Here is a 140,721-nt window from a genome sequence, read left to right as displayed (position 1 = left end):
CACCGTTAATATTGAATAATTAAATAATGTACATACATTGAAATATGAATTGCTAAGAGTTTTAAAAGACATGGGGGTATAACTAAATAAAAGAGGGAGAATTAACATTTGGGTTTCATCGGCAACGAGAAACATGGTTGGGTGGGTTAAGAAAACTTGTGGCCCCTAACATCATCGCCACCTCCTTTTCTATTCTTTGAGGATCACCCTTTTCTAGTAGTTTGTTTGACCTTTATCTAGTTACTTCGCCTGAAAGAAGGTTTGTTTTGTTTTTAGGGACTCTATAAATTAAAATTGAGTAGTGTCGTGTTTAGGCTTCGGCAAGAACCTACCCCACCCCGAAATGAGCTACCGTTTAAAGGGTCCCGCAGCCGCCGATTGTCTCTAAACACTCAAATTGTTGTCCCGCAACATCTACACGCAACACGCTACATTCCCTGCTCGAAAACTGGAAAAGTTTGCACCGTCCAGTGTGGCCAGAGCCTAAGTTTTCCGCTCTAAGCGACGCTTGTGTGACCATATAAAGCGATTACCAAACTTTGATCCGTAACGGTGAGGCATTTGCCGAAGTGCCAGATCTACTGGATAGAAATAAATTGGCCAGCTTCCAATAAATGTAACTAATCAAAGACTTTGGGCTGCGACGGCACTGGGGAAAACTAAATGGTTTAAAATAGTTGCAATATAAGGAGAATATTAGTAAATAAAAAACGAAATATGAAATACCATTTTACTCACTCGAATTGATATGCTGCATATCTTTTTTGGTTGTACTATTAAATTATTTATTGAATAAGCTTTGTATTATTTTGAAAATACAAAATATCAAATTTAAAACGAAATGATGATGCTTTTATTGCACTCCTGTTTTGCCACCCCAGTCGCTTTATAAAATTGTTTATTATCTTTTAGTTTTAGCACAGTGCACTGGCCAATTCACGTCTCCTTTCATTTTCTAGCTCTTGTCACGCAGCTTTCGGTGGCTTATGGCCAACTGATTCTGCTGGCTCTTTGTCCTTTTTCCTCCTGCAATCGGCGGGATCAGACTCCTTCACAGCTGGCGGTCTCCTAAGCTCCGGCAACTTCCTTTCTTTTTTCTTTTTCCCGCTCGGTGCCACAAAGGAAAACTTTACACAAAGATTATTTAGTTACATGCTGTGTGTGTGTGTGGGTTTGTGTGAGGGGTGAAATAAGAAGTAAGAAGAAAAATATCAACAGTCCATGGAAAACCCCTACCATTAGCTAGATTAACTAATGGCCGCGATCTTAGTCCTGTTGCTTATCAAAATGCATACACTTTAAAAATTGAAAGCACTTGTAACTAGATTTAAGTATTTCATTAGCGTTTAATTAATGTTTTTTGTATTTATTAAAGCTTTTGGTTTTTTGAGTGTCTTACAACGTTGCTCATCTTAGTTTTGATTAAAAAATGATATATATATTGCGACCTCTTCTCGCTTCCGTTTATTTAGCCACGTCATTTTCCCGGTCGCTTTGGTATATTGGTGTCAAAGTGCAAGCTCTGAATTGTTCATTGCCCCCCTTTGCGCCATTCATTGGCATGCAGAAGCGCCGCCCCTTGAAAAGCCATCTCCCCTCGGCAGTCGCTGTGGAAACCAGAGACTCCGACACTGAAGGCATTCCACAATTTGTATGACATTCGCAATGACACACTTGGCAGGAGCTGGGGAAAAAAAAAAACGAAGGGGAGTGCTTCGATGAGATGCGAGTCAATTGCACATGGGTTGCCATTCAGAGCGATTGTGCTGACGTTTTCTTCAATGGCCTGAAATGAATGCCGGGATCAGAACGCCCCCCGAAACCCCCTGCGGAAAAACAGGGAGCTCAAGTCCCAGAAACAAAAGGCCATATGCGCTCACTTTCAGCTGGTCTGTGATGCGGGATCTGCTTATGGCCGCTAACCCGGTCCGATTCGGATTCAGATTCGGATTCGTATACCGATTCCAAGTACAAGTTCGAGTATGTGTACGATTCCCATTCCCATTACGAATCCAAGTCCAAGCCCGATGTCATTGTTAAAGCCAACTGCCGGACAAGTGAGTCTGTCTCTTTTCGCTCCGAGTTGTATTGGTAATGACATCGAAGGGGACATTTGCCTTGTGTTTCGCATACCCTCACAGGTTGTACACTTCAAATGTCCTTAAGCTTGTTTGTTTCTCAAAAATGGTATTATTAAAAGGTTATTTTTAACTCAATAAAATCATTTAAAAAAAGATTTGAAATAGTAAATATAGGTTATAAGCTCAGTTAATAATATACAATACTGGTAAAATTGATATTAAATAATATCATTTTGGCGAATTTTCTATCTCTAAATAAATTCTCTCTATTTTTAAAGTTACATGAGTGGGAGGGAGAAAAAAGCATTCGAAATTCAAATTTTATAATATCAAATTGATCATCGTTTCATATCAAGTATTTTTGGGTGCAAGGGTATTTAAGCCTTCGTGGCCTTTAAGCCCAGCTGCCTTTATTTTTTATGTATTTTCCCTCTTTTTTTGCAGTTTTCCCTTTGTTTTTGCCTTTTCAGCTTCCTTTCGCACGATTTGTTTTGCTGCTGATGCTGCTGCTTTGACGCTTGGTCCGCTCAATTGGCTGCAAGTGCAATATTTTGATTTGCAATTGTTTCGCAGGACAGCAACACCCTCTTTTTTCCTGAGATTTAATTGTTGGTTCACAGTAGGGGTTTTCCTTCTCTCCTTTTTTTTTAATATTTTCTTCGAGCCAAAAGACATGGCTGAATGTCGCCTGGTCATTTGTATGCATTGCGGGCAGGGCAAAAACTGAAACTAATTTCCATTGTGCAAATAATTTGCGACCTGACATAATTTTTTACCAGTTGCGGCAGCATGTTGCAGCTACTCCTGCTGCTGCTGCAGCTGCAATTTCTGTTGCAGTTGCTGCTTGCTGCTTGCGAGTCCCAAAAGGGTTGCCAGATTGCCCGACTTTTGCCGGGGATTCCCCCTGTTTGTCCATGCACAATGCATACAAATTGCATTACAATCAGCCAGGGCAAACATGGAAATATATTTAAGGAGCGACAACAACCGAATGGAAGAAATGCTTGAAATCGTTAAAAGAAAACGAACAAAGCATGGCAAATATTTATATACAAATATTTTTGCTCTAAGCCCAAGCAGCAGAAGAGTGAAACGGAAGGCTGAGATGCAGAAAAGCAGAAATGCAAAATTTCAAATGTAATTTGGAAAATTGTAAAGAAAAAACCCAAGCCAAACAAAGTGGCCGGGCTGCAAAAGGAGTCACATCACGTTCTTGACTCCCGCAGAGAAGTATTCGCATTAATTGGCAGCTCTCAGTCAGATGTATCTTTGTATCTGCAAGATACAACACCAGAGCTCCGGACATGGAGTTTTGGCATTAAACTACAGTTGCCACCAAAAAAAATACATTTCATACATTTTCAAAAAGAAAATTAAAGTTTTTTTTAAGTTCCCTTTCACCTACATTATCGGCATCAAAGTATAACTAATGAATTTTAAAAGTCACTAACACAATATGCCCTGTTGTTGAATTTTTCTCTTTATTGCACATTGGTATAAAATATATATTTTTTGGCATAAAATCCAAAATTATTTTGTAAAATTTGCAGAATTTTTTTTTACAATGAAATTTTACTATGGTCTTAACATTATTAAAAATACAATTTTAATCCGTATCTTTAAAATTAGAGTTTATGCCAAGAAAAAAAGCAACTCATTCCAATGTGCATTGGTTAGCCAACTTTTTGAGAAATATTTCCCCTCACTGCTATTCTTTTTCTTACATCTGTATATGCAAACATATTTTTTAATTTTCGTCTCCTTGGCTGACAAGAAAGGAAATACTTTATTGTTTGCATTTATAATTTATACGATATATCTTCTGCTGATCCTTTTTGGCCCCGTCTCCGTTCGTCGTCCTTTGAGGCGCTTGTCATTTCATTTCATTACATCGCATTGTTGTCCCTTTTGGCTTTTGTGCTTTTCTCAAATATTTACATGTACCTTTTTTTCTGCGCTCTCCTCATTTCTTCATCTTCTCGCAGGACTTCACCTCGTCGGTGGTCCCTTTGGTCCTCCTCGAGCCCGTTTCCCCGCAGGAAAATCGCCTGCTGCGTCAGTTTCCCGACTGCCTGCTGGGCTGTAATGGCATTTATTAATTGCTATGTAAATAACTTGAAGTCAATTTTAATGGGAATTGTGTTGGCGCAATCCAAACGAGCCAATTTGCAGGCTCATTTTAATGCCTTCCGCCATTTAAGGATATCCATGGAAATAAGTCGTTCACTTATGACCAATTAGATCGAACATAAATTCAGTTCAGTTTCCTCATTCATAGATTTTTCTGTTCATTTTTTTACATTCTTGAATTTCTTTATGAAAGAAAATCATCCAAACAAAAAATTGATATGAAACGATGACCGATTTGATGTAATTGGTATACAATTTGGCTCAATATGCGGCATATCAAAAAGATATGCCCGACATGTAAGCAACAGGTTCTAAAATGGTTCTAATATCTAAACGATATGCGTATAAGAAACAGAAATCAGTTTTATGTCACCTCAAAGCTAAATAAATAAACTTTCCTAACCAATAACCTTATGACTCATAAATTAGAAATCAAACACTCCTGTATTTTAACTATTAATACACCAATGAACCCTCAAATTCACTGTAAATCGCAAATTCCTCGGTCTTACACAGTTTTTGTTGGCCCAGAAAATCAAATGGCTGGCAACTGGGTATCTGAATTTGGCCAGAAAACTAAGCCAAAATAAACCGAAATTCGAATAGCAGAGGGCACCGTATGAAGTGCAATCGCAATCGCATGAAGGAGTATTTCAGTTATTTCAAGTGAAGGCAAACATAATGCACATAATGCCACCAGTGGTACGCAAAAATGCTCGCATTTAAATGCTGGCCAACATTTGTCAAGCCTCCGGTCGCTCCGTCTCTTTCGGTAACGCCATTGCCGTCTCTGTCGCTCTCTGTGTTGTAGGGTGTTGCCGTCTCTTTCGCACGGCTTTCCTCTCTATTTTGGCTTAGTGAGCTACTGTTGCGACACTTTTGTGAGGCGAGCTGCTTGTAAATCTCTTTTTAATTGCATTTAACCGCAAACAAATTCCAAAACCCGGCAACACTGGAGCAGGAAAATTCCAGCCACCCACTGCTTGGCAATCCCACTTGACCAAAAAGCAGGCTGAAACTAAAAACCGCACGTGGCAGACGAAACTAAAATGCAGGACACATGCACAGTGGAAGTTTAGGGGGCTGGGGAAAAGCAGGGAAAGCTGGAAAAACCGAGGCGGAGGGGGAGTCACCGAACATGGCCACACAAATTGTTTAAACATATACCAACCCAAATACAATCCAAATCGAAAAGGCGCCTAGGCAGCCGAGGCAGCAGAAAAGCAGTCACAGTCACAGTCAATTATACAAATTGCATTTGTGTTGCTCTCTTGCAGGACCGCATTTGCATACTACCCCCTACCCCCTACCCCCACTATTACCCCACCACCCCCTCTCAGCCGTTTTGGATTTAGCCACACGTCGCCTGTCGGCCACGAAAAAGTCAACCAAAGCTGCAGCTAGCCTTTCATAGTAAGCCGATTTTCAGCGGATTTCAAGGGGTCAAAAAAGGGATTTTTAATAGGCATTATGTGGGAAAATTATCATATAAAATTAACCGAAAGTCGGTATAATTATACATAACATTTTATTCAAAACGTCAAATAGAAATAAATATTATTATTATATATATTTGTATCATAGTATTTACCTATATATTTTTTAATAACTTTTTCCTTAAAACTAATGACCAAATCTTTTTGTGTTGTAATAAAATAATTAAAATACGGATTGGCTACATTTATTCGGCAATTTAAACATCTGAATGTGCGGGTGCTACCTCAAGGAATCAGGTCCTGGGCTGAAAGACTTCAGGTGTATATAGACTTATAGGTAAGACAAACCACGATAACGTACCGTCTTGCCTAGTCTCTGAATCCATCACGAGCACTTCTGTAGTTCGATCGAAATCACGACTCTCGTTGAACAACACCGACAGATTGAAATAAAGATAGAGAAGGGCCGTTAGCAGGGGCCCAGCGTAGAAAGCAAAAACCTGGATCATTATGATAGAATACAAAAATTTAAGAAAACTTATTAAAACTATTTTTGAGAAGTTAACAACTTGGATATGCGAACACGAATGACCAAATGTCGGCTGGAAAGGAAAAGTAAGAGCCCACTATGTGTAAGGCCAGCAAAAACCTGAAGCCTCGGCTCACAGATTTTTCGATTTGTCAGCAAGCCTGGATTGCGGTGTCAACTCTAACCTTAAATCAGACATTCAATATTATATCGGAGCTGTGTACAAAATATAAAAGCCGAGCATAATGGAGGATAACGCAATAAATGAGCACTATATCCGCGTCATGTCGGAAATGGAAAAGGAGGAGCTGCTGAGCTTCGACGAAATCCTCAACTTGACCAACGCCTCGCAAAAGGTGCTAACCAACACCATCAAGGTTTTGGCCAGACAGCACTTCCAAGCGAAATCAAAGCCGAAACTTGTAGAGAGTTTTCAAAAATTGAGCCTCAACAGCCCGGACAATAAGGTGAGTTGGGAGGAAAATTGAAGAATCAGACAATTTCTAAAAATTAAAATTTTTTAAAATCCTTCGTTTACGCACGAGTTATTAAAATGCTAAATATGTACATCAAAATTGAAACAAATCGGCTTACAACTTTTTGAGTTATCGTGTCCACCGCCTTCCAATAATTTAACTTGCAAAGACTTTATAACCTAGTGTAATATAGATAGCTTTCATTTATTAAAGAATAAATAGATTGTTATATTTTGTTTTTAAACGCCATGTAACCCCATAATAATTAAGGCAGACACAGCACTTATCTAAAAGTTTAACTTCTTAATTCGTCACAGATTGTAGACATGGAAGAAGACGTGGAAATCATAAGCTTCGAGGACCTGGTGATTCTCACAGGAGCCCATCCTTTGTACCTGGAGCGCAGTCTGCACAAGATCGCCATACTGAGCGAATATATACGCAATGTGTAGTGGACCATAATGTTCTATACAAATATTAAACAAATATTCGTTTAAAGTTGACTTCACTTGCCGCCAGTTTAATGAGAGGTCCCATAGAATAGAGGTCTTGTTAGGGGTGGCAGGGCCTATCAGCAGTTAACCCCAAAGACACTGCCGCTTTGTGTTACACCCACTGAACTTTAGTTTTATCTTGGGTATCTCTTTTATTTTTACACACTTTTTTTTTTGTCTTTTGTTGGCCTGCCCAGTTCATCTTTTAATTAATTCACAAGCAGCGTAAAAGTTTTGTAGCCACTTTGGGCCTAGACCACCAGCAGTTTTTCCTCCCCCACCCCCCCAAAAAAAAAAAAAAAAGAACGGAAAAAAAGGATAGCGAAAAAAAGTGGGCAGGAAGCACTTGCAACACAACGCAAGAAAACTTTTCTTATACAAAATTATGGAAAACTTTTATTTCCATGCATAACACACATACGCCCGGTTGGCCAAGCGAGAGTGTGTGCGTGTTTATTGCTTTACTTTTTGCACTCTTAAATAAAACTTGCCTGCATGAGTGTGCGTGGGTGTCTGCGCACATTTATTTATTTAGTTTCGCTGCCGCTCGGCGCAAGTTTTTTATACATGTATATATTTATATATTTGTACTTTCCTCGCCCCTTTTTTTTCGGCATAAAATTGGCACATCAAAAAGCGGAAAATTTAAGTTGCAACGGCGCAACAACAAATGTAAACAGCTCAAAAAAGCAGGGAAGCGAAGGGAAAACTGTCATATCAGCAATTGCCCATGGCTTTCCAAGATTCTACCATAGCGATTTATAAATTTTTAACTTTTATTCTGCGGCCATAAAGCCGGCCAGCAACAACAAGTTGACTTTATGTCTGGGCCAGGCCAAATAAAACTTCAGCTGTAAGAAATAATGGGTGATCATCATCATGGCGAGTTCTGCGCGTTCTTCCAGTTTTTGGAACGTGCCAATGAGCTGTTCGAGCCATTTGGCCTTTAATGCGACTGCTAATGACACAATTTGGTGGCCCAAAGGAGGGCTCACAGATATGAGGACATGTGACACGCACGCAAAACAATTAACTGTTAACACTCACTCGCAAAAACGCAAAAGCGCAGACACAACGAACTTTTTACGTTTATGCTAATCCGCGTTGACCGTTTCGCTTCAATTCATTTCGCCAACGCTTGTTGCGTTTCTCCTCTTACACCGCGAGAAAACTGTTTACCCGTGATTTCTAGGCAAACAAATAAAAATATTTGTGTGTTCTTTTAAATGAAGAAAACAATAACACCTCTAACGAGGTAAAATCAGAGTAATCATTTGGTTAATTAATTAAATTAATTATTATTAAATAAATACTTCGCGCTATCTACATTTTAGTATCCCGTATGTAATTGACTTTATACAATTATTTTTCCTTAAATAATATTTTATTTAAATATTTTAAGCTGGACACTTGTAAATTACAAATATCAAAGTGGTAATCATTGTAATTTTAAATATTTTTATTATTTATATATTTAAAATTTATTTTCTTGTCTGGGATATATTATAATATATAAATATCGCATTTTAAATTTAGTATGTGATTTTGTGATTTTTATTTTCAAAAGACTATTGTGATTTGTACTAATTAATGTATAGTATAACACTATTTTTACTATTGTGTTAAATTAGACAACTTGCCATTAAAAGAACCTTCTATATCTAAAAATATATTTAATGTAAGAAAGAACTGCAAATATATCGTTTTAGGCCTTTAAAAATAAAAATCACAAATAATAATTATTTAAATTAAATATGTTTCGCTGTTTCTTAGTGCATACATTTGCAATTACGCTGGCCGTGCAGTTGGATTTTCCGAATTGCCTGCCCTTTTATTTTCTCCCCCCTCTCTCTCTCTCTCTCTATCTACCCTTCTCCTCTTTCGCTTTCTCTTTGGCCTGTTCAGCCATCGTCTAAGTATGTTGCTTCCGTTTCCGTCGCCGTTGCTATTATATGAAGAAGTGTGGGTGTGTGCAGAAAGGACTTTCGGGGGGTGGGGGGTTGGGAACGGTTAGCGGTGGGCTGTGGGCATGGCATTGTTGTCGCAAAGTGCTGACACACACACACACACACTGACACACCAGCACCAACACACATGCATCATTGGCCATTATCGCGTGCGCCTTAAAAGCACAAAAACGCGGAGGGGAATGGCAAAGAAAGTTGTCTAAAAGCCAAGCCACCAGCGACAAGGACAATGAAATGCCACTGCCAATAAATAGTGGAAAAACAACAACAACAACAAAAACAGCAACAAGAGGAACAGAAAGAAAAAAGAAGAGCATCGACATTTCCTTTGACTTTGCTTTGGCTTGCTTTATCGCAACAATTGGCAATTGGATTTGCTTTTGTTTGGGCCACGGGGCGTATGCGTAATGTATTTTGTATCTCCTGCCACCAATACACATTCAGAGTCGCGACAATCGCAATTTAGTGAGGCTTTTATCGGCCGCCCCCTCAACTCCCCCAAGCACCCTTAGCCCCCCGTTTAGCCCATTTCCACATTTAGCCACTGGGTGACCATTTCGCTGGTCTATGTCCTGGCATAATGGAAATTACTTGATTATCGTTTACACGTCGCCAATCGCTCAGCGAATCTTCAATGAATGAGAGCGGCTAATAGACCGCCCCACACCCACACGCACACGGACACACACACACATGCTGGAAGGACAATGGTGGAAATCCAGAGGCAGGACATCCGTGAATCCTATTGAGGTGTTTGTGGCAGGAAGCGAGTAAGTCGCTTGATAAGTATGATTACCCTGAAAACCAAAAACTTATTGAAGTGCAACTATTTAGCTAATTATTAAAAATATGCTCTATTATTTATTTATCTTTCTGCATTATTTATTTTTTTATTTATTTATATACTTATTTATTTATTTGCGAACAGATTATTTTTTTACTGGCTACTTAACTATTACCAAACTAAATATTAAAATATTTATTTCTTTGGGGCTTTACTTATCACTAACCTTTCTATTTTTATCTTTTCAATGCAATTTAGTAAATATTTAAAGACAAATATAATTATTTCTTTAATATAAAAAAAATAATACAATTTTTCCTTAAGTTATATTTATACCCTTGTAGAGGGTATTATAATTTCAGTCAGATGTTTGCAACGCAGTGAAGGAGACGTTTCCGACCACATAAAGTATATATATTCTTGATCAGCACCAATAGCCGAGTCTATCTAGCCATGTCCGTCTGTCCGTCTGTCCGTCTGTCCGTCTGTCCGTCTGTCCGTTTCTATGCGAACTAGTCTCTCAGTTTTAAAGCTATCGCGATGAAACTTTCCCGAAGGTCTTCTTTCTATTGCAGGTAGTACATATGTCGTAGCGAGCCGGATCGGACCACTATATCTTAAGGCTCCCAAACAAATATAAGAAAATTCATTGTAACTTTGTAGGAAGTAGGCGTTTTGATTCTTGACTACTTAAAAACAAAATTGAAATAAATCGAAACGCTGAATCTGGAATCCCTGGAACTGCACCGAGTGAGTATTCTTTTATCTACAAGGGTATATAAGCTTCGGCTGGCCGAAGGTAGCTTCCTTTCTTGTCTCCTTTAAAATTAAAATACCCCTTTCCCATCCTAGGGCATCAACAATACATTCGATTTGCTATTTATGCGCCATTTACAGATTCGCCCGTATTTCAATGCAACTTTATTCTTCGCCGGCCACAAAAATAGAGAAAACCCCCGAAAAAGCGGATACAGTGGAATCATTAACTACTCGCTCGTTAATTTCTTAAGCGATTTCAGGGCACTTTTCCAGGGCTGTAATTAAATTTGTTGCTCGACCCAAAAACCGAGACCGAAACATTGGCATTTTCCCTCGAAGGCGACTCGTCTTGGAGGACTTGGCTTTTTTGGCCAGCTGATTTGGAAAATTCATGGAGGAAATTGGGGGAAATGGGTAAACGAGGCAACTGGGACTTGGTCAAGCTGCCACCGTGCATTCGGCTCGCCTTTCCGCTTTTCCAAAGGGAAAGCGACAGGTCGAAAGTAGGTGAAAATGTCAATGGGAGCCAGAGTTTGGTTCGTTGGCTCATTGGGTTCGGTTCGGTGCCTTATTAGTTTGGCTCTTATTTTCGGGACTGTGGTGAGTTTGCGCAGCGCTTTCCGATTTTCCCGTGGTGACCGCAACTTAAGAGAAAAACCCGAAGAGAGAAAAATCGTTTACTGCAGTTGGCATTCTACGGGTTACAGAGACGTTGAATTCAAAAAAATATATATTTATTCTTAATCTTTTATAAACTATTTACTATTTATTTTTGCATTTCAAAATATGGGTCACTAATAAAAAATATATTAGATACTTTTCTTTTTCGAAATTAAATTTAAGAATTTTAATAATCTAAAAATAAGAAAACAATGTTGCTGTCCTGAAACATACACTTTAAGTAATATCTTAAAATTATAAAAAATATTTAAACCAGTTTATGATATGTTACTTAGGTTTCTAAGAGCTCCAGCATTTTTTGATAGCTCTTTCCATGTTGTCGGTTGCCTCCGTCTGAGACTCGTTAGTCCGGCATCAGAATGACTCAAACACGTGGGCCAAAGGGGCCTTTCAAGGGGGCTGGCGAGGGGGGTTTTGAGGGGTGTTTCAGGGGGCGGCACACACGCACTTGGGCGCGCCTAGAAGTATGCTCTGGCAACTTTGAAGAGCTCTTGCTCTTGCGGCCGTCGTCGCAGTAGTCGCGATGTCGCGTCGCTTTGACTTGTCAAACAAAAATAATGCCATTTGCCAGTTGCAAGAGTACTCAGCTACTAAGCCCCTCACCTTTTCCCCGCAGCAACATCTGCTGTTCCTGCAACAGCAACATCAGCAACAGCAGCAACAGCAACGACATCTGCAACACCAGCAACACGAATCCGTTTTAATGAAGACCCATCCAGGCCCTCCATCCACTGGCACAAAGTTGGCAAAGTTGGCAGACGGTTTAAGTGGAAGGCCAACACTTAATATCGGTTAAAGCTAAATTACTGCCTTAATTGCAAATCAAATTTGAAAAAGACATCAGGCAAAAGTGCACACAAGCGGAAGCCTAAAAACTAACAGCCATCTACGGTTGCCCTTTTACAAATAAATAGTCCAAATAAAAATAATAAAATCAATCCTGGTTTTAATAATTTCTTTAAATTTAGAAAGCAATAATAGTAATATTGAAATATTTATGAGTTCCTCAATTGGACAAAAAATTAGGATCTGGGTTTTTGGTAAAAATTTGAATTTTTTCTGTTTGCTTTTTTGCTGTAACTTGGCCAAAAATGGTCCTACACCAAAAATATATACTCTTTTGAGTAGATAACAAAACAATAAATAAGTCCATGACACTTTCCGGGTGATCTTGAAAAAATAAAATTTTCGCCAATTTTGAATATTTTTATAAGGGGGTACATCATGATTTTTTTGGGAAAAATTGCCAAAAAATAAAATGTCCAGGTTTAAATGCCAATCGATTGGAAATTTAATAACGAGTTCAGAAAGGTATGACAATCCATATTTGGATCAATATTTCTGTTGTGTCGGCCAAAAAACTGTTTTTTTTTGTGGAAAATTGGGATCTGTAGAAATTCAAATCGGACCATTCGTTAAAAAGTTATGCGCGATCAAAGTTTTATATCTCTATCTCCCTCGCATTCCCTTTAGTTGAGTAACGGGTATCTAAAAAAAAGCGTTCTCTATTGTTTTTCATTAAATTCCTTCATTTTGTATATTGTATTATATTTGAAGACTTTTAAGCTATAACCACAGTGACTTAGAAAATACCAAAGTTTCCTTTACATTTTTACAGTTTAACCATAATTTCTGAAAAGAAAAAAAGTTAATCTTAATGATGCTCAATTTTAATCCATTGCCTGCTGGCATCACCGGCGCTTGGAAACTCTTTAATGTAATTGAAATGTCATGAATGAAATGACAAGAACACCGACAGCCAGGAAGTTGCTGCTGTGAATGTTGCCGCTGTGCAGTCGAAGGTTGCTGCTGTACATGTTGCATGTTGTCGGTGGCACGCGGCAGCTGAAAAGGCGGTGGCGTTTTCTACGTGCGAGAAAAAACTGGAAAAACTATACACGGTGGCGCTAAGTAGCCTCGCCCCCAATTTTTGTGGCCAAAAAAAAATGTCCTGTCAATGGCAACCGCAGGCAAAAGCGGCAAAGGAGGTGGAAAAATAGCGGCAAAAGCGGAGAAGTGCGTGAAAATGCGGTTTTAGCTATGGGCAGGGCGGGAATGGATACAGAGAAAAAAACGTCATAATTACTTATGATGAACTCTATCTAAAAAAAATTCCTATCGATATATGATAGGAAAAAATGGACAATTAAATTTAATAAGTGGTTCTCATTCGTTTAGTTGTCCAAAATAATTTTAGTGAAAAATAAAACCACACATTTTCCTTGTATTGTTGTTTCCCTGTAATTAATTTTACATTTTCATATTTTGTTTTGTTTTGCAGAAAAAAAAATAATATAAAAAATAAATCAGTTGCCAAACGAATTCCTTTCAAGAGGAATCTCTACAATCAATTAATTTCAAAGGCAACGGCCATCGGCTCCATGGTAAAAGACTGTGTGAGATTTTCAATGAAAGAATTAATAAATATTCATTATGCTGCTGCAGTTGCCCTGGCAATAGGGGTTTAGCCATCTCATTTGCTGAACAGCTTCACGATTGTTAATATTTCCTGATTTCATTATTATTATATGCCAAGGGAGATTCGAGGTCGCTGTAAAATGGGGAAAGTGGGGGAAATGGGGCTGGCAGTCGAAGCTCCCTTGCATTCCATTCGGGCAACAAAAACAGCAGCTGTCAAAGGCAAAAATAGCGCACAAGTTTGGACTTCATTTTGCAATCCACAAGAACTTCATTTGCGAGTGCCAGGCATCAGCTTCAGTGCATGAATGTCAGGCCAGGACACACACAGATACACACGGATACTGTGGAACACAGATACTGTGGAGCACACACACTCGCACACACAGCAGCTAGGTAAGCTGTCAGCTCATTTTGCAAAGGATGCCAGCAAAGGATGCTGGATGCCGGCAAAGGACGCTGAATGCATACGAGATGCTCTCGGCAGATGCCTGCTTTAATCATAATATTAATAATATTAAAAGGTAAATATCAAATGCAACTGCATCTGGCACTGATCTATAGCCACTCACTCTCAGCTCTCGCCTCTCGGCTCTCAGCTCTTAGCCCGAAATGTCAAAGGTCCTCGGGGGGCTTATGGTATGAAAATATGCAGGATATGCAGGATATGCAAATGTGCCAGCTCCGAAAAGTGGGACAATAAATTGAGTGCATAATTCAGCAGGAGTCACTGCCAACTTGAATCTTCGACCGGAACTGCAAATCGGGTGTGGAATTAGCTCACAGCTTAATGGCATATGTATATGTATCATAAGGATCTATAACTTTAACTTTTCCTATCTATCAGTTTCACAAATAAATCCCAACAAGAAAGGTAGCTAAGTTATACACTCTGGCAAAATTTTATAGCTAAATTTAATTCGAAATTCTGAAATCATACTAAAAAGTAATGTCCCAGAAAATGAGAGGATACGATGAAAATCAACGAATCATTTGCTGATCGTTCCTATATAGTCGCTCGATTTTTTTCCAAATTTAATTCAATATTCAGAAATACCTAAACATAAATTTATTTAGATGATAATATGTCAAGAAAATAATGAATCTATAACCTTAACAGTAAATTTGATTTATTTAGTTATAAATAGATTTTACACTTTTTATACAGCTGTTTAATATTTATGATTATTCACTGTTTTTTTTGTTTTATTTAACAATGCATTTTATTAACATAATTTAGTTGAATTTCCTCTCACTTCTAAACAGCCTCACAATATTAATTAAACTATTATTGGTGAAACAACAACTTGCATGCAATTATCATGAATACTTCACCCGAAATCCCATTCACAACACAATCTTGAGCTAGAACTTTGTGTTAGGAATTAACTGAAATCAGCTTATAAGTATCTCGAGTAGAAGGGCCATTGAAGAGCCATTTGGCCGGCCGTTTGGGCCAAGGACTTTTGCCTGATTTCAACATCAATTAACTGATTTGGCCCGCTTCCAGCCCGAAAGCTGTTGATCTTGTGCTGTGTTCGGTATTTTGTGTTTGCCAATGTAATTGTCAGACATTGTATCGCAGGCACTTTCGAGTATCTGGGCCGCATAATTCCCCCCTTATCGACCCAACCACTTTTGGCCATAACTCGAGACAGTTTGCTTAATTGAATTCAGGAAATAACTCGCGCTGGCCCAAAGGAAACTCGCTGGAAATTGAGTAATGCAAACGTGTCATTAGGCACTTAAAGGCACTTCAACGGGCTGTACTGAGTGGAGAATGGAGGGGCCTTTTCCGCTCCTCCGCTTTTCCAAAGGGAAAGTGTGGGCTTAGCGGTTGGCGGTTTACTGCCAACGAAAACCGCCAAAGCACAAACTTTCAATCATGAGCATTGAACATGAAATGCCCAACGAAAACAATTAAGCATGATTACAACAACAATGCCAACCAGCAATTAGATGTTTATGTAAATTATATACAGGAGTTTACAAAGCGAGTGGCAGTGAGGGGGAGTGAGAGGGGAAAAATGGTGGGACAGGGACAGCAACAACCACATTTGCATAAGTCGAGAGCACAATGGAATTGTTGGGCGGCCGGGGGGTGCTGGAAAATCCATCAGCAATCGCTGTGCCAGTAATTAGTAGCAATTACAACAACCGGCAGGCATGGGTTATGCAAAAAAAGTATAAAACTATACATACCCTGCGCAAAGAATTAGGCATAATAATTTAAGAGAGGCTTTGCAGATATTGCTAACTTTTTAAAAGTAATATGTGACTTGTTCAAACAGCCTACTAGTTTTAATTGTAATTCGGTGAACTTACTAAGTTACAAAAATAAAAAGCTCTAAAGGTTTGAGGTGCATTTTAGGTAAGTTTTCAATGTTTTTTTAAACATATGGATTTTTTTTCAAAAGGTATTCTTTTGCCATTTTAAAAAAAAATATAGTTTAAATATTTCTATATATATTTTTCTATTTTTATTTGAAAGTTAAAAGAGATTCCCATTCCACCTATCAAAAATTTTAATTTTATTTTAACAAACTGATCTAAGCAAATTATACAAAAATTAATGAACCTAAGAATTCCAACAGATCATCCTACAAACATCAGTACTCATGCTACCCTGTCAAAAAAGTAATAGGACAACATTTGAAGCTGCGGCCAGGACTCATCAAATAGAAGAGCGCAAATAGCAATAAATTTCACACCAAAGCATTGGACATTAACTAATTAATTGTGTTGAGCCAGCCGCAAAAACAACAGGGCAAAATGAAACAGAACACAAAACAAAGCGAAATGAATGCGAAATAAATGACAGAAGCTGGACAGAAATTTCCCGCCAATTGGTTCTGTATTGGAATTTGTCATCTTATTGGTAGCAGGACAGGATGCCACAGAAAACCAACCAAAGTCCAACAAAGTCCTCAATCTCAACTTGAGGTAATAGCCCGCGGGGGACTATAATATATAAGTATATATATTTTACTATATTGGCGATGGCATTTCGCTTCAAAGGGATAATTAATTTTATAGTTGATTAATTTGCACTTCATTCCCTGGCCAAAAGTTATTCATTTCGCTTTTTGGCCAAAGATGATGAGCCAAAAGCTATTTGCCATTTATCCATCCATCCATCCATTCACTCATCCCTCCGCCCTCCTCCCTCCTCATTCCACCCACTTTTTGTTGGACTTTCCCTTCGACTGTTAGTTTGCTCCAACGCAATATATTTCTGCTCAAAAGTTTCGACTTTTGCTTGAAAATTAGTTCTGAAGACATTTCGCCTCTTGACAAGAAGCTGTGTAAAAATTGTGGGACAAGTATAAAGGACAGCCGAATGCTTCGGGCAGGAAAACCAAGGATATTTTCCATGAAAAGCTAAAGGAATTAAATCAAAGCTTCTAGTAGCTTTGTTGATTAATTGAGCAACCGTTCGAATCGGAATTTTTTGGAGGAAGCTCATTGAAAGCTGGCAAAGTTTAAATACAAATAAATCAATAAGGTTAACAAAAAAAATTTGAAATATCGGTTTAATTTTGATTTTATTCCTTTGAAAGCTATACCATAAAAATCTGATTTTACAAAAATTACAAATCAATTTCAGAAATATTTAACTAAGTTTACATTTCGATAGAATAAAATAATAAAAAAAAAAAAAAATTCTAAATTGCAAACTTCCGACTCCAATTTTTATTGACCTCTGAAGGAGATTTAATATAATTAGATAAAATTAATACTAAATTCGATAGACATTTACGAGATTAAAATTAGGAATTTCTATATTTACTATTAATAAAGGGTCTGGCAATAAAGGGTCTGAGAATCCTTCAATTCGATCGATAAATGCCCACATTAATTCAACAAAATCGGATCAATTAAGAGGCGTATAAATTGTTTGGCAAACACATCGTCGGTAATTCATTCGATAACACCCAAGTCGTCGACGATAATCGAACGAATCCTTACGGCAATCAATTAGCCCGCCCAGCAAATGGGCTCAGAGCGTGTGAAGAGCTCTTGGCCACATTTAACTTTTGCCAATTGATTTCTTTTTCTCTGCTCTGGCCATTTATTGATGACGCCCAAAGTTATGGGCCAAGAAATTGTCAACAACAAGTATCCGGGCAGGTGGTAATAAAAATGTCGAGAATATGCATTTTATGTATTTCATTTGGCCAAAAGGCAATGGCCATCGTTGGCAATTAAGATATGAGATACAGTTGGCCACAGTTTACGGTTATGGCCGGCAGGTTCTGCTGCCGTCCGGCACTGTATTTCATGCATAAGTGCAGCAAGAGGATTTTTGCAATTTTAATTTGTTAAAAGTGCACACACGCACACGGCCACAGCCACACAGGCTCATAAACAAGAAAAGAACATGCAGGACATGCTTCATCAGTCAGTTAGTCGAAGGCAAACACATGCGATGCACTGAAAAAAAAAGTTATGAAACGGAAAATTCTTAAAACAGGAATGACACAATTTTTTATAAAATAAAGGTATCTAAAAGTATGCTATTAAAAAACGTAGATTTTCAGAAGGAATTCACTATGCAAAAATTAATATTGCATACTTTCAGACACCTTTATTAATGATTTCAAGTGTATTGAGTTTTCTATACAATCTACTCGCAAGGAAAAATTCTGATCTTGTCGTAAAACGTTTCCCAAACCTCCTTTTCAAGTGTATCACTGCAAACTTCTGATTTTCAAAAATGGATCTTCTCTCTCGCTCTGCGCCATCGCCCATCCCCTTCGCCCACTCTGTGCGTGAGCAAACATTTTTCAGCCTAATTGTTGGCATTATGCTCAGCCATCATTGTCATTTTATATATCCCTAGGAGTCTGCTTCTGGCTCTGCCGATGATATAGGATATAGGATGGGTGGGGAATCGGGTAGGCTGCTTTTGGGCGAGATATAAACTTTAATGACGAATGCCTAATGTGCGAGAGCCATAAAAAGTGTCGCGTCTGCAGCGCCCATCAAAACTCAAAGTGGAAGTAGAAGAGCAGTCAGAAGTTATGGGTAAATGGGAGTTAAAATTGGGGGAATATGACTGAGGCAGCTTTTGAGTAGTAAAACTTTTGGCAATTAAGTGACGGATCAGCTTAACCCGTTGAGGTTTTGCGACGGCAAAAGATAATGTTAGCTGGGAGAAAAGGAGAAAAGAAATATTGTTATGATCTAATGAAATATTATATTTCCGGTTTTTTGTTCTAATATTAATAATTTCCTATTTTCAGTTAAAGTGTTTTAGGCATAAAAATAAGGTCACTAAAACATGCTATAATGTGTTTTTAACCCTTAATATTCACAGCATACTTTTTGGGCACCAATTTAAGTGGTTTTAAACCTCTAGAGGCTTTCTATAGTCCTACGACCATTTAAATTCACACAAAATCCCAAATCCTTAATATGTAAAAGTCCAGGTGACCGGAGGTCAATGGTCTAACCGAGTTCACACCACTATGTCAGTTGGTCAGTCAATCATTTCAGGCCCCGATGCACTTATTCGCACAAGAAAGTGGCCGGAAAGAGAGATGGCGATATGGCTTTGTATCATTAGCAGCATCTGAGACTGGGACACTAGAAGACTAGGGGGTGAACTAAAAGTGTGGGCTAAAAGGTCAATTTTCTTGCTGATTTCTCCCTGCGCTTTCAGTTGGCCTGGCTAAAATTTATGAAGGCAGGAGCACACAGGACTGAAAAGAGATGGCACTCAGGACAACAAAGCGCCATTATTTTTGCGTTCGATCAAACAAAAGTCCCAAAGATTTATGCCATCTACGAAGTGGGTGTGTGTGTGTGCAGTGTGTAGTGTGCTTTTAGCCTAAAAGCAGGCTACACATGTTAGAGGCCAGGACACACAGGACCTGGGCAGGAGCAGGAGAGGCCCGAACCCAGAGACACATTCATTCATTCATTTGATGCTGCTGTCGTCGTCGTTGTCCTCGTGACAATGAATTTATGCACATGTATGCAGGCCTGTGTGAGCTGTAAATTTGCTTGTTTTTCACACACACAGCCATGTGAAAGAGAAGGCATGGGAGAGGTAGAGCGAGACGGACATAAACCGGGCCAGCCAGCCAGACAGACAAGACAGAAATCAAAAGAACATTGGCCACAGGCCCATTTTCCCTTTTTCCACCCCGGGGACACATTTTGTGCGATAATTATCGATGTCCTCCCGTCAAAGACAAGCACAAAATGAAGCCTAAAATGACGACACCCCCCAATTTCTGCAGTTTTCAGCTTGCAGCTTGCAGCTGGGGAAATCGAGGTCCGTAACTGAGATTGCTTGCATCCTTTGGGTTTTTGGCACCACACACACGGTGCTCTTTTGGGGAGGGGCATTCCCAGTTTGCCGCCGAAGACGGCTCTGAATCGACACGACACCATTTCATAAACGGAAAGGTGTCTTTAAGTCCGCAGCAAGAAGATTTCAGTCTGCAAGTTCGATGAATTCATTTCAAGTTGTCGTTCTCCTTTTTTTACAGAATTTTGCATCATCAAAAATAGTTAAGTAATTTTTAATTACATTTAATATTTTTATTTATTATTAGTATTTTTTAAATACTCGTAGTTATTACCATCAAATTATATCTTGCATTTATTTATTTATGTAAATAGGGCCAACTTAATATTAAAATCTATAAGCTAACAAATAATAATTTGTAATACACTTAAAAGTACATAAGTAGATTTTTTAAGGGATTAAAAATTTAGGTATTAAATGTAAATTATTTTCTAAGTAAGAAGTAGGTTTAAATATTATTTCCTTTTCCAAGTAAGAATATAATAATAAATGGAAAACTTCTTGCAACTTGAACTACAATAATGAGGTATGTAATTGCAGAAGACTCTCCATATTCCGCATTCCTCTTTGCACTTGCAAAGATTTTTCCTCATTTTCCCCTCTCGGTTTTCATAAGGGGGGTGGGTGGTTGAGGTGGAGAGCATTTAAGGAACTGATAAGTGCTTTAAGCCTTTGTGCCCATGACTGTCCTGTTACCGGCTTCTCGTTTCTGTTGCTCCCCAGATGAAATGAAATACAATCATTAATTCCGTTCTGCCAGCGGCAAAAGTCCGGCTAAGCCTTGCCCCTCGCTCGTCCGTTTTTCCGAGACAAACTCGGGGGGCCACTTCTATTCCAATCTCTTTCTCTGCCCCTCCACCCCTCTCTTTCGGTGTCTGCAACTTATGTAGTTTGGTTTCGCAGCGCACCGGAAAAGGGGCGATAACAAGGCAGTGGGGGGCCTGTTAAAACATTAAATGAGCAACTCATTTACAAACTCAAACAGCGCTCATAAATTCAACTAAATATCATGAACACAATGTAAATTTAAAGTTCAAATCGCATTAATCATTTTTCGCAGAAGGACCCCCCATTCCCCACCGAAAAAGGGAACTTTCTCCGGAGTCTTGGCGACAACTTGCGGCGCTTCCCACTGAGATGAGACACTTGGGATTTGATTATGCCACCGGCTGCATTCAATTATGGTGGGCGAAAATACCCTTTTCGAGGGGCTAATGACCAATAAATGCACTAGTTATACTATGCAGTTTCTTAATTGGCTTATTCATTAAAAATATATAAATTCCTATATTTGGTTTTTGGACAATATTTTTAAAACCCAGTGGGTACATAGATTAATGATTTGAATATGAAAATATTTATTTAAATCATATACATTTCTGATTTCTTTATTTCATATACTATTTTCTTTTTTTCATATGATATACAATAATTTATTATTCATTTAATTTATTTAATATTTTAAATCATACATATTTATGATTTAATGTTATTTTCTAATATGGCCATAAAGCTTTTCTTATTTTCACATGATATAAAATAATATATTTTAAACCATACAGATATAAAGCTTTTCTTATTACATATAGTTTTTAATAATTTACTTTAACCTCTTACCTTAATTCACTACACAAAATGTAATATTTTGAAAAGAAAACAGATAAATGAAATACTTTTTGATGTCTGCTCCGAGAAATAACCCTCAAATATATTTATTATTTTACCTCTGGCTTTCTTGGCTATCTACCTTTCTCCCTAATCCCTTTGAAAATCCTATTACAGGGTATCACCGGCAGCTTTTCCCCCGTTTGGAGTCACAGTTTTTTGCCCGCTGGCAGGATGAAAACTTGACTGAAGTTTATTTCGGTTAGTCTTTGGACTTAGGAGTTGAAAGCAAAGTCTGCAATTCGAGTTGCATTAATCATCAACTTGTTTCAACCGCACTCGCAGAGACACACACTTGCATTTCCTTTTCGAACTTGGACTTTTATTGACTGTGCACCTGTGTGGGTGAGGTCCTGTGTGCCCCGTGTATGTGTGAGTGGGGTGATGGCAGGTATATGTAAGTGTGGGTTATATAACGCGCTTCTAATAGACTGCATTCCAGTGAGTTCGCTTGGCTGGGTTTTTGGTTTGTCGGTCTGGTTTGGCTTGCTTCGGTTTGGTTTGCTTCGGTTTGGTTTGGTTTGGTCTCCAGTTTCGGTTGGGTCTCGTTTTTGGCTCCATGACCGTTCCGTTTATAAATTATCAGGCAACAGCCACTGACTTTTGCATGGTCACCCCTTACCGCAGCAGCTCATAAATGAAACCACAAAGTCACTTTAAGTGCATGCCACATAAATCCAACTCAAACATGTAAAGCAACATTTATGGCTGGAATACCCATACCCACACCCATCTGCTCATTTGTATATATATATTCATTAGTCACGCTCCGCCGGCAAAAACTTTAATTCCATTTAGGCAATTTCAATTCGCCCGGCTCCTAATGAAGTGCAAATTACACAAAGCCAAATTGCTTTAATAAAAATGCTAAACAAAAATGGCACAAAAATAGTGGAGAAAATAAGAAAACAACTTGCCATGCATATTCCGCTTTCTGTTCTTTTGTTACAACAAACTCAAACACATTTTCACTTTGCTTTGAGGGTTCTGGCCCTCCCATTTTTCTTTATTTCCTCTTTTTTTCGTGTTTGTGGGGCATGCAAATTTTCCATGTGAGTTTACACTGACGTGCGTAAAAGTTATTGTTTCAAATTTTGCACTTTCTATTGGAGTTCGGGATGAATATCATACCAGCCCAGCCAAAAAAAAAAAATAATAAAAAACTAACCCATTTCCCCACCAATTTGGCACAAGGCAAAAGAGGCCAACAAAAGGGAAGTAAAATATTTTGAAAAATGGTTTTTTAACGTCGACTGTATAAAAAAGAGCCAACCGTCGGGACTTTGAGAATAGCAACAACGGACTTTGGAAATACCGTGTTTATTACTTAGATTTTTGGAATTAATTCCATAATAGTTCCATAATAAAGAGCAAATAAAATTATTAGAAATTAATTATAGGGTTTAAGTTATTCACAGTTCGAAAATATAAATAAATTGCTTCGCATTCTTATTGTAAAGCCAAAAAAATGGGAATTAAAACATTTAATATTATTATTTGGCCTAACTCACAATTTTTCAAATTCCTTTGTAGTTTCGCAGCCTTTCCCATAAAACTCGCCATCATTGATAGATCGTTTCAACGCTCACCAAATGCAACAAACCAAATCATTGAAGTTGGATTTTTTTTTTGTTCGCCCTCTGGCCAAACGTCAAAAAAAGTGGAAAAAATGGTTAAATTCTAACACAAGGCCAGAAAAACTCTTTGAGGTGAGGCGTAAAAAATTGCCCCTACGCGTATGTGTGTGTGTGTATGTGTGAGTGTGAATTGTAAAACAAACGAAAGATGAAACTACAACTGAAAGCGGCCCGAAAATTGCTGCCCTTTGTGCCCAGTTACAGTTTAACCCATCGAAGCCCACTCAGCTTAGGGCCGCTAAAACCCGAATCAGAAAACGGAACCGGAACTGCAAAACCAGTCAAAAAAGGAGGCGCCGAAAAAAAGAATGCTGAGGCAAACAGATGCCAGTTGCGAGAAACCGAAAAGTGCCCAAAATGCCAGCAATGGATGAAATGTTAAAGGAAATGCTCGCTGTGAGCAATGAAAATTTGATTTTATAACAGGAATTTTGATTGGTTGCACTTGCACAATATTCAAAGACCAGTCGACAAAGGGCAAGGGGGCTGGGATTTTGTTTACAACCAACTAAAAACCTATAAGCTGAGAGATTTAAAAAATACAAATCTAAAATACTTGGAAACTTTAAACCTTTTCGAGATATAACTTAAATGTCAAAATAGGTGTCTAAAAGTATGCAAAAATATATTTGTAACCCAAAAGAGACATGATTTCGTACAGGAGACGATTATAAAAAATTCACTGCATACTTTTAGACAACAAGACTTAGCTATTTCTGTTGATATTTCTAAAATACTTAAAAACAGAAAACCATTTCTTAGATGTCCATTTGATTTTTCATCTCAAACTTTAGATATAAATTTGTATATTGCTTACTCCTAGGCGCAGAATAAAAATATTTTTTCCGATTTCAATAACTCAAATAGCAATCAAGGAAATTAGGCCAACTAGAGAAGCTACTTGTAGAATTACGAAAAAATAAAAGTGGGAAGTGAGCGCCAGCTGTTGATGTTACCAATTAAGCGGGCACTTTAAATTTTAATTAGCTACCGAAGAGGGGCACTTAATTAATTACTAAAAAAGCACACACGCACACATGAGCAGCCGACTAAAACTTGACGAGGTCGTCGTGTCCGCCCGGCACCACCCCCTAAATGAATTATAATGCACGGTCATAAATAATAATAAATATGAATTGAGTGCGCCCGGGCTGGCAAATAAACATGCATTAATATGCGGCCAAGGATGTGAAAATAAGGAAATAAAAAATTAAAAAATACATACAGACAGATGTGTTTGAGTGTGTGTGTACGTACACACTGGATAATTAACGACACTTGCGACTCGCGTCTGCAGGCAAAACATTTGATAAATGGCCAAAGCAGGGTCCTTGAGGGATGGGAGGTCCTGCGAGTCCTGGGAGCAGCTGCCGCCTGTCAGTTAAATTTAAAGTTATCCACTATGAATTTGCGAGCTGCACAAGTTGCGTGCTGTGATGTAAAGCCAAGCGAGAAATGTTCTTATTTGCTTATTTCCCATTTTGGCAGATATTCATAAAATTTGCATGGGTCGGCACTAGGAGGATGGGGCGTGGCCAGGGGCGGAGGGAAAAACACCTCAAGTTGGGCAAACAAGAGGGGTCGCAGCCAAGCCAAGGAAAAAGGGTGAACACAACACTGAAAGCACTGAGGAAAAACTAATAACAGCCTCTAAAAATAGAAGAAAATGTTTAAAATATATATAAGCTGGAGAAATAGGTGTCTAAAAGTATGCAACAATATATTTTAAACTCAAAATGGCGATGAAATAGAAGTGGAGAAATATTTAATTTTGGGAACATCGATATTTTCGATGTTATATCAAAAAAAAAAAGAAAATTTCTATTGGCTTGCATATATTTGCATTCGTTAATTAATCGATATTGTGAAAATGTTGAAAATATCGATATAATACAAACAAATCTCATAATTTGAAAATCATACCTAATCATTTTTGTGCCAGTGCCGAATTGGGCAAAGGATTGAGCCAGAATTGAAGCCAGGATGAATTGAGCGTAGCACAAGCCATAAAAAGGCAAACTGCAAGCAGTGAAACCGAATCAGAAGCTGCTGGCTGAATCGAGCAGCCGTATCCATACAGATAGCTTCCGGTGCCAGGATCCCCGCCACTCCTTCTCCCCTAATAGCTGCCCGGATTCACAGATCCTGCCTAACACCACGTCCTGTCCGCCCTCCCCCGAAACGGGAGGCGTGGCAGACACACACACACACACACAGACACAGACGACGAGTTCAGTGTTTAATTAATGTACGGATTTTGGGTTTCCTTTTGTGCAATCAGAGTGCAAATCAACTGTCAATAAGGCACTGAACACACACCCGCCCACACACTTGAATGGTCTGCCCTGAAAGTACGAATGAATATATGCACCGACCTATGCACACATTCACATACCATATAGCATATATTTTTCATCTTTTTTTGCCCCATCTTATTTTTATTTCATGCTTAAATTTTAGCTGGTCTCTGATTTTCCCTTTTCGGTTAGCTGCAATTTGTGAGCTTGTCAAATAAATTGGTAATTCGAGCTGCATACACACATACACACAGCCACACAGCAATTACGTTTCACAAACGTTGGCAGTTACGTAACACAATCCAAGGAAAATGACTTACAGACAGTCAAATTGCGTATACGCAACGTTAGCCGAACTCTTGATTGCATTGCAGTATTTTGTGTATTTATTATTTTATAAAAAAATGAAAGCAACTACAGATATTTCTTCAGCTTATAAGCTTTTTAACAACGAAAATTTGGCTATTAATATTGCGCATACGCAACGTTAACTTAAAAATACATTTTAATTTATTTAATTTTAATTTTAATAAGAAAACAAATTTTACCTGTAATTGGCGCAGAAAAAAGTCTCGACAACCGCCCTTCTAATTAATGTTGTGGGCAAAAAACTAAATTGCATTTTGCCCGGACGCGCTGCGTTTTAAAATATCATCAATTCGCGGATCTGCAGGACGAAGTTGCCGTTGTTGTGGCGCCTCTGACAAGGTTAAGTGTCCTTTAAGGCAACTGCGACAGGCGGAGGCGCAAACAAAGCGCCTGCCTCGTTCTGTATTTTTGTCCTTTTGGTCCTGTCTTTTGTTGTCAGCTGAGCACAACAGCCGCAAGATGGCTGCCGAGCGACCCACACCCCCAAACTCACACGCACACTCGTACACACACACAAAAGCACACTGGGAAAACACTAAACTGTCGCCGCTTTGAAGTTGTTCCTCTGTTGTCGCAGTTTTTAGAAGGTATAACCATTTTCAGTCATTCCACTGGGCCAAAAATGATATTTTGAATTTTCAAAATTTTTATTTGATTTTGTATTTATCTATTTTAACGAAGTATGAAGAAAGTCGTAAAATGTTAATTTAAAATACAAAGGAAACTTTCCTAATTATATTTAAAGCCTATAATTGTTTTTAGAAAAACTATTATAATTTTTACATATTAAATTTAAACCTAAAAATAATTCAACAAACTTTTATCCTTGGACACTCGAGGGTATTTGAAATTTCGATATCGCGGTGGAGCCCCCCTCCCTCGTTCTTTATGATTATTGTTCTCTTTTTCTTTCGCTTTTTGTTCTTTATCCCCGTTTTATGTGTCAAGTTTGCCTGTTGCGCTTCCTGGCCGCCTTTGTCCTCTGGCAGGACTTTCCACTCGCCGGGCGACAGGGAAAACAAATAACAAAATAAAAACCATTGCCTCGCCTTAATTAAAAAGTTAAATTTTGTGTTCCCCTGCCTATGGAACTTGGCGACAGTTTTGTCCTACTAGAGAATTGAGGGGCTTGTTGGTGGGGCAACGAAGCTTTGTTGCCGTTTTGAACACGGAATGGCGATGTCGTTGGCCGGCTTGACAGCCCAGACTTTCGACTCCAGCGTCGCCAACAGGGCAGCGATTGCAGTTCAACAATCTCACCATCTCATTTCCAGTGGCGTCTCGTTTGCAGGGTATGCTGGCACTAAAATGTATAACTTTGTATTTTGGACTCAATCCATCGGACTTACAAAGTAGTAATAAATTGCTGCATACTTTTAGACACCTTTATGGGAATTTCATAGTTTCTGAGCAACTCGTGTCTATTTCATTTATTAATATATTCTGTTATTACCTAATTTATTAAAATATTGAATACAACATATTTTAGTTTAATGTAATAAAGCTTCTTTAAATGTTAAAAATCCAAATAATATTTACACAATTAATGTAGGGAACTTTTTCCTAATAAAATATAATCCATAATTTTTAAATTTAATAAAACGTTCTATTTTTCGATAAATATTTAGTGAACTCAAAAAGCTATATATTTTTGCTGCCATTTTGTGCCGTTTTCCAAAAGCTCCACATTTTACAATCAGCAAACTCATTATGAGCATCGACGGGAGCATCATCATTTCCATCATCATTGCTGCCTTTTTGCCAGCCAATAACATTTTGAAGCTGCGGGCGTTTACAACGAAAAATGATGTTGCGAGCAAAGAGCTTTAATTGAATAATGACTAAATGCCGAAACTTATTTAAAGTGAATAATTTTGTCTTTTAGCAAACGCCACCGCCATCCGTCAATCACAGCGAAATTTCGAAATTCCAATTTAGCTGGAAAACTGTCCGAGATAAAAGGGAATCGCATAATCAGCCATGTTCTGTGGCCGCCCCTTTCTTTTTTTTTTTTGCCCCCAGAATCCGAATCCGAAAAACAGCAACATGGACATTTCCCTCTAATTGGCATTAGGCAAAACTTTTCAGCCAGAGAGAACACGGGGCATCAGCCTTGATGGTTTTCAAATAAAATTAACACTGAAATTATTTTAGTGCGTCAACTTTAAGCCGCTTAGCTGCCATTCAGTGGCTCCCACAAACATGGCTGCACTCAGCAAAAAGCCATTAACCTCTTCCCCCGCAGAAAAAAATCCACTTGACTCCGCCATCTAGTGGAAAACAAAAAGTTTTACTGAATACAAAATTCAAATCGACTGCGCTGATCAGCGGTTGCTAGGAAAATATAATAGAAATAATAATGTGGGGCACCTACTTAAGAGAAAATTTCATTTTAAAATGCCTATAAAGATTGCTAGATAACGTACCGTTAGTAATAAAGAGATATTCAATATGGTTTATATTTAACAAAAAAATACTTATCCTTTCCTTTAGAACTTTGTTAGTTTATTTATTTTTTTTATTTTAGAAAAACCATCTATATTCCCAAACATTATTTTGGCCAGTTATACAAGTCTTTATAGTATTATATTTCATTCAACACAAAAACAAAAAGGAAAACCCATAAAAAACAAGAAAATAATTACAAATTGGTGAAAAGTATCAGACAGTTGAAAGTGCTCGAGGGAATAAATTTGAAGAACCACCACAATAACCAGTTCAATCCCCTGGCCCTCGACATATGGGGCTCGGAAGCCTTTAAAAAGTCATCAGGGGGGTTTGGAGGTTTCGGGGGCTGCTATCTCTGTGCGAGTGGATGATGAGCTTCAAGGCCTTGTGCAAATTAAACGCTTAACTAACCATTAAACAAAGTTTTGCTTGTAGCTCTGCGGTTGTTATTCTTCTGCCTCTTCTGCTTTAAGGGGGCTCTTTCGAGGGGGTTTATTGCAATGGGCTGGTGTTTGCTGCTGGCTTTGCTTGTTATTTTTAATTAAGCAAATTTTCGGCACAAAACATAAGAAAACACCAAACAAACAGCAAAAAGAGCGCCAAAAGGGTATCCCGAAATGTATCTGTGTGCGTGTGGCTGTGTCTGTGTAATGCGCATGGATGTGTGAGTGGCAGTATTAAAGTATAAATAGGGTAGGCTATTCCCGTTAAGCCACAACAGATTGTTAATTGAAAATATTTAATGCAAAAAAAGAAAACAAAGGCCTAAATTCCGAGTAAAGTGCCCGAAAAGGAGCCAACGAAAATAAAAGACCTCAAACACAGATAGTAACACACGCTATTTCATTAAGGATTGTACAAAGAGAAAATATGTAATCCTCGGCATTTAAAAATAATAAATATTAATTCTAAGAATGCAATCATTAAAGCAGAGCCAGAATTTTCGAGAATTTTGCTGTGGATTAAAGTAAGAAATATATGGAAATATAGATATCACTATTTAGCTGTAAAATGTATCTTTACTAACAATTTCGTAATTTCGATCCGATTCTAGTGTGCCAATAATAAATTTGCCTGTGTGCTGAAAGTGCCGAAAAGTAGGCAACGAAAATTAGCCAGCTGGCACCCACACAGGCACATCAAGAAATTGGCAAATACTATAAAATGAAAAGCAAACACCGAGAGAGCAACTCCAATGATTAAACGGTTTGTCAGTTGGGGCTTCTTTTCTTTCTTTCCACCTCCCATATAGCCCATATATCCCTCTCTTTCTGAAGGATCTCCGATGTGTGCAAGTGTGTGTGTAACTAGTTTGAGCAGCTTGTTTATCTAGTTGTACATTTATTTGGCTAACTGCCTTCAACCGCAAAATGTTTTTGTGCCGTTTACTCTCAACCCATCTAGGGCTTCCTATCTCGCTCGCACTCGGTCTTGCTGTCTCGCTCAACGTAAAATTTTACGAGGCTCAATTGTAGCATATTTGAATTTTCACAGTTTTATGGCCTCCAACTTGGCCCAAATAGCAATAAAAAAAAGACTAGGTAAACTACATAAATAAATACAAAATGCTCAAAATAAATAAGAGGAAAAGAACATTTGGGGAACGTTAAAAAAGTGATAGTGTGTAGATTAGGTTTAGGTGGAAAGTTCTTGGCATTTATTGCACAATCAATTTAATATCGGAAGATAAACATGTGGTATTCAATTTATTTTAATTTGTGTAAAATTGTGATTAATTGGTTCTTGAAATCACCTATAAAGATGCCTTAAAGTATGCAGTGCAAAAAATAAATCCATGATCAGACTTTTGGACTTAAAATGTGTTGTTGCATACTTTTAGGCACCTGAACAACCTAATTTCTAAATTAAAAGCGTACAGAAATTTGAAGGCCAATATCAATTTATTACAGCTAAGTACCAAAATCTTTATCTTAGCATCTTTTTATTTTTTAAAAATTTTCGATAGATATTTTCGTGCTACAAATTCACTATCTCCTTGCTGCAATGAAAATTAAATATGAAAAAATTTAACAGTAAACGGTTACATTTTTCATATTTCATTTTCCCTACATCTACCATTCTGCATTTAAAGATTGCAGCTACAAACTACTGAATCCGAAAATTGTTTTTTTAACAACTTTTTGACTGTCGCTACTGGTTGCAGCTGCATGGTAAAAAATTGCCATGATACTTTATAATGTTATTCCGTTGCTGCTGTTGCCGCCACTATTGTTGTTTTTGTTATGGCATTATCCGACTTTCGCTTTGTCATGAGTGCTTAATTTTTTTTTCTGTTTATTTTTGCAAGTTTATTTCATTTTTTTCCTTGCGCCCGATTCCGCTTCTCTTTTGTGTCACTGGGAATGTTTTGCATTCTTGACCATTTTTTTGGGGTATGCTAAAAAATTATTAAGTTTGACAGGTTAATTTTGATATTTTTGAACCATATATATCCTTATTTTTGTTGTTTTTTAATTTACACAATACAAATAGATAACAATCTTTTAGAACACAATGTAAAGAGGAAAAATCACAATGTTCACGATTATTTATATATTTGACAGGTTAAAGAATTTGTTTAAAATTTTTTTTTTTTGTATCTCTGACGAAATTATTTAGACCATTTTACCAATTAAAAATCAACAAAAGCTGTAAAAAAAAGAAACAGAAATTTAATGGGAAAATAATTCTAAAATTCTATTAAAACTTTAAATAAATTAAGAACAACATTTCAAACTAAATCTGAGGTTTTTAAAGATGTGCTTTCAATATTAAAGATATCATCCAAATAAAAATATAAATTTAAAAACAATTTTAATTAGGGCAGTCGAAGTTCGTTGCTTTGTCCTTGCTGTATTTGTGTGTGTTATTTTTTTTGTGCCTTCTCTTAATATTTTTTATCATTTTCGAAAGGATGGAAGAGGAGGGAGGAGTCCTTGCACCTACATATCTGTAAATAAATGCATGCATTTTGCTGAGCGCCCCCAAAAGTATGTTATGCCTGTGCATTCCACATTTCCACAATTCAGAGCCGAAAAAAAGAAAAAGAAAAACGCCACCGCCCATTCGATTTTTATATGCCATTTTCAATAAACAGACGCCGCTCTGCGAGCTTTTTATTCTCGGGTTCCCCCTTCCTTTGTCGTCCTGCGGCAGGCGTTCAAAAACAATCAAATATGGAAATTTCTCGGACCCGAATCGGCATACAGTATCCAGTATCCAGAAGCGGCGACTGGGCCACACATAATGCACATATGTGTCCACATCGATGTTGTCCTTGTCGCTGCCACATCCGTCTGCCATATCACCCTATATTCCCTCCTCTATAGAGATATATTCCCCCTTCTGGGGAGTACAGAAAAAAGTGGGTTGGTGGCACACAGATAACTATTTTCGATTGCGCATTTCAGTGCGTTGAGGCGGAAATATTTCAATTGTGGAGCTGACTTGTAATTTTTCATGCACTCTAGTTGTGGCAGGCGGGCAAAATTGGGGTGGTGAAATCAGCTGTTACACTTTCATAATATTTCCCCCCTTTTTTGTCCATTTCTATACCCTTGATGATGGCTGAATAATACGATAAAAGAAGCTGGCACACAAAGGAAGTCCAACAGATTAAAATGCGAAGGGGGAAAATGTAAGAGACCATCTTATTTAACCATCAACTTATTTAATGGGCTATAATCTTTTAAAAAAAAATGAGATTTTTACCAAAATGAAGATTTTGATTTTCCAACCCATAAAAACAGTATTTTGGCCAGAACAATGGAAATAATGGTCCAAATATAGAATGTCATACCTCGTTGAGCTCGTAATAAAATTTCCAATCGATTTGCATTTTAACCTGGAAATTTTTAATTTTTGCTAAAAATCATGATCAAATATGCGAAAATTGGATCAAAAATTAATTTTTTTCAAATCAGTCGGAAAGTGCACTGATATTAATTATAAGGTTATGAGCTGCTCAAAACAGTGCGCCTTTTTGATTTGGGACCATTTTTGTCCAAGTTACTGCAAAATATTTATAATAAGAAAACTTTTATGTAACAGATATTCGCTTTTAATTTCTTAGTCACCTCACCTTTCATTACAGTCCTCAAATATTTGTAAAATAAATCTAAAATCCTTAGAATGCCTATAAATTCTTTACCTTGCAATTCATTTAGCCCGTTTGAAAGCCAGAAAACGTATTTTTGGTCTTACTTACCTGACATTTAATAAAAAGTTTCTCCTGAACTTGTTAGTACCAAAAGAGCTCTCAATTTATTAACAACAAATGCGAAGACTCAGTTAAAAATATTCCTACAGCTGCATTCAATGAAATAGAAATTAGCTATTCAGAAATCCCAACCTAAATATATTTTCTCAAAGAATCCAACAAATACAAGATTTCGGAGAAACTTCTTTATAACGTTCGCAGAATTACCTTTCATAAAAATTAAAAATGAATTCTACCAATTAAAATATTCCCAAATAAAAATAATAAATATATTTAAATCCGTCTAGTATAATTAAATATTTTCAAATGTTTCAAATATTTTTATTGGGATGTTTCAGTTTTTTTGTCAAACACCACTACTATTTTGAGCACAACTGTACATGTGTGGATGGAAATAGCAATGCAGTAAACCGCAAATGTTTGTTACTCCATTACGTTTGTGTGTGGCTTTCTGTGTGTGGATGGGTTAGATTTCGCTTTTCCACATTTTCCCCCAGAAAATTTATTGCCGGCATTCCAAAAAAGATTTTCACTTGTATTTTAGCATTCGGCATCGATGGCCAGCTCCCAGCCCCAAACGAACCAATTATCCCGGGGGGAAACTATGTAGCCATAGTAGTAGAGCCGTGGCCGTAGGAGTAGCAGCAAATGCTGGAGGTTGACATAGAAGTATCTCAACTGGCCAACCCCGGCACCTTCAATTATCGGCTTAGTTAGATCTGTAGTTGCAGCCCTTCGATTGCTGCAGCTGTTCGCATTGCATTTTGGGCCAGCGAACAGGAAACGGAAAACAGGAAACTGGAAATGGGCGAGGACCTGGTTTTTGGCTGGCATTCAATTAGGTATCGGTCAGCCCAATTCACTGGCGATTGGGCTTGCAGATGCCCGGATAGAGGGCTGCCCATTGTCAACACTTCAATTATCGCAACAACAGGTAAAGGGCTATCTCTTTTAACCTCTTTTTGGTTCTTGACTACCCTCAACAAAAAGTGTATCTGAATAGTGGAAGAAAATATATACGCCATTCAACAACAAACCTTTAAAAACACAAAAACCACGTCGGTATCAAATCGACATGGGCTTGGTAAATTCTGGTAAAATTGATATTAAATAATATAATTTTGCCAATTTCTCTCTCGGAGATTCTTTGACTTCAAGAAGATCAAATTCGAAATAGAGAGAGATAGCTTTTAAAGTTAAATGAGTGGGAGGGAGAACGACACATTCGAAATGGCCTGTTGCTAACATTTCGAGCATATCAAATTATGATATCATATTAAGTCAAAATTGATACCATTTAATATCATATTGATCATCGTTTCATTTCAAGTTTTTTCCTTTATTTCTCCCTTTAAAAAATATCTTTAAATTATTTATTCCAAAGACAAAGAGTGGAACCTTTCAAAGGCTATTCAGATAATAACCCAAAATCGCTATAAAAATGCTTCAAAAATAGAAATTAAAAAAAATCGTTAACTACAGAGAACGACCAACTTCGACTTTCGCGTTAAAAAAGTCCTTTTTCCTTTCCTGTTGCTACATTGTTTCCCCTTTTTGTCCCTCTAGGTGAGCCGCAGTCTCGCAGGATTGTTAATTGTGGACTATTCCCCGATATACAGCGATTCTCAGCCAGTGCCAAATTAATATGCATGGGTGGGTTATTCATACGCCCCGTGGGACGGGCAAATAGCAAACTCTCCAATGGGCCTTTGTTTATTTGTGTGTGTATTTTGCGTGTATTTGATTTGATGCGTTTAGTACTTAGGACAACAATTACGTTTAGGTTAACTAGCATAAATCTATAATCATCACATTATGGCACAATGTATGTTATGTAATATATATATATATATAGAGAGAGATAGAGATATACATAGATATCGATTGATATAACAAATTAAATTTTCTGCAAATCACACGCTTAGATAGAATCACTTTTGATTTAAACGAGTCACTTGTGATTCCGTAATGATTTGCTGGCAAATTTAAAGCCTTTTTTCTGCCGAGAATCTCACAAAAGGGAGATTAACTCTACTCATGGAGTTCAACCAGTATACAATTTATATAAATATTCGCGATTATTCACGCTATCAGGCGATTTGTATTGCGATTTCGGCGACTTCCGGCTCCGCCATAATTACTACCATAGTGGTCCCCATTTATTTGGGTCAGTGTAGTCGTCGTATGGGGCACATATAGGCTGGTATTATTCCGGGCATGTCGACGTCTATAGCGATATCCGGTAATTAGTTCACGTACCGTCTTTCGATATTTATCGGACAGCACGCAGTATAAGAAAAAATTCGAGGCCGCATGAAGGGAGGCCAATAGGTTGCAAACATTTCCCGCCACCACCTGAGTTCCAACTTGAATGTCCATATACTGATTCACCACCAAGTAAATCGCCCACGGCAGTTGACAAACTATGAACATAAGCACCACGGCAATTAATGTGATCGTCACTCGGTTCTCCTGCGAAACGCTGCCTTTAATTCCAGAATTTGACTTCCGCTAGGGGTATAAAAACATAGTGATATTTTTTTGTTTTTACCTCGAGTTTTAAACTCACTTTTGTGCGCCTTATGCTGCTCGCATTGGTCAGATCCCCACGCAGATTCTTTGATCGATGCACCAGAAGAATGAGAAAGGTGTTAAAGGTGGCCAATAAAAGTAGGGGAAACACTACGAAAACCAGCAGTGTAAACATGTTCCACAGATTACTATACAGCTCATCTTTGCCCAGTTCCGAAAGACCATGATTATAAAAAGTCACCTAAAAAAATACGGATAAAATAGCTTTAATATCAAGTCGATTATTAATAACTTTGGAAATTTAGAGATATTTTATAAGTAGACAGTAAAAAAATATGATATATATATGATAAACTAATTGGGCAAAATAATTTCAAATAGTTTTACTTAATAAAAAACATTTGAGAAACTGCAAATTCACAGGTTAAATGAATTTCCAGACTCCCCCCTTTTAAAAATCCAAAAGCACAATGAGTTTAAGTTATAGTCGTATCCATCATAGTCTTTGTACTTCTACTCCCCTCATGTTTTTTAGTGGCTAACCTCTCCTCATTCTCCCTCTCTCTCCAGGGAAATTCCCGGAATTCTCGGCACACTTTACTTACATTTTGACAGTATTCTGTTACATTAAATGCGAATGCATCCGTATTGTTGCTGTTGCTGTTTTGAGCGCTGCGTTTGCGACGCAACAATTGCAGTAAACTTTCAGTGACCCTTGACCCCAGCTCTCCCTCTCCCTCTTGCACGTCCTGATCCTGCTCCTGCTCCTCGAGCGTTTTCCTCAGAGTGGGAAGCGTCACAAATCCAGATGACTGCCAGTGACGGCGTTGTCGTGGAATGTTGTCTATAAAATAGGGAAAGATCTCAAATTATATAAAGTTCTTACAAAATCTAAGATGGGTAAAATAATTATTCAACAGATTTTACATCTTATTCTAAAGAAAATATTTTAAGAATATAAAAACTATAAGAAAAATCTACAAGTCCATTTGCCTATGACACTAGATTTTACAAAAGAAGCTATTAAAAACTAGAAAGATTACAAAAAAATGTATATTTACTCACTATAGGTAAGATTGTGATTAATTTTATAATTAGAATAAAATAAGAAATTATTTTATATAGCCCCGAAAAAAACCGATCATAGAAAGTAAACATTTGTACAAACTATAGAGTTTCAAATATATAATAAGATGGGTATTAAATTAATACTTTTATTCTAGACCTAGTAAATTTGTAATAAAAATTACTTCAACTTATTTTTATTTTTGGAAAAATAAAGTATTTTATTAATCAGTAGTTAAAAAAACTAAAACAGTTTCCCCGACAAAAATGCTATTGTAAACCTTTCTTTCGGAACTGCAATAATATATTTTTTTTTTCTGAGTGCATTAAAAGTGACCCCCTCACTCACCTGGCTCTCCGTCACCGCTGCCGCTGCCCCAGTCGGCGAGCAGATTTGAGCTGCCGGCGGTGGTCGACTCCGTTGTAAGGTCCTGCGATTGCCAAATGGTCGCCGGCGTGGGAAGCGGGGGCGTGACCAGTGGGGGCGTGGCCGCTGCGGAGGGCGGGGGCGTGGGCGAGATGTTGGCCACCGTTTGGTTGCACGGCTGGTAGGCGTCATCAATCTGCTTCCAGCCGACCGTAATTGTGTGCTCGAATGCCGTCGAGAGCGTGGACAGCAAACAAAAGATAGCCACGGCTAGAGATGACAAAGAAGAGGCGTGTTATCGATAAACAATCAGAAATTGCTATTGTTTTTCTGATTAATAGTATCGATTTTGAGCTCAAACTAAGATCCTTTCATATTTAAATATAAATATTTATATAAGACTTACCCGCTATCACCTTCTTGGCCAGCGATTCCGTGCAGAATGTTTGTCTCTTGAGCGGATAGCGTATCGCTATGAATCGCTCGATGGTGAAGCACACGGCTATGTAAATCGAGATGTAACCTGTCCGGAGAAACAGAGAAAGCAATTTTGAATGGGTGTGGTGAGTACAATATAGACACAATCAGTGGTGCACTTGAAAAAATTTTCTAGTGTGGGAAAAATAATCCAATTGTAAAAAACAAGAAATATTCAAACGTTCACGATAAAGTTTAAATTCAAGTGTAATATAAATTCATTACGCAAAATTGGAATTGGTAAGAAAAAGCCATTTAAAAGGGTTTCTCCAATGAGCCAGAAAATTCCCTAAAAATATTCCCTTTTTAATAATACATTTTTTCCGTGTATTCTGGGATTATAAATACCGGTAGCTCCTCTGTTAATCCCCCGGACCACCCCGTTTTGACCCCACCCCAATTTATTCGCTGCCTGGGCTGTCAATTTATTCAAAACGCTGCGCACTCTAAACGATTGACGTCCGTGCTCCGCTGATGAGTAGCGCTTTGGGTTTGGGTTGTTCGAGGGCGAAAAAGTCGGTGGAAATGCGGGAAATTGTGGGAAAAAAGATGTGCCAGAGGGGGGTTGGTTATCGTATGGCAGTGAGCCTCAGCTGACCGCTGGCATTTCGCAGAAAGCGCTGCTAACTATACCTCGTAAATTGGCAGAGCTCAATGAAATTGATGCACAACAGCAGCATCAGCCGCAGGTGCAATTCGAATTGATGGGCCAGTCCCAGGAATCCGGGGACATGGGGATCAGGGAGGGGCTAACCCGGGAACTGGGGAATTTATGGAATCCACACCATTCCATTTGGTGCTCTCCAAACGCTGCACTCGGACTCTTTTCCCCCCAAAAGCAATTGTTTTCACAGCACGAAACTTACGCTTTTTCTCTTAAAGCGATTTATAATAAATATATAATGTACCGAGGTCGAATTAAATTGTTTATTATTATTACTTCATTATATTCGAAGGTATTATTAATATATTTTAATAGTAAATAAAATTGTAAATCACTTATAAAAATGCCTAAAGTATGCAGTTAAATAAAAGAAGAAAAATCGATTAAAAATAAATTGTAGCATACTTTTAGACACCTTTATAAGTGATTTCTGTCGCACCTTCGAAGGTATTTAATATAAATTAGTTATCAAAACTCACCAAAACTGTCGCACAGCCAGACGAAGTAGCCATAGAGCTGCCAGTAAATTTTAAAGTTGTACTTGGGATAATCGTAGTGCTGGAGCGAGAGGATTAATTGACAGGTCAGGTAGGCAATATCCGTGATGGCCAGGGCCGTTAGATAAATGTTCGTGGTGCACCTCATGCGCTTTCTGAAAATGGCGAGAAGAATCGGAAAGAATTGCTATTTGTGTTTATTCTGGTGGGTTTTCGCTTTCGCCGCATTTCGAAATCAGGCCAAACCATTTTGGTGGACAATGCAAAACGCTGCCAAGTGCAACACCAATTGAAATAGCAAATTGCCTGAAAGCAAAACACAAAACGGGTTGAGGGGCATTGGAAAATTCCAGGGGGATGGGTGCTTGAATTTCCCCCGGGGGTCGGGGGTGGGCGTTGGGCATTTTCCGAAATGCGCACAAATGTCGGCACAGTCATAAAGCCAAAAGATGAACAATAAAAACTAACTGTTAACATTTAGTTTCCTCTCTGGCATCGCCCGCAGCTCTAATAGTTAAATTTCCTTGTATTCTCACAAAACAATATAAAGGAATGAAAGCATTAAATTAAAAAGCCATTCATGGCAGTCAGGTTGCTTGAAATTTCAAAAGAGTTCGACTGAGAATGAATAAATCCATTAGCCCAAAAGTTGCTATTTAGACAGTGTTTATATTTCAATAGATGTGAGCTTATATTTATTTTTAACACAATTTAGCAATTACCTTAACATTAGCAAATTAATTAATAAAAGGATATATATTAAGTAAGTAAGATATATATTTATTTTGTAACTGAAAACCTAATATATTTTGCCACTCAGGAAATTAAAAAAAATGTTCTAAAGATCTTACTACTTATTTCCTTTAAAAGTTTTAAATATACACCTAGCAAAATTTGTAAGAGATCAATTTGATATTATGTGGATCAATTTTAACTTGATATGCGGCATTATATTATTGCATGATAAAAACAATAAATGTAGAAATATCAGAATTTTACCATGCGCATATCGATTTGATCCTGGCGTGTTTTTTTTTGTAGTATAAATTTAATATTTTTCTGGATAATCAGTCCTTGAAATGGAATAGTATTTTCATTCTTCTATTGCAGCTTTTCCCCAGTTTTCCCGGAAAATGCACATATGGTGTCATAGCAGACAGCTTGCCGCACAGAGCACTTGCAACTGTCGCATATTTTCCGGCAAACATAAAAAACACACTCACACACTTTGCTTATCTGTGTGGCAGCAGCAGCAACAACAGCAAAAGCAACAAATAACAAGAGAGATGCATTTTTGCATTTGGCACATAAAATGGCTCTTATTGTTTCAGTTATTGTTATTGTTGTTGTTGCACTTGTCCTTACCATAGCTTTTGTTGTTGGCAGCGTGGAAATGATTTTAAAGTGCAGCGGTGGCTACAATTAAATGTCGTGTTTAATGCGCTGCGTACCTGCTCGCTGCTTCATTCGTGTTCCACTTGTTTCGCACACGGACATATAGTTGGGTGCACAGAGAGAAAATCGAGATGGTTGACAAACGTTAAATTAAGGAAATTAAAAAATACCATTAAATAAAAAGCAAACATTTTTTTCTTAACTAACCGTATTTATTTTTGAAGCTATACTATACTATTTCCATACTATTTTTTATCATAAAAACTATTTTATTATCATCCGAAATGATAATGCAATTTTATGAAATATTTCGAAATATCCTACTATTTCTGATCCTAAATATCTTTAAAATTCCATCAAGTTATTATTTACCATTCTACTTATTTGACATTTTTTCTGTCCCTATTGAATGCATAAAATAACAGTGCCTAAAGGCCACGCCCACCCCATCGCCCAAAATCGGCTGGGCTATAATCCAGCAACAATAACAACCGAAATGGAGAGAGGGGTGGAAGAGGACGGGGTGGAAGGGGAGGGGGAGGACATGTGTGGGGGATACAAGTGCACTTACCGCGTCAAAACATAAATGCTCACTGAATTTCCCAATAGTCCAATAACAAAAACGCACGGCACCAAAATGCGTTGGACAACATGCCGCACTTCCGCCATATCCGCATCCGAAAACATTTCGCCAACAGTCGCGTTTCCCAGCGTCGCCGCCTCTGCCGCTGCCGCTGCCGCTGCCTCAGTCAGCGTCGCAGTCGACGTCGTGGACATTGTCATGACTGCTGCCGCTGCCACGCCTCCCCACCCGCTAACTCCTTCTTTTCGCCGCCTATCCTGGCCACTTGAGTTTGGCCCGTATCGGTTGCGTTTTCCCGATGTTCCCCGTCTCCACTCGATTCCGATTCCGATTTCAATTGCACTTTTGTCAGCAGCCAAAACACACAAACGCCCACTGCCACGCCCTCTGGAAAAATATAGAAGAAAAAGAGAACTTGAGTTAGGAATATGCGATAAGGGTATGTGATACTTTTAAATTTTTAAGGAAGCTGGAAATATTGCCTATAACATTCCGATTTAATCCGATTTAAAAAATTTGTTTTTCATTTCGGTGGGTATTACTGAACCAAACAAAATTGCATTTAGACTTTTACAAAAAATTCTATAATTTATGAAATTTATTTAATTTATAAAATATTTTCTGTGGCACCCATGTTTAACACCTTTTTGAATAATTTAATAATCGTCAAAATCATTTGAAAACATATATTACTTTGTTTATAAATGCTCCACAAGTTCTGTAGTCCAAATCAATAGTAATCGGAAAGATAAACAATTGCATTTTTAAGAATCGCAAATACTACCTCCCCAAATGCACAATTGTTGTTCCAGTTAGGGGAAATAAACAAGGCGAAAATCAACACTTTGTAGCAATATAATTTCTCACGCTAATCATTCGATATCCTTCTGTTTCCCCTGTTTCTTTTTCCCTTCGACAACGCCGAATGATTTATGGCCAACTCGGATTGGCATTGATATTGGCCAACAATCGGACAGATACAGATAGGAGTTGGCCAGGAGCAAGGAGAAGGGAAGATAAGAGAAAGGAGTAGGTGGATGTGGCCTGTGGCCCAGTCTTCCAGCTGTTTGTTGCAGATTTCTGCAGCCACCACTCGAATATTTGCCTCGAATTACATTTTGCACACACAACCAACCGAACCCGCATAGAAAGTTCACTTATTTATTTGGTTTTCAATTTCGGGGCTTTTTCGCTTATTTCTTTTGTTTCAGTTTGCAACAAACCCCAGCCCCAACCCATTCTACCAATTCTCCGATTTTCCCACGATTTTTCCCCCACGCTCTTTTTTTACCACCCACATACATACTGGGCAGACAAATTGCGCGTAAAATAAAACTGAAATTGCAATTGCAGCGGGGGCAACTACAAAAAACATAAGCAACAAAATAGAGCGAAATAGAAAATCGCAAACAGACAAAAGAAGAGCAAGGAATTGGAAAGCGTTTTAAAAACAATAAAAGTGGCAAATTCACAGTCAAGTCCCCACCCCTCGAAATTCGCAAATATTGCACGTACGTGAGTGAAAACAAAAACCTAAAACCGAAAAACGATATTCGATGCATTAAGCGAACTTTGGAAAACCAAACAAAAAAGGGTAAAATACAAAAATTGCTTTTATTTTCGCCGGCCACATCTGATGACATTTGAGAGGTTTAAAAAGGTTAAAAAAGAGTTGGAGAATGCGAGAAAATGTACCCATTAATTGATCGTTAAAACAGAACAACGTTGGTTGGATTTTCCACTTCGTTCTTTGTTAGAATGTTTTTAAATGTTTCGACTGTATAAATCTGTTGAATAAAAATTAAATCTTTATCATAACATATTTTTTTCATCTAAGCTTTTTTGGTAAAATATTATAAGTTTAATTTAAGTTTTTTTTCCGTTCCTTAAAACTTTTTTTTTTTAAATATGGAACTAATATGATACACAAAAAAAAAAGCCGCTGGGATCAAATCTTTATGCGCATGGTAAATTTCTGGCATTTATAAGCATATCATTTTTACAATGCCATTCTGGTAAAATTGATATTAAATAATAAAATATATCCGCCTTTTATATACCACATTTTCGCAGTGCAGTCCATCTGTGCCTTTAAATAAAACGCAGGCCACAGGACTCGTAAGGCTCTTGCCTCAGTTATCAATGAATGAAAATGGAAATGGTTGAATGAATGCGGGAATGAATGGGCATGAATGAATGAATAGATGACTAGCTGGCTGACTGAATAATTGAATGAATGCGTGAATGAACGGCGCCTGGGAGGAAAATGGCGGAATATGGCTAAAATGCCGCGGAGTGGAACGGAATGGAATGGAATAAAACGGGCTCATATTTTTGTTGTTTTTCGCTTCTTTTTTTTTGCATTTTACAATACGTCGGCTCTTCTTCTCCTCAGGCCGTACTTAGTTGTTGTTGTTGTTGTTGTTGTGGCAGCCGCAAGCAAACAAAGCCTTTTTGTAGCCTGCTTTGTTGTTGTTTTCCCCAGCGGTTTTTATACACATCTCTTTTTTAAGCAACAGAATTATTTTTTTCGGCGCCCAAAATTTAATGAGTATCTGGCAGTGATTTAAGTTTTAATTTCATGAATTTTTTTTACTATAAATATTTAAAAATGTATAACGTAGCCAAATGATAAGAAAAAATTAAGAAAATATATAACTTTAAATTAAATTGTAGATAATTTATATATGGTTTTAAAATATGTGACGCATACTAATACATTTAATACTTATATAAAAAGTGTATTAATAAAATTCACTTTATAAATTAATGGGAACGCCACTTTTAGGAATATCCAATAGCCTTATCCTCCTTTTCGTCCATGGACCCCTTTTTGTATATGTGTCATTTAAGCAGACACAACAAAAGATGCCTAAATTAGCACACACACACACACACACACCTGCGCGGTTGACAGATACGTGTGAAAAAAGCAAAGCTGAATTCTTCAGATTTTCCTCTCTCTTCGGTTTTTGTTGCTGCCAGGCCGCGTTCCACTTTCTTTTTTTTTGTAGTTCGGCCAGATGCAACAGAAAATTCTTACATTCTTCCAGTTTTTTTCCTCCCTTTGCATAATTAGTGAGTGGCTCAGTGGGTACGGCAACAACAAAAATAATAATAATAATAGCAACAAGAGCAGGCTGGGCAAGTCAAGTGGCTGTGTGCCATTTTCTCAGCACCTGCAAAAAATGTGCCTTGCTCCTAATTGGCAAACTGACTTTAAGGCCGGCTCCAAGGAGCCAGAGCAAAAAAATTGAGAGACAAAAAGAAAAGCCTGCGGCCGCGTTTTTTTCTGATTAGAATAAGTTGCATTTAAGCAACATTTAAAATTAAGTTTAAATTGAAAACCAGTCTGGAAGAAAGAGAGCGAAAAAACGGAGGGGTACACTAAGAAAATTTATGGAGTGGTTCCCTATTTAATTCCTGCTGCTTCAAAAAATGTATCTTCAAATATGAAGAAGGGAGTTTTTTATTATTTATTATAACAAATTTATGATTTTAGTTTTTTCGAAATTCGAACTGGCTTGTTGTTTACCATTTAAGCATATCGAATTGAGGTGCCCGCATATGAAGCTTAAATTTATACCACATCAAATCAAATCAAACTGTTTTTTGGTCAATGAATTTATTCATAAATTTTTGATGAGTATTCTCAGTTTTCCCAAAATTATTGGCAATAGAAACCTTATCCTTGGCCCCAATTTTTTTCCCAGTGTATGGCCAGCCCAGTGGCCGCATAAATCCACGAGGGCCAAGTCAACGCTTTTTGGGTTTTGTTTATCGTTGGCCGTCTTCCCAGCCCGGCAGCACTTCATCTCCTTAACCCCAGTGCATTTTGTTTACCCAGAACCAGCAGCGGCAACAAGATAAAGTCAAATAGTTACAACAGCATCATGACAAGGCAGCCCAGTCACTCACTTTGGAGTTGGAAAGAGTAGGAGAGAGTCAGACAGAAGGAGGGGGATATGGTCAGACGGAAAGAGTCTGACGAGAGTCAGACGAAGGCGGTCAGTGAGTCCTTCAGTCAGTCAGTCAGTCGGACAGTCAGTCATTCCATCAGGTTACCCTAGGTCCGAGTTTCGGAGTCAGCAACCAAGGCATCCATTGCAGCCTTTGTGGCAAAACAAACAGGAGCGGAGTTCGCAGTTGGAGAAGGGGGTCTGTATAGAGGGTAAAACCCAGAAGGGGGTCAGCAGTTCCGACAGCTTCTTCTTTTACTTCTAACTACAACAACGAGTGCGCTAAACTACACTATACCGACTTTGTGGCATTGAGAACGTCGGCAAAAAACAAAGTTTGCAAATGTTTAAACAGTTACGATTTACGGTTACCCTGGAAATTAAATAACTCCTTAGTTTAACCGGAAGTTAACTGTAAAATCATTTCCATCAGCTTCGTGAATAATTGAGATGAAGTCTTAAACTTTAACAAGTAACAAAATTATTTCGCTTTTAAAAAAATATGTCCCTGCTTAACCTTATCTTAACTTAAAATTTTAACCTTAGGTTAAACCTAACTCCTTTTAACAAACTTATGAGATTTAGATTAACTATTAAATCGTTTTCACTAGCTTGGTGAATTGTTGAGATATTGCCTTTAAAATATGCCCCTGCTTAACCTCAACTAAACTTACAAGTTTAACCTTAGGTTAAACCTTATTGGTTTATCTTTTAACAAACTTATGAAAATCAATTTATTACTCATAATTAAACAAAACCAATAGTCAAGTTGAGAAAGAAGTTGGTCACATTTTCTTTTGGTCCCGATACCCTTTGGAAAACTGCAGGAAAAAATATGCAAGTACAGTTTCCCTCAGGTATTTTTGCATTTGATTTTCAAGTTCTGTCTCGTCGCAGTCCGACTTTTGCGGTGAGTGTGGAAATGGGGAAAAAATGGCTCCGGGACTGGTGGGAAGACCCGAGGACTAAGAGGGATACGGATCGGGATACGGATGACGGTTGTCCGGGTTGAGGCCAAGGTGCAGCATTGTCGTGACAGCCCATCAACTTGCATTTCCCCCGATCTCACATCGTCGTCAGACCCCAGATTTTTTCCCCCCTCCGGCTGGTCCTCTCTTTTTTGATGATGCCTTGGCTTGGCAGACAAAATTGCATTTCGCTCAAGGTGTGACCAGGTCCGAGTGCAATGGCAAGTCCCCTGCCAAGCATTTATAAATCGTGTGACAAGCACACATATACACTACAAAAAAACATACACAGAAAAAGATTTTTATATTGCTGCACTAATTAAAGAAATAATAATGAATAAATACAATTTTTTTTTGTCAAATCAAAGCTTAAAACTTAATGAAAAAAATGCACTGGAAACTGAAGTCGTTGGAAACATTTATTTATAATTTGTATTACTGCAATAATTACAAAAATAATGTTTAAAAAATAAAACAATTTTTTTGTCAAATTAAAAAATAAATCATAAATGGTTAATATAAAATTCCTATGACCTATACATTATTTGTAGCTATTGCTGCTATGTCCTCAAGCTGCAATTAATAAATATTCATACGAAAATATCTTATGTAATACAGAATATTGTTTTGGTGTGTGAAAATATTTAATATTTTCTCAAACATCAATATTTTAATATTAAAATATTTGATTATACACATTTTAAATTGAACTCATGAAATTATGAAAAAAATTTCTAAATAAACATAAACGCTGTTTGTTTTCATTCGACATTAATTACAATGTTATTCAAATTTAAGTACAGTCCAGCAGTTATATTTGAAATGAAATCAAACCTTATTGAACAGAATCGATTATTTTTTCCTCTGTAGGACTTCGGAGCAGGATAACCGTGGGTGATGGGATCCGGCGGAAAGGACCAACGTCCATTGCCATAAAACTTAAACAAGTTATTTATGCACACGCGTTGCGTGCTTGAAGCTCGTTTTCAATTGCAGCTGGCAAATGTTTAAGAGCGCCGCCAAAGGAGGGGATGGAAGGCGGGCGGGTGGAAAATGGGGTGGCCAGAATGCAAGGTGCATGAAAAGTGGGAAAAGTGGGAAAAGCGGGGCCTGCAATGGGGCCTTAAGTTATCAACATGGAATGCAATTTTCCAAACTGTCTATTTTCTATGCAAATTCGCTTGCATTTCACAACGCGCTGCGCTTTGCGCTTTTGCTCTCTATCTTCCACCAGCCACGCCCACAGCCTTTCATTTTTCCAGGGGCCGGGGGCCGGGGGAAGGGGCAGGGGCAGGGGGTGCAGACAGGCCATATCAGCCGTATCAGAGAGCTGAGGGCGAAGAAAGCAGTAGTAGTGGGCAAAATACAAAAAAAAAGCGTCGCACAAACATGCAAATGTGTTGCATAGTTTAGGGCGCCCCCACACACGCCACGCACTCATACAAACACATATCAAAAGCATCCTGGCCCTGCCTGTGTGTGTGTTTGTGCGGCATATTAACTTGATATATATTTAACTGGCAAATATAATGCTTACGACAGATTTTTTTTATTGCCTGGCGAAAAATACAGAAATGTAATTGGAAAAGTGCACCTCCACGAATTTATTTTCGGACCTTCAGTCAATCAGAGTTTCTTGAATATAAGCTTAAAAGAAAAAATATAATAATCATAAAATACAAAAAATAAAATTCAATTTTTAAACGTTAAAAAAAATGTAAAATAACATATTCTTAGATGTCCTTCCTTCCCCAAATAATCTGCTTTTATGTGTTTATTGACTTTTTGAGCCTGCCACTCTTGAAATCGGTGGAAATTTCCCTTAAATGCGAATTCAACGTGGCCACTTGGGCCTGGCTAATCAGCGAGCTCGCCGGGAGTCCCTGTTGTTGCATCATTGATGGATGCCAAAGGCACTTGTAGCCGCACCCCTAACCCCTTGACGCCCCCTTTCTGGCAACGCTTACGGAGCTGCCACAAAATCAAGCCACATTGATGGAGAAAGCGCGTCAACGGCAATGAAAAACCAAATGAGCGACGCTTTGAGCGCTCCTCTCGATTAACACGTTACGCCACATGCCAGCCAGGGGCAGGCTTCCATGCGGGTGGGGGGTGGTGGTTTTCAGTGGGGGTTGTTTGGTTGGGAGTGTGGTTATAACGGAGGGTCCGGCGATTGATGGGGGTCAGCGAGAAATGTCGCTGAAGCGAACCAAAAACAGGCTAACGCACTCGATGGAGGCGTGACTTTTCAGCTGCCCACAAGACTCATGACCTTCGGCTATCCACGAGGAAAACTATTCACAAGATTCAGCATGCTTAACTTTTAAAGGTGCCGTTTTGGGTCACCATTTTGCAATTCGAATACACAATTTAGAAAACAAACCCCAACTTTAACTCAAAAGAGTTTAAATTGAAAATCGGGGTCACCTATTTTATATATGTCACCTATAATCACAGGATTCAGAATGCTTAACTTTTTAAAGGGCGGTTTTTGGGTAACCATTTTCCAATATGATGTCATAATTAAACTATTCGAATGCACATTATTTAGAAAACATGCAAAAACTTGTGGAGATATATTATTTTAAGTCAAAAGAACCCAAATTGAAATTCGGGGTCACCTTTTTGCAGAAACGGAACTGGTAAAATAAAAAATAACAGTGAAAGTCACCAAAATAAATCAGAGACTTTTCTTTTGAAAATACACTTTAAGATCAGTGATAATTGTTCGAATCGGAAGCTCAAGCTGTTAAGTTTTGGGTCACCAATAAAGATCTATCTCTGCTCAATTACACAGAGATGGCGATTGAAGGTGTTTTAGCTGCCAACACGTTGGTTTCGCAGGGCGATGAAATTTAGGAGCGTGTGAAGCAGAAGTAGCTGCGAATCCCTTCTGACATTGACAAATAGTGTGCGAAGTACAATGCAGGCGCACACACGCTCACACATGCAGGAGCACACACCCATACACACACACACACCCTCGCTAACTGACACACGCATGCCGTGGCAAAATGTGTTGCATACTTGCGGGCGCAAATTATTGCCAGCAGGCAGCTACAGCTGCGACTCAGGACTCCTGCTCCTTCTGCTGATCCTGCTCCTGCTCCTGCTGCTGTTTCTGCTCCTTGTTCCTCGCCAGTTTGCTAATTAACAAAGCACTTTACAGCTGTCCAGAGCGTTTGAGCCAAAGGGGTGCCAACGGGATGGGGTGTACACTTAGAAAAATATTGACAAAATAGCTTGCTAATCCAATCAAATAATAAATATTAAATTTCCAGTTGATTGGCATTTAAACCTGGACATTTTATTTTTGTATCCATTTTGTTTCGCTTTTTGATTGAAGCAATGGAAATATTAATCCAAATATGGATTGTCATAGCTCTCTGAACTCGTTATTAAATTTCCAATCGATCAGCATTTAAACCTGGACATTTTATTTTTTTGCCATTTTTTGCAAAAAAACATGGGGTACCCCCTTATAAAAAAATTTAAAATTGGCGAAAATTTTATTTTTCCAAAATCACACGACAGGTGTTATGCATTTTTTTCATATTTTGTTATCTGTTCAAAACAGTATGAATTTTTGGTGTAGGAACATTGTTGGCCAAGTAACAGCAAAGAAGCGAAAGGAAAAATTCATGTTTTTACTAAAAATTAACCGCCAATTTTCACATTAAGATGTTTAGGATAAAGTGGTTAACTAATTATCCAGAAAATGACTATTAAACCACAATCTTTTTCTCGCAGTGCACTCATGCCTTACGCCTTCCACCTGGCCCAAAAACAACAGCAACAGACAAAGCCTTTAGGACCATCATCTCTGCGAGAGCTTATCCCGTTTCTTGGGCCGCCCCTGCACCGCCCCTTCACCGCCCCCCATCAGCCTTTCCAGCGTCCCCTCGGCTGCATTAATTAAATTTTATAACGCCGCCACTGCAGCTGGTTGTGTGGAAACACGTGACGCTGCAGAACGCGTTGCATAATTTGATGGCGCCAACGGCCACGGCGACAACGTTTAGAATTTGTCGCCAAGTGTTCCGCTGCGACTCCGCCGGCGTACAGCATAGAATATATATAGAGATATTCCCATAGCGCATTAAACCGCTTTAACCAAGCGGTTAAATATTATAACAATATTACAATTTATGAGGAATATGGAAAAAAAATAGGAATTTTTATTAGAAATATACAAATACTTAAACTGTCATATATTCAATATAACACATTTTCTGCCAAATAACATTAGTTGTCTTATATTTTAATTAACCAATGTAATTTGAGAGGTATACTCAACAAATTTAAAATCTAACACAATTTTATGACCACTTAAAAACTGACACAAAATATAAATTCCTCCAAAACAAAACCATTTATGTCTGTTAGAATAAATACCCATAATGCTAGAAACTAATTTTTTAATAGTTTCTTAATTGCAGTTTAAAATTTCAAAGGCAGAAATAGATAACAATGTATTACATTTAATAGGCACTTTAGAGAGCGGCAGCTAACTTTAAACTTTAATACACATATTTATGAAAAACACATGAAGCATTTGCCAATGGCAATTTCCATACAGAAATATAATATTACAAATACAAATTTCAATAATATTAATGCTAAGTTTTGATGGTTTCGTTTAAACAAAACTGGCCAAAGGCCATTTAATTATGCGTAAATGTGCACTTATAACAATAAGCAAATCGAAAATTAATTAAGCAAGTTATCAGTAAATAGAGGTACGAGAACTTTTGTGGCAAACGGTACTTTTATACAATTATTTCCTCTGTTTTAATAGTCATTTACCTCGGTATATTTTTCTACGCTTGTCCTTTTTTTAATTATATTCTGCAACCAAAACTTTTTGTGTAAATCATTTCTTTTCATTATAAAGTAAATTGTCCATTTTGAGATTCCTTCCTGTTCTCTTCATAATTACATTATTTAAAAACAAATTGTTTCCGGATTGCCTGAAAGTTGTGAAATTGCGGATTGCCAGTTGACTTAATTCCATTAGTTGCGTTACTCGCAATTACTCACAATTATTTATGTTGTCGAGTGGTTAACCAAGCATTTATTTATTCGCCATTATCTTTTCTGCGCTGTCAATTAATTGGCCTAAGGACTTGAGGCGTTTTTGTCCACCTCCAAAAGAAATTAAGACCGGAATTGGAATGAAAATTTAACAATTTTGCAACTCTAATCTGCGCGGCAATAAAATGAAAATGCTGCAAGGAGAAAACTTTGCCACGCGACGAGGGGAAATAAAAATGAAAATGAAAATAAAAGTACAAATACATTTAAGTGGAAAAGCGTCACGAAAATGCGCAGACAGCAAAAGCGGAAAGTGTTTATATATATAAAAATATATATAAGTTGTATGGCATGGTATATATGGGTGCCTCCATTGTTGCTAACTGCGCTGCGTTTATTTAGAAAGTTATTTCTCTCGCTCAGCGAAGGCAACAAAAAGTAACTAAAAATAAGCTCAGCCAAAATAAAAACATTGTTGCACATGCTCCACTCCGTAACGAATAACAACAAAAAAATAAAGAAAATATGAAAAAAAAACGAAACAAACTAAAACAAGTTGGCAACAGTGTTGTCTGTTATTCAAGCTGAAAGCAGTGTGGAAAACGGAAAAGGGGGCGTTAAGGAGGGGGCGGGGCTGGAGGTCTGGGGATTCCCCGCCTCATTAGCTCGGGGGATTGCCATGGATATGCTAAAAGGTTTTTATTATTATTTTATTCACTTTTTCGGCTGCTTTTCTCTTTTGTTTTCCCTGCTGATGATTATTAATGGATTTATTTTTGGGCAATTTTAAGTTTGTTCGTTTATCATCACTTCGAGCCGGTGACCTCGTTTTACAAAACTTGGAATGAATATTTAAAAATGCCGGATTTAAAAATGACTAAATAAAATTCATTGTATTTTAATATTTTATTTTTTAGTCAAATTATCGAAAAAATACTGCAAATTTTTCCCATATTTTTAAATAAAAAATGTGCATTTAAATAAAGACAATTAATAAATCCAAGGATTATTATTATTATCAAAAACCAGAATTTAATAAAAACATTTAACCAAGCGACAAAAAAGCCTTCTAAATTGCTTTTCCTACTCTTCGGATTTATTTTACAATTCCGGCGTAGCTGAAATTCCCAGAAATAACTTGGAATTGTAAATAGGATTCAGTAGAATCGCATTGTCACCACACACCTGTCATTTTGCCATTCGAATGCGCCCTTTGTTTAGTTTACCATTATTTTCTTGGATTTTGCATGTGGTCAACATACACAGAATTTAGCTCAATCCATTTGCACGCCGTGTTTCCATAGCACTGAAAGCTATTTATTATTATTATTTAGCCATCATTTGGCTGGCAGTCAATTGGGCATTTTGTTTATAAACAATAAGTATACAGGGCGCCGTGGAAAACAGCATTTTGTGATGTAGCTCATAAAAATGGTCAGCCAGACACGAGGAAAACCAGCGAAAAACCAAAAGAAATAATAAACACGAATTGCAAATATTTGTAAGCTTTCATCGGGAAAAATTGGTGTGCGGGCCAAAAGGTGTTGATGGAAGCAAACAGAATTAAAAATTGTGTATTTTTAGCGCCAGTTAAACAGGGAAGAAAAATTCGCCAGATATTATTCGATTTTCCGTCTTATTGCCTTTTTTTGTTTTTGTGTTGTGATGTGACATTACTAAAATGAAAATTACGCATACGCACCGGTGGCAAAATATATGAAATTCAATCCAATGAAAATAACAGGCAACGAACGTGTGGGCTCGAAATGGAAAGGAATGCGGTGACAATTAATAAAATACTTGGCCCCCATTTTGTATCCTCATTTTTGTATAATTTTTTGCCCGTTTTTACCCCTGTTTACCTTATTATGCGTAAGAGATTATAATGGCATTAATTACGTATACGCACAGGTGAACACGGCACAAGGCACGACGGGCACTTAATTAGTGTGCGTGTGTCAGCCTGTTTGTTTATGTTTAAATGTCTGACGGCTTCGGCAAACATTTTCCTACACTCATTCAGTTTTCCAGTGTTTGTTTGCCTTTTTTATGTGGATTTTCTCTCGTTTTCTGGACGGAGACCGGCAGTTACTCTCCTATTAGAAGAAGATTAATTGAATACAGATGGTAAACTTGGGATTTAAAAATAGTTTCTTTTAATTACAAACATATTTTTGAGTTTGTTTTAAAAACACTGAGAATAATAAGAATAATAAGAGATTCGCAAAACTTTAGTTTGTTTAAGAAAAACTAAGTATAAGACAAAATATGCATTTCGTATTAAATCAAAGACTTTATTTACTACCGAGTATAGAAAAAATGTTTTTCAATTTAATAGTAGTGTGTATACATTTTTGAAAATATATTAAACATCAAAGAACCGGAAATTGTCATATAAATTTCGCAAATCTTAATATTTTTCTTTCACAAATTCAACCGCAGAAAGCATATAAATGCCAATAAAATGAAAGAAATCCAGAGTATTACTGCTTCACATTTATCAAAGGCATTTTTTGTCCGTCTTGCTCACTTTGTAATGTTGTTTTGCGGCCATTCAAAACGATTGCCCGTGGTGGCGGGTTAAACGCACCGAGTTTTCATATTTTTGTCAGCATGACATTTGAATTTGCATAATTAATCAATTAATGCTGCGATTTTAGAGTCTAGTGTTTGCCGAAGGGAGGCAGGGGGGAAATTCGTGGGCGTCACGTTCATAAATTTTCGCTCGCTTCATTTTCATTTCTGAAATCTGAAATATGTACAATTTTTAAGCCCCGCACGTGCTGCGACATGGCTATGTCCGTATATATATGGTATAGCTGGGGCATACGTGGACATCTGTAGGTATACTTATATATGTATAGCCCCAAAAATGAACGCGGTGGTTAGCATTTAATTTGATATGCGCTTTGTTTGCCAAGCGACATGGACATGTCAATTATTTAATGCTTAACGTTTAGTGCCTTATTGCATTTCAATTTTCCATTTTGCCATTTGACTCAATGCATTTTTATCGCCGGCCATTCGATATTCAGCCAAATTACGTGAGATGAATGGCCAAAAGAGCTCTTGCCATAAAATTGGGCCGAAAAATGGTCTAATATTGGGACACTTACCGAGATGTTATTATTTAAAAGTAATTTTTCAATATAAAAACCATTGTAAGTATAATTAAATTTTTGAAAAATAAATAATCGGGTTTAAAACCATTTGTTTTTTTTTTTCTTATACAAATTTAAAATAATGGTGTTTAAGAAGATCATTAATAATTAATATGGCTTCCATGTCTGTTTGCAATTAATTTTTAACGATTATTGGAAAAGAAAACTCATGAAATTAATAGGCAATAAATTCGGAATTCAATTGAGAAATAAATTAAACAAAAATTGAATCAACTGCAAATTTTATTTATTTATTTTGCAATTGAATGACGTATTTATTGGCCGTTAATTTGATGAGTTTACTTGCCGCTCTTTTTGCTACAAATTTTTGTTAAGTGCGTAAAAGATATTTGTGTTCCAAACGGAACTCGACTGTCAAAATTATAATAGATTTTTGCCGTCGCTGTTGTATTAGGTACCTGTAGATAATTCGCTTTGGCTGAGTCATTTTCCGAAGACTTTTCCCTGCTGTTCCGATTTCCCTGGTTTTTTTTCTCTGAGGGGCTAAGAGATATTGCCAAACGGCATTGGGCTGTCAGAGGTTTTAGTACTTCCTCTCGCTTTTTCGACTGTTTATTTTGGTTGAGGGGTTCGTCATTAGACGGCTGCTGATTCAGTGTCCATAGCCTAATGGATATGGCTTTTCCCCTTCACCCCTTTTATTTTCCTCCCATCTTTGCTGTCATGTTTCACCTGCCAGCCGAATGCATTTGATTTGATATTTTCTGTCATCTGTGCGTCGTTTGCTGCTCTTTATTTGGGTTTTCACTCCTCTGTTGTTCTTAGAATCATTAGTTTGTCTCTGGTTTTGTGTATCTGTATCTTTTTGTCACGTTCGCCTCTCGATTTTCGTGATTCGGTTTTCATTTCTTGGTCTTTTCTGCCCGTCTTCCTTTCGGTTTCTATTTTTGGTATGAGCAAAACAAATTAAATAAATAATATTGTCATTCTCTTAAATGCATTTATGCGCATTTTGCCCCATTTTTGCCTCAGTTATTTCTACCATTTAATCCACTTTTTATGGCTTTATTCACATGCGGCCGAAATGTTATTCCTGCCTTGTGTGGTTGACTAATTGTCAGGAATTTTGTCATTTTCATAATAATTTTATACGCACATTTTCGTCACAGAAAATGCTGTTTTATTTGTTTATTAATTATAAATTTTAGTCAAATGGTATTTTATTTTTTATTTTAAAATTTCCTTTACTGGCTTCACAAAGTTAATAACCTTGCAATAATAAATGTTTATGACTAGATTTTTCTGATCAATTGCGGGCTAGCTTCCAATTAAAAATCCATAAAAGAAATAATAGCCAACGCTGGCCATTTGAGCAGATTTTCGTTTTATATTTACAAGAGAATCGGCCTCCAAACAATGGAAAAAGGAAAAAGGCATTAAAAATTATTGATTTGCGGCTGAAAATGTTTCAGCATCCAGCGATACGTTGAGCATTTTATCTCACAATTTGCGCCATCCCCTTCCACTGGCAATTTAATTTCAATTTGCTGACCGCCTCATTTGATTTAAATTTGCACTTGGCTTGGGGAATGTAAATGCATTTCCACTTGAATTCAGAGATCTTATCTCCGTACGCTCGATACCAGCTGCATTCTTGGCCAACAGTTTCAATGGGTTAAGGGGGTGCGCGGGGTGTTAAAGGGGTTAGGAGCGGCATCGAAACAAATTCAGATGAAAAATATTCAAATTGCTTGGCATTTGGTGACGTGCGGCGATCGCGTCCAATGGAAACCAAAATAAATAAATATAAATGTTGCGCATAAAAATCTATTTTAACCCAAGGTCGCGTCATCAGTTTATTTTTTTCATCGCCGAAGAGGGCAGATAGGAAATCGTGCCGAAAAAGATGGGCAAAAAGTAAAAGAATAGGGGAAAAGCAGTAGAACATAAACATTGCGAAGATCAGGGCATAATTCTTCAACAATCACTAGTTTTATAAATGTATCTATTTTAATAAATATTTAAATAAATCATTTTAAATTTAAAAAAGATGGGAAAAAACATTGCGAAAATATAAGTAAGAAATTTAAAATATGACAAATTTTTTAAATGCATATACAAAATAAAAAATAGATGCAAAAATCAATACGAATCATCGGAAGTATAAGTTTTTAAATATTATAACTTTAGACCATTTTTTTAGTGTTTTTATAAAGATACATTTAAAGCCTGCAAAAAATATATAGGTAGCAAATGATTTAATTACTTATTACAGTTTCCGAAAACCCAAAGAACAGAATCCATAAATTACCTAAAACAAAGACTCATTGTTCTACATTATTAAGTCGCATAAATCAGCATTAACAGGGCTCCTGCACCTTGATCTACATTCCAAGATCAAACCCAACCAGTTTGTTCTTCCGATCCCACAGCCAAAACGAATGAATAGATCTTCTTTGAGGAGATTCAAACAAAAAAGTTGAGGAAAAAACGCCAGCGCGTTGGATTGTTCAATTATTCAATTGGGGACTTCGAGACGGCGGCAAACAATTTTGATTATATTTATTAGATGCCGGATTAGCTGCGCTGGCTCTTGTGGCAATTGCGTTGAGTATACGCCATGTTTGCATACGCCCCGAAGCGGCTTAATTTTTCCATCACATGTGTTTCACATTATTTTTTAGCCGCAGAGGCTGGAGCCCATTCCTCCAATGGAGATGAAAATGAAAATTTCTTGCGATGCGATGGAATTTAAATTGAAATGGATATTCTGATCGGCTTTGTGGGTAGTGGTTAGTGGAGTGGCATCTTCATCTCGATTCTGTTCACCTTACCCACCCAATTCTTCTCGCCCGCCGACTATGCAAATGTAGCGGAAATACTGAACAAATGCCACTCGACTTGGCCCTGGATCATACTATATACCTGTATGTATATATATATACGTTTGTGCAAATGCCGGCCAGAGGGTATATTTGTATTTTTACCAAATGTTTCTGAATGATCTTTCGAAAATTCTGCTCAAGTGTGTCACTTGAAGAGCGCACAAAACAATTCAATTGATTTGAGTGTATTTGATCAGCTCTCGACTTGATACTCAAGAGATATTCAAATATATTGGCGGAAAGAAATATTTAAATAAGTTAAGATCACGAAGAGATGAGCTCAAAATAATAATGGGTAAGAATATGTTCTGCAATAGATATTTCTTACAAGGTTTCATTTGTTCTTAATATATCTGAAATAAATTCCTTTTTAATGAAATTTAATTGTTTGGCTTTTTAAATTTTATTATATTTCATTTCATTGTATTTTTAAAAACTAAATTTAATTATAAAAACTTTATTTCACCTGATTTTAATGTTAATTAAATTAATACCTGGAATAATAAAGTTGTTCTGTTGACTGTTGTTTTTTCGCCGATTGTTTTTGCTGTTAATTATATTTCGGTCATGCCAGCAAATCCATCAATTACAGATGCTTTTATGTTCTTGGTCACTGAGTATTAATTAATGTATTCAAACATTTTCACATATTTTTATGGGGTTTCAATTTAAAATTTTCCATATTTTTGCAGTTCACTGGCATCACAATTGTCAACAATTGAAACCAAATGAGAGAAATGAGCAAATAAAGCCAACGGGAATATTTTGCACTATTTTTGTGTCGCAAGCGAGAAACCGTGTATTCAAAAATAAAAATAAATAAAGCAACTTTGGAGGAAGCTAGAGAGCAGCTCTCATACATTTTCGTGTGCTAAGTAGAAAACCAGCATGAAACCAAACAAGAGGTCTAAAAAACTAAAAGCACGAAGAAAAAATTCAAATGAAAATTGTTTGACACTCGCCGTTGGGCTTTCGTAGTTTTTTTCACGCAAAAGCCCGGCCGAAATGATGGGACAACGGAAAAAGGTGGCAATAAAAAGGCATCATAGCAATTGGAATGCAAAATATTTGCATCTAAATAAAGGCTCAAAACCGATCAAATGTGCAGTCATCGGAATCAGCAGATATTATGATAAAAACGGAATTGATTATTATATTTGATTGTGTTATGCGAGTTGACGTTTATTCCAGTTGATTTCTATGCGTTTTTACTGTCGCCATAATTTAATGTGTCATTTAATTTTTGGCATATAAATTAAATTAAACTGTTTAATGGGTAAGGATTCATTTGGACAATTTCAAATGTTGATTGCTTTTTTTATATATAAGCTATAAGTATTTTATATAAAAAATCTAATGGTGTCTATTTAAATGGAAATAATAAATTAAATGGTTTTTTATATGTACTATCTAGAATATCTATTTATTATTTATTTTATCTATTAGCGATTGAATTAACCTATTTCTAAATGCGAGTATTTAAATTATTTAAATCAAATTATTATTGCCGCTTATATTTTATATTTTATTTATATTAATTATTTTGTTTTCAAATAACACTTTTTTATATCACTTTTTATATCACCAAATAAAAATAATTTAAAAAAATATATTTTATTTACACGCACACACACCCGAAATTGGGGAAGAGAGAGGATCTCGGATCGGCGAAGATCAACGCCAGAGCATCGCGAGGAGACTGATTCCCCAATCGGCTATATCGGCCATACGGCCAGACATCGGGGCAGGTGTACGAGCGAGAGGGAAGGCAAAGGCGAGGGCGAACAGCGCGTGGGTCTCATCTCATCACGGGGAAAAAGAAAAAGAAAACGGAAAAGAAAAAGAAAATATCTTCATCATACCGCTAGCGACACGACCGCCATTTAAGCGAATGATAAATGAATGGTCTGTTGCGATCTCCTCAGATCCGCTTGATTAACAGCTAAAGAACGTGGAATGGGAGATTCTGGGAAATTCTTACAGGTGGCAGTTATAGAGCTTTTTTCCGAATATCACAAGCACTTTTTAACCCAAAGCACTGGGAACAAGCTTTCAATAGTAAGCATAAGTTATTTAAAAATTTAATTAAAAATATAAAACGGAGCATAATTATTATATAATTATAAATAAGAATAGCTAAAAACACTCAAATCATAAATTCTAACAATTTCATAATTTTGAACTCGCTTTAAATAATATTACGCTCATAAAAGTAATTATTTTTCAGAATGCCATAGTAGCACTCAAAATTAATATTTGAATATTTTAATACAATGCCTTCAACATTGCATTGAAAAAATCCATTAAAAAACGACACAATTATTCATTATTTTGCTTCATCGCTTTTTCTTTAATTTGTACAATATTATTTTGAACTGTTCTTGAGTTAAACGAGTTTCTTGGGTTTAGAAATCCACTAAACTTTCAGCCGGGTGGAGATCTCCGATGGGCCATTACTTTTTGGGATCCGTTGGGGCTTTGGTGGGTGGTGTTTTCTTGGCGGGAGGAGCTTTCGAGGGTGGTGCTTTCGAGGGTGGTGTTTTAGCGGGTGGTGCGGCAGCAGCAGTGGGTGGTTTTGGGTCTACTGGCTTGGGATCTTTGGGTTCCTTGGAGTTCTTCAAGTCCTTGGAGTCCTCCTTCTTCTTCTTCTGGCCCTCCTTGGCTTCCTTGGCCTCCTGGGCTGCCTTCCTCTCCTTGGCCTTGGCCGCATCCACCGCCGCTCCCACTGGCACATCCTTGATCTCGCTGGCCGGCGTCTTCCTGGGCTTCCCAAAACAAACCTCCGATAACCTGATATGCTCCAGATCGAACCTGGACACCCCGCGGATCTTGCCATCCACATTCTTGGCATAGATGTCCGTGTGCAGCTCCTGCAGCTCCACCTCCTTGTCCTTGGCCGCCCTCTTGCACTCCGCGTCGACCTGTTTCTTGGTCCTCTCCTCCAGCGCCTTCAGCTCCTCCTCGTCAGCCAGGCAGAGGGTGAGTATTTGGCTACGAAAGCTGGTGATGGGATCCCGGGACTCGCGCACCGCCTGCACCTCCTTCCTGGAGCGATAGGAAGTACCAGGATCGGACATGGAGTGACCCACATAGCGATACGTGCTCATCTCCAGGACAATGGGTCCTTCTTTTAAAGCGTAGTCGACGGCAAACTGGGTGGCACTGCGCACGGCGAGCACCTGGTTGCCATCGACCCAGAGCCCCGGGATGTACTGACCCCGCATGTAGAACTCCGTCATGGCAGAGGCCCTCTTCTCGTGGGTGCCCATGCCGTAGTGATTGTTCTCGCAGACAAAGATGCAGGGCAGGCACCACAGCTTGGCCATGTTGAAGGACTCGAAGACCTGTCCCTGATTCGCCGCCCCGTCGCCATAGAGGATCACACAGACGCCGTTATCCTTGCGATAACTGTGGGCCAGACCAATGCCCGTGCCCACGGGCACCTGGGCACCCACTATCCCGTTGCCGCCATAGAAGTTCTCGCCGTACATGTGCATGGAGCCACCTTTGCCCCGGCTGCAACCGGTTCGCAGGCCCAGTAGCTCGGCCATGATCTCGTAGAGGGACACGCCCATTAAATAGGTCCAGGCATGGCAGCGATAGGCCGTGATCACCGAATCGCAGCGACGCAAACGCTCCTTCATCCCAACGGCCACCGCCTCCTGACCCGTGTACAAATGACAGAAGCCACGAATCAGCCGCTGCTTGTAGCTGTTCCCGGCCACCGTCTCGAAGCGCCGCAGCTCCAGCATCCTGGTGTACATCGACAGGGCGTCCTCCCGCGACAGCTCCACGTCCATCGTGGGCCCCGTCTCCAAATCGTAGCACTTGAACGTCTGCAACGGGCACAACATACTCGTTAAAATAGCCCATTTGCTGGTGTTAAAATATATAGTTATAATATAAATTGGTATTTCTTTTAGGGGGGAACTGCCTCGAATATTGGATTGACTGGGTAGGAATGCAAATGGAACTGTCGTGCGACCCGAAGTACTCCTCACAGCCTACTTCTCATAAATACAAGTATTAGTATGCTAATTTTTCATCTTTTTTTGACCGTAACAATGGAAATATTGATCCAAATATGGATTGTCATACCTTTCTGAACTCGTTATTAAATTGCCAATCGATTGGCATTTAAACCTGGGCTTTTTATTTTTTGCCTTTTTTTGTAAAAAATCATGATGTACCCCCTTATAAAAAAATTAAAAATTGACGAAAATTTTATTTTTTCAAGATCACCCTGAAAGTGTCATGGATTTTTTTATTATTTAGTTATCTGGTCAAAACAGTATTAATTTTTGGTGTAGGACCATTTTTGGCCAAGTTACAGCAACAAACAAACAGAAAAAAATTCAAATTTTTACCAAAAACCCAGATTCTAATTTATCACAAAAAAATAATTAATAAGTACATGTTTTAAGCTAAGTACATGTTTTAAGTTCCGTAAAGATAGAAACAGGAACCATTAAGAATAATTCCTTATATTACTAAAATAATCAACAGCTCAGCAGCTTAAAAATACCCAAGCTAAGGTTATAAACTCACATTTTCGAGGGTGAGGCAGCTACATTTGTGACGACCAATAATCGAGGACAGGATATTTCTATGAAGTAAGGATCGAGCTCCGCTGCGTCCCACTACCAAACGGATTCGGTTGGGCTTCATAACTGGCCTTGATTCTAATCTCGAAACACGTGGTCTTCTTGCTAGAGGCCGCGCTCCTAAATTTTGAAAATTTTCAAAAATAACTGAAACTGATACGATTTTAGGTAAATAAACGACAATGAAAGCAAATGAAAATCGATAGAGATGGCAAGTGTCACAGAACAGAAAGAGATGGCGACAACATGATCACTAATGGATCAGTGATAAGGTTGGATTTTTTTAAACGATCAAGATTTAGACCGAAATCCCAAATAATCTATATAAATCGTTTAAAATATTTGTACATCTTTTAACAAATTTATTTGTTAAATGAATACTCATTTACATTTAAGGAAATTAAATTGAATCCTTGTGTCTCGGATAAAATACATATTTACAATTTTAACATTATTTCTATATTTTTTACATATTTTTAGCTTAATAAATAAATAATAAAAGTAATAAATAATATTGTAAATAATAAATTTAGGCTGCTTATTATATACAATCTTGATTCATTCTTAATTTTAGTACTCAAGATATCTTTAAAATAATTATTCGGGGTTTTTCCATTTAAGCGAATTCTGATGAAATATTTGAATGCGATTTTAAAAAACTAATTTTTGCGTATATTGCTAGGCTTAAAATGTATTAAACTACATTTAGATCTCTTAGTTTAGCCGAGATGCAAGCTAATTAGAATTCGAAATAATAACAATCAAGTTTAAAGCTTTTTGGCTGGGAGAAATGCCCATAAATGAGATGTGTGAGATCATCTACTTCTTCTCGTGGCTCCTCATGTGGCGCTGCAGCGAGGTCTTCACCTTGAAGGCCATTAGGCAGACGGAGCAGGCGAAGGGGTTCTCCGCGGAGTGCCGCTGCATGTGGCCCAGGAGGCTGGACTTCCACACGAAGTCCCTGGAGCAGTGGGTGCACTTGAAGGGCTTGTCGCCGCTGTGGATGCGGGCGTGGACATTGAGCACCGACTGGGTGGCGAGGGTCTTCGAGCAGACGGCGCACAGGTAGGGCTTTTCGCCCGAATAGTTGCGGATGTGCGACTGCAAATCGTAGTCCTTGGCGAAGGTCTTCGGGCAGTGGGTGCACTTGAAGGGTCGGACGCCCGTGTAGGTCTGAATGTGCCGCTGCAGGCAGGTCTTCTTGCGGTAGCTATTCGAGCAGTGGGTGCACTTGAAGGGCCTTTCGCCCGTGTGAATCGTGTGGTGCTCCTTGAGATACCTGGCCGACTTGAAGCGCTTCGAGCAGCGGGAGCACTCGAAGGGTTTGTCCTCCGTGTGAACGATGATGTGGTCCTTCAGGCCGGATGATCGGCTAAATTGCTTGGGGCAATGCGGACAGGTGAGTTTGGGGGGGATGTCATCCTCGGTTCTTTCTAGGACATACTCCTCAATATCCTCGCTTTTGACGGGGTAATCTACCTGATTTAAGTCCTCTTCCTCTGAAGAATCCTCTTCAACGGGCTCGTTCTTCACCCGGAATTCCTCTTCCTTGGGAATTTCTACTTGGTATTGCTCATCTGTTGGTGAATCTTCCTTGGGAAAATGTACTATATCATCTTTTGAAGGTCCTTCTATTGGTAAATCATTAGGGTTCCCCTGGAATTGGAATTGTTCGTATTTCAGAGAAACTTCTACTGTAATATCCCTTACAATATCATCTGGATCCGGTAGTAAATCCTCCTTTTTGATGTCCTTTAAAAACTGGTAACTCCTCTCAAACTTTCTGATGGTTTCGCAGGCACTTTTGGCCTCCTTTAGGCAAGATCCGCAGATGGTTTCCGGCAGGGAATCTCCCCGAGAAACTGGACAACGCAAATCGCCCAGCAGATCCGCAATTTTAATGCCCAAATAGTTGGGATCATCATCGAATATATTAAACATATCAGCTTCCGACCTAACCAGGCAGGTTCTGCACATTTCCAGCTGTGCCCTGAAATTAAAGGGATTTAACGATAGTTTTCCACGGATTTTCAAAGATATTTACTTACATTTTCCTATTAAAAATGCATTTTATAAACAAATCAAATGCTTTTCGTTTTTTGTTTACCTCGCTATTGCACTAATCACTCAGGTGGGTGTCCCTGCTAAGCACCGATAACTTGGTCGATTTATTTGCCATGTTTTTTCTGGGCAACATCGATAGTATCGCATAAACATCGATGTTTGGTCCAGCACTAACGGAGCGTCGTTTGCGAAAAAAGTGTCGGAAAATTGTGGAAAAATATGCCATTTCCCAGTGCCGAGTTGTGAGTTGTGCCGCCGTAGCAGCAGTGAAAGCCAGAAAAAGTACCAGTGGATTTTCTACAAAGCCGGCGTTTGTTTTACCTTCGCCGCAAGCAAATAGAAAAAACCTTTCCTCATCTTTTTACCTCTGTGTGTGTGTGCCGTGTGCTTGTCCCCGTGTCTGTGTATTTGTGTGTGTCGGCCAGCGCGTGTGTGTATGTGAAGAAAACGCCGCACACTGCGAAAATTTTCCTTTCCCCAACGGTCGAGAATAACCGCTAAAATTGTGGAAAAACAGGAGAAAACCCCCAAGCGGAAGAAGAAGACTGCAGCCAGTAAAATGTCTGCAGTTTACTCGCCGCAACCGCCGCAGCAGCAACAGCAGCAGTTGCAGCAGCAGCAGCAGCAGCCGCAACAGCAGCCTCCCCCGCCACAACAACAGTCGCAACAGCAGCAGCAGCCGCAACAGCAGCAGTCGCAACAGCAGCAATTGCAACAGCCGCCTCCCAATACGGCGCCCAATCAGCAGCCTCCTGGCTCGGGGGTGGGTCCAGGGGGAGGGGGAGGAGGAGGAGGGGGTGTCCTGCCCATGAACATGCAACAGCGACCGCCGATGGGCGTTCCCGGTTCGCCAGGCGGCCTAATGGTCACCCCACCCACCACGCCACGCGGCGGAGGAGGAGGTGCCCTCCAGCCGCAGGTCAACTCCGCTCAGATCCAAAAGATGCTCGACGAGAACTGCGGACTCATCCAGACGATCCAGGACTTTCAGAGCATGGGAAAGGCGCAGGAGTGCATGTCCTACCACGTCGCCCTGCATCGCAATCTGGTTTATCTGGCCCAGCTGGCCGATCCCGCCATGAATATCTCGCAGATACTGCCGGTGGGTTTGTGATCCGCCTCCTAGAATCCAAATTAATCCGTTATCCTATTTTACAGCCACCGCACATCCTCCAGACGCAGGCCATGCAGCAGGGCGGCCAGCAGACGCCTCCCAGTGGACCGCATCCCCAGATGGGCATGCAGCAGCATGGCGGCGAACCGCCCTACGGCGCCCAGCAGCCGCAGCAGCAGCAGCATCCCAATCCCGGCCTGCCGCCAGGAGCACAACAGCAATCTCAGCAGCAGCAGCAGCAGGCGCAACAGCAAGCGGCGGCGCAACAGCAGGCGGCGCAACAGCAGGCCGCAGCAGCAGCGGCGGCAGCAGCTGCGGTAGTTAATCAACAGCAGGGACCGCAGGTCAGCCAGGCGAATCCGCAGCAGCAGCAGCAGCAGCATCCTGTTTATAGGAACGCCCAGGGACAGGGACAACCTGGAGGCAACCAGCCACCTGGTCAGTCCGTCATCAATCCGAATGCAGCGCCCAGTAAGTGTCAAGATCAAGAAATGCGAAGCGTAGAGCAAGAAGAAGATATGTGGATGGACTATTTGTTGGAAGAATTTGGAATTGAATCTCTGTGATGTTGATTTATGGAATATATATCTTGTTCCCCAGATTATCTAGCTAATTATAGAGTAAAAGGGTATATTGTATCCGTCTGTCTGTCCGTTTGAACGCTGAGATCTCGGAAACTACAAAAGCTAGAAGGTTGAGATTTCCCACACATATTTTTGGGCCTCCTACGCAGCGCAAGTTTATTTCAACCGGCCGCCACGCCCACAATCGCCCACTAACGATTTGAAAATGTGTCTGGCGCGCACACCTTTAAAGATTTCCGAAAAGTATAAATGCCATTTTGTTGTGTATATTTATACCTTTCGAAATGTAGAAGACATTTTTCAAATCGGATCATTCCTTAAAAAGTTATGCGTAATCAAAATTAAAGATATTCATCTCCCTTTAGCTGAGGTTCGATTATTGGACAGTCGGGACAGCAACCCTTATTTTAAACCCCCCTCTTTATAAATGCCATTTTGTTGTTCATATTTATGCCTATCAAAATGTAGAAGACATTTTTCAAATCGGACCATTCACTTAAAAGTTATGCGTAATCAAAATGTAATATATCTCCCTTTAGCTGAGGTTCGATTATTAGATAGTCGGGACACGAACTCCTATTTTAAACCCCCCTTTTTTGCCTTGCAGATCAGCAGCGTCCCAACAATGGACCTCTAAATGCGGGACAACAGAATCCCCAGCAGCCGCAGCAGCAGCAGCCGCCCAATCAGCAGCAGCAACCAGGAGCTCAACCCCAAGTGGGAGCAGGTGTTCCTCCTCCACAGAGTCCCTACCGCGTGAGCTACCAGCAGCAGCAGCAGCAGCAGCATGGCCACTATCCCGGCTATCCGCCGCAGTCGCAGTACCAGCCGCAGGGCGCCTATCCCTACGGACCGCCCGCCCAGGGCTACGGACCGCCGCCTCCGGGGCCGCCGAATGCCGCCCAGGGTGGCTATCATCATGGTCCCGCCGGAGCGGCGACGGGAGCCGCTGGTCATGGCTATCAGCCGAATGCCGCGCCGGGCGCCTATCCGCCGCCACCGAACAGCCAGCAGGTGCCGCCGGTTCCGGGACAGCCGGGACAACAGCCGCCGCCGGGACCTCCACCTGGTCAGCCGCCCACCGGCGGACAGCAGCAGCAGCAGCCGGGTGGGCCACCGGGTCCTCCGCAAAGTCAGTACGGTCCGCCGCCGCCGCAGAACTCCGGCTATCCGGGCTATCCGCCCAATCCCGGCCAGTATGGTCAGGCGGGAGCAGGCGGAGGACCCCCGCCCAGTGGCTACTGGCCACCGCCGCCGCCCACGAGCAGCGGCCAGAGTCCCTACCAGGCGTATCAGCAGCAGCAGCAGCAGCCCGCCAGCGGAGCAGCGCCGCCAGCGCCGCCGGGAGGAGGCTACAGCAGCACGGCGCCCAGTCAGACGCCTCCGCCGCAAGGAGGAAGTGCAGCAGGCGGTGGCAACTCGAATCCCAATGGACCCAATGCACAGCAATCCACGCCGCCGCCTCCCCAAGGAGGAGGAGCAAGTGGAGCAGGAACTGGAGGAGCCAACCAGCAATATGCGGGACAGCAACCACCACCAGGCGTCGTGGTTTCCGGCGTGGCGCCGCTGCCCACGCAGGTGCAGCCCACGTACTCGACCCCAGGCAACTACAATCAGCAGCCAGGAGCTCCTCCGCCGCCCAATCAACAGCCACAGCAGCCGCCTCCCTCCGCTGGAGGATCAGCCGCCGGCGGAGGAGCACCGCCGAATGCCCAGGGTCAAGGCAGCCAGCAGCAGGCGCCGCCGAATGGAGCGACACCGCCGATGCCGAATCAATACCAGCCGGCGCCAGGAGCTCCTCCTTATCCGCCACCGCCGCAGGGCTACGGACCACCGCCGCCGGGAAGCGCTTATCCCGGCCACGCCTACCATCAGCCGCCTCCCCAGGCGCCCGGCGGCTATGCACAGTACCCGCCGCCGGCGCAGGGCTACCAGGGCTATCGGCCAGCCGCCGGGGCACAGATGCCGCCGCCAGGAGCACCGCCGCAGGGACCGCCGCCCACCGGGGCATACGGCTACTACGGCCAGCAGCCGCCGCAATGAGGAAGGGACAGCCTATTGCCGCCGCTGCCGCCTGGCTGTCTGCACAACAAGTAGGAGGATAAGCAGCGGGGGTAATAGGACAACTGGATGAAGGAGGAGGAGGAGGAGAAGGAGGATTACGAGGAGCGGATGGAGATAAACTAGGCTTATATACTAAGAATTGTATCGGAAGAGGACTAACTACGATTAGAAGAAAGTGAGGAGTAGGCTTAAGACTAAAAGAACGCAATGAAGATGAAGATGAAGATCAAGATGCAGAAGAAGTTGGAAAAGGAAAAGCATATTTAGCAGTAAATCTAGATTCCAGATTCTAGATTCCAGAACAAGAAGAGCACAAACACAAAGTGTAGAAGTCCGTGGAGAAGAAAAAGTTAAGATTAAGTAAGCAGAAAAACATGCGCAAGCGAACAAGAAACCCCAAAAACCAGACAAAAAGGGTGGGTCGATTTCTAGGGATTTTATTTAAAGCTTTTAAAGCGAAAACGAAGGGCAAAACTTTGTATTTTGATCCATAATTGAAGGGTCTTTATAGAACCACCCAAGTTTCTATTAATTATTATTTTTAATCTTCAGCAATCGACCCATCCTATTAAATACAATAGTTTTCTCTCTTAAGTAACTTCCGCTCCTCTTTAAAAAACGATTATTCTAAACTATACATACATTTATATACATATATAAACTTAAGCCAGATGACGATGGAGCCACAGAATAGTGCATGTTTACCCGCTAACTATTTTTATATATTTTTTTGTACTCTTGTAGATGTCTGTTTTCAACGTCCATGCATTTTTTTTATGTCTAGCAATTTTATATATTAATTATCCTTGGTCCCCCGTGTTTTTTTGCCCCAAAAGATTGTAATTTGTAAAATCCCCTCACATATTTATATGATAAGCTTAAATTTACTATTTAAAGTAAAAATAAAAACTATAAATAGCAAGAGGAAATCATGAATAAACCCTACATTTAAAATAATACTTGAAAAGCGAGAATATTCTATGCGGAAAATGAAGCAGAAAGATTTGGAAAAGCCAAAAGATAAACTTCTTGAATGTTAAATTAGCTCGGAACTATTAATAAACCGAAATACTTAATGTGTAAGTACTGTTAATTCTTTGCTGGCCCTTTGGATTTCCAAATTGATAACTACAAAAATTATTTATTAAATAAAGAAATTATTTAACGTTAGTTAAAATGTAACCCTAAGAGAAAAAATTGAACTAGATATTCCCAAAAGTTCCACTAGACATATAGAGAATCCGGCTACTTCTGCGCTGCTCTAATCCGATCTGATATAATCCGATTCGAAATACCGATTACTGATCCACATCGAGACAACATTTAGACTTATGTATATCAAATAGCATTTAGAAATTTCTATTTTCGAAATGCAGAATAAAAGCGAAATTGAGAAAGTTATAAGAAAAATGCCAGCTCATTTATTTACATTTATTTAGACAAGGGTTTTGGGGTCACAAATTGCACTTTGCTATGGCTTATTGCTAGTTATGAAATATTTACAATACGGGCGGTCTTAAATATATATAATATAATATAAGCAAGCTGCTTGAGAGAGCTGTTGATCATTTAAAAACGAATCCTGATGTATCTACAGTAGCTAAAAAAGAAATAGTGGATTTCATTTGAATGAAAATCAATCTTTTTTCCTTAAAACCTAGCCTAAATTGCCAACGAAGCTGCTAGCTAATAACTAGACCTCGGATTTTGCATATTTTTATAGGATAAAGATAGATTAATTCCGAAAACAGCAAAGTTCGTTTCAATAAAAATATAGTTTAAAATTAATGACATATTTTTTTTCCATATTTGCATAATATTCATATGCAAAATATATGCAAACTATTCAAGATTGACCATTTCATAGCCAACCTAATTTACCTTTAACCTTTTCGTCATTTCTGAGATATCTAATTTGTTCCCAAATTTAAGGATACCCTATTTATATTTCCAACGAGTAGGCGAAAAGGTGGCAAAAATAATAAAAGGGGCTCGAAGGTTCCTTAGAGATAAAAATTTGAGCCTCCAGTTGTTCGCATAGATTTTGCATATTTTATACATATATTTTGCATATTTCCGATATGCTTCCGAATTTATTACATTTGCAAATATGAAATCAACCTAGACATTTTTGTAAAAATCGGACCAGTTGTTTGCATATATTTTGCATATTTTGCAATTTTTATGCATATTTTTTTTTGCATATATTTTGCCTATTTCCAAAATGCATCCGAGTTTATTATATTTGAAAAATATGACATCTACCTAGAAATTTTGGTAAAAATCGGACCAGTCGTTCGCATATATTTTGCATATATTTTTCATATTTTATGCACATATTTTGCATATTTTATGCATATGTTTTTTGCATATTTCCGATATGCATGCGAACTTATTATACTTGAAAAATATGAAACCTACCTAGAAATGTTGGTAAAAATCGGACCAAAAAAGGTAAAAAATATGCAAAATCCGAGTTATACTAGTAACCTTCTAATTCCTGCACAGTTCGCGGTAAAGCTCATCCGTGGAAGCAACCTCCGTCACCTCCGGCTGGCTCCCTGGGGCGCCACATCGCGCTGGGACTCGTGGGCCTCGGTGAGACCGTAGCAATGCTTGGCCGCCGCATCGCGGTACTTGTTCTCGTGCTCCACGGAGTGCGAATTGGTGCGGCACTTGACCAGGCACAGCTCGAAGTGATCGGCCACGCTGGCGAAGATGTACTTCGGGGTATTGGGCGCCCGCAGGACGCGCTCGAGCAGCGGTTGCTGGCCGGGATGCAGGCAGCAGGAGACGCAGTACTCGTAGACGCCGCAGCAGTGGCTGCTCGCGTTGCAGGTGCGGCAGCTGTAGTAACCAATGCCGGGCAGCTCCGGATTGCAGCAGCCGGTGGCTAGCAGCTCCTCGCGCCGGCACACGAAGCCCCGCTCGTCGGCCAGCAGCCGGTGGCCCTGGACGGAGTTGCGGCATCGTGACTCCGTGCGATTCAGCTGCTCCTCGGGCGCCAGGAGCTGCTGCGTCCAGAGCAGCGGCCGGGTGCGCTGCACCACATACTCGTCGCCGTGCAGGCCGCCAAAGGAGTCCTAGGGGATGGCCAGGAATTAGAGGAGAGTGGAGAAATGCAGGTAGAGGCTACCCACCTGATTAAAGAGCTGCCCGAATCCGTAGACCAGCAGCAGCACCGCCAGCACGATGTACACTATCCGGCGTCGCAGCAGGCGGGTCAAAGCGGCTGGCCACATCCTGGCCACTGGCTAGCGCTCCATCACAGCGGCCAATCCTGCCGAGCAGCGGACATGGCTACGGATGCGGATGAGGATGTGGAACGGGACAGGCGAAATGCGCCCGGAGCATTGGATGCAGGGCGTTCCGGGCGATGATTCCTCTTGCCCAGTCACCTCTAGATTCCAGTTTTCACTCGAAAGTGGTAATTGATTGGAAATCCCTTCAAGAAAATTGAATTTCCCTTGTTTTCGAGCGATTCTCTTGGGAGAGTTCCCAGTGAAACAGCTTCCCAATAAAACAGCCGGCTGTCTTTTCTTCTTCAGAGTTTTCTAGAATTTCCAACTGCAGCTTGGGCTATTTATCTATCCATTGTGAGGCAATTTAGTGAGTTAAAGTGAAGCTATTTTAATTTAAAAACAAATTGCTAAATATTTGTAAATTTCAGTCAGCTGTTTGAGAGCCAGAGTTGTATGTCTGGAGAAATCGTTTATTGGTAATCGAAAAATCTATCGTTTTCAAAATAACTTGATTTTTCTTAATTTTTTATATATTAAAATTGTTGTTATTTTATCTTTAATCAATATATAATTAAAAAGGTTGCTATAAACTTCTCTATAAAAAATATTTAGTTTTTTGGATATACAGCTTATATGTCTGAATTTCTCATCTACTTAAAAACAAATTTATAGATTTTACTATTTTAAAAGAGCTCTAAATTTATTCACAAAATAATTAACTATCTAGATAGATTTCTTGTTTATTTATTATGTGTACAATAAAACTTTTTCCTAATTAAACATATAGTTGTTGTATGTAGAACTAATTTGTCCGAATTTCACATCTACTTCAACACAAATTTAAAGATTTAAATATTTTAAAAGAGCTTTAAATTCACAAAAATATAAACTATCCAAAAAACTTCTTATTCATTTTGTGTACAATCAAACTTCTTCCAGTTCTGGAAATTTCGCATCTACTTCAACACAAATTTAAGGATTTAAATATTTTAAAATAACTTTAAATTCACAAAAATATAAACTATCCAAAAACTATTTACTCCTGTTGCGTACTATCAAACTTCTTCCAGTTCGCGGCAAAGGACTTGACCTTTCCGATGGGATTGGGCTCCTTGCGCGGCTTGCGCCAGGCATTCGGATTGAGCTCCAGCATGCCGCCGATGATCTCCTGCGCGAAGTTGGCCGGGAAGCGCTCCTCGTCCTCGATGACGTGCGCGAAGCCCTCGTCCATGCCGAAGTGCACCCACACATAGGGCAAACCCTTGGGAATGGCCGCCCGCAGCGACTTGTGGCGCAGCGAGACGAGCTGCCTGTTGATGGACCACTCCTGCTCCGACTCCTCGATGGCCTTCTTGAAGTAGAAGGGCGCCATCTCCGCCTGGCTGGCGGGAATCGGTATGCAGTGCACGCTGAGATGCGGCCGCCTGTGCAGCCGGTTGGCGATCTCGTAGAAGACGACATCCTGCCGCCGCGCGGCGAACATGCGTGTGAGCGCCTTGCGGAAGTTGCTCAGCTCCTCCCAGGCATCCTCGTCCAGCTGCGTGCAGCAGGCGACGTGCTGCAGCGTCGTCAGGATGCAGTGGCCGCTCTGGAGGCCCATATACCAGGGCAAACTCAGGTAGATCTTCTCGCCCAGCGAAACGAGCAGCTGTTTGTCTAGCTTAAGCGAGTCAAAGCAGCGATCGCAGTTCTCCAGACTGGCCGCCAGCTTCTCGTGCTCCCGAATGGCGCTCTTTAGCTCCCGCTGCTCGGCATCGCCCGCTGAGATCTGCTTGCGCACGCGGTCCGCAAAGATGTCCTCTAAATCATCGTTGGGATTCTTGTGCTTGGCCAGAATGTCTGCATATTGCAGATTGGCCTCTGCAGCTGTGGCATGCTTTTCCCGCTCAAACTGTGGGTTAAAAGAGAGGGTTATTAAGCTATTCCTATTTGGTTTACTATCTATCTATACTTACCATCTGCTTGATGTCGTAGCGATCGTCGTCTGCAAAGTAGCGCACTCGCTGGCCATCCACATGGGTTTCCATCTTCTTTTGACCCTTTCTTCCGCCATAGAGTTCGTTGGGATCGCTTTTCTGCACCAGCGGACGCACATTGCCGCTCTGATCCACCTTCGTGAGCAGCACATGCTCGGCTGGCTTAGTTTTAGCTGCTCTAACCTTGGGTTTCGCCTGTCCGGAGGCAATGAACTCGGCTCGCTCCTTGCGCGCCGCCTCCAGCTGCTGATTGAGCTGCGCCGCCAGCTCCTTTTTGCCCTTGAGCTCCGCCTTGATGGCTTTTCCAGCTAGTTCGTTGATCTGCTCGTCTGTGAGGCAGGTGGAAGTGGGTTTGGGTTGCTCCTCCTGCTCCTCTTCCTCTTTTTCCCCATCAGAGGAGGAGGGAACTGGACTGGCGGCCTTGGCGACCGGTTTACGCCAACCGCGAGAGGATCCCTGACCGGAAATGGTTCTTAAAGGCTTGTCCTGCCCCTCATCCTCATCCCGCGGCTTTTGGAAGCCCGGCAGACCGGTGCCATTGCTCTTCCAGTAGGGATTCAGCTCGCGGCCGCTCTTCGCAGGATCGTAGGCATCGATTTGCTGGGCCTTCTCGTTCGGCTTGGCCGGCTCCTTGCGTTCTTTGGAGTAAGTCTTCAGCAGGAGAGCCTCGCTGGTCATCCAAGAGTCCCGCTGGAGGGATTCCTGCTCCGCCTTGTTAGGTGGTGGCGCCTCCACCCACTCGTCTTCGTCCTCGCTCTCCTTGCGGCTTCTCTTGGACTTTTTCTTTTTCTTCCGCCGCTTTTCCTCCTCACTGGAGGAGGAACTTTCAGAGGATGAGGAGGAACTCTCGCTGCTGCTGCTGCTGTGCCGCCTCCTGCTCTTCTTGGAGGACTTTGACTTGGACTTGGACCTTGACTTGTGCTTGGAGCCCTTCTTCTTGGCCTTTTTGGCCGGCTTCTCCAGCTTTTTGGCCACCGCCGGCAGCATCCAGTCGCCTTCGCCGCGCAGCTCCTTCTGCCGCTCCCGCTGCCCGCGCAGCTCCGCCCGCTCCTGGGCCCGCTGCAGCATCTCCGAGCGCGCCTCCCGCAGCTCCTGGCGCGCCTTGTCCTTCTCCCTGCCGCTCTCGAACTGTATGTAGCTCATATTTGGCCTTTTTTCGAGTATTTAAACCAAAATAATGTTGTTTACCAAAACATTACTATTAGAGGTGGCCCGACTCGCGATATCGGCTATCGATAGGTTGCCCTTGCTTACCAAAACATCACTACTAGAGGTGGCCTAGCTCGTGTCATTACCGATAGTTCAATTCCCAATGGGTTTTTTAAAGTAAAAGATTTTTTAAATTAAAAAAATTCAAAGTTCTGTAGTAACTCTTATTCAACGAGTATTTATTTATACACTTAAATATTAAATAGGTATTCATAAGACTATAAGTCGTACTCTAATCACTTATTTCAAAGCGTTTTTCATTTTATTTGTGTTTGATCCAATCTCTGAATCATTTAAAGTAAAAAGGTTAAAAGGTTTAGCGATAACAATTTATGTTGTAATTGTTTAGCTATGGAATGAGTACGTTTTTAAACTTAAGACCCATTTCCCAATGAGTTTTTAAAAACAATGTATTTTTAAAATTACAAAAAAAAGATCTGCTTTTCTGTTTAGTACAATATACGGTAGTAACTCTTTTTCAACGAGTATTTATTTATACACATGAGTATTAAATAAAAAAAAGTATTCATAAGACTATAAGTCGTATTCAAATCACTTATTTCGAAGCGTTTTTCATTTCATTTCTGTTTGATCCAATCTCTGGATCGTTTAAATTATAAACCTACTTATAAAGCGATAACAATTTATGTTGTAATTGTGTAGGCATCGAATTTCTACGTTGGTAAACTTAAGATCCTGCTGAATTCTCAAAATTCGAATCTTATTTTCGATTTACATGAATTTTTACATGAAAATGATTGAAGATTATCGTGGAATACTAGAAAATCGGTGGGGTTTTCTTAGTAAATACTTATTTGTATTGAGATTCGGCTAAAACCCTACTCATCATCATCCTCCTCGGAGGTCTCCTCATCCACCGCCGCCTCCTCGGCCATCCGCTGCTGCACCTGCCGCCGGACGTTGGCGTCCTCGACCAGATGCGCCGGCTGGATGTAGGACTTGTTGGCGCAGCCGAGCACCGGACACCGGATGCCGATGTTGTCCTTGATGATCAGCATCACCGAGTCGCGGTCGTAGATGTGGCCGCACATGCTGTTGCGCACGGGGTTGCGCATGAGGGCCTTGGACCAGGGATCGTAGAGCGAGAAGATCTCGCCGCCGGTCGCCTCGATGCCCTCGATGATGACGTCGTCGTCGTCGTCGTTGTTGTTGCCATTCCGGGCACCATTCCCACTGACCCGGCCATTCTGCGCCGATCCCGGGAAGGTTGCCTCCTCCACCGACCGCTTGAAGTTCCTGAAATCGGTGATATTCTTCACATTGATCCGCTTCTTCTCCACCGCCTCGCTGCGCTCCCGCCACAGCCCCTCGAACTGCTCCAGAGTGGCGCTCTCGCCCTGCACCTTCTGCATCTCCTGGCCGAGCGCCTGGTGCTTGCTCTTCAGCCGCACGAGATTCTCGGCCTGCTCCACGCGCCGCTTGACGCCCTCCTCCAGCAGCTTTTGGATCTCCGCGCCGTCAGCGAATTCGGAAACGACTGTTTGGAGGCATAGAGGGATTGGGATTATAAGTACGTACGGTTATGCCACACTCACCATCGGCCATTTCCCTGAAGAACTTCGTGTTGTCCACGAGTGTGACGAGCACGCCATCCACATGCTGGCTGAATTCCATTTGATTTCTCAATTGAAAATTTTATTATTACCGATTCTTGAAAAATTGGAGCGCAATCAACTCGATAGCTCGATAGAAAGTCTGGATTAGTGATGGGTCAAAGTATCGGTGAACTGCTACCTTGTAGAAGTGATCACTAAACTAATAACGTTTTCGAAACTTTTTTAGAATTTATAATTAGAATTAGTGAATACAAATATACATTTTCTCTCTAATAAAAGCTGTTATAAATTTGATTATAATTTTGTTTAAAGTGTATTCTAGTAGCTTAATATATAACAGGCGAGTAATTTCGAATAAAAATTTAAGTCCCCTAAAAAAAGAATTTCCTTATTAGCTCGATATTTTTGTGGAAAAAATAATAGAAACGTAAAATTATAGCAAAATGTTGTCTTATTACCGTTAAAATCTTAACTCTGCCCAAAATTAAGAAAACATGGAAAATATAGGCAACAATTTTAAGGTTATTTTTGATTTTAATGTTAAAAAAATACTTTAATTAGTAGCTGATAAAATTACCTAAAATAAGGTATGTTTCATTAAGATCGGTCCACATCTTACTGAAATTCGATTAGCGAGACATTCATGATTAGATTCAAGTTCCGCATCTTCGGAAATTTGTATGTAAATCTTGCTTTTTAATGGAAAAAACTCACAAATAATCTTTAATTGAGATTTCAAAAATAAAAATCTTAAATAACGATTGATTACAAATCCTGAAAACAAGTTTATTTTATTTTTAGAACATGAAGGAAAAAACAAAAATTTTGGTATATAGCACATGTATGGTGATTTGTATTATTCAATACCGATTACTTTCGTTCCCTCGACGTTTCTAACCAGTTAGCCGAGACACCAACCAAACACCGATGTTCCACCTCTAAGTTAGCCGAGGCAAAACCCCAACCATCGACTAAATCCCATTTCTCCATCGCTCCACCTCCAAAGTTAACCAAGTTGAGCAGGCGGACAGACGCCGAGCAGACGGACGAGCAGCGCCAACGCACCGCCACCAGTTGCTCCGACCTCCGACCCGCAGTTGATCCATTCCGGAGTCTAATCCGGAGCCACCCAAGTAGTGCCAGCTGCTCCCCCGCCTCCACGTGTCCAGGTGAAAGCTGAGTCCCAATCCCCCCATCCAAAATGCGGTTGCTGCTCCTCCTGGTTCTCCTGCTGCCCACGCTGGCCCTCGGCCTGCTGGAGGGTCTGTACTGCGGCAAGGACAACTGCTACGATGTGCTGGGCGTCACGCGGGAGTCGTCCAAGTCGGAGATCGGCAAGGCGTACCGCCAGCTGGCGAGGCGCCATCATCCCGATTTGCATCGCGGCGCCGAGGCGAAGGCCGCCGCGGAGACGCAGTTCAAGCTGGTGGCCACCGCCTACGAGATCCTGCGCGACGAGGAGTCGCGCACGGACTACGACTACATGCTGGACAACCCGGACGCCTACTATGCGCACTACTATCGCTACTACCGCCGCCGCGTGGCACCCAAAGTGGATGTGCGCCTGGTCATCGTGGTCGTGCTGACCATTGTCTCCGTGATTCAGTACTATTCCGGCTGGCAGCGCTACGACTCGGCCATCAAGTACTTCGCCACGGTGCCGAAGTATCGCAATCAGGCGCTGGACATTGCACGCGATGAGATTGAGGAGAGGATCCAGAAGAAGGGCAGGAATCGGATGTCGAAGAACGAGCAGCGCGAGGAGCTGGAGCGGATCATCAGGCGGGTGATCGAGGAGCGGATGGACGTGAAGGGCGGCTACGCGAAGCCGACGCTCTGGGATGTGCTGTGGGTGCAGCTGCTCATCTGCCCGTACACAATAGTCGCGTTTATTGTGTGGCATGCCCAGTGGTTCTGGCGCTACACGCTGATGAAGCAGCCGTATGGACGGGAACAGAAGCTGCATTTGATCCGCCGGCACCTGGGAATGGGCCAGCATCAGTTCGAGGCGCAGGAGGAGAAGCTGATCGAGGAGTACCTGCATCTGGAGCTGTGGAAGCGGGAGAATTTCGTGGCTTGGAAGGAAGAGCAGGACGAGGAGATGAAGAAGAAGCTGGCGGAGAATCCGCGCTACAAGGCCTACAGGCGGTACATGAAGAACCACGGACCCGGACGCATCACCTTCGAGGATTAGCTTTCAAGTTTTATTGCTACAACTGAAGAGGAATCCAAATTCCTAACCCTACCGACTAAATTTTGATACATTACTATTATATATATGTGGATACTTTTTGTAAACTATGAATTATGTTAATGCCGAAGGGCGAAACGTTGACCCGCCGGTTGGAAAACAGAAACCGGTTGAAGAACGTGGCCAAGTTCGGTTCCCAAGTCTCCGCGTTGCCACAGTGGCCACTGGCTAGCGTGGACGCGCCACCCTAGAACAATTATCCCCCTGCCTGGTCCGCGTTTCTCAATAACTGACTAACCCGAGTAATGTAATAAACTAGATAGAATTTAAAGCCACTTGCGTCTCTCTTATTGGGTGCTCACTGTGCACAATTTGCACAGTTGTTCTCGGCTTAGGCAGCCGAAAATTCGATTTCGTGGCACTCGGTCTTCTTTCGCCACAAAACAGCATCTTCTGTTTACTCAGTTTGCTTAGAAAGAATTTCGGTTTTTTTTGCTTTATTCGATGGGAAGAGGGGTTTGAAACGGGGGGATCAAAACTTAAAGGTAAACTCAAGTACGTGCCGAAAAGAAAGCAGGTCTGAGTTTTGACTATATCATTATCATGGCCTTCAAATGAGCCATATCAGTTTTGTGAATTGCTGACTATAGTTTGCTCAGTCGCCCGGCTTAAGAAAAATATGAATTTTGGATATGAAATTTGACTTATCTAATTTATTTGGAAAATCTGTAATAGGTTTATTACTGTAAAATATCAAAATCAAACTATCAAATAGTAAAATAATCGAGATATTGATATTGATATATGAATTTAGAGATTACCCAAAGATAGTTTGACTTTTCGAATTTATTTGATAAATCTGTAAAAAGTTTATGTCTGTAAAATATCAAAATCGTAGTTTAAAATAATAAAATACTCGAGATATTGATATTGATATATGAAATTTGAGTTTACCCATAGATAGTTTGATTTTCCCAATTTATTTGATAAATCTGTAAAGATCTGTAATAAGTTTATCTCTGTAAAATATCAAAATCGAACTATAAAATAGTACAAAATTAAGAGTTTATCAAAATCGAACTAAAAATAGTTTAATACCCGAAATATTGATATATGAATCTAGAGTTTATCCTTAGATAGTTTAATTTTTCGAATTTATTTGTAAAATATTAAAATCGAACTATAAAGTAGTAAAATATTAGAGATATTGAATTTAGAGTTCACCCAAAGATAGTTTGACTTTTTAAATTTTTTTATTAATCTGTAAACCTAATAGCTCTGTAAAATATAAAAATCGAAAGTTTAAAATAGTAAAATACTCGAGATATTTATTTGTTCTAATAAATAGCTAGAAAAACATTGTTGGAAAGCAAATTTACAAAGATAATATTCAGTTATCCGAGGCTATTGAATTATTTTCCATTAGTAATATTATATCTCCTAGACATCCAGTAAATCCTACATATTAACTTGCATCTCTGAATATCGTTTCGCTTTATTTACACCGATTTCTTACATGGCTGACTAAAGACTACGGGAAGGTGGGGAATTTCTGGGGGCCTTTGTAATATAAATGGGCAATACTAGCAACTAGTCTATCATGTATTTGGAGTCGTCGACAAACTCCTCGGTGTCGAGCAGATCGCCGACGAGCTCCTTGACCGATCGCACGCTCTGATAGCCATCGACGTCGTCGAAGTCCGGCTCCGGATAGGGCTCCTCGTGCTCCTCCTCGGGATTCTCCTCCTCCTCCTCGTGGAACATAAAGTCGTTGGCCACGATGCACTCCTCCAGCACTTTCGTCTGCTCGAGCACCACGGCGGAATCCAAAGCGAATTTCTCTTGGGGAACTTGGGCCTTGCGCTCGACGTCCCTGCGATTCCCGGGCAGACCAGCAGCCCCCGATCCCCTGTGCTGCTCCATGTGCGCCGCAAGGTAGCTCTTCTTGGTGAATCCCTTGTCGCACTGGCCGCACTGGAACTGCTTCTTGCCCGTGTGCGTCCGCCGGTGGACGGACAGCACATGAGCATAGGCGAATCCCTTGTGGCACACCTCGCACACATATGGCCGCTCGCCGGTGTGGATCCTCTCGTGCTTCTTGCTGCTCCCGAAGTCCGAGAATCGCCGCTCGCAGTAGCGGCAGCTGTAGGGCTTCTGGCCCGTATGGACGCGCATGTGGCGGCGCAGCTCGACGTTCGAGATAAATGCCTTTTGGCATACCTCGCAGGGAAACGGACGCTCGTTGTTGTGCCGCCGCATGTGGGCGTTCAAAGCGTGCTGGTACTTGTACGTATTGCCGCACACATCGCAGATCTTCGGCGAGCGCTCGTGGCGGCGTTTGTTTCCGGCAGCGGGCTTGTAATCCTCGTCAGGATTGGCCGCCTTTTTGGTGGCCACGGAGGAGCGTTTCTTTAGCTGCGGCGGCGACGGCAATGGCGGGCTATCCGGAAGGGATTCCTCCATCAGCGGCGTCTCAATCTCGTACAGATGCTCTGGAGTGTTGTCCTCCTCGTTCTCTTCCTCCCAGGGATCCACAGCCAGCTCCTGATCCTCCTCCTCCTCCTCGGTTTCCTCCTGCTGCCTGATGGGATCCTGCTCCTGCTGCTGCTGCTGCTCCTGCAGTTCGTTGAGGGACAAAACCATGGCTCCCTCCGGCAGCAGCGACTCCTCCTCCTCGACGACGTCCTGGTAGAACTGCGACTCGGGCTCCAGGTCCAGCCGCTTGATCTTCAGGGTGGCCGGCAGGCGCAGCTGGTCCAGTTTGAGCTGTGGCTGCTCCAGGAGCTGCGAGGAGGAGGAGGAGGATGCGCTGCTGGCCGTGTGGAAAAGCTTCTGGACGGCGGCGCACTTCTCGTGGAAACGATAGGAGACGGAAAGCTCCAGGTAGCACTGCTTGCAGATCTTGTCCGGCCAGCTCTGCAGCTGCGACGGGCTGCCCTCCAGCTGGAGACCCGTGCAGCAGCGAATCTTGTCCAGAATGAGCATGTGCGGCGACTCGGGGTCATGGGTGTAAATCGAACTGGATTCGGGCTCCTCCATCAGGCAGACCAGGCAGGCCACGCCCAGGTCCACCACCCGCGGCTCCAGGTTGTTGGACATCTTCCTGCTTTTGGCTGGGGAATCGAATCCAGAAATCCTCACAAGCGTAGGCACAAAAAAAATAAAACACAACTGGTGATGGTACCTCAAGCGATATATATATATCGATATATATTAGTTGAGACAGCAACCAGGAAGGGCTGATCTAGCGGAGACACACTCCCCGGCTTATGAATGCGGTTTTTGGTATTTATTCTTTGGTATTTCTGCCTTCTTCCTCCCGGTTTTTTCTTAAAAACCTATTTCCCCTATTATTTCCATTTATTGCCCAGATTCCGCTGTAAGTTTGACCATGGATTACAATCCGCTGTTGCAGCTTAGCCAGCATCTCTTCGGTACCTCATGCGATATATATCGATATGTTAGCTGAGACAGCAACCAGTGATGTCTGATCTAGCGGAGACACACTCCACGCCTTATGAATGCGGTTTCTGGTATTTATTATTTGGTATTTCTGCCTTCTTCCTCCCGGTTTTTTCTTAAAAACCTATTTCTCCTATTATTTCCATTTATTGCCCAGATTCCGCTGTAAGTTTGACCATGGATTGCAATCCGCTGTCGCAGCGTAGCCAGCAGCTCTTCGGTACCTCATGCGATATATACCGATATGTTAGCTGAGACAGCAACCAGGAATGAATGAATGCGGTTTCTGGTATTTATTCTTTGGTATTTTTGCCTGCTTCCTCGCGGTTTTTGCTCAAAATCCTATTTACCCTATTATTTCCATTTATTGCCAAGATTCCGTTGTAAGTCTGATCATGGATTGCAATCCGCTGTCGCAGCTTAGCCAGCAGCTCTTCGAGTTCTTCGCCAGGCCATTGGAACAGGCCTCGCCCACCGATGCACTGCCTCCGTCGCGCTTGCGGAGATGCGGCGAGATCCTGCGCTACAACAACGAGGATCTGGCCGAGCAGGGCGACCTCAGCCTGGCGGCCATCGCGCGCTACTGGCAGAACTTTGCCAGCCGCCAGGAGTGCGTCCTGCGCCGCCCCGCGGAGCTCCTGCTGCCCGGCGAAGAGGAGCGTCGCGAATTGGTGGAGCATTCCCGCGAGTGGCGCTTTCCGCTGGCGGAGATCTGCGTGCTGCGCAAGGAGCGGTATGCCCTGCACCTCCAGCGGCGTCCCGTCATCGCCCATGTGCTCCGCTCGGTGCTCAGCCAGGCTGCCGACTACGGGCGTCCCAAGAAGTCGCAGGATTCGCCCACCATGTGCCTGCAATTGGGGATTAACACCACCGCCGAGGGCTCCTCCGTGGAGCTGCGCGACTATCGTCTGCAGCAGCTCTACAAGATCATGCGGCGCCTGGCGGAATACTCACCCTGGCAGCTGGTGGAATCCAAGGATCGCCTGGAGGACACCTTTTGCGTGATGGTTGAGTCGCAAAAGTGTTCCAAAGATCACGTTTGCGTCGTCAGCGGCCCCGTTTTGGAGCCCGTGAAGAAGACGGCCACTGGATTGTGCCTGGATGACTATTTGGAGTGGGTAGATCCGCTTTTAACTAAGCATTTCTCATCAAGGTTTCCCCTCTTTTGCAGGCTGCGCTCCACGCACATGCGTCTGATGGCCATGCACCGCAGTGGCATCCGTCCCGCGGGCCTGGGCAGCCTGGACACGCTGATGAAGCGGCTCGGCGAGGCGGCCGTCATCGTGGATCTGTTCGAGGTGCGCCACGCCACCGCCGCCATTGTGGTGCGCAATGGATTGGGCAGCTCCAAGGGAGCCTCGTACATCCTGTACAACTCCGCGCGGCTGGAGACGCTGCTGCGCACGTTTGCTGGTTTGGTGAACGCCGGCCACTACGAGCCACTGCCGCCGCTGGAAGAGATCGATCTCAGCATTCTGGAGGATGATGTAAATCCGCTTAGATCTAGTATTCCTTCTATTTATCTAACAGTTTTCATCTATTATATTTTCCAGATGGACTGGCAGCTCATCTATGGCTATCTCCTCACCTTCCCGGAGCTCCTCGAGTCCCTGATGGACAACCTGCAGCAGGGCCAGTGCGGCGTCCATCTGCTGGTCCGCTACATTGACAACCTGGCCGGCGTCTTCAGTCGCTACTATCGCCACAAGAAGGTGCTCGTCCAGCAGCGCGTCCAGCTCATGCCGGTCGTCTACGCCAGGATGTACCTCATCATGGCCGTGCGCCAGGTGCTGAATATCGCGCTCTCGCTGCTCGGCATAGAGCCCATCGAGTTTGTATAGATCTGTAGTATGTGTAGTATCTTTAGGTTCTATGGTATCTGTAGTATCTGTAGTATCTATAGTATCTATAGTATCTATAGTATCTATAGTATCTATAGTATCTATAATATCTATAATATCTATAGCAACTATATCATCTATAGTATCTATAGCATCTACAGTATCCATACCATCTTTAGCATCTATTAAATAGAGATAAAAGAGGCTAATTTGAGGCTAATTTAACGACGATAACCTGACGATAACCGAATACTGTTCAAACAGTAAACGGTCTTAAATAAAAGTAACCATGTGATCTTTTAAATAATAACAATTTGATATTGATATAACATAATCTCTATTTTTAAAAATAGATCTCAACATAATCATAGTTATAGACTTAAACAGGATGCAGAAATCCGCCTATGTTACAAAACAAATGTCAAACGAAAGACTTTCGATTTTATTTTATAATAAAAACCTACTTTATACAATTAAGTCGTTTATCTGAATGCATATCTTTGATCAACCCAATTTTGGTTATTGGAATACAGTTTTTTTATAATCAAGTTCTTTAGATAAGGTATTTTTGAATTAAATATAGAAAATTCTTAGCTACCTACAGTGATGGGAAGTGAGTAGGTGGAATATTTAACTTAATCGAAACCACGCTTCATCTTAAATTTTTAATTTATATCCGGTTTTACCCCATTTTTAACGCTTATAAAATTTACAATTGGTTTTATTAAAATAAAAAAAATCACTAGAAGATAAAAAAAACTTTAATTGACTGCTAGGAATAAGTTTATGTTTTACTTTTTATATTTATTACATCCATTAACATCATTAGAACTTGACTTGGAAATATGGAATAAATAAGTAAAAGAGTATGGAGTTGAGTTACTTAAGAAGAGTTAGGATAAAAGTATTTTCTATTTATATATTATCCTAGTAATTTACAATTTCTTACCCATCCTATCCCATCACTGAATATGAAAGTATGGATCATTAGTTTTTCTAGCTTAGGTCTAGGGACTAACGAATTGATTTGGCATTTCGGCTGGCTCATTAATTTAGGAAACATTTAGCATAATACTATGTGGCAGGATCGCTGGCGGGGATCACTGGAAGGGATCTGGATCTGGATCTCTGGATTTAAATCCATCATCACCTGGCCTGCTGCTGTTGCTGCTGCTTCTGGCGATTGAAGTCGGCGGCAAACTGGACATTCGGCGGACTGCCGTGAAAGAGCTGCTCCATCAGCCGCGTGCTGCCCAGCGAGTTGGCCTTGGTGCCCAGGCACATGTTGTACTGCGGGGCATCCAGCCGGGTGTCGCAGCTGATCTCGTGGTAGATGTGGACGAGCGTGGGATCCGGAGCCCGGAAGACGCTCAGCCGGCGCCACTGCTCGGCGGCCTCGTTGTAATCCATGGCCAGCTCGGCTGTGTTGGCCAGGAAGCCACGCTGCCGGGTGCCCACGCGCACGATCTTCTCCAGAAACTTGACATCCTCCAGGCCCCAGCCGGTGATGTCCTTGTCGAAGCCATTGATGTCCTCGTCGAGGATGTCCGACTTGTAGATGGCGCAGATCCCGAAGCCAAACTGCCGGAAGTAGCCGCTCTCATCGTCGATTCTCGGGGATTCCTCCGCCTGCTCCTCCTCCTTCCCGTTGGAGGATCTCCTCTGAGGATCGTACTGGCTAAAGACAATCGGCAGATACACCTGCTTGCCGCGCTGCGTGTGCATCCTCACCCGCTGCAGCGTCTCCACCTCGAAGACCATGTCCACGTCGATGAACAGGATGATGTCCTCCTGCCGGATGTACGAGGATCTGGCCGCCACATCCAGGGCCACGCCGCGCGAGAAGGCGCTGCTCCTTTGGATCCAGTTGACCTGCTGGTAGACATGCCGGGCATGCAGATCGTGCAGCAGCTGCAGGTGCTCGCCCAGCTGCTCCGGCGGGCCGAAGATCACCACCAGGAGGTCGCAGTGCTGCTCGCCGCGCACGCAGACGCGCTCGTAGGTGCGCAGGAAGCGCTCGAAGGTCCCCAGGCGACCGGCGATCGGCAGGACGAAGACGATCTTGTCCTGCGTCGGCGCCAGCAGGCCGCTGGGCATCGTGAAGTGGCTGCTCAGGCGGGCCATGCCGTTCTGGAAGAGGCTGCCCAGGAGACCTGAAGGGAGAAATTTCCAATTACTATTTAACAATCTATGTAAATATATTTAAAAACTTAGAAAACTTAAAATAAAACCGAAATTTGGAAACCTATTTAAAGATATATCTTATACTAATAAGATTGAATTGATACAATAGTCTATAAAACTTATAATTAATAATTATTTTATCAATTTTATTATTTTAAATAAATAAAATAAAACGGAAATTTGGAAACATATTTAAAGATATATCTTATACTAATAAGATTGAATTGATACAATAGTCTATTAAACTTATAATTAATAATTATTTTATCAATTTTATTATTTTAAATAAATAAAATAAAACGGAAATTTGGAAACATATTTAAAGATATATCTTATACTAATGAGATTAAATTGATAAAATAGTCTATAATACTTATAATTAATAATTATTTTATCAATTTTATTATTTTAAATAAATAAAATAAAACCGAAATTTTGAAACATATTTAAAGATAAATCTTATACTAATGAGATTGAAATGATACAATAGTCTATAATACTTATAATTTATAATTATTTTATCAACTTTATTATTTCATGTCGTTTTTACCATGAAATACTGGTAAAATTTATATTAAATAATATCATTTTACCGATTTCTCTCTCTCGAATATTCTCTGACTTTGAAAAAGAGAGCAATAAGCAATATGGCGGCTTGAATTGCGCGAGTAAGAGCGAGAAGAACTAATTCTCTCAATATGAAATATGCGAGCATATCGAATTGACAAGCCGCATATTAAGTCAAAAATTTATTATAGCTAATATCAAAATGATTATCGTTTCATATGAAGTTTTTTTTGGGTGTGGGTTCTGTATTGATAGATTATGATTTTATAGTAATAGTAATATCCACTCACTCTGCTGCAGGGTGACGTTGTAAAAGTCCTCGTCGAACTCCTTGACAAAGATTCCCGTGAAGGCCCGCTGGACATAGAGATGCCTGCGCACCGGGACCGTCATCTTCTTGCCGCGGTACTTCTTGTAGATGAGCAGCAGGTCCAGGATCAGATCCTGGCCGTGCAGGGCGTCCAGCCGATGGTAGCCGTAGAGCAGCTCCCGGAACTCGATCACGCGACCCCGCTGCCGGGAGTAGTTGTTGATGTTCTCCATCACCTCGGTGATGACGTCCTCGAGGCCCTCGCGCATCGCCGAGTCGATCTTCTGCTTGGGATTGGCCGAGGTGGCCGAGTACAGGCTGCGCGCGATGAAGGACCACTCCAGGAGGTCGTCGGTGCTGCCGGGCACGAATTTATTTAGTTCCGGACTGATTCCTGCGGACGGGAAAGAATTTTTTTGCGGTGGAATATGAATAATAATTAAATAATAAAATGCACAGAAAATATAAAAGTATTTAATGTATTTTTTTAAATAATGAGAGAAAAATGTTTCGGTAAAAAAACGAGTTATTTTTTTGTGGAAAATTGGCATCAGGGTTTTTGGTAAAAAAAAGACATTTTTCTATTTGTTTTTTTGCTGTAACTTGGCCAAAAATGGTCCTACACCAAAAATACATACTGTTTTGAACAGATAACAAAATTAGAAATAAATCCATGACACTTTCCGTGTGATTTTGGAAAAATACAATTTTCGCCAATTTTCATTTTTTTTGTAAGGGGATACATCATGATTTTTTGCGAAAAATGTTCAAAAAATAAAATGTCCAGTTTTAAATGTCAATCGATTGGAAATTTAATAACGAGTTCGGAAAGGTATAACAATCCATGATTTCCATTGTCACGGTCAAAAAACCATTTATTTTTTGTAAAAAAATTGGGGTTTGTGTTTTTGGTAAAAATTTGAAATTTTCTTTTAGTTTTTTTTTACTGTAACTTGGTCAAAAATGGTCTTACACCAAAAATACATACTGTTTTGAACAGATAAGGGAATAGATCTTGAACCACCATTTAGAGCTCATTTAGGTTCTCCCCTCAACCAAGTGAATTTGATCATTTTCCCAGGGTATACAGTACATATCGGGGTGAGCTTATCTATCCTATCCATGGGCCCCCGGAACTGGGCCAATGCTAATTGGGCTCTAATGGCAAGAAGCCCCGGGGGGTGGTTAACTTTCCGGTGAGCTAACTCCATATTCCCCGACGGAGTTGGCCTTTAAAACGGGCGACCGACAGTCAGCCGACATTCAGATCGGATTCGATTCGTGCCGGCCAAAAAAAAACCCGAGTCGAGATGCCGCTCCAACTAGCGAACCCGCTGCTCCTGATCCTGATCCCCGTTCTCCTTGGATACCCGACTGCCGCTGGAAAGGCAGCAGAGGCAGACGAGGAGCACCTCTCGTCCTTCTGGATGCGCCAGGCGCAGGATCAGCTGTGCGAACGCCTGGCGCGCACCAAGGACTTCATCGGCGACAGTCGACGGGCGAAGAACGTGGTCATGTTTTTGGGCGACGGACTCTCGGTGACCACCCTCACCGCCGCCCGCATCCTCAAGGGCCAGCGGCGCGGCGGCAGCGGCGAGGAGGCCCAGCTGGCCGTGGAGCGATTCCCCTTCGCCGGCCTCAGCAAGACGTACTGCGTCGACGAGCAGACACCGGACTCCGCCTGCACGGCCACCGCCTACTTGGGCGGCGTGAAGACGCGCAGCGGCACCGTGGGCCAGAGTGCCAGCGGCGAGCGGGTGGAATCGGTGCTCCAGTGGGCCCAGCGGGCGGGCAAGGCCACCGGGGTGGTGACCACCACCCGGCTGACCGATGCCAGTCCCGCCGGCGCCTATGCCCATGTCCGTCGGCGCGGCGAGGAGCTGGAGATTGCCCGCCAGCTGGTGGAGGAGGAGCCGGGCCGCAAGCTCCATGTCATCCTGGGCGGCGGTCTGGGCAAGTTCGCCGACGAGCGGAGGGATGGCAAGGATCTGCTCTCCCAGTGGCGGGAGGATCATCCCGGTGGTTGCTATGCTCGCACCTTGAAGGAGCTGAGGAACTGCACCGCGGACACGGAGACCAACGGCAGCCTGCTGGGCATCTTCAGCGACAGCCACATGTCCTATCATTTAGCCGCCAGCAAGGAGCAGCCGCGTCTCTGCGAGATGGCAGCGGCGGCCATCGAGAGGCTGGAGCAGAGGTCCCAGGAGGATGGAGGAAGCGGCTACTTTGCGTTCATCGAGGGCGGGAGGATCGATCATGGTCACCACGAGACGCGAGTGGGTTACGCGCTGGACGAGATGCTCGAGTTCGATGCGGCCGTGGAAACGGTGCTGGGGATGACCGATCCGCGGGAAACGCTGCTCGTGGTCACCGCCGATCACTCGCACACGCTCAGCATGGCCGGCTATGCCAGGCGGGGCACCCCCATCCTGGGCATGGACATCCAGCAGCGGGATCTGGACGGGGTGCCCTACAGCACCCTCAACTACGCCATCGGCAAGTGGCAGAGCCTGGACAAGGAGGGCCGCAGGGAGAGTCCCGGCAAGACGCTGAGTCCCAGTGAGTATAGAATCTACTGATCTTCTAGGGAGAAGGTGGTTCTTAGAATGTTCCTTTTATTAGGCAGTTGGAAAACATGTTCCTTTTAGCAGGCAATGGTGTAGGAAAGTGCAAATTCCTATGGAAAACCACCTACCAACCTCATTCACCCCTCACTTTTTGTGTCACTCCTGTGTATTTCGCAAACAGAGGAGGAAGAAATGTAAGGGGTGAATGAGAATTTGACTTTTTCGCTTATACGGAGAAAACTCATGAAAATAACATATTTACCACGTGCTTTTTCCCGCTGGGATGCAATGCCATTAGGAAATACTATTACTGATTCAAAAAATAAAAATAGTATAATAAATATTATAATATTAAATGCAAAGATGCATATTTCAATTAATTAACAAACGTAACATTTTAAGGAAAAAAAAATTATTTAATTTGAAAATATTTGAATCATGGTCGAAAATAGTAGATTCCATGTTAGCCATATTTACTTTAAATATTTTACGTCATTAAAAAGAAGAATTTATTTTTGAAATTAAAATATTTAATCCAACCATAATTGTTAATCATTTCCAATTTAAAGTATATAAAAACGTAGCCAAAAATATTTAAATTGAATGTAAAGTCTTGGGTTAACAAGGTTTTTCATCAGTGCTTGTATAGAAAAACTCCACGCAAAATCAGATTCAAGATTGTAAGGAAATATTTGATAATTTCCAAAATGATATTAATTATAATCTTTCCCTTTCTTTCAACCCAGCCTCCTACACGCCCAGCTATATTCATGGACGCAAGGGCGTGCATTCTGGCGAGGATGTGGCCGTCTTTGCCATGGGACCGCAGTCTCACCTCTTCGGCGGCGTCATGGAGCAGAATCTCCTGCCGCACCTGATGGGCTATGCCGCCTGCCTGGGCAGTGGAGTCACCGTCTGCAGCCAGGATAAGGATCAGAACAGGGATACCGATGCAGATCCTGATTCTTCTGATTCCGATTCTTCTTAGTTATTTCCCAGAGATGTGTAAATTTATTGGTTTTCAGTTATTTCAAATACACACGAAATGTTTCTCCCAACCGAATTTCCTAATATCTAATTTCTAATTTCTAAAACTCACCCAAAATGTTGTGGTCCTGGAAGTGCCTCTTGCCCGAATCGCTTTCCGGGGAGACGCTGGGCAGCATGTAGGTGCTCTCGTCGGGAACCTCCAGGTACTTGGCCATCCGCTTGATGTCCCGATGCAGGAGCAGCGACTCCTGGCGCATCTCCTCGGCCTTCAGACCCTTGTTTTTTATTTTGTTTATAGATTAATTATTGGATTAAATTATATAATATAATTAGAAACCCACCTGGACGTAGGAGTGCAGGCGGTACATGAGCGGCGCCTGTTTAATGGGATGCAGGGTGATGGCGTTGTGGATCTCCTTGCGCTTCAGTTTTCCAGTGTACGCATTTCGGCCACTCGAATTGTGTCGCAGGATGTACTGCATCTATAAGGTGGAAAGTAAAGTATATTTTTAAAAAATATATAAATAAATATTTACTGGATCAAAATGAAATAGTTTGAAATAAAATACAGGAACTTATGGGAATATTCTTGAATGATTTATATCAACAATCTTATTAGTTTATATTATTTATTTTAGTTTATATGTTTCAAAAAATAAATGTATATTTTTTGCATTGTTTTAAAATATGGTTTTCAAATAAACAAATTTTAATTAAACTATTATTGTAAATTTCAACATTTTAAACTTTGATTTGAAATAAAATTCTTTTTAAAGACGTAAAATATTTAAAGTATATTTGACTAAAATCGAATGTAATATTTTCTACCTTTATTTTAATACATTTAAATGAAATCATGCCATTTAATATATTTTTTACGTTATTTAATTTAATTTTAATAAGTCTTACAAAACTTTGAATTTAATATACCTTAATTTGAAATTATTATTACTATGTTTTTTTTTCTTGTTAGATTAAATCTTTTGATCATACAAAAAGCAAAGAATCCCATAAGGATCTATATTTTATCAGAATTCTACTTGTTTTATATCCCTAATAGTCTCTTACCTCATAGTTCCAGGTGCAGGGAATGCCGGCGAACTTCTGGACACAGCGGCCCACCTCGACGTCCTCGTGGGTGCTGTAGAGGTTCTTCAGGCAGCTGGGAATGTGGGGCGCCACGCGGCGCAGGGTCTCGCTGCTCAAGATCACCCCGGGTCCGCCCATGCAGAAGTTCTCGTCGAACTCGAGGGACAGCAGGCCGAACTCCTCGCTGTTGCCCTTGCCCGCCTGGCCGATGAACTGCGGCTTGGAGCTGTCGATGGAGCGCAGGAAGCGCTCCAGCTTGTCCGGCTCCATGTAGACGTCGTCGTCGGCGCGGATGAACCACTCGAAGCGGTCGATGTAGTGCTCGTACATGTAGTACAGCATCATGAAGGACTTCTTCTGCGGCGGATAGCGATCGTCGACGTTCTTCAGTCCGACCACTGGCAGATCCTCCGAGTAGCTGCCCTCGGAGCTGAAGAAGGCCATCCGGCCGGGCACCTCCTTGCCCCACGTATCGTACACCGCCCGCGCCCTGCCCTCCAGGAAGCTCTTCGCGGTCATCACGCCCACGAAGACGAGATTCCGCTGCGAGTTCTGGATGCTGTCCTCCTCCCGCAGCCCGATGATCTCCGCCGGCGACTTGAGGTTCGTCGGCCTCAGGCTGCATCGCTTCACGATCTCCAAAGCCCGGTAGTTCTTCAGCACCGTGCCGATGCAGAGGCCCAGGGCGATCCCGAAGCAGGCGATGATCAGCGTCTTGCGCTTCGTCATCGTGTGCTGCAGCATCGTGGATGTGGATATATCGGTGGTTGGAGGATCGGTGGATCAGTGAGCGCCTCTCATGGGAATCTCTGTGCGTGGGGAAAAAAAAAGAGAAAAGGGGAGCGTTCTATAAATTAGTGGCACGTGCCATGGCAGCCGGAAATATTACTCATCCGATCAGTAGTATCCAGTCTACGCTGGGAAAAATTAATAATCCATATTGAAATATCTCATGAGCTTCATTAAACAAAGTATTTTTTAAATATATTTATTACTATCAAATGGGAACCCTAGATCAAATGCCAAAAATCTATTTTAAAAAATATATATATTATATATAATAATAATTCAACTTAATAATAAAAGATACTTCAAATCTACAACAGTTTCTCACTGTGTATGCTCCCTAACGAAGCCCCAAGTGCCATGTGCAATGGAAATTATTGAAATAAATTTCAGGGGAAAGTAAAAGTAAAGGGGTAAATTTAAACCACGATAAAAATGAAAAATTAATTTAAATAATAAAGAATTAAAAATTAAGAAAATTACTGTAGCAAGTAAACTGCTCCATTTTCATTTAAAATTTAAAAAGCTGGTATGTCGCAAAAATGATTTACTTTATATTTAATTTAGTAATCTTTCTGTTTCTTTTAGAAATTTCACAAGAGAGATAAAAATACGAGATATATAAAACCATAGCCCGTTCAATGATAAAATCAACTAATTTCTCCGAAATCGAATTTCATCTATGTACCTATGATTCAAGTTCTCATATCCACTCGCTGCGTGAGTAAAATCGAAATTTGACGTTTGAGTGGTTCCGCAAATATTTGAGTTGGTGCCGTTTTTTCCTGGAATTGTTTTCCATTAGCCTCGGATGGATACTGGTGTCCGGTGCCCCCGATCTTCGAGAGGCGCGGACACTTGAGCCGAGATCGAGATTGAAAATAAACGCTGCACTTGCCAGACTGAGCGGGGTGCCGTGGAGACTCTAAATCTATTTATAAATTGAGACGGTTGGCCCCTGTAAATTGGTCACCGTGCAATTGAACGGATCCGCCTGTCCGTCTTGTCCGCGAGTCTAGAGCGCTACGGACACCTTGGTCTCTCGGGGACCTCACTTCTGTTCTCCAGGGGCCAGTGCGTCGCATACACATAACCGAATGCTAATTAAATAAACAAACAGCTTGGGAAACTATTTGGTTTACAAATCAAAGGCCGGCAAACGTAAACTGGAGCACACATTAGAAATAAACGGAAGGCGCTGCCATTCCATTAGCTCAGCAACCATTGGTTTTTAGTTAAACAGAAAAAAAACGTTGGTATTTTGGAAACTCATCTCACTATTGCTCATTTGAAAAGGAAATATTATTTAAGTAGTATACATTTTAGTAGAAGACTCTAAACAAATAATGTGGACTAGTTTTTCTCGCCGTGTAGTTTAGCATGCTCTTGACGCACAAGCATTTGACCTTCTCTCCATTCCCTGAGTCACCTGTACAGGTGCGACCTTAGTGGTCGATTAACCCCCTGTGCGTGCGTCTCTTATGCAACCGCCGCCCCTGTTTCTACACTGATCTTAACTTGGCACAACTTTTATTTTCTATATATTAGCTATAGCACCGATTCGCGATAAGGTTCCGCGCGTAAATACTACTTTGATTTATTGAAATTTTTCGCCCTGGCTTATCTGTTTGAGAATAATCAGCTCGGCCGGTGGAAGGGTATAAGAATCCAGGCAGACGCTGAATTCGTTTAATGAACTTTTTAATGCCCAAGTGTTCGAGTCTCGTTTCGGATTCTCGGACCTTGACAGCAAGTTGAGGCATTTAAGCAAGTCTGGTTCTGTGTTCGCTCTTGCCTGAGGCTGAGATTTCCCAGATTCGATAGTACTTGCGACAGAGCAAAGGAAGACTATTTAAAGTGTAAGAATAATATAATATTTCTGCAAAAATTTGTGAACAATCTTAATGGACCAAGATTGTTGAAGGTGAATGAATTTGATAACATAATTCTACTTTTTGCATGGAGTATATATTTTAATCGTTACGAAAAGTCTGGTAGGTGTTTCATTGATTGCCAAGAATTTATAAGATTAAATTGTAGGTACCATATATTTTTGTAAAATATTTTTTAAAGTAACTAACTCAGTTTATTACGTATAACATATAATAATTTTTCTAGTATTGTTTTTTTTTTATTTTCAAACTTATATATAACTAAAACTCATTTCGGTTTCATTGATAACATTCAAGTTTGAAATCCCCCACCGGCCTGAAGTTGCGCACATGCAGTACCCAGGTTTTTTAGGCTGGGCCTCAGGTATCGACCTTAATGGAAATACTTAACAGTACTTAACATACTATACTTAACTCACCTGTTCCTAACCGATCAAGTTGCCGTCGATTGCACGGTTAGCACTTTTTCCGCTTCTTCGCCTTTTTCGCCTTTACTGTGTTCTTGCTGTCCGGTTGTTGGGCCCATGCAATTCGCATCGATCGGATGATCGGATGATAGGATTATTATTAGGGGAGTATTACGAGTTTATTATATTATAGGGGCGTGCAAATGGAGTAGGAGTATCTGTGGGGGGATCTCGACTGGAGGGGAACCCAAACGCAATTGTTGACTGTTGACAATTGGACGTCTCCGCAGAAAGACAACACACACACACTCTACTTCGCTCACAGATACTCGGTCACGCACACACCGACAGTTCGGTGAGCACACAACAACACACGCTGTTTAATTATTATTAGCCCTCGTTGTTGTTGTCATTGCTGCTATTTTTTATTTTTTTTTGCTGGTTACGACGATAAGTTCGCAAAGGTCGATTCACGAAAAAAAAAAATAATAAGATAATAAAGCTCTGGCAAACACGCACAGAAAATAATTAAACCAATTTCATAATGTGCAATTTCACTTTTTCCCTCCAAGCGGCGAATTAATTTATCTAACAAATTGCTGCGTTTTTCGTTTTTATTTATTCCTATGCCTTTTTAACTGAGCACGCTCGTTTTGGGCTCGGTGCAAAGAACAAACGTCGAAAAACGTTGAAATCCGTCCAAGAACTAACCGATCCGATACGATCCGATGCGAGAGTGAGCGGCCGGCCCGGCCACCTTTGCTTTTGCTTTTGCTTTTGCTGCGAAAGTATCTCTCAGATACTTTTCAGCTCTCTGCGTGCGCCAGTGATGCGCCCGTGATTCCAGCGAGCGATCACGGTGATCGACGGTACTATATAATACTAGTTTTAAGTTCTAAGTTCTAAGAAGCAAATGTACTTAATTAATAACTTTAATTGATAGTTAAATTCATGGTTTAAATGTAGCAGAGTTGTGAGTGTAAGAAATATTTGAACAGCGAATTCTTTCTTCCACAACAAAAAACAAAGGAAAAATACCTAGACAGTTTACATTTTGAAAAAAATATATTAAAATATTATATTATTACATTGTACATTTATATTTGATGTATTTTTTACTAAGAAAAACATCCTCTTGTTAAGACTTTTATCAAAGTTAAATAATAAGTACTGGCTTTTATGGGCAACAAAATAGGTTTTAAACAAACAATAGAAATTACAATACTTTTAGGAATCTATCTCTAATGAAATATGTTTTCAGTCAATGTTTAAAAGTTTGGAAATAAATAAATAATCTTTATAAAATTCTTAATTTTTATTTCCCATGATACATCGATTTTTTAAAACATTTTTAATTTGCTTGAGAGGTTCAGCAATAAGAGATTAGAATTGTGGGGAAACGGGAATGATGAATTTCCGCAAAATTATAGTGACTAGTGTTGATTCTTGTAACACTATAAATACTTAAAAGAAACAAACAAACTATTTGCGTAAAATACAGGAAATGCTTGGCAAACCTCAAGCCAAATAAAAGCTACAAGACGTTGAAAAATCGGAATCACTCTTTGATTTGTTTGTGGCACCTTCCGGCGGTGTGTGCGAGTATCTGTGAGTTTGCCGAGAGCTGTGCGTATCTGTATCTGTATCTGATAGCCGAACGTGGAGTGGCTTGCTCATCGCATCGCTCACTATCCCTATCTTCGCCATGTGGTGTGCGTGGTCATGGCAACATGTGGCCCGGAATTACTTGCTTCGTTACTCCCGGTTTATAGTTCGCGGAACCCATAAAAAATGGTACAAAAAATTCGCAAAAAATCACCATAAAATAAATAAATAAACAATGTTGTGGTAGCAATGGTAATCTCTTAATCGAAGAATGTTTTGGATTTCCGTCGAAAAAAATAAACATAAATTGGGTATAAATCATCTAGTTTATGTTTAAAAAATAGTTTATATACTAACATTTTAGTACTCTAGGGGACATTTAATTTAATTTATGAATTATAAAAGTTTATTTGAAAAATAAAAGGAAGATTTGTAGCTATTTATACATTTATAATTTTATATTTAATAATTGTTTTAATTGTTTTAAGTATGCCAAAAAACCGTTAATAAATTTTTAAATTGATTGCAAATTGAGTATTTATTTTCGACACTAGCTGGAGCCACTTTTAAATGCGCCATCTATTTGATTCGTAGTTTTTTAACTATTGTCCAGCTGGCGCTATCGGGTAATGTAAAATGCAATTTTACAATATATCTACGATTATTTGACATCTACTTTTTAATTATATTTTCAAATAAAGATTTTATTATTTTTGTAGAAAATATTATTTTTTATATTTTTGCAATTACTTAAATTTCCAAACTTTCTATTCTTTCGATATTTTTTCAAGCTCTAATATCAATAAAGAATTTAAATACATCCTAATGCCAATCGTCAAATCAGATGTACAAGTTGTAAGTTTCGAGTGTATTGTGATTACTTGTGACTTTGTATGATTTAAAATTAGAATATTTAACAACCTCCTTGGGGAATAATTGCCTTTTAGCCCCAGCAAGGAGGATCGGACCTTCACAATCCCATTTATCCCCATAGAAGGTAACTCTTCTCCCTTCCCGATCCCCAGAGCGATCGATCAAGATCGAAATCGCTTAGCTATCATTAGCTGATGCTGGATAAAAAATGGGGAAATGGACGGGGAAACAAATGAGTTCCAGCTAAACTGACAGCGGAGAATAAAATATTCAAGGGGCCGAGTCGAATCGGGGGTGGTTATGTTGTGCTTCGTGTAAATTACAACTAACACTATAAATTTTTGCATTTTGTAGGTTTTGAATTTTTTTTGCATTTAACATTAGCCTAATGCCATCATAAATTTTGTGCTCGCATCCAATGGCAATAAATACATTAGCAGAGGCTGAAATACACGAAATGCAGGGGCGGGGGCGGCTCATTGAATTTCAAAATGATGCTAAAGTGAGAAAAGCTTTCAATTGAATTTAATGCGAAAAGTTGATATGCAAATGCGACGCGATCGGCGCGATGTTGTTTACTTTATTTATTATTTATTTATTTATCTATCCATCTATTCCGCTGTCTGTCGCTCGCCGTGTAGCCGGGTTATATATTTAATCTTAAATAAATGGGAACATTTAGCAGCCCACAGTTTAGCTTATCGAATTTATCGCGCCTTTATCGACCTCTTCGAGTTCAGCCGATCGGATCGGCCAACCGGCAATTAAATGCACATTAATCATTAATCACCTTCGCCCCTTGCTGGCAGGAGCAGTCGACATGTGTTTGCCCATCGGCAACTCAGATACAACAGTGTATTCCCCATGTCTCCAATTCCAATTCCAATCCCACTTCCATTCACACGATGACAATCCAAGTGTCATGCGTCATGACGCCATAAATATTAAAGGGTTTTCCACTGCGACTGGCAAAAATGCCATTCCAGTTGGATATTAATACAAAAAAAATTAGGTAGTATTTATGGCATTTTAATAAAAAGAAATTATTGAGTATTTTTTCATTCTTCTGGATGATTTATATTTTTTTAATTTTTGGAATACTTTATATTTACTTCTATCTATCTCTAATTTATGTGCTGATAAAAAAAAACAAGTACGACCAAGGGGCCACTATGGGTTAAGGGGGTCAAATCGGCCACCTTAACCGCCAGTCGATCGAACATTTTCAGCTATTAATTCAATCGCCTGAACCAGTTACCATGTGGCTAGTTTTAGTCTCTCGATTCGATTAAGTCGGGCAAACCACTTGATGGCTTAATTATCTACTTAACATACTTAAGAATATTAACTGTTTTGCGGTGAATTACATTGACTGGGCCATCGCGATTATTTTAGAATTATTTACTCAGTGCAGGGAAGTCAATCTGCGATTTATTTTCACCCATTTAATTAGAAATAATGATCTGGTTGTTGTTTTTCGTTTGCGAAAAATCCTTTTAATTTATTAGGATTGAGTATTAGATTATTTGATTAAGAATTTTTAAAAGACTAGAAAATCCAAGCTCCTAAATGAATGAATACCACCCTTCCCTGCCTTTTACTATCCATATATTTTGTCAGCATTCTGTACGCCTGATTATTTATTTATGTATTTTTGGAATTTGTATTTCTTCAGCGAAATGTGCAACTCAGCGACTCGATTTCTGTTGATTTGCCACCGTGTTGCTCCCTGCACCACCCTCCCCCTCCCCCTGCCCCTTCGGTTGCCACTCTCGCTTGATGTTTGATTAAATTGTTTCAATTGTAAACGTTGCTCGCAATTTGTCAGTCCAAGTGGCGTGTTTGTGTTGCCGTTGTTATTTTTTTGTTGTCGTTGTTTGTGGCGCGTGGCGCGACTTCGAATTAAGAAAACAAAAAATGCAAGAGTGGAGCAGGATGAAGTGCTCGACTGTCGGTTACTCAGTAAATTGGAAAAGTAATTTTAAAATTAGACAATTTTATTAACTCAAATAAAATACGTTTTCAGAGGATTTAGAGTTAGAGGATTTTTGAGATCCTTTTTAAATTTTATTGTATGATAAGAAAACAATTTTCCTATGAATTGAAATATTTTTTTCCAATTTGGTTTGATCTCAAATTCCCTTGGCCAAATAATCGGTATCTGCTGGCAAAACAAACAACGGGCTCAAATTGCCAATTTTTGTGCATTTTGTGCTCCTTTTCAAAACTAATCACGACTAATGACAGTCAACAACAAAGCAAGTAGCAATGGCTTTTTGGGGTCGGCCACGCCTCCCTATATAAAAATATATATCGTATATTTAGGGGGGCAATATTTACACATATATGTACCTAGATATAAAGCCGCCGAACCGCCCCCACACCCGGTGATTGACAGAGCGCCTGGGCACGGCCAAAACAATCGAAGCCGCTTCAATCTGGACCCACAAGTAGAGCCATAGTCATAGGCGAAGTCAAAGTCGCAGCCAGATACAAAGTTAGCCCCAGATACAGATACAGATATACACAGAAAAAAATAGGTATGAAATAAGATCATTTGTACCATTTTTCATATCAATAATATCATATCATATCATCTTGTTATTTTATCATTTCATAAAAGTTATAAAAATACTGTTTTAAAATACCAAATGTAGTATTTTTTAACAAATATTGTAAAATAAGATAAACATAATCTTTAGTCATATCAAAATGATATGAATAACTAGATCTTTACAAAATATTAAATAACCTTGCATATATCAATCTGATCTTTTGTCCATTTGTTTCTGTGCAATGTATCTATATATTGGTATGTGTATATACAGATTTACAGATACAAAGTCGGCGCAAACTGTCCTCGTTTGGTCACCGGGCGCTGTGCTGGCCATAATTTAACCAAATGTCGTGCCAACGACAATGACGTTGGCTCAGCGATCACGCTCCGGTTTCTGGCTTCGATCCATATACCCTTGCAATACCAATCTCTTCGAGATCTTCAGCTTTATCGCCTTTAAATGTATTTCGAGTAGTCCAAATGCATTGGAATCCCTTTAAAACTAATATCATGGACCTGAAAAACATATCAAGCTACTTTCTTATCAGCAAAGCTTATTGATGTAAAAATAAATAAAATTTAGTTTAATCCTTAATTCTTATTTTCAAGTTACTCCCTTAAAAACGATATTACATCTTAAGTAATATGAAATTATGGAGTTTTTTAGAGAATACACTCTTCACCTTAACGAAGTTGTGGATTTTCTTCCTGTTTTTCGGTTTTAGTGCCCAACCCGACATTTGTTTTCTCGACTTGCGACCAAATGACCCACCTACCAACCACCCACCGAACCACCGCACCACTAAACCGCCGACCCCGCCCCTTAACCGCCCACAATGCTAATTGGAGCATTTGTTAAATGGATGGAAGTAAAAACCTTCGATCGGCCTGCCCATTTCCAGTGGCAGTATTTTACGTTATATTTTATCATTCCTATTAGCCAGTACCGGCAAATGCAAATATAAATGTTACTGCAATAAGGAACTCCATTTTCCATTTGCATCGATATAAACTCTGATTAGGCATTATACATCAATGGTTTACGAACGAGTTTTTGTTTCTTCCGAAATCCCGGGAATTAATGAACGAAATATGCTGAGTCATCTTTCGATATTATATATATGTTATTAAAAATATTATTATATTCATTTCTATATCATAAAATTCCTACTCGTTAAATATTTCGAAATTTGTCGCAATAAATTTAAAAATGGCTAACAAGAAAAATATATTTTTGCAGTTTTCTGATTATAAGCCCAAAAGAAATTCAAAAATCAGTTACAATAGATTGTAATTAGTCGTTAAAAACGTTATAAAATTCGTGATGAATTTGCATTAAAACCTAAAAAAATGTAATTAATTTGTTGGACAGTTTTCGGTTTTTTATTTTCTTAAAAACCTATGCTTTTCATTTTGCCCAACTTAGCCGAAAATATCAAAATGTCAGCACCGGTTTCAATATCTTTTGGCCCATTCAGCTTTGAGCTTTTTTTAATTAATGACTCAGTGAGGTAATCAATTTGTAATTTAATTTGCAATTTTATTTACATAGCAATTGATTTTGATTGTTGCGTTACAATTACACAGGCCCGCGGCGATCGGCAGGGAGTTCGGGGAAAAGGAGGAGATCGCTACAGAAGCAGAGACATATGGCGACCCAGTCGGACCAGATCGGACCCAATCCCCAATCCGCGATCCGCGATCCCCGTTCGGAGGCTTTGTGTTTGGTTTGGCTCAAAAGCGGCTGCAATCGCATACGATTTGCATGCAATTGGCACTGAAACATGTTTCCCTGTTCGCGGGGGGCGAAAGTGGGGGTGGTTGGGTGATTGGGTGGCTGGGGGAATGGGCGACTGGCTGCTGGTATCATAAATAAATCAAGTATCGAAATCTGACACTAAACTCAAGCCGAAGTAGTGGGCACCCTCAGTATGGAGTATGGGCCTGTGAATGTTACACAAGCAATTTTAAAATCATTTCTTTAAAATTCTTAAATTGTTTTTGAATTTTTAAGTTTTAAAAACTCAGCTTCGTTTGTTCGTACACTTGTTAAATTTAAAGTAGGTTTTAAACCTTGAAAACGCAGGGGAAGTCTCGTTAACATGTTAAATTTAAACTACATTTTAAACTTTGAATTTTTGAACGTTTTTTTCTTACTTAAAATTTAAGAAGTTAACATAAAATAAAACTTTCTTTAAATACTTTAAATATTAACTAAACCTAGGACCCAAAGATGAGTTCTTGATATGTAATTCTTGCATTAAACCTTTTGAAAATAAATTGCTATTCAATTGACTGTAGATTTTTCCATGTATTGCTGATGGAATCACCCTAATTCCCAAATGATTAATTGATTGATTAACAAAGTGAAATTTTTGGGCATATAATTAGGTATATTTGTGTGTTGCCCAAGTTTACCTGGGATCTGGCAGGTATCACTCTGCTGTCCCAATCGATCGAGGAGGCAAAACAGAATTTCCGGCATTTATAGAAGTGCATATACCCCCCGCGATCCGAACTGCAGGAGGGCATCGAAATAGATGAAATTCCAGCGTTGAAGGTGTTAAATGCAAGCGAGTGCAATTTACATCATCGATTTTATTAGCCAGCAGCGTTTATAATTCAATTAAAGTGAAATAAACAATTTACATTCATCAGTTGGCGCTGTCATTCCATTCCATTCCATTCCAAGCTGTTCCTTTTCCTTCCGTTTCGTTCTAATTCCGCTAATTCCATGGCCAAATCGGTGGCGGTTAATTGCCGCATTTTGCTGATGTTTATTGAATATTATTATGATGTTTATGGCTTTTGGCTGTTATTGTCATGCTGACAAATTAGTTTCACACTTTGCCGGCAACCGCCAACGCCTCAAGCCGAACACCCACTCCATTCCCATTCCATTCCCGCATCCACATCCACATCCATCTGGGCTTCCAATCCCAATCCGGGGCTTTCATTCATGACCACTCCATGCCGGTTCGGTTCAGATCGGTTCATTTCATTCCGCTTTTAAGTGTCCGCCCACCGTCTTTGGTTTAGTAGTACACTAAACGGATTTTTTTCAACGAAATTAAGATGGTTTACGTTGAATTCGCAATTGGATTTGTATAATCTATATCTATTCTGAAAATAAACATTTGTTTAGAAAGGAACGAAAAAAGAACACGCCGGGATCAAATCGAAATGCGCATGGTAAATTTCAGGTATTTCGAGCATATCCAGTCAGAATAGTTGTTTTTTTTTTGTAGTAATTCGTAGTCAGCTGATTATAATTTCTGGGACTTTATCTGGAACTCTATTAACACGTAATTTTTTCTCTCTGTGCATGTATTTTCATTTTCAGAGTTGGCACCAAACACTAAACACTGAAATCTGAAAACTGAAACTGGAACGGAGCGTTCCACTTTTGGCCGGGCCGCCTGCATTTATAATTAGTTCCAAATTTGTCGACGCCATGATTTGTTTTGGCCCCTTTTTATGGACATGTCCAGGTCCACGTCCAAATTGGTTTTTAATTCATAAAAATGAAATTTTGTCTGTCTTTATTTTTCATTTCATTTAATTTCCTTTTTTTTTTGTCTTTATCTTTTTTTCTCGTTTTTATAATGTCAGATCGCGTGGCACCAAAAGTGATCAACAATCAACACAGGCAGCATTTCAAACATTCGATGGATGGTTCGAATTGGAGCGTGGCATTAGGAGAATTTTGGGTTCGTGTTAATTTTACGCAGAAATCTCCGGCATGCTAATCGAATCTGTTCCACAATTGTTAGGTTTGCGGCTATTCTGTTTATTTCCGATGCGAACCTGTTCATTTGATACCCAATTGGTTGTGAGATCAGAAGTGTTTTTTTGTCCTGCCAATAGTTTTGGCCATCTGTTGAAGATCAAGTTGCTGGAGATTCCATAAAAGAAATTTGAATTAAATAAATCATCGAGCTATGAATAATATTCAAAGCTGCAAGATTTCTCTATATATCAGGGAAAATTAAAGAAACTGCTGTAAATAATTCTTTAAATAATTTCACTTTAAGAAAATCAATCCTTTGGCTTTGCATCGAAGAACCCTACCCAGAATAACCCAAATAAACCGAGCTGATCTGGGTTGCGGAGCTTGTTGAGGCAATTAGTCGGCGACACGAGTGTCAACATGATTTGACCTCTTCGGAGCATATTTGTATGCAATCAGTTAACAATCAGCGATGGCTGTTGCGAAGGCGATCCGTGAGATACAAGATACGGGGGCAGTGCACTGCAAGATACAAGCTTCTGAGGGAGTGGGAGTGACACAAATAAATGGGGGCGAACGTACGTGGGCAGAGCAGGCATCTGGAGGTAAGAAAAGCCAGGATTACAATTAGTTAGCTATTACTCTGAATTTTAATAAAAATATATAAGAAAGTGTATTTTGTAAAAAGGAATCTGCAACAAAGTATCACTGGAAATCATACACCCAGTGATAAGCGATAAATTAAACCAGTTATCAAATTTCTTGACATAAAACTCCATAAATTGGATCTATTTGATATACCGATTATAATGGCGTTCGATTTGTTGTTATTTCCATTTCAGTTAATTCCATTTTAATGATCTCGCATTGCCTGATATATGGATCAGCTTGCGGAGCAATTGCAGTGCTGATAGATGAAGTCATCGCCTGTCTTAGAGGCGATTTCTCTAACGTTTACGTTTCCTACATATCTGTCCGCTGAATAAGTGCGGCGTATCTGACAGATATGCGAGGCTCGGTTCCAGCTCGGCTATCGGAAAAGACCGGCCAGCCTTGCGTGATCTTGGGTTGTCCGAGACTGGGATCCGATAATCTACGTGTCGTGGTCAGGAAAATCGGGCTTTACACTGAAAATTAATTAATTTCCAACTACGCAAATGGGATACGTTGAAAAAGTTACTATACCTCAGACAGCGGCATATCAATTCGATATGCTCGAAATGACAAAAAATGTCGAAATTAGAGAATTAGTTCTTCTCGCTCCCACTCACCTCGCCATATTGCTTATTGCTCTCTTTTTCGAAGTCAAAAAATCTCCGAGAAACAGAAATCGGCAAAATGACATTATTTAATATCAATTTTACCAGTATTGCATAGTAAACACGACATGCGTATAAATACCAAAAATGTACCATGCGAATATCAATTTGATCCCGTTGATTTTTTTTGGTTTGTGTGTGGCATTGATTTTTAAACATTTAAAATAAAGAAAGATAGATATTTCTTTTAATCAATCGAGTCAACAAATGTTTAATGATATCTTTAAAACTGCCCTGAAATATTTATAAATCTTTGTACTATTTGTTCAAAAGGTAATTGTCTTTCAGTGCACTCGTTTCATTATCTATTCGAGCGCATAACCGACTGCGATCGGCAACCGGGACCCATAAAAGTGTATCGCAAAGTCGTGGCCGGGCTATTGAAGGTGAATTGATTTCAGTGAGTGCGGTGCAGTGACAGCTGCAATCAAAACAAAGTTAGGCAAACGTTTATTCACATTGTATATCAATAAAGTTTTACACATGCTTTGCATATTTGCGGCAATTACCCGCGCGACTGCGACTGAAAATCAGACAGCAGCGGATAATTGATGATTATGAGTGCGACTACGAGTGCGATTGTGAGTGCATATGTATGATTGTGAGTGCGAATGCGAATGCGAATGCTGGCTGGTTAAATGTCGTGAGCGTGTTCGTTGTGACACATAAATAAGCGAGTGCAGATATCATCTGCGGTGGATATTATGGCTACTATGGTGTGACAGGGGTGCTTATCGCCGATCCAAAGGGTTTGGCCGGGCCAACTCAATTAATTGATAGCGCCAAAATGCAAATGCCAGCTCCCAGATGGGCCGGCGATCGATATCCGAAAGATAATGTCAACACGAACCGCGAAACGCCAAACGCCAACGCCGGAGCTCGGATTTTCCAAGTCCCATGACGGATGCTGCAGATTCGGATCTCCTCCGACGGCTTTCGGTAGCTGCCACACCCACAGCCACCACCTATCACCTCCCACCACCACCCACCCACACACGTACACGGCTAAAAAAATTATCATATTTTCCAGCATCAAGATTTAAGACCAACATCTCCATGGAACTTTTGGCCTTTTACACTGGCCAAACCACATTATTCAAATATTAACTATTTTAAATTGTTTATTTAATTTAATTATTTAATAACTATTAAGAATATAAGAAATTCTATTATATTTTATCGATTTCTTTGCAAAATGGAATATTCAATAAAAACATTAAAATAAACAAATAAAATATTATATTTCCTATTTTAATAGACCGTTATGTTATAAAGCCTCTTTAAACCAAACAAATATATAATATCTGCTTTCATACATGTTTTAATTTTTTATGCCATTTTAGAGTACTTCCTCCTTTCCTAGAATTAACCAAAATTTGAAATTAAAAACGGTTTTTTTTCTGTGCACTAATGCCAGAGTCACAGGGCCAATTGTCGTGCCACTGGGCCGCGCCCCTCGACAGTTCAAAAACGGCAATGGCTAAAGTATATTCATTTGTTTGCCAATCAGCCTGTCAATAATTGTCAACAAGGTGTGACTATGCCAATATTTAATTATTCGATTTCATTCAACGGGCAACAACATCAACTGCAGTGGCAACAACTTGGTATGCGAACTGGCTGCTGGCTGATTTTCCTTCTCTAATCTGCTGGGAATCGAATGATGATCAATTTTTGAAAATACCAAGCCAAAATGCTTCAAATAATTAATAATAGGCCGTCGTTTTCAAAAGGTTGGTTACTTACTTATTTATTTTCCAAATAATGATACACTCTTTTATATCCCAACCGAATCATAAGATACTTTGTGTGGCAACCTAATCAAGAGATGCCCGGAAATTTAAAGAGCAAAACGCCCAAGATCGCCAATGGCACAGGCCGAAATTAGGCATTTGACAATCATCATTCTGGGCCATTAAAGCCATTTGGATAATTTGGTGTGTCGGTTATAAAAACCGAGATATAATTGCTCTATAATATAGTTTATAGGTATAAGTGTGTCTGAGTGTCTGCGACGAATTGCCATTTCGTAAATCGAGTTGCCTAATAAAAAAGTTCGAAGAAAAAAAGAACGCTGGCCCACAGATCACTAAAACAAACAAAATTTGATTGTTGATGTGTATATACTAATATTATAAATACATCAAATAAAAACACCACTTAAATATGATATTTGCATTTCAAAAATTGAAAATTAGAGAAAAATTTTGTTTTTTTCAAAATAACACGGAAAGTGTCTTGGATTTATTTATTATTTTGGTGTCTGTTCAAAACAGTATGTATTTTTGGTGTAAGACCATTTTTGGCCAAGTTACAGCGAAAAACCCAAAAGAAAAAACTCCTATTTTTGTCAAAAACCAATTTCTAATTTTTTACAAAAAATAATTCTTTTTTTACCGTAACAATGGAAATATAGATCCAAATATAGATTATATTTCGTTTGACAAAAGTCAAATAAATTTATCATCCCTCGATTGTCGTTATTAATAAAACAATTAAAGATTTGTGATTTTGTAGTTTTTTGTTTATTCTCTCTGTGTGTGTTTTGTTGTTGTTTTTGATTTTCAATTTTTGTTTAATTTATAAACACTAAATTTAAGTTATTAGTACAAGTTTGTTTAGCTCTTCGTCGATTTAAATATTTTTGCTCGCCATTGATCAATTATTTAAAATTAATCAATCAATTATTAAATATAGAATATATATATAAATGTTTATACAAGCTACAAAAAAAATCATTACAATAATAATAAACATAAAATAATAATAATAAGAATAATTTAATAGAATAAAAAATTAATACAATTTCTGTCTGTGTATGCGCTAAATTTTATTTTTGTTTCTTTTTTCGATTTGTTCTTTTTATGGGAGTATGTGTGTGTTTGTGTATAAATATGTGTACATGGCATTTTTTGAAATAGTTTTCTTTTTTTTTTAACAAATTTTGTACATAATTATTGAAAAAGTTCCATAAAATGTATTTTAATTTAAAAATATATTCCTAAAAAATACAAACATTTCAATGTGTATGTGTGTGCTTGTCGATTCCTAAATGTATGTGTGCGTGTGGTGTGTGTCGGTGTGAGTAACAATTAGTAAAAAATAATTTCACATTGAAAAGCGGTGTTTTCAATTTCCTTCATTTTCTTGCTTGCGAAAAACATATTTAAAGCTAATTTTATTTTTGCCATTCAGTCAATCAGTTGAAACTTTTGGGTTGCTAAAATAGATATATCGATACAAATGTCGATAACCACATAATGCGCCAAATGCGTTTCCCACTGTGTTTTGTTTCTCATAAATTATATAGATATATATATGTATATAAATATATATATGTATATATAAAAAATATTGTATATATGTATAATCAGAATAATTAGATTTAAGTTAATATTCCCACGATAGCTGCTGCGTTATCGATTTGCTTTCAAATTTCAATTTAAATTTGAATTTAAATGAATTGAAAAGGTTTAAGTATTTCAATAAGTCAAATGTGTGTGTTTTCAAAACTCAGTACAGTTTCAATTTCGAATTCTTTTTGTTTTTGGTAGTGTTTTTTAATGTGATTTTTATGGTGCTTTTTTTAATAAATTAAAATTTAATTTTAATGTTTTTTTTTGGGTGCCTGGGATGGTGGGGGAAATCAATGGGGGGCGGGTTGTGAAAAGAAATTCAGAAAATGCTTTCTGTTGAAAATTCTGCGCTGGAGAATTTAAAGCAAACTGCACTGGTTTAATGTCCTTTTCCAAGGATCTCATTATCATCTCTCTAACCCTCTCCTTTTCTCTATTTTTTTTTTTTTGAGAATTCTCTCCTCCTCCTCCTCCTTTTGTTTTTCTGTTTTCAAATATATAATACAAGTTTTCATTGCTGCCACATAACAACAACGATCTATGCAAGTCCTTGCACAAGTGTGTGTATGTAGGCTCGTTTGTGTGGGTGATGTGTGTTAGTGTGAGTGAGTGTGTGTGTGAGTGGTTGGGTGGTGGTGCACATCGCACTGAGTGAGTGAGTGGCTCAACTTTCTACCGTGGCTCTGTTTCTGCTTCTGCAACTGAATCTAGATCGGGATTGAACTCGGAATCCCCCGGCCATCCTACAACCTACAACCGCAACCGCTCAACTGGAGGAGCGCTGCTGCTGGTGGTGCGGTTGCCGCTTGTGGTGGCGCCTCGACCGGCGGCACTGGGTGGAGCAGCACTCGTCGATGGCCGGAGCCGCTGCGTCGGGCTTCTCGAACAGCCGCCGCTTGCTGGAGACACGAGTCTGTTGCTGGCACGTCGAGCGGGAGCAGCGCTTGCGGTCGCAGTTCACCTTGGAGTCCTGGAAATTAAAGAGAGTGGGAAATGTTTGATTAGTAAATAATTCAGAATGTTGAAAGTGTAAATAAGTTATGGAATTTTTTTCTTTTTTTATAATTATTTATATAATTAAATAAAACAAATTGTTATATAAATAAAAATATAAAAAATATGAAAACGGTAAATAGAACATATGGAACATATTTTAAAAAATTAAAAAAGAATGTATTTTAAATTGAAAATCAAAAAAATGTTTATAAATAACTATATAAAAAAATTATAATATTAGTTAGTTATTACTTTGTAATATTTAGCCTTGATATGAAAAGGGAAAATAGAAAAGTTTTTAAACATATTTGTAAAATTAAAAAAATGTTTTTCTTTAAATTGAAAAACTAAATAAATATTAATATTTTGTAATATTTGATATTTAGCCTTGATATAAAAACGTAAAATAGAAAGTTTTGAAACATATTTTTAAAATTAAAAAAATATTTACTTTAAAGTTTAAACTGAATCAATTAAAAAAATTTGATAATAAAAAAAATTTAACATTCAATTTCACTTCTTTAAATTAAATTTGAGATATTTCAAAGAATTTCCAAATAATATTTTTTTTTAAATTTAATATAAGGATATAGAAACTCACCTTGCAGCGGCACTTGATGCACTTCTGCTCGCCGTGGGACATGAGGATGGGGTGCCACTCCTGGCCGTTCTCGTAGACCTTGTTGACCACCTTGCAGCCGCCGTTGGCGAGGACCTCCTCGGCACTGTGGCTGGGCGATCGCTGCATGGCCTGGTCCTGCAGCACATTGGGGTTGTTCGGCGCCGCCTTGTGCCCGTTGGAGCTGCTCTGCTTGCCCTCCGGGCAGATCTTGCAGCAGGCCTTCTTGTCCGGCCGGTAGGCGAGCTTCTCGCTGCACTGCAGCGGCGGGCAGACGAGCCGGGGGCACCGGATCTCGAGGGTCAGCGGATCGCAGCTGCAGGTGGTGCAGGTGTCGAAGCCGTTGGGCGGCAGGAATGGATGCCAGCTGGCTCCGGCCGTGTGGAATTGATCGCCCAGCCGGCAGCCGCGTCGCTGTTGCAGCAAATCGCTGGCATTCACGGCCGGCGAGGATTGTACGGCTGACTGCTGTGTGGGCACACAACTGGGACAGCATTCACCCTCCCGCTGGAGCAGCTGCTCCGTGGCAGCCTTGCAACGGAGGGCAGGACACTTGATGACCTCGCAACTGGACTGACCGCGCAGGCAGGCGCACATCTGGCAGGAATCCTGGGCACTGCGCCACTGCTCCGATTCGTTGTAGAAGCGTCCGGAGTGGAAGCACTTGGTCTCGCCATTAACCAGATGATTGTCGTTATGATCGCCCGGCACCGGGACATTGTTGTCCGTGTAGACGGGGAAGCAGTGACCCGGCACCTTGGTGCTCTTCAGCTTGCCGCGCAGAAGCAGCTGCTTGGAGTGCTTCGAGTGGACCTCCAGATAGCAGACGCTCATCTCCAGCTTGATCAGCTCCGCCGACGGCATGCTGAGGAAGAAGCCCTCCAGATACGAGCCGTTGAACTCCTCGAGTAGTTTCCTAGTGACAGGCGCTCCAATGGCCTCGATGGGCTTCTCCTCGAGATACAGTTGCAATTCCTGGGCGGGCACACCGTTGAGGGTCACCTCGTAGTGCAAATTGCACTCGTTGTCGATGGACATCCAGGCCATGCCCACGGCATGGGGATCCTCCTCCTGCACTCGCTTGAGCAGAATAGGCTCAGCGGAGTCACGGGCATCGGCCACTGGACGGGGAACTAGACGTCCGCGGATTAAACTAGCCTCATGTTCGGTGGCCACATTGACGCCCAGCTCGCCGGCGTAGAGCGACTCGAGAACCTTGGGCCCCAGCTTCTCCACACTGCCGACGGCCTGGTTGAAGTTGAAGCTGGGCGTCAGATCCTCCAGCTTGGCCTTGCGCTTGCCCTGCTCCTCGATCAAACTGATGTTGGGCCGATCGCGGGTGTTCACGTGCTCCGTTTCGATGTTGTAGGCCAGCGAGCCGTCGGTGTTCAGATAGACCCAGGCGAGGCCGCTGCTCTTGGTCGAGGATTCGGCGCTGTGCGGCGCCAGGAGGGTCTGGAAGATCTCGCAGCTGGCACGGGTCACAATGTGTCCCTGGATGCGCAGGTGGGGATGCTTCTTGGACTCGACGGTCAACAGCAACTTGCCACGCGACATCAGGCGCAAATTCTGAATGGAGATGGGCGAGGAGAGCTCCAGGACATTGATCTCGGCGGAGGGTTTGCGCACGCGGGGAATCTCATCGAAGATCAGCTCCTTGCGTTCGGGCAACTCGATGCGGACACTCAGCGCGGCATCCGCAAACTCCTCCGCGCCAAAGACGCCATTAAAGACCAGGGTGAGATGCATCGAGGAGGCGGCACCGCTGCTGGTGGACACAATCGCCGTGCCGCCTGCTCCGGCCAGCTGGGGATCCGACTGGGGCGACGCCTCGAGGAGCGAGCTAAAGAGTTCCGTCTGGAGGGCCGTGTACTTGGCCACCTTGCCGGCGAGGGCCAACTCGGCCTGCTGCTTGTTGCCCCAGAGGAGCACCACATGGAGGCGATCGTCGCGCAGGATGCGCTTGTAATCGCGGGGCACACGACGCCAAACGCCGCAAATCTTGCCGGTGGCATTCTGGTAGACACTCAAAGTCCCGGCCAGTGTGGTTTCCAGTTGGTGCTCCTCCAGAATGACACCGGCATCGTCGACGAACTGAATGGCCCGGGGACGACCGATCCGCGCCGAGGTGTAGAACGAGTAGTAGAGGTTCTTCTTGTGGAACAGAAACCGGGCGGTGGCCACCACATTCTGTGGATTGTAGGTGGTGTACATGGACTTCATTTCCTCGCCCTTGAGGAAATAGGAGGTGCGGCCCGTGAGCAACGCAGCGTAATCTAGAGGTGATGAAAGGGGATGAGGATGGAAAGCAGGTGTTAGGTGATATTTTTGGATTTAAAAATGTTCCCGTAAAATCGATATGATCATGTAAATTTCATATCGTTTTTACATTAGAAATTGAATCATTACATTAAAATTGATCTTAATTTCAGGACATGCAAAACACATGTCGTTTTTACATGAAATACTCTTTTCGACCAGTTCAAATTTAACTGGCCGCATATCAAATTAAAATTGATCTTAAATAATGTAAAATCTACTTACGTTTCATGTTGCGCTCTTCCTCTTCGCTGGGCACTGGCACATCCAAGGCCACATCCGTATCTGCAAGATGCAAGAGGGAATAAAATAGAGAATGAGATGCTGTGCGATAAGGTTCGACCTTAAATGGAATTTAGATAGCAACAAATGCTTCAAAGCAGCCGAAAATCACCATTCACCGTCCAGAATTCCGGGTTTCAGTCTTAGTGACTATGAATGTGACTATGTGAATGAAAGGCGGACGGATGCCAGGGGATCATCATGAATGGCAATGGCACCCAGGTAGGACTCTGAACTAAGACCTTCTTCTCTACTCACCACCCAGGTGGCATTCATTAATCGTGCATAAATTGAGGGCAGGTAGAACGGAGAGCTGCGAACGGGAAGTCTAACCTACATCTAACTAGGGAAGTGCTTTGTCTACCGGAGTTCCCGGAATCCACATGACACGCTCATTTGGCCTCCGTTTCTTTGGCGTGAAAGTGGGTGGACACATTTCCGCTGTCCCGCTGATTGACACCCGGTAACTGGTAACTCAGCGCATAAATCACCATCATCAGAATCCGAATCGAAATCGGAATCACAATTGGAATCTCAGTTCGTTAGAAGTGGCAGTCCGACAAAAGCTGATTAAAGCCAGAGAGACGGGGAAAGAGGTGGAAGACTGCAGTAGACTGGAGACTGAAGACTGGACCTCTGATTCTTCTTCGCGCTGTCGATGATGCCGCATTGGCATTTCGATTATTTTATGCTGCTCCTTCTTCTTCTTCGACTCAAATCCCCGGCCTTTAAGCCGCAAAAAAAGAAAGAAAGAGAAATATACAAAAAAAAAAGGAACAAAAAGAGAACTTCGGGCCGCCATCGCATAATGAAGGGCGACAAATCTGACACCTTGTATAGCATTTTATTGAGAGCCCCGCACCAGGGTCTCTGGTCTTCCAGGTCTTCCCAGTCTTCCGAGTCTTCCGATTCTTCCAGGGCCTCTTCGCCGCGGCTTCTGCTGTCCGATCTTATCGCCTGATCTTAATACGAGCCACTTCGCCAGCCAGCCAGTTTTGGCTTTAGACTGCGCTTTTTTCCTCGACTCTTTATTTTTTCCCTCTTTTCAATTTGTGGCTCTACATTCTTGGGGCTTATTGGTGTCTTTCCAGCGGAGTTGCAGGCATCTCTGCCCTTGAATCGCGCTTGCAGATGAATGAAAATTTCGTTCTTTTTTTTTGTAGGTCTCTTTTTTTCCCTCCTGCTCGCTGTAAGCCAAGATAAATGAGTTTTGGTGCGCACAAAGACGACGACACGTTGCCCGGTGGAAGGTGGAAGGGGTTACCCCTTGAGCGGACAGGCGGTCAACGGACAAACGGACAAGCGGACAAACGGACAGATGGACGGGGACTGAGCCGACAAAGCCGCGACCGAAAGACAAACGACACCTCGGCATTGAGTCAACGCTTTGGTATGTGGGGCCGGCCCCAAAAGAATCTCGGCGGCAGCTCATTAACAAAACTGAAGAAACGGTAAGAACGGGGATGGGGTGACAAACAAAAAACCGAGAATAGAATCGTTTGAAAGTGTTTCCCGAATGTGCGGCGATCGGAGCTATACGGTGGTTTCCACAGAAACCCCGAGCACGTGAGAATGATTTGATAAATCTGTCTCGAATTTCATGTCATATTACCAGGTGTGGGATCAACACCATGAACAATCATAAACCGAGGGTTTTGAGAAGTATTTTACGACACAAATGTTACAACAGCTATTGAATGGGATCAGTTCTGAGATATACGATTCTATGATCATTGAAAAATCATAACAGATCGCCCAGTGTGCAACTCTTTCGCTCTCCCCCCTTCAGTACCCCAAAAAAAAAAAAACCGAACCCATTTTAATCTCCGGCCAAGATCATACGATTCAGATAGTTTTCGGAACCCGACCCGACGCCTTGTTAGCTCTATTTCTCAGCCTTATCGCGATCCACAATCTCCACTTAGGGGAAAATAAAAAGGCCGGAGAGTGGGAATATAATAGACAGTTCCGTTCGCCGCTGCCGATGGAGAACCGATAAAGATACAGATACAGATACAGATAGAGATAGAGATAAAGATAAAGTTGAGGATTTTATTGTTCGATGGCGCACCTCACGCCCGGCCATAAAAATGAATTTGGCCCGGCGATCCTTTTGTGGCACAACAAAGTTGCTGCTTTTGCTGGGAGAGAGATCTTGCATCTCTTCGATCTGAATTCCGATCTCGGGATCTTGGTATATCTTTTTTTTAGGGGCAGGGGGAAGGGGAAGGGACCGCGACCACGACCACAAAAGATGTCATCAAGTTGAATTGTCAACTCTGGCGACTCGCCTAATGGGATCGATGCGATGCGATGCGATGTGAGTCGATGGAATCGAAAACATTAACTTTTATTGTCTACCTGGGGATATGCCCCTTTCTCCCTCTCCCTCTCCCTCACCTCTCCCTTTCTCTTTCTCTCCAGCGGAGACCGCCCGCCGTTTGTGGCGGCAAATGAGATAATTTAATAAGCGTTAAAATGCCCGAGTTATGTCATTATAAAAATGAACGAACAAAAAATACCAGGCATAAATTAATGCCGCTCGGTCTTCTGTTTCTTCGGATTTCGTGGTCGCAGGGGAGCCAGGGGAGAAGCCAAAAGATTCGATCCCAAAATGGACATTTAACGAAGGTAGGCAATTGTTGATGTTGATTATATGGCCATGTCATGAGCTTCAAGCTCCAGGCATCGGCTCTTCGGGCCTGACAACTTGCCCAGGACGAGCACGAGTACGGTGGAGCCTGGCTAAGAGCGAAGCAGCAGAGGCCTACTTTGCTTTGAACCTAAATCTATTGCTAACTGATGTCGTTTCAAATTGAATTTATACCATTTTCTTTTAAGATATTACATCTTATAATATTTTAAAATATTTTGAAACATTTTACAAATATTTTCTAATATTCTCGCAATCCTTTTTTTCTGCGTGCAGGCATAATATGCGGAGTATGGGGCAAAAAACCAAGTTAGGCAAAAAATAACTTTGGAAACGATCGTTGCGAGCCTGGCTGCTGTAGATGCTTTGTTGCCTTTGCTTTTGCCTTTGCTGTTGTTGCTGCGAAATATTTGTACAATAGCCCCGGCTAGATGGCTAGCTAGATGGCTAGATGGCTAGCTAGTGGCTAGATGGCTGACTAGTCAGCCGGTGACTGCGTGAGAGCCAAAGAGTCTCGCTGGAAAAGCCGCGCCCGTGCCTTCTAACTATTTATGGCAAACGAGTTGCGTTGGGAGTTTCTTTTTGGATGTGCCATAAAGGCAAAAACAAAATAAAATCCAGTAAAATAAAAATAAAATAAAACTGCAAATGAGCATAGCCGACGTGGCAAAATGCAGCGGAAAAGTGAAATTGTTTTCGGGTGGAAAACAGAAGGTCCCAACGGCGGGTCAACGGCTCTTTGCATAAGCAAATGAAAAATGAAAAATGCAAAATGAAAAATGAGAAATGAAAAATTGCCGCAAAACGGAAACTAATGATGTGATGCGGCGACCGCCTTAACCCCTCGACCGCAGCCCCCTTAACCCCATTCCCTGGCAACCAGTTTGCCCCATGCCACACCAGTTGCTGGTAACTAGCAACTAGCAACGGGCAACTGGCAACTGGCAACCAGCTACTAGCAACATGCAACATGCAGCAGCAACTTGGCGACTGGAATTCAGACAGCACTCGCCTGATTATGTGAAAAATGTCACAGAGAAAAAGGCAGAGAGTTCGTCACATTTTCTGGAAATTAACCAAACAAATTGTGATTTGAATTCGGGCGGAAAATTGGCCAAAGCCAAATGGTAAATCAGTCTAATCGTAAATTATGCACAGCCCAGAAAAAAGTGAAAGAGCTCAGTTCGGTTCAGACTTTAGCTCCCGGTAATTGGTCTATTAATGCGGTCTTCGAGGGCGGCACGTGCGCCCCAATGGGACCCCAGACCACTCGAATAAATACTTGAAATACTCTAAGTATTGCCCCCCGAAACCCAGAAACAGAAACAGAAACAACTTTAGGCGCCGTTCGGGCGATATAAAATAGATTGAAAATGAAAATAAAACAAAGCGGGCACTAAAAAATACAGATACACAGATACAATAAATAAATGCAAAAGTCAACGAAATAAAACAAAGCGAGAAAGCTAAAAAATAGAAAAAAAAGCGCGGAACCACATGCTCTAGGTGGCCATTATCCGAAGTAGTGGACCAAGGAATAGGAATCCGAATAGGAATCATCATCTTCGTCGTCGGCGACAGACGCTGACTGAGACATAAAAACGAAATATAAATTGCGTAGCGCTGACCTTCATTTCGGGCCAAGTAATTTTTCATAAACAATTTACGCGTTTCGGCCACATATATATATATCGCATATATAGTATATATCAGATGGGCGGGGCGATTGGGGGGGGGCATCATAACATCTTGTTTTTTGTGTGGCAGCTGCCGTGGATGCTACGCTTAATTATTCATGGCTATGTGGACGCCAAAGCATAGGTAAGTATGTTTATGTTACCATTTATATATAAGGCTAATATCTTTTAATCCCGATTTATGCCATCAAACAGGCCATCGTCAGTGTCAAAATATTGAAACATTAAGTGCAAATAATGGCTGGGAAATATTTCAGTGTGATCTTTTGAGTTCTCAATGGTTAGGAACCCCCCCTAGACTGCATTTGTAATCGATATTGTATGAGGATCTCATGGACTTACCGTTCCGATCGCCGGGACAGGTCTTGCAGCATTTGCCGGGCAGCGAGATGGGATCATCGCATTTGGCCGGTGGACACTCGTTCTTAATATTGCGACACTGGACGCGTGCAACGATGCGGCGCTTCTTGGGTATCTAAAAAAAAAATAGGAAAAAATAAAGAGAAAAAATAAGAATTAAGATGCGAATAGAGCGGCGAAATAAAAAATTAATTGGAATTAGTAATGCAGATTCCCAGGCCTGTCAGCCGCACCGGTCGCTTTGATTTATGCCTTGTTAGCAACCGAATCTGGTCTAAATCAAGCTGCCATCTCCTCCCAATATCATCGGTTCGGTTCGGGCCTGAATAAATATAGAAATGCTGTGTGTATGTATGCCTTCTTATAATTATTTTCCTTTTTCCTCGTTTTTTGCTTTTTGTTTTTTGTTTTTATTTTTTATGAATTCGCCAGAGCTCTTTGGTTCGGCTGCTGTTTGTCTTTTTGATGTTCCTCTGCTTTTTATTATTAATTTTTATTGGTCGCCAGCGCCGCTGATGATGATGTTGCCGCTGTGCTTAAAGTTCAACAGCAGCAACATGTTTTAAATAATTTTATGATGTGCTCATTTGCGACGCTTGCAGCCAACATAAATTATAATTAATTAATTTCAAAGCTGACTTTTATGCAATGCACATTAAAAGTTAACAAAAAGAGAAAATCATATAGATGTGCGCACTGGAGAAATCGCAGCTTGTGACCGACCATCCAATATTATATATACGGTATACCCATACCCTATATATCTATATATCTGCATATATCTGGCCCGTCTGGTCCATCGCAGACTAGCAACAACAACTCACGCCCGGTGGCGTCAATTAATTTTTGTCTCTCGACCACGAATACGCATCTACGTACGTATATCTATCATCCATCTATATCTGTATGGATCCGATCCGATCTGGTGCTCTTTTTTTTTTAACCGGCGAGGACACGAGTGTGACATTTTTATGTGTCGCCTGGGAAAATTGCTCAGTCTTGCCCTCGTTCCCCCTTTTTTTGTTTTCTGTCGTATCGCACTGCAATATATAATTTTTTTCGTGCTTTGGCATTTTTGCGTAATTCGATCGAGCATCCACGAAAATGCTGAATTTGTTTTTCAATTTGGCAAGGCTGAAGAATATTTGGCTCTGATTCGTAACATATCGCAGAAAGAGCTTTAAAATCGATATTAATCATGCGTGGAAATGCCATAAATTAGGCGCGTCCAAAGCGAAAACACAATCATTTTCATTTGCCTTTCAGTAGTGGCACTTTTCCCTGTTTCCCTGCTTGCCGTTTTCCGATTTTCCTCTGCTTGTAGCGAATGTCGACGGTCATTAGTCAATTGGCTCGGGGAACCGCCCATCAGTCGGAATTTCTTAGCCATTTGCATTTGAGGTGAATTTTTCAATAGTTCTTCAGGCATATTTTTAAGATATTCTACACATTTTAGTCACTAAATTTTAAATAATAATAAATTGATCACTTACCGCCACGCATTCACACTTGATGCAGTACATCACTCCGAAGGGTGGACCCAAATCCGCATACCAGGTCGAGCCCAATTCGCGCACGACTTTGCCAAACTGACATTCGGTGACTGAAAGTAGAGAAATGGGAATAAAATAAATAAATTGTTGTGTGTTTCCTCAATTGCCATTTAAGATCTATGGGATTTTTTTTGCTTTTTTTGTTCAATTTCCCGGCGCCAGTTGCCAGTGCAATTGCCCATATATCAGGGAGGTTAATAATAATGAAAATTCATAGCAACCAAATGACAGACGCCCACAGCCCAAGTGGAAGATGAGATCCAAGGGGGATTGCCAATCGATCAGCAACTAATTAACTTCAATCGAAAGAGGCCTTCTTCGTATTTCGTATTTGGGTTCGGGCCTTCAGCTTTTCAGGTTTTCCACTCCGATTCGGGTGGGCAGACCGATGCAATCAGAATTGCAGAACGTTGTCAGCCAAAAGCGGCAAAGCAAACAAAATACAAAATACGAAAAAAAAAAAAAAACTGGCGCCACATTCGCTGAGAGGCGTTGAGTCGCTTCCGGCAGCGTTTTCAATTACAAATTCAAGCCACTACACAGAGAAAAGATTTTCGTATTTATTTTCAAGTGATTTGTGAAGAGGTAAAGCCAAAAAAGAAAATATATTCAGTAGGTTAAAAATCTATCTGGTTTTTACATTTGTAATTATACAAAAATATACATCAATAAATAAATTTCAGTGTACATAAATGGAATCAAGAAGTAGGGGCGGCGTCTCTCTGGGGCGCCAACAAGTGTCAAATTGTGGGATTAGATCGGAAAGAGGGGCATCATCCACTTTGATAGTCTCAATTTCATTAGCAACTCTTTTGGGATTACCTTTTCGATGTGGGGCGCTTCGTTAGTTCGCACAAAATGCCACAAATCGTATGCAAATCGAAAACGCGACGCGTTATATTAATAATATATTTGAAAATGCCAACACTAACTCGGTGTCGGTGTCTCGGCAAAATTATGCTAAAACTTTTGGCGCCACTCATAAAAAATGTAAACGAAACAAAAAGACAAAGCGCCGCATAAAAAGCGATAAAAAAGGCAAATGCCCAAAATCGGAAACTTTCGCAGTCTCATGGCAATGAGTTTTTAAAAGCCGCCTGAGCGGCGAGAAAAATTTAATTAAATTAAATTTTAAAAAACGCGTCAAAGTCGCAAGGAAAACGCGCTGGAATCGCTAGGCGTTATAAGTAGAAAAAAGTGTTTCTTTATAACTTGTATTTTTTAGATATTTACACCAATCGACTTCACAAGAATTGCGGCATCTTGTAGTTATAAATAATAATATATAAACATTTTTTCGCTGTGTGTATCAAATCGCCGGCAGTTGACACCTGTTGCTCGGCGCTGCGAGTTGTTTTTGCTCTGCGGCTCTGTGGCTCCCCCGCGGTTATCGCACACATCATTCACGATTCCATATCTCTGGCCATGCTGCCCTGATAATCGCTCCTCCGACGTTTTCGCATTTGCTCGCCAAATGGCCGGGAATAGTAAAAACTAATAGACAGCGAAAAACGGGGGAGCGACCATAAACTAATTAGCCAAATACACGTGATAGTGGTGCTGGGTAATTTGTATTATTATTATTTTTTTTCATTTTTGGGTCAATCTAACCACCCACCAGCAAACCAGTGAGCCATTGAGAGAGGAGGACCGCCGAAAGCAGTCGAAAAGCACCGAATCTCTGGCGACGGCGCCATGGCGTATACGTGATAAGTGGCGCTAACGACGCGCGACGTTTATCAATTTTGTTGTTGCCGCTTGTCATTGGCGCCAGTTTTATTTGCGTGCGAAACAATTTAAATACAACAACAAAAATGAAACAGAACAGAGAATGAAACAATGAAAATAATAGATTTATATGTGCACAGGGCAGCAGAGCTCAGCAACAACTAAATACATAAGTAGGAGGAGCTGCTAAGGCTGAATGCAGATCAACCAGATGATCGGGGGGACTGTCGGGGATACATATAGCGATAATCCCCAGGCAGGTCCATTAATCATACTGCAAGTCTTGATCCCGCCCTGTCACACATTTCACAGAAAGTGTCTCGCATAACAATCAAATTAATTAAATAGAAATTTAATTTAATTGTGACCAGGCGAAATCGCAAATTACCTAATTATAATTTGAGAAGGGGCTTAACGTTAAACAATCAGGGAAACAGTCGTAAATAAATAAATATTGGGGAGTTTGCGAGTTGGGGAGGTGCGGTTGCAAGATACGAAAATTGGGAAAATTATAAGGCCATAATCGAAATAATGAATAATATTCACGGGGCTTTTTTGGCCCATCTTTGGCGCTATCTCGCTCTCCTGACACTCCACTTCCTGTTTTGAACCTCAGCTGTTGTTTTTGCCATTATTATGATTGTTGTTGTGTTGCCACAATTTGTCTAGACATTTGATGTATGACCGCGAGCAAAAAAATTAAAAAGAAAAAACGCGGCCAATTTCTGTTTCTGTGATTTGTGCGAAAATTGCTATTTGTTTGTTTGCCCCTGCACTTAACAGGGCCGAATTCGATTTCGTTTATGGGCGAATTAATCTCTGATCATTTCCAATTGATTGACAAGCCGAATGGGAATAACACCGAAATTCGAACAATATCCATGTAAATATTTTGCACCAAAAATCTGTGCAAAATAACAATGAACAAATGCAGCGTGGGTGAACGTAAACAGCAACAACACAAGAGCATTCCGCACGCTTTATTTTTAAGTTTAATTTAAGACGAAATGTCTAGAAATAAATTGTTCTTGTGAGCGAACGCTCATCTTCGTCTTTTGCCGCCGCAGCTACCCTTTATTTTTCCCATTTTTTCGCAGTGCATTGACTCACACAAACACACACAGAAGAGAGAATGTGCAACAAATTATGGTGCATCAACGGACAAAGATGAGTCAAAACTCGAAAGTGTCTGGGCAAACATTTGCAGCATACGAATCATTAGCAAACAAATGTTAAAAATACTAAAGACATCCTCTGCGGCAGCACTTTCCGTTGCCAGGCGACACAAAAACACGAAATGTCAAAGAAATGGTAGAAAAAACTTTCCGAACTTTCCTATTTCGATTGGTATTTGTTCAGAAATATAGAAATAATATCTAGAAATAGTTTCGAATATTATTAAAAATACAACTATTTCCAATAGAGCTTGAAAATGATCGATATTATCGATAATTTCGATATTTTTACAATATCAAGCTTTGTTCTCGACCAATTTGTGGGGTGTTCGTTGGCGCAGCATAAAGACAACAAACTAATGGTCTCCGTTCTTTTTTCGTGGTTCTGCAATGTGCTAATTACAGTCGAAAGAAACAGGACCAAAATGCCTAAAAGGGGGGCGGGGGCACATGTGTCATCGTGTTGGTGGCTTTGGTTGCTTTGGTGGCCAAAAGGAAAACGGAAAATGGAAAATGGACCAAAAGACTTTCGCCTGTTGCCAAATGCGTTACAGTCGCTGACTCACATGACGCAGAACCAGCGGCGTCGAATTGTCGGCTATTTTTTGTAGTCCCACACACACTATATCATACACCTTATATACACACCGCCATATATATATATATATATGGGTTTATATATACAGGGACAGAGCGAAGTGCCTTTGAAAATTTTGGCGCTCGTACGCGCTTTTAATTGAGTTAAAAGATCAGCACAGATCGGTGCATATAGCTGTGCGAAAATATATAGACCAGGCCGAAGCTGTTTTCATTTATCTATAAATCGAGAAATGTATATATTCTCTATAGCCCCTATATATTTATTTATTTTCCTTCGTTTTTTGCTGCTCTTGTTTAATGTTATTTTTATTTTGCGCCTTAATTAATTGTGGCAAAATAATTAGCGCAAATGTTAAAGCTCAACGTGGGATATCATAAAATACAATGAAAGGCAAATGGTAAATGGCGAATGACAAATAAAATAAATGCCGATGGGTATTCTTTTTTAAGATCGATTTCCCGAGATTTTCCGATGTTATACATTTTTTAGATCGCCTGCAAAAGGATTCAGATTTTGATTTTGAGTTTGTAAATTGATGATTGCACTCTTGGAGTTGTTCAAATTTGACAGCTACGAGTGTTGAACTGTCAATCAGTCCATCGGTCAATCAATCAATCGTGATGGAATGAGTTAAAGGCGGCGAACAACAAAAACGGCGATAAAACCAAATGAAATATTTGTTCAAATGGTTCGCCAGCGACTTGTTTGTTTTATAAGCAATTAAATTATTTAAGTGCAAAGCAAACAAAGTCAAAATGCCTTTCCTTTACTTTATTTTTTTCTCTTTTTTTTTTGGGGACACGCCAGTTCTAATGAAGATTTCTAATGGTTGATTAAGTGCGTCGCTCAAAGGCGGCAAGAGGTGCACGGCGAGAAAAGCGAGATCACTAGAGATATTTGTATAGTTTTTGGTATGGTATAATCAGGGAAATGCCTTTATCTTTACCTCATTTTTTCCCAGTGTAGGTGTGCCACTGGTGGGCGGGGCAGGGGCGTTGCAGGGGGGGTTCTTCTGTCATCATCGCTTGTGGTGGCTTGGTCGTTGATAATTTATGACAGCCGCGGAGCGAGAGAGAGCAAACAAAATCGGATGGCGGTGGCAACAAAGCAAACAACAACAAAACCAAACCGATGGACAAATAATCCCCCACCCACCCACCAGGTGTACCACCAGCAACCACCCACCGCCACTCCCCCAAACTACCGATTGCACAAGGAGAAATATAAAGTTCAAAAGTGAAAAAGCCGCAGCGAAACGCCCCGAAAAGCCACAAGACCAAAAAAGAGGGGCTCGTTCCGTTCTTCTAGCTGTATCTTCTCTGTCTCTTTCCTTCAGCGTTTCTTCTGGGTTTCTAGCCAAGAAGAATTGCTAAAAAAGAAAAGAAAGGAAAGCAATTTTACCTACGCTGCATTTCGGCTTATGTAAAAGTCCGAAATTTGCACAAAAAGCCAAAGAGTACAGTGCGTTTCGTGGCAAAAACTTAAAGAACTCTTCTCCAATAAATAATAAATAAGAAATTAAGATATGCAAGTCACTAGATCAACTATTTTCGGGGTCGTCATAAATCTTTGCAAATTGTATTTTGCTTCAGTGGCCGCTATAATGTAGAATCTATAATATGAATGCAATTTGGATTCCGTCTGTAAATGCCAAACGATCTATGGATCATTTATATATCTGTTGCATTTCATACATATATCTTCCTATTTTTCCGTTTTTGTTGCGTGTGAGTTAACTTTTTTCTATTTTGGAACAGTCAACAACAACAAGAACAACAACAACAATGAAGACCCGGCCTGGCCGTAAACATTTTCAATGACTATTTTTATTTTTGGTTTTAGTTTTTTGCATTTTTCATACCCCCATATATATACGAATACGAATACGAATACGTATAACCTACACATATACCATTCGTGTTCGCCTTCCTTCCCATTTACAAACCAAATCACGCGACTGCGACTTGCCCCGCACAGATGTCGACAACAACAACAAGAACAACAACTATAGCAACAACTAAAACAACAACAATAAGAACAACCCAACAACTGAATACGTTGGCGGTTTCGTTGTTGTTCTTGTTGCTAGCTAATTTTAAATGCGCTGATAAGTTGCACAAATATGTTGAGGATGTATTCCTTTTATTTTATTCTTATTCTTATTTTTATTTTGTATTTTTTTGGGGTTGCAATGAATGGGCAGACAACAATAACAACAACAATAGAAACAACCGGCAAAACGCGTCACGCGACACGCGATTTGCGGGCGTTTTTGGGTTTTCTTCTTGTTTTGGTGGGCGTTTTTAGCACGAAAATGCAAAATACAAAATACGAAGCGAAAGATTTGCCCCATGTGCGACTATTAAAGGGTAAATTTAATTGTCGAGCTATGCAATTGCATGCCCAATTGCCAATGGTTTGTTTGGCGACAAAAATTGCCAGCAATTTTTATATAGAAAAAATATAGTTTGCTCAACGCCAAAGGCATCGAATAATATTCTATTATATTTTCTCGGTTGGCTGTTGAAATAGTCATCAAAGGGTTTCGCAAATCTGTGAAATATTTTCAACATTTGCCATACCATTTGAATACATTTATTTTTTTTTAAATTGCTGAATTATTTCAAATTATTTAGTAAATTAAAAACTTGAACTTTCGGCCGAACCCATTGAATTTGTATTCCCTCCTCCCCCAGAGATGGCAAATTGATGCTCGGCAACTGATAGAACCTTCAGAGCTTTTTCAGAGCCGCTGAAGCCCGCCTATCAGCGATCCGCAATTTAGATGATGCGTGCGAATGCATCTCTCATTTAGAGAAAGGCCCCAGATATATGGGGGATATGGGGGATATGGGGGGCGCTGATGTAGCGCTGATTGCGCCTTGATAATTAATGCATGGCAAGAATGCGGCATGTGCTAATGAAAGGCATGGCAAATGCCACTGAGATGTGCAGATGGATGGCGCCCATAAAAAAAGAGCCCAGCACAAATCTGTTATTAGCTGTCAACTTTTCGCCGTCTCACTCTCTCTATGGCTCCCCGTCTCTTTTCAGGGTTTCCTGTCTTTTCTGCCTTCTGCCCAATCAAATTGCAACTTCATTCATTGGAACGGAAACGGCGTGGAGCCTACGGATTCGATTCAATAAGATCGTATCGTATCTATTTTGCCTACGCTCTTGGCCAAATTAATTTACGCCAGACACATAGGCTTTTTTTTATTTTTTTGGCGTGTGTATTATATTTTTCTCCTATTTTGTTTCGTTTTTTTTTTTATATTTTCGGGGTGGGCGAAGCGGAGTTTTCTGCAATTTGACACCTTGTGGGCATTAAGTGCTTCCTCTGCCCACACGCTGCGGCGACGCCTCGTCTCCGTCTGCTCCTCGACGCGTCTGTGTGGCAAATGCAACAAATTGGTTGCATTTCGGGGCGGGGGCACCAGGGGCGCCGAAGCCCCCCCCTTTTTGGCCAGCTGACATGCAACTGACAACGAGGACGGCGGCGGTGGCTCATTTCGGGTGGCTGTCGCAGACGGCCCCAAACAAACGTCAGACAGACTTTGGCTTTGGCTTTAGCTGGGGGCCTCTCGGTCTTAACGTGTTTCGTGCCGAACCAACGTCCCCCCCCCTCCCCACTTTTAAATACCCTGCCTGAGAGTCCTCAAACTTTGTTTCTAAAATATAATGGTTATATAAATTGTTTTCTGCATAACTTGGCCTAAGCTAAAGCTACGGTCTTTAACTATATAAATTTAAAAAGATAATAAACATAGGTATGTCTCCACAGTTTCAGCAGGGTATTCATAGAGTCGGTTTTAGCCACCTAGCTAGCTTTTTTTCATCTTCTTCGCGTTTCGTTTTCCGCCGCTGATCATGATATGTTTGCCGAGATCCCAAAACGAAACGAAATGAACGGAACGATTTTTTGCCGTTGCCGGCGGCTTGTTGGGGGCTCTACGTAGGCACATCTTGATCTTTTTTCATTGCCTTTTTTCGGTCGTTTTTTTTCGGACGGTTTTCGTTTTTTTTTCTTCTGTTTTTTTCTGCTTTTTGCCCGTTTGTATGAGTGTTGTGTTTTTACACGCATTCATTAAAAATAAGTTAACAACTTTTTAACACCTAACTGGGCGGCAGACAGTTGAATAAATGAATTATGCTGACGAATGGCGGCACCGTGGGTTGCCGATGGGAATGGGAATGGGATGGCGAAGGGGTCGGTCAGCTTGTTAATCAGTTAAATTAAATGCGAAATGAACAAAACGAATTGGCTGGTAGTTTGCTGGGTCTGTCTGCGTGGTCTTTGACGTTTGATTAGCCACCAGTTGGGTTCCAAAAGCAAAAAAAAAATATATATACGGACGACCAAAAAAAAAAAGAACTGTTTTGGTAGTTGTTGCTACTCTGCCTGTGCGTTGGCTTTTCATTCATTCTTTAAAAATAAAACGAGGAAAAAGCAACAACGACGGCGGATAAGTGTGTCTGGTGGCTGGGGGCTCGCAGCCATATAACGACTAAATTATGCTAAGACTTTGTATAAACAGAGATCTCGGGAAGTGGGTGCCAAATAGGTAGGATGCAAGTTGCGCGTGGGCGTCAAAGTGTGCCATCTACGATTGCCTACGATCGTGGCCCGAACCAATTACCGAGCTTAACTCATTTCGCCGTGGCAACATTATGAAAACGACCAACGATATGGGGGAAACTTTGATATGCGGCCGGGGCGGTTGGAAAGTTCAGTTTGCAAAAGAATTGGTAAAGTTACGTAGCTTACTTCTCGAGATATTCGAGTTCAAAGTTGATGGCTTAAGGGATTACCTTTAAGCGTACACGTATTCGTTCCGGTTCCGGCTCAAATCCCGGGATCTACACTACAGGGCATCCACTAAGCCCTAACAGAACCTGTTAATCATCATTACCATCGAGCCGCGTTTTGTGTGTAAGCCGAGAAACGCTTCAAAGTCGCTAGCTGCAACGTAAACCGCAATCTGTTTTTAATTGAAAATGCAACAACGGCAGCGGACCAAGAAAAAAAACGGCAACTTGGGAACATAATAGTATGCGATATAGTATAGGGAGCCGGGGAGCCAAACAGGAAATGCAGCTAATCAAGCGTGTGAGTTGCAACAAATTGCAATTGGGTGCCGCTCTCCAGTTGGCCCGATCCGATCCGAAACGGTCTATATATATATTAATCTATTTTGGTATCTATCTCTGGTAAGCGGCTTACGGACGCCGACGCGTCTGCGCAGTGCAGGCAGCGAGCGGAAGGGAATTCCCGCTTTCCGGATTAGCTTGTACAATAAAAAAAAAGGGAGTGCTGTGCCGCCGGGAATATCCCATGGCCCATATACAATGTACAATATCCCGAAACCCCTGGCGGGATTAGAGGTGCGAGCAGGTCCCGCCTCGACACAGGCTGGAATTCTACCTGCGAAACGGGAACGGGGATTTCCCCGCACCATATAGCCATATATCCATATAGCCGGCAGCCGACACGGCGTATGCGCAATGGGCAATGGCAACTTATGCAACCACAGCGGAGGTAGAAATATCAGAAGTTCTGGGCTTGAGTACCTTTGACCATGCAATTAAATGGCATATAAAACTTATTATTGGAAATTATAATTTGAAATTCTATTTAAAAGAAATCTTTGGTAATTGCATTTTGCTGAATATTCCGATGTTATAATAATATTTTTAAACAAAAACCTATTCTAGTTTAGCAACCGGCGCTGTTTATTCCCCGATTGTAGCAAGTGATATACATACGATATGGTAGAGGAGGTAGAAATATCAGAAGTTCTAGTCTTCAGTCCCTTTGACCATGCAATTAAATGGCTTACAAAAAAATCGTTACTTGAAATTCTATTATATTTTAAAGAAATCTTTGGTAATTCCATTCTGCTGAATATTTCAATGTTACAATATTTTTAAAAAGCTATTCTAGTTTAGCAACCGGCGCTGTTTGTTCCCCGATTACAACAAGTGATATACATACGATATGGTAGAGGAGGTAGAAATATCAGAAGTTCTGGGCTTGAGTCCCTTTGACCATGCAATTAAATGGCTTATAAAACTTATAATAACTTGAAATTCTATTCTTTTTAAAAGAAATCTTTTGTAATTGCATTTTGCTGAATATTTCAATGTTATAATATTTTTTAAAACCTATTCTAGTTTAGCAACCGGCGCTGTTTATTCCCCGATTACAACAAGTGATATACGATATGGTAGGGAGATAGAAATATCAGAAGTTCTAGCTTGAGTCCCTTTGACCATGCAATTAAATGGCTTATAAAACGTATCTTTAAAAATCATAACTTGAAATTCTAATCTATTTTAAAGAAATCTTTAGTAGTTCCATTCTGCTGAATATTTCGATGTTATAATAATTTTTTAAAAACCTATTCTAGTTTAGCAACCGGCGCTGTTTATTCCCCGATTACAACAAGTGATATACGATATGGCAGAGATGGTGGAATAGTTGGAGGTGACTTACCCGCTGGTCTGTTGGACCGCCTGCCCGTGTCGGACTCCTCGAACATGAGCGGCGCATGCCGCCGGCCCTCCGTACCGCCCACCAAACAGACGATCAGCAGTCCGGCGATGAGCAGGTGGCGCAGGTGGCGGATCAGGGGGGCTCTGTGGATGGATCTGGGGATCTGGGCTTCCGTTTCCACTTCCGTTTCTTCGCTGCTGCTGTTGCTGTTGCAATACCTTTCCAGGAGCGGTACTGTGCCGGTGGCCGTGGCCCATTCACTCGATTTCCTCTGCTTGTTGGCCATATTTATATGGTTATTTTGTTATTTTGTGGTGTGTAGTTGTAGTATTTAGTATGTATTTTAAACGCCCGGCTTGTAAAGCACGTTTCACAGTTTGAACAACAACAAAAAATATATAAAAACAAAGGTCGCAACGCACACACTGGCACACACACAATGGATATAGATATATAGATATAGATATAGTATAGAACCGATACCGATTCTTGTACTTCTCTTGCAGATTAGATAACACACGCGAGTTTCGCGCGCCGATCTATTGGATTTATTCTATTTGCTGTTTTTAATTCGCTGTCTTGTGTTTTGTTTTGTTTTTATTTAGCGGCTGCATAAATTTGCGTTTTTCGTTTTCAGTTTCGAGACTTGTTTTTCTTAACTTGGTTTTTACTTGTTACTTTTTACTCTTATTTTACTGTAATTTCAATTCATCATCGCATGGTATAGTGTGGCTAAGTAAAGTTCAGTTTAGTTTCGGCACTATTGCGGTATATATGCTCTGGAAAATAGAGTCGATCTCGGATGGGGATTACGACAACGCGAGTTTCTGGCGTTCAAGTTAGCGGTTCGGATCGGTTCTGCGTTCTGCGTTCTCGTCGCGGCGACTTTTTATCTACTAGATAGCTGGCGGTGCGAACCGCCGTGTATATGATGGTATTGTGATTTTGGATCGGATCGGATCGTAGCTCTCTGGGTTTCTTGGCTCTCTTGGCTCTCCTCTCCGTGTTGTGCGGTTGCGAACGCTTGGTAAAATAATGTCCACACGGTATCGGTCGGTTGAATAAATAAACTACCAAGCAGGCCAACAACTGCGCGCGCTGCGACGCCGACTGCGGCGCAGGCAGCGCGCTCTCTCTCTCCCTCTCTCGTTTGCTCTCCCTCTGCCGCTCTCACTCCCTCTCTCTCGCGCACACGGACACGATCGTTCTCACTGCAATTTTCGCAACTGCAGGTGTGTGCGTGCGAGTCGCGTGTCGAAGAGATGCTTTGGCGATGACGAACGAGGCAAGTTGAAGTTGAAGTCGAGTTGAATGAGCGCGAGCAGCGCTGCAACTGCAGCCTCTCTTTTTTATATTTTACAAAAATTAAAAAAAAAAGATATTGCCAAAATAAAACATTGGAACTTTGTTGGGGAACAAAACAAAAGTTTCGCAACATGTTTTACCTTTAGTCTTGCAGTGCAACATGCCGCTAATTTTAAGTTTAAAAACAAATTTATGAAATAATCAATGCAATTAAAAACTCAACTGAAAACTTCCTTTTTTAACCATTTAAAATTAAATTATTTTAGTAATGCAATATAGTTTAATAAATATTATTTCGATTATATGGATGAAAATCAAAAATATCTTTTAGTTTTGCACGCTACATTTTTTACCAAAAAGTTCCTGTGCAACATGTTGCAAACGGATCTCACTCTCGCTCGCACTCACGCACTGGTTGTGCAAATTTTGCTGCCGACGTCGCTGCGGGGGCGTGAGCAGCGCAGCGCATCCCTCCCTCTCTCTCTCGCGCGACGCAGGCCTCTTGGCCAATCGCAAAGTCAGCCGAAAATGCACAACAACCATTTTATCAAAGTCCAAAATACGGAAAGGAATCCCTGAATACTGGAACCTCCAGCTGGGGTTTTTTGAAATGCTCTTTAATACTGATTTCGGTTTTCTGGTCCAGCTTTATGTTCGTGCCAATTTAAATGTTTCTATTCGGAAAACCAAAGAATATTGATTTGTTCTCCAAAAATACAATTATCCCTTAAATAATAAATTTAAATAATTTTTATACCCTTGCAGAGGGTATTATAATTTTGGTCAGAAGTTTGTAACGCAGTGAAGGAGACGTTTCCGACCCCATAAAGTATATATATTCTTGATCAGGATCAATAGGGGAGTCGATATAGCCATGTCCGTCTGTCCGTCTGTCCGTCTGTCCGTCTGTCCGTCTGTCCGTCTGACCGTCTGTCCGTCTGTCCGTCTGTCCGTCTGTCCGTCTGTCCGTCTGTATGTCTGTTTCAATACCGTTTGCGAGCTCAGTTTAAAAGCTAGCGCCTTGAAACTTTCACAGTCGTCCTAAAACATGTGTACGCAGATCAAGTTTGAAAGCCGACCCGATCGGACGTCTATATCCTATAGCTCCCATAGGAACAATCGGATATAGCTTTCACAAAAATGAAGATATTTCGCTCAGTGTAAGAGCTATTGGCATGAATCTTTCCAAATCGTATTTTTTTGTGCGTACCTTGATCAGGGTAAAAGCGCGTGCCGATCGGACGTCTATATCTTATAGCTCCCATAGGAACAATAGGGTGAAATCGGTCAAAATTTGACGTTTTTCAGGATATTTCGCGCAAAATATTAGCTATTCCCATGAAACTTTCCAAATCGTATTTTTTTGTGCGTACCTTCATTAGGGTAAACGCGCGTGCCGATCGGGCGTCTATATCCTATAGCTCCCATAGGAACAATAGGGTGAAAAATTTTAAAATTTTATTTTTTCAATTATAAAATATTTTGTTGTTTATTAATGCATGTTGCTAGTCTAGTCAAGTTTTAATTCGTAAAATCTGCAAGGGTATTAAAACTTCGGCTTGCCGAAGTTAGCTTCCGTCCTCGTTATTTTCAAAAATCACAACATTTAGTATTTTTAAAGCATTTTGTTTTATGCCAAGTTGTTTTAGCGTTTCGTTCATAATAAACCTCTTCTTTTTTGAGTGTATTGCCAAGCAACCGCGTTTTGAATTTTCTTCTAATTAAGGTCTAAACTTTACTTCCAGCTAATAAAACTATTCTTAACTCTTTTGGTAAAAAAAATATTTACAATATTGTAAATGTCTTAGGATCCTCATTGGTCCGTATTTGAAAATCAGCAAATGCAACGGTGAAATTAAATTATTTTTAACAGTTTGCATAGATATTGTTAAGAAATTAAAGAAAAACTAAGTGTTTAAAAATGACTTGTCCACAAATAAGCTGATTGGAATGCCACACATTTGTATAAAAATACACTGTTAACGATAGTGAAATTCCTCGAAAAGTGTTGAGTTCGTTAAATTCCCAGGAGAGTCGTGAATCCGAGAATCACGAAAACAAACCGTCCTCACTCTTAGATTGATTAAATAAAAGGAATTTGCCTGCCATTCCCCGAATTAATTTGCCTTCGGTGCGACAGACTCTTCCGCTGGCTGCAGAGAAGTCCCTTTATGGCCGAAACATTCCATATATCATCGCACAAATATTATAAATGTCCACTCATATAGCAGCCGGCACGTGTGAGCGCAATTAAAAACCAGAACAGGACGGATCACAAACGAACCGAGGCGAAAAAATGAACCATCGTCAACTATATATTAAGTATTGCTAATAAATAATGTGGCGGAATATGACAAACTGAAAAATTCGAATTGGAACTGCCGACTCAAACAACAATATATACGTATAATTTGGTATGTGGCAAAATTTCTGCGGTTTTGCAAGTGGCTTTTATTAATTAATTGGTTTGCTTTCCCCTCGTTTTCATCTTTATTTTTTATTTTCGACTTCAACTTTGATTTTATTATCAGCGACATAGCGCCGGCCGATCCAATATGCAGACGTTAACATCGCGCGATATCGTTAACAATCATTTGTGTCACATTTAAAATAAAAATAAAACATATTAAAATAGTTTTCGGTATATTAAGAGCATAAAATACGAAGAATGTAAGGCGTATGAAATAATATGCACGAAAATAGACAGATGGCAGGAGCATCAACAAAAGAAAAGCAAACAACACGCTTTGGCTTTTAACCGCATTTTCCATTAATTTCATATTTGATATACCCAACTCATCCAGGGTTCTTTCCTTCGGGGTTTGCGGTGAGGTGTTCCCTAAATCTCTTGGTAAATCTTTATTTTAGCACAGAAATTAAAATAAACATCTAAATTGGCTACTTTTCTATATTTAACCAAAGCGAAATATTTTTTTATAGTACCTAATATTAAAATTTGTGAATATATTCTGAATTTTAGCAAATACACAAAGTTCAGGTAAGCCTTGTGTGTGTTCCTTTTCTATTTGATTATAGAGAAGTGTTTATTTTTGATAGTGATGTGTTTCAGGTTAGGGAATCCGCCAACATCAAAGAAAACCAAATAATGACAAAGGACGTTTTAATTTTTAGCTTAAGGCTGCACTTTATTGCATTGAAAAGTTAAATTAATTTCAGGACCTATAAAATAGTTTAATTTAATATTTAATATTAATTAAAAACCTAATCAATGGTTGCATTTATATATCAATTAATAAAAACTAAAATGGAATTTGGCCACAAAATAAATGATTTATAATAGATTTCCATCCTACGCTTAATTATTAATTATTTTTTGCAGGGTATACCGCCTCCGTTACTATCAATTATAATTCCCTTCTGCTTTATTTATTTATGTTTGGCTTTTTTGTCGTTTTTCTTTTTGTCAGCCTCATTTAAGGCGACGTCGTCGTCTGCAATTTGAAATATTCCTATAAATGTTTTGGCCTCACGGCCCCGCCGCAAACAAATAAAAACAAAAAACCTATATACATCAATCGGTGCGGAGCGTGTGTGCGTGTGTTTGTCTGTGTGTATATGAACGATATCTGTCTCTTGTCTATATAAAAAAAATGTTAAATGTCTGAAACATGCGTACAAAATGCCATTGCAAAAGCAACAACACCAACGACAGCAATCAACAATCGCCAGGAAAAGCAAAGAGCAAAAAGCAAAAAAGCAGAAAGCAAAAAGACTGGGGGAAAAGGAAAATATAAATGAACCAAAAACAAAAGCAAAATTCAGCAGACGATCAGAAAACAGAAAAATGCTTTTCCTTTGATTTATGTAGTTTTAGCGAGCTCTGCCGGCGTCGACGTCGCCAACATAGCACCAACATGACACACACAGCATATTTATGTCCATATAGCCATATAGCCGAGGAGTATATTTGAACAATCTGTGCACACTAAGTAAAGCGGCGAGAAATATGATTTGTATGTCAGTGGAAAGCTCGGTGGACATTTGGGGAAAGTGTGTTTCTTTTGTCTTTGCCTTTTGGCCAAATTGTACTTTGAACGAGGGGGAAAAATATGCAGAATGGGGAGAAGGTCATGGCAGCGATCTTTGACATTTAATTTACCCATTATCTGGATTATGTCTATTATTTCGTTTTGGAAAAATCCCCTTGGGTACTTCCTTTTTCCTTCATTGCTTTTATTGGTTTTTCTCTAGCACATCAATATTATTTATTAATTAAAATTTAGTATTGCATCTATTTCTATCATGTCTTCTCTGCAATCTCTTGAATATCAAATAAATTTGTTAATTAAACTTAAAATTACTAATTGATCAGGTTGATTTGTGCAGGTTAATTTAAGATTTTTTAAAGATCAATTTATTCACATAATTTTGGTATGAATAAAACTGATGTTTATCTTATCTTACAATATCTGTTCAAAAAATACTAAACTTGGTATTTTAAAACCGTTTTTTTTAATAAATTTTATGAAATGATATGTTTGAATCATAAATTTGATATGAAGTAAGGTAGAAATTACCCTATTTCATTTTTTTCTATCTAGGCACAGAATTTTTGTCCGATATTTGAATAATCATTAAAGGAGAATAATATTTATTTAGTTTTCTCCTATCCCCAGTCGAGGGTCATTGGCAATAAATATATTACGGCACCCACCTTCCACTCAATTGTGCATTATATATACAAACCTACATACATATATATATCTTAGCTTCTTATCAGTCGATTGCAGAGCGGTTATGTCAGTGCTCCACCGAGTATCCGCGTTTTGTTTACAGCCCCACATTGTGGCCTATATCGGGCAGACAACTTTTGTCGTGTGGGGGCTGACTTACTGACGAGCAGACTGGCTGACTAATTGACTGACTAACTGGATAGCTGACTAACTAACAGACCGACTATCCGACTGACTGTTAGACTGCATTGGCTTTTTGCTACCTTAGCAGGCAGTTGGCAGTTCGATACTCGATCGTTTCGTTTCATTCCGTTTCGGCTTGGGCCACATTGCGCATACGCCGCGTAATCCGATAGAACAGTAGCCAGTGTGCGAGTGCTGCTGAGTGTGAAACTCTTTGACAATGCCCGTCAAGGTGTCAGAGCTTCAAACCGCATTCAGCCAGCGAAGACTACGTAAATCAAGACGTTAGTTCATAAATTCGATTCCCATCCAAAGTCTTCAGTCTCTCTGTGTGTGAGTTAGTGTTTGTAAATTATTTAATAGCTTGATTGACAACCATGAGCTAAGCCGATATCCGACCATAAGGTCTATCTGGCTGGCTGTTTGTCTGTTTGGCTGCTTTTCGAGATCTTGCGGTAGGCCCGATTGTTGCTTCTCCGAGACGTTTGTAACTGTCAATCATAAATTAGATCAAAGCAAATCACAACAACATCGGAATCGGCAACATCACCAGCTCAAAATTGCCTGCATTCATTTAAATGGCAAATGGCAAACGCACACAGAAAGACATCAAATGAAACAGAAGCAGCCAAGTGACGGCTTTTGACTGCATAACAGCCCAGAAAATATACGCACTGGGAGAAAAGATATATCAAGTTTAATCACTTGATTAAGTTAACCACAAACAGAATTTAATTTGACAAAAATTCCAAAATATATCTGAAAGTCGTAAAATGGAGTTTACTTTCTTTAATTTTCTACTTGATATTTTCTAAAAATATTACATAAATGTTTTTAAAGTGTATTACATAAGCATGCACTTATGTATGCATGTGTGATTGAGTGCTGTTTTACTGCAGTCACATGCAATTGATTTGATGGTCATCGAAGCCAGAAGGTCCAATCATTTGAGACATTTATTTGAACTAGTTGGAAGCAGTAGAAAAATGAACAGACGAATGGTGGCAAGGGAATTCAAGTGACAGAATATGAAGAAAAATGGGATGGTTATAGGTTTTAAAAAGTAATTTTTGCTCGAAATATATTTTATATAATGAAAAATATTTCGTACTTTATTTTCAAATGAAAGTAAGAGTTCTCGGAAACGGTATCTTATTCGATTGAGTAATTTTCCAAGGGTGTCGTCGAATAAAAAATGTTCACAATAGTTTGCGGCTTTCTGAAAGCCCCTAGATGAAATTCCATTATTTATAAGCTGACTAACCCCCAACACAAAGTGCCACCCTAGCAACAGAGATTCGTGTATCTCCCTCTCGCTCTCACTCTTTCTCGCTTTCTCGCTTTCTCGGCTTCTCTGTTTCTGTGAGCAGGCCAAAAATATCACGTATACGTCATGTGTGTCATGTGTGTGCGTCGCGTAGGGCAAAAAGGCAACGTAAATGTTTTGTTTGCCAGACAAAACAGCAAGTAAAGTGGCAGTAAAACCGCAGTTAGCCAACTGGGCAACATCGTTAAGTTCTTCATCTCACGATCAAACGATCAAACAATCTCGACTGAACCGGCGTTCGATTGTTTGATCAGTTGATGGATCGAAATGGATTTGTGTGACTGGTGGAGTTTGCACTGATCGGAGCAACTTTTATGATATCAGAGTACATTAAATGGAAAATAAATAATTATTGCAAAGTATACAGCTTTTATTCAAGCTTCGCTAAGATGATAATAATATTAAAGTCAAAGAGGGGATTTTAAACCATTTGAATTCTTATTAAACCGATTCATTGTAGTTAATACACCCAAAAAACTTGATATCGATATTGCATGGTAAAAACGATATGTTTATAAGTAAACGAATTTTACCAAGCGCATATCGATTTGATCACAGCGTGTTTTCTTTGTGTGTACCTATTATCTTCTATTTAATTTGAAATTAACTCAAATATGCTATTGTTCTATAAAGATTTCAACACTTTTATATCTATTGAGTTGATGGATTTTTCAAACCTATGTATTTACCTCCTACACCCGCACAATTAATCTCTTTATCTTCGCCCATATCTCCCGATTTCCAGCGATCGAGCGATCGAACCGAGAACGCCTGGCTGCGTCATCGAGTACAGCGATCTAGGTACTTACCCCCGCCCCATTTCCTCTGCCACGCCCTCGATTTGAATCATGCTGCAAGTCAGCAACAATTGCCATTCGATTGGAATTGTAAATGGTTCGCCGCTGTTGTTTCTGCTGTTGCCGGTTGCTATTGAAACGCTCTGGAAATTTCATCATGCCGTCGATCGATCTATCCCACCTCTATCCACATTTACCTCTATAGCTATAGATATGGCTATAGCCATCCACCGATTTGCCCCCTTCCATTTTGGAACTGGTCCCCAGTCAATCGATGTTCGATTGATTTTTCCCATTCTTTTTGATTCGTTTTTTTTTGGGTCGCCCTTTTGGCGTCAGTTTCGGTCTAAACACAGTAATAAAAGAAATCATGCCCCATTCCTGGGTAATTGTCTCGTTTTTAGGGCGTGTGTCCCGGGCTAAGTGTCGCCCCATATCTCCACGATCCGATATTGGATCGGATTCGAATTCGGAATCGGAATCGGAGTAAAAATTGAAATTGAATTGGTCGATGACATTCCATTTCAATGCGATCATTAAAACCGAAAGTGAGAGGCTGGCAATCAAGGGGGAGGAGAGCTTTCAGGTAAAAGAGTCGCAGACAGTGCGTTTCAGGACTGTAAGATTGTGGTCTACTATTAGAACTTGATTTTAAAAAAATTCCCATTTATAAATTCTGAATCGCCAGTCCTTAAAATTGCGAAACGCACTGTACCAGTGCGCTCAGTGCTTATTATACTATTTAACGATTCACCCACGCCCATATATGTGTCGATTAATGGCGATTTAAGCTGCAATTTCCACAACTAATAATCATAAGTGTAAAGCATATTTTTCCGTTTCGCTTTCTGGCACTTTTCACAATGTTCAATGGCAATTTAAGAGGTTCATTAAAAACCAATAACTGCCTCTGTAATTGCCGCACACAGACGCGTCCGCATGTTCGTATACATACGTATGTGGGTTTCACAGCAAAAAAAAAAAGAAAAGGGAAAAGTTCACAGAAAGTCTGTTTCGTATTTGATTTATATGCAATGCGTCGCTAAACGCGCGCGCACTTTTCGATATGACTCCTGCTGCCAATCGATATCGCTTAGATTGGTCATCGAACTTTGGGTGGGAAGAAGAAGAACAGGACACAAATTGGTCACGTTTTCGGCAGCGGTTCGAGTGCGGTTCGGATGCGGTTCGGGTGCGGTTCGGGCGCGGTTCGGGAGCGGTTGCGGACGCGTTTCGGTTTCGTATTCGGGCTTTTGCTGCCAAAGCGCGCGCGCGTTTCTCTAGCGGCGTTCGTTCGGTCGTCGCGATCTTTGACAAACTGAAGTTTTCAGCATATAAACATATAGACCTAGATCTAGACCTAGACAGAAACAGCGGCAGCGACGGCGGCAGTGGCAGCGCAGAGCCCGCGGAAGCTCTCTCTCTCTTCGTCGCCCAGTGTCGCCACCCACTCTCGCGTATCGCAAAATAGACGACGGACAGCTGATCCCACCCGTCGGCATTCTCTTCTCCGCACCGATATGTACATAGATCCCATCCAAAAGCACTTCTTCTAGGACTCCAAGCAACAGCACTTTCAGTTCCATTTCATTAAATATTTATAGTACTTGGCAAGCTTACACATAAAACCACTTTCGGTCAAGAAAACAGCTTGATAATAATATATAGCTTGATTGATAAGCTTTATCATTAAAGAAAAAATTAGTAATTCCAATTTTTTTGTGCAAAATTGGAATCTGGTAAAAATTGGAATTTTTATTTTTGTTTTTTTTTTTCTATAACTTGGCCAAAAATGGTCCTACACCAAAAATTCTTACTGTTTTGAACAGATAACAAAATTATCAATAAATCCATAACACTTTCCGTATGATTTTGGAAAAATAAAGTTTTCGTCAATTTTTTATTTTTTTTGTAAGGGGGTAACTCATGATTTTTTGCGAAAAATTAAAAATAAATGAAATTTCAAGGTTTAAATGCCAATCGTTAGGAAATTTAATAACGAGTTCAGAAAGGTATGACAATCCATACTTTGAATCAGTATTTCCTTTGTTTTAGCGAAAAAAACGGGTTTTTTTTTGGAAATTCGGGATTTTAGTTTTTGACAAAAATTGGAATTTTTCTTTTGGTTTTTTTGGTGTAACTTGGCCAAAAATGGTCCTACGCCAAAAATACATACTGTTTTGAACAGATAACAAAACAATAAATAAATCCATCACACTTTCCGTTTGATTTTGGAAAAATAAAATTTTTGTCAATTTTTGTATAAGGGGGTACCCCATGATTTTTTGCGTAAAATTAAGAACAAATAAAATGTCCAGGTTTAAATGCCAATCGATTGGAAATTTAATAACGAGTTCAGAAAGGTATGACAATCCATTGTTTCGGTCCAAAAACAAGATATTTTTTTGTAGAAATTTGGGAATCTGGGGAAATTTTTCAAATCGGACCATTCGATTAAAAGTTATGCGCGATCAAAGTTGTATATCTCCATCTGCGTCGCACTACTTTAAGCTGCTATAGCGTGCTCTCTTGTTTTTTTGATATTTTCTCTTTGTGCATTTAAGTATTTTGGGTGACTTCTGACAGAAGACAAAAGCTTTGGTACCTGAGCCGTGCCCACTTGGCGGAGTCACGCCCACCATTCCACCGCCCCCTGCTTAGTGAGGCGTGTTGCCTCACCCACTCGACGGGCAGCAGTAAGCAGTACAGTGAGCACTAACCTAGGACAGCCCACGACGCCTTGGGTGTGGAATGGGGGGAATGAACGGCGCCATTGGCCATGACGCCTCATGACGTTTGGTTTCCAGATTTGAAACTCGAGACAGCCAAATTTCGCAAATATTCGGAATATTCGCGCGCTTTCGATGCAGCAAACAAAACAACATTCGCTGACGTCACGACGGGATGATCCATCATTAAGAACGATCCATCGAAAAACAAATGCACACACTTTCCATGCACATCTAACTGTTGGCCAAGCTATTTATTTTTGTTACTGCAAGTTATTTGCCAAGTGATGTGTGGCTAAAAATAGCCGCTCACCAAAGTTGTAGAACATTTTCACCGGCTTGGAATGTGTGTAAATATATTTACAGAGATCCGTCCATGTGGATATACTCGTACCAGTACGAGTATGAGTATGAGTTGAGTATGAGTACTTGAGTACAATGGAGCAAGCCGGCCCACAAACAAAACAATCTGGTTTCCCTTTCAATTCATATTCTGTCACGATCCAACGTTGAAGTCCCAGTCCCGACTTTCCGACTCTCCGACTTTTTCTGAACAATCGAGGCTGCGACGTGATAAAATCGGGGAAGCTCGAAAAAGGTTTCCCAGCTACCCAGAGATTTCGCGCGAAATTGGGCAATGTTTGGCTGCTTTAAAGAGGATTTGCAACTCAGTGGATTGAAAAATAAAATATAAATTGAAAAATATTTATAGAAACTATTTCATGGATTGTATGAACCTTTATTTATTATATTGTTTTTTTTTTTTTTTAATTATTAAATTTAAACTACAAATCTTTATGCCCAATTTACAATACAAATATATTAAGATAGGCAGCGATTTATTAGTTTTTAAAATGGCAAACAATTAGTAATGCTATCACTCGTTATATTTATTGGATTAGTGACTCTGGTAGAGTTTTCAGGGCCATAGATTTTAGCTGTTTAGTTGTTTTGGCCAGCGGCTGACACGAGACGGGAATGACCCCATAAATATTTGCCTGGCAGCGCGCTTTCGCTTAGCGCCAAATCAGCTGCAAATGCGGCGGCAATTAGTGCCTTTCGCAGGGGCGTTGGTCGAGGGGGGTGGCGGGAATGCAAAGGGGGGGCTGAACATTCTTCAGAGCAACAAGCAAACGAGTTGGCAAGGTAAGCAAACAGGCGGAGAGAAGAAACAAACAAAGAGCCACGGGCAAACAAACAGCACGCGATCATAAACTCGGGGGCACGTGCGGGGTATATATGTATGTAGGTAGGTATGTACCCACTCGTATGCAGATATATAGGGCTATATAGCTGGCCGATCGACTCCCATGATCCTACGGTTGGCCCATAAATCGACTCGGCCACATGATGCAAATTCAATAAATTAATGCAATCTAAGCAAATGCAAATGTTTATGGCCACAGTCCGGCGGCTATGCTGCCCAAAAAACAAACACAAAAAAAAGGAAATACATTTAAAAAAAATAAAACAAAAAACGCAGACGAGCGGCCAGTCTAAAAAATAGAATTTTATCAGCGATCGCATAGAGGCGCGTGATCTTGCCAGAGAAAAATAGAACCGAGACGGTGACGTTGACGGTGTAGCTTCTGATTTTTCTACTGCACAGTAAACATTTTTCAAATACTTAGAATTGATCAGTGAAAAGTAGAGCTTGGAAAAATATCGACAGTTTGCTATTTCTCGTTATTTAAATAACGAAAAGTCAATTATTTTCAAGCTCTAATTAAAATGCTAATATAAAAAGGACTCGAAATAAAGCGATAAGAGTTGTAAGGCAAAATATATATTTTTAAAATCCATTTTTAATTTCACTATTATTAACATTTTTGTTTTAACATTTTCGTATCATTTAGAAATAGATAATTTCGTATATAACTAGAGAAATATATATTTCAAGATAATTCTTCTTACACATTCACAATTAATTTTTATTTTAATTTTAATTTAATTAATAAAAAGTTTTAATTTAAGTGAATGATTTTTAAATGTGTATTTAAAAATCTATTAAATCTAGCAATAATTTCCAAAACGATCCCCATTCTTGCGGTGTAATGATGATGATGAGACTGGGAATGCGACCGAAGAATAGGCATGATGATGATGGGGATATGGGAATGGGGATGAGGATGCGGACGAGGATGAGGATGAGGACGTGGTCGCAGAGGATGCTAGATGCGAATCGAGGTGATGATGGCGATGAGTCAAGCCACGGCGGCGGCAATAGATAGTCACGGCATGAGTACGAAATCCGCAGATAATTAAGACAATGGCACTGCCGGCCAGACGGCACAGTGAGCATCTCAGCCAGATACCGTCCACCGACCACCGACCGCAGATATATCGTCGAGATAACAGGGCTGAAACAAAAATCAAAAATTAAACGAAACAAAAGAGAAGAAAACGAAACCAGAACCAGAACTAGAACTAGAAAAAATGCCGAAAACCAAACCAGAAGATGGCCCAATCAGTGAAATCAGTGTGCGCAGACAGCGCAAATTGTTGGCCAATTATTTATGTGTTTTGCATTCTAGTTCGCAGATCAACGGCAATACGCGGCGTATGCGTAATATTTGAGTGCGACATGGCGGATACGTAATGTGGCCAAGTGAAGCCTGAGCCGGCAGAACTTCAAAACTTCGAAAACCCTATACTGCGATTATTAAAAATCCCCCTCGGCTAAGTCTTTTCTGGTTAAAACAAGTTCTCCATGTCAAATTCGCGGTTTACGTAGCTTCGAGCACTTCTAACCGAATCTGACACATGTTTAGCTAAGCCAAAAACAAATAC

At 40.4% G+C, this 140,721-nt stretch overlaps 14 protein-coding genes and 1 long non-coding RNA gene across 19 annotated transcripts; 6 read left to right on the top strand and 9 right to left on the bottom strand.

Annotated features, from left to right (window-relative positions):
• The first annotated feature begins 6,341 nt into the window (after nt 1-6,341).
• Nucleotides 6,342-7,155, top strand: LOC108068617 (uncharacterized). Its single transcript, XM_017158286.3, has 2 exons — nt 6,342-6,643; nt 6,970-7,155. Exons 1-2 carry the CDS (start codon nt 6,422-6,424, stop codon nt 7,102-7,104), a joined length of 357 nt encoding a protein of 118 aa, XP_017013775.2. The 5' UTR covers nt 6,342-6,421; the 3' UTR covers nt 7,105-7,155.
• Nucleotides 7,156-34,402: 27,247 nt separating this feature from the next.
• Proc-R (Proctolin receptor) lies at nt 34,403-57,956 on the bottom strand. 4 transcript variants are annotated; one of them, XM_070219353.1, is made up of 9 exons: nt 57,892-57,956; nt 56,752-56,953; nt 40,278-40,676; nt 38,294-38,466; nt 37,080-37,196; nt 36,656-36,943; nt 35,847-36,085; nt 35,279-35,482; nt 34,403-35,220 (listed from the first exon to the last, which is right to left on the bottom strand). In XM_070219353.1, the coding sequence occupies exons 3-9, from the start codon at nt 40,487-40,489 to the stop codon at nt 34,792-34,794; spliced, it is 1,662 nt and encodes a 553-aa protein (XP_070075454.1). In that variant the 5' UTR covers nt 40,490-40,676; nt 56,752-56,953; nt 57,892-57,956; the 3' UTR covers nt 34,403-34,791. The 4 variants fall into 4 exon arrangements, with proteins under 4 accessions (XP_070075454.1, XP_017013816.2, XP_070075456.1 ...); XM_017158327.3 differs by having other exon boundaries at nt 56,752-57,027; nt 57,892-57,951; XM_070219355.1 differs by having other exon boundaries at nt 57,886-57,917.
• A 636-nt stretch (nt 57,957-58,592) lies between these two features.
• LOC108068641 (probable pyruvate dehydrogenase E1 component subunit alpha, mitochondrial) lies at nt 58,593-61,047 on the bottom strand. The gene is made up of 2 exons (XM_017158332.3): nt 60,806-61,047; nt 58,593-60,093 (listed from the first exon to the last, which is right to left on the bottom strand). Exons 1-2 carry the CDS (start codon nt 60,923-60,925, stop codon nt 58,711-58,713), a joined length of 1,503 nt encoding a protein of 500 aa, XP_017013821.2. The 5' UTR covers nt 60,926-61,047; the 3' UTR covers nt 58,593-58,710.
• Nucleotides 61,048-61,225: 178 nt separating this feature from the next.
• On the bottom strand, nt 61,226-63,072 carry LOC108068610 (gastrula zinc finger protein XlCGF8.2DB-like). Its single transcript, XM_070219356.1, has 3 exons — nt 62,910-63,072; nt 62,572-62,851; nt 61,226-62,517 (listed from the first exon to the last, which is right to left on the bottom strand). Coding segments are annotated over exons 1-3 (1,119 nt in total). The 5' UTR covers nt 62,912-63,072; the 3' UTR covers nt 61,226-61,680.
• Nucleotides 63,073-63,175: 103 nt separating this feature from the next.
• Nucleotides 63,176-67,646, top strand: LOC108068637 (trithorax group protein osa). The gene is made up of 3 exons (XM_017158324.3): nt 63,176-64,027; nt 64,084-64,510; nt 65,231-67,646. Exons 1-3 carry the CDS (start codon nt 63,485-63,487, stop codon nt 66,664-66,666), a joined length of 2,406 nt encoding a protein of 801 aa, XP_017013813.2. The 5' UTR covers nt 63,176-63,484; the 3' UTR covers nt 66,667-67,646.
• Nucleotides 67,647-68,097: 451 nt separating this feature from the next.
• LOC108068638 (SREBP regulating gene protein) lies at nt 68,098-70,371 on the bottom strand. The gene is made up of 2 exons (XM_017158325.3): nt 69,828-70,371; nt 68,098-69,770 (listed from the first exon to the last, which is right to left on the bottom strand). The coding sequence occupies exons 1-2, from the start codon at nt 69,927-69,929 to the stop codon at nt 69,231-69,233; spliced, it is 642 nt and encodes a 213-aa protein (XP_017013814.2). The 5' UTR covers nt 69,930-70,371; the 3' UTR covers nt 68,098-69,230.
• Nucleotides 70,372-70,602: 231 nt separating this feature from the next.
• Nucleotides 70,603-73,108, bottom strand: LOC108068653 (CWF19-like protein 2 homolog). The gene is made up of 2 exons (XM_017158344.3): nt 71,885-73,108; nt 70,603-71,820 (listed from the first exon to the last, which is right to left on the bottom strand). Exons 1-2 carry the CDS (start codon nt 73,046-73,048, stop codon nt 70,966-70,968), a joined length of 2,019 nt encoding a protein of 672 aa, XP_017013833.2. The 5' UTR covers nt 73,049-73,108; the 3' UTR covers nt 70,603-70,965.
• Nucleotides 73,109-73,615: 507 nt separating this feature from the next.
• Nucleotides 73,616-74,833, bottom strand: LOC108068608 (E3 SUMO-protein ligase NSE2-like). The gene is made up of 2 exons (XM_017158276.3): nt 74,671-74,833; nt 73,616-74,612 (listed from the first exon to the last, which is right to left on the bottom strand). The coding sequence occupies exons 1-2, from the start codon at nt 74,747-74,749 to the stop codon at nt 73,954-73,956; spliced, it is 738 nt and encodes a 245-aa protein (XP_017013765.2). The 5' UTR covers nt 74,750-74,833; the 3' UTR covers nt 73,616-73,953.
• Nucleotides 74,834-75,657: 824 nt separating this feature from the next.
• Nucleotides 75,658-77,213, top strand: LOC108068654 (dnaJ homolog subfamily C member 25 homolog). Its single transcript, XM_017158345.3, has one exon. It carries the CDS (start codon nt 75,893-75,895, stop codon nt 76,883-76,885), a length of 993 nt encoding a protein of 330 aa, XP_017013834.1. The 5' UTR covers nt 75,658-75,892; the 3' UTR covers nt 76,886-77,213.
• Nucleotides 77,214-78,183: 970 nt separating this feature from the next.
• Nucleotides 78,184-80,055, bottom strand: LOC108068655 (zinc finger and SCAN domain-containing protein 31). Its single transcript, XM_017158346.3, has one exon. It carries the CDS (start codon nt 79,979-79,981, stop codon nt 78,473-78,475), a length of 1,509 nt encoding a protein of 502 aa, XP_017013835.2. The 5' UTR covers nt 79,982-80,055; the 3' UTR covers nt 78,184-78,472.
• A 600-nt stretch (nt 80,056-80,655) lies between these two features.
• On the top strand, nt 80,656-82,662 carry LOC108068609 (uncharacterized). Its single transcript, XM_017158277.3, has 3 exons — nt 80,656-81,458; nt 81,516-81,831; nt 81,898-82,662. Exons 1-3 carry the CDS (start codon nt 80,740-80,742, stop codon nt 82,183-82,185), a joined length of 1,323 nt encoding a protein of 440 aa, XP_017013766.2. The 5' UTR covers nt 80,656-80,739; the 3' UTR covers nt 82,186-82,662.
• Nucleotides 82,607-93,694, bottom strand: Chsy (Chondroitin sulfate synthase). Its single transcript, XM_044395875.2, has 6 exons — nt 92,990-93,694; nt 89,872-90,701; nt 89,145-89,285; nt 88,913-89,078; nt 85,227-85,640; nt 82,607-84,338 (listed from the first exon to the last, which is right to left on the bottom strand). Exons 2-6 carry the CDS (start codon nt 90,634-90,636, stop codon nt 83,332-83,334), a joined length of 2,493 nt encoding a protein of 830 aa, XP_044251810.1. The 5' UTR covers nt 90,637-90,701; nt 92,990-93,694; the 3' UTR covers nt 82,607-83,331.
• Nucleotides 86,472-88,870, top strand: Alp11 (Alkaline phosphatase 11). The gene is made up of 2 exons (XM_017158340.3): nt 86,472-87,805; nt 88,560-88,870. The coding sequence occupies exons 1-2, from the start codon at nt 86,557-86,559 to the stop codon at nt 88,799-88,801; spliced, it is 1,491 nt and encodes a 496-aa protein (XP_017013829.2). The 5' UTR covers nt 86,472-86,556; the 3' UTR covers nt 88,802-88,870.
• Nucleotides 93,695-101,371: 7,677 nt separating the features above from the next.
• Nucleotides 101,372-101,945, top strand: LOC138913773 (uncharacterized). Its single transcript, XR_011419611.1, has 3 exons — nt 101,372-101,503; nt 101,625-101,722; nt 101,786-101,945. It is a non-coding gene; the product is annotated as an uncharacterized lncRNA (long non-coding RNA).
• A 3,618-nt stretch (nt 101,946-105,563) lies between these two features.
• sog (short gastrulation) lies at nt 105,564-136,500 on the bottom strand. Of its 2 annotated transcripts, XM_070218624.1 has the most exons (7): nt 136,158-136,500; nt 126,897-127,675; nt 116,837-116,946; nt 115,326-115,458; nt 110,577-110,636; nt 108,015-110,308; nt 105,564-107,387 (listed from the first exon to the last, which is right to left on the bottom strand). In XM_070218624.1, the coding sequence occupies exons 2-7, from the start codon at nt 127,180-127,182 to the stop codon at nt 107,184-107,186; spliced, it is 3,087 nt and encodes a 1,028-aa protein (XP_070074725.1). In that variant the 5' UTR covers nt 127,183-127,675; nt 136,158-136,500; the 3' UTR covers nt 105,564-107,183. The 2 variants fall into 2 exon arrangements, with proteins under 2 accessions (XP_070074725.1, XP_017013796.2); XM_017158307.3 differs by lacking the exon at nt 136,158-136,500 and having other exon boundaries at nt 126,897-128,354.
• Nucleotides 136,501-140,721: the final 4,221 nt, after the last annotated feature.

Source organism: Drosophila takahashii, chromosome X (assembly GCF_030179915.1).
Source record: "Drosophila takahashii strain IR98-3 E-12201 chromosome X, DtakHiC1v2, whole genome shotgun sequence".
In the NCBI taxonomy this organism is placed as follows: domain Eukaryota; kingdom Metazoa; phylum Arthropoda; class Insecta; order Diptera; family Drosophilidae; genus Drosophila; species Drosophila takahashii.
This window is presented reverse-complemented; position numbering and strand designations above follow the sequence as displayed.

What these genes read in the sequence shown, in the direction of transcription:
- LOC108068655 (XM_017158346.3), bottom strand. Translation starts at nt 79,981, where the DNA reads ATGTCCAACAACCTGGAGCCGCGGGTGGTGGACCTGGGCGTGGCCTGC.
- LOC108068653 (XM_017158344.3), bottom strand. Translation starts at nt 73,048, where the DNA reads ATGAGCTACATACAGTTCGAGAGCGGCAGGGAGAAGGACAAGGCGCGC. An exon ending in GCTACGACATCAAGCAGATG is followed by an intron (nt 71,821 to 71,884) that starts GTAAGTATAGAT and finishes TTTAACCCACAG; the next exon opens with TTTGAGCGGGAAAAGCATGC.
- LOC108068638 (XM_017158325.3), bottom strand. Translation starts at nt 69,929, where the DNA reads ATGTGGCCAGCCGCTTTGACCCGCCTGCTGCGACGCCGGATAGTGTAC. An exon ending in TCGGGCAGCTCTTTAATCAG is followed by an intron (nt 69,771 to 69,827) that starts GTGGGTAGCCTC and finishes GCCATCCCCTAG; the next exon opens with GACTCCTTTGGCGGCCTGCA.
- LOC108068654 (XM_017158345.3), top strand. Translation starts at nt 75,893, where the DNA reads ATGCGGTTGCTGCTCCTCCTGGTTCTCCTGCTGCCCACGCTGGCCCTC.
- LOC108068609 (XM_017158277.3), top strand. Translation starts at nt 80,740, where the DNA reads ATGGATTGCAATCCGCTGTCGCAGCTTAGCCAGCAGCTCTTCGAGTTC. An exon ending in TGCCTGGATGACTATTTGGA is followed by an intron (nt 81,459 to 81,515) that starts GTGGGTAGATCC and finishes CCTCTTTTGCAG; the next exon opens with GCTGCGCTCCACGCACATGC. An exon ending in TCAGCATTCTGGAGGATGAT is followed by an intron (nt 81,832 to 81,897) that starts GTAAATCCGCTT and finishes TATATTTTCCAG; the next exon opens with ATGGACTGGCAGCTCATCTA.
- LOC108068608 (XM_017158276.3), bottom strand. Translation starts at nt 74,749, where the DNA reads ATGGAATTCAGCCAGCATGTGGATGGCGTGCTCGTCACACTCGTGGAC. An exon ending in CTTCAGGGAAATGGCCGATG is followed by an intron (nt 74,613 to 74,670) that starts GTGAGTGTGGCA and finishes GCCTCCAAACAG; the next exon opens with TCGTTTCCGAATTCGCTGAC.
- sog (XM_070218624.1), bottom strand. Translation starts at nt 127,182, where the DNA reads ATGGCCAACAAGCAGAGGAAATCGAGTGAATGGGCCACGGCCACCGGC. An exon ending in GCGGTCCAACAGACCAGCGG is followed by an intron (nt 116,947 to 126,896) that starts GTAAGTCACCTC and finishes CTCTACTTTCAG; the next exon opens with TCACCGAATGTCAGTTTGGC. An exon ending in GCATCAAGTGCCGCTGCAAG is followed by an intron (nt 107,388 to 108,014) that starts GTGAGTTTCTAT and finishes TTTAATTTCCAG; the next exon opens with GACTCCAAGGTGAACTGCGA.
- LOC108068617 (XM_017158286.3), top strand. Translation starts at nt 6,422, where the DNA reads ATGGAGGATAACGCAATAAATGAGCACTATATCCGCGTCATGTCGGAA. An exon ending in TCAACAGCCCGGACAATAAG is followed by an intron (nt 6,644 to 6,969) that starts GTGAGTTGGGAG and finishes AATTCGTCACAG; the next exon opens with ATTGTAGACATGGAAGAAGA.
- LOC108068637 (XM_017158324.3), top strand. Translation starts at nt 63,485, where the DNA reads ATGTCTGCAGTTTACTCGCCGCAACCGCCGCAGCAGCAACAGCAGCAG. An exon ending in ATATCTCGCAGATACTGCCG is followed by an intron (nt 64,028 to 64,083) that starts GTGGGTTTGTGA and finishes CCTATTTTACAG; the next exon opens with CCACCGCACATCCTCCAGAC. An exon ending in CAATCCGAATGCAGCGCCCA is followed by an intron (nt 64,511 to 65,230) that starts GTAAGTGTCAAG and finishes TTTGCCTTGCAG; the next exon opens with ATCAGCAGCGTCCCAACAAT.
- Chsy (XM_044395875.2), bottom strand. Translation starts at nt 90,636, where the DNA reads ATGCTGCAGCACACGATGACGAAGCGCAAGACGCTGATCATCGCCTGC. An exon ending in CCTGCACCTGGAACTATGAG is followed by an intron (nt 89,286 to 89,871) that starts GTAAGAGACTAT and finishes TCCACCTTATAG; the next exon opens with ATGCAGTACATCCTGCGACA. An exon ending in CCAGGACCACAACATTTTGG is followed by an intron (nt 85,641 to 88,912) that starts GTGAGTTTTAGA and finishes TCCCGTCCGCAG; the next exon opens with GAATCAGTCCGGAACTAAAT.
- LOC108068641 (XM_017158332.3), bottom strand. Translation starts at nt 60,925, where the DNA reads ATGAAGCCCAACCGAATCCGTTTGGTAGTGGGACGCAGCGGAGCTCGA. An exon ending in GCTGCCTCACCCTCGAAAAT is followed by an intron (nt 60,094 to 60,805) that starts GTGAGTTTATAA and finishes TGCCCGTTGCAG; the next exon opens with ACGTTCAAGTGCTACGATTT.
- LOC108068610 (XM_070219356.1), bottom strand. An exon ending in TACCGGATCCAGATGATATT is followed by an intron (nt 62,518 to 62,571) that starts GTAAGGGATATT and finishes TTCCAATTCCAG; the next exon opens with GGGAACCCTAATGATTTACC.
- Proc-R (XM_070219353.1), bottom strand. Translation starts at nt 40,489, where the DNA reads ATGACAATGTCCACGACGTCGACTGCGACGCTGACTGAGGCAGCGGCA. An exon ending in GGCCAAGAAGGTGATAGCGG is followed by an intron (nt 36,944 to 37,079) that starts GTAAGTCTTATA and finishes TGTCATCTCTAG; the next exon opens with CCGTGGCTATCTTTTGTTTG. An exon ending in TAACAGAATACTGTCAAAAT is followed by an intron (nt 35,483 to 35,846) that starts GTAAGTAAAGTG and finishes GTATTTTTTTAG; the next exon opens with GTGACTTTTTATAATCATGG.
- Alp11 (XM_017158340.3), top strand. Translation starts at nt 86,557, where the DNA reads ATGCCGCTCCAACTAGCGAACCCGCTGCTCCTGATCCTGATCCCCGTT. An exon ending in CGGCAAGACGCTGAGTCCCA is followed by an intron (nt 87,806 to 88,559) that starts GTGAGTATAGAA and finishes CTTTCAACCCAG; the next exon opens with CCTCCTACACGCCCAGCTAT.